A 139,773-nucleotide genomic window follows, 5' to 3' on the forward strand; every position below is an offset into this window, starting at 1 on the left:
CTATTAAAACCTCCTCCCCAGCAGTAGTAGGGATTGTTAGCGGCAGCAAATCTACAGGGGTCTGCAGCAACCTCAATTCTTGCCTCTTTGGTCACTTACTGGGATCTTATTGGGAAACTGCTGAGCACCGGTTTCAGGCGTTTCTATTGGGAGACTGCCGTTCTCTGGTGCCAGCTGTGGCCAATTATTTTAGAGAGCCCATCAACAACCGCCTGACCCTCTCCTGATATTTGCCTGACATTCCTGTGGGTGCGTGTCTGGGGAGCTCTCTCCTGTCCTGCTCATCCCTTACTAGCTACTTACTCTAACAGGATGAGAAGACATACAAAATAGAGGCTACTTTAAAAAAATTCTCAGAGTGTAGTGTGTAAACTTTCACCTCCACTATAAAGACCTCCTTGCCAGGGGTAGGGAGCCTTTAGTCTGAACCTTGAGCTCCGTCGCTGGGATACAGGACTCTGAAGAGGAAGATGCTAATGATGGCATTGAGTTGACGCCACAGCATCTCACAATTCGTTCGTTTTCTAAGTCATCTGCGTTTAGTATCCACTGACCACGCAGGCAGGAAATGTAACTGAAGTTTTATTAGGGACTCCCCTATCTCTTCTCCTATGGGGTCCAGTGACTATCCCAGGGGTCTGACCCAGCCTAGAACATTCAGAGTCTGGGCCTCTGACCTTCAGACACAGCTGATATGAATGGGGGTCTTTCTTTGTGCTTAGCAAGGCCAAGGTTCTTAGCTAGTTTCCTTTGGAATCCCTGACCTCCCCCCATCCCCACTGTTGTGTGTGTGGGGTTCTATGTGGGAGCAGGGCTTCTCCTCCCTACTCCAAGGACCCCCAAACCACATCCCTTCCGCAGCATCTGGGAATCTCCCCTCCCACTCCCTTGAGCAGCTTTTGCCTCCTTCACTCCAGTGTGCTCACCTCTCTCTCCAGCAGAGAACCCAGGTGCTGGGGGTGTCTCCTCTGGATGCCTTGCCAACTTCTTCTTTTTTTTTTCTTTCCAACGTCTTCTCTCGGTGAGGCTACGCAAAATCCTCTGGGGCCAGGATGTGCAAACGCTTCCTGGAATGGGGTAGGAACAGTGACAAAACAGGAAGAACAAAAAACCACATGTTAATATCTCAAGAAAGTATCCAGCCACCCTAATGAAGGGGCTTCCAGGCTCTGAGGGAAGACCACTGAGCTGAGGGGGCCTTTGTACTCTATTCCAGGGAAGATAATGGATGCCCAGAAGAAGCGGGACATTTGGAGCCCCAGACAAACCAATGACACAGACTGAGACACTGCGGAGCTGGAAGCCTGTCTGTGTGTTTGTTAGAGTATGAGAAGCCCGCTGGGAACAAGTAAGGGCATCCCTAACCATCAGTGTCCATTGCCCAAGAGAGATGGCAGAAGTGGGTTGGTCCAAATCCTTTCCATTGTAAATGTGGAGGGCTAACATTTTGAAATATTCTCTGGCCAGGTGTGGTGGCTCACGCATGTAATTTTAGGTACTTGGGAGGCTGAGGCAGGAGGATCACTTGAGCCCAGGGGTTCCAGGCTGCAGTGAGCTGCGATTTTGCCACTGTACTCCAACCTGGGTGACAGAGCGAGACCTCATCTCTAGAAAAAAAAAACAACTTCTGATTTATTTCATCTGTATCTCTCCCTCCTCCCCTCCCACTCCCCAGCCCTTCTAGCAGTCAGGGTAGGAGGGTGGGCGGTCAGCAGAAAGCAGAGCCAAGCAGCATCTTCTGCCTCCTAAATTTCAAACATGAGACCTCATGGGAACTGAAAGGATTTATGACATAGGCCAGGTATTTAGGAGAAATGGAGACTAAGAGCAACCATCCCCTCACCTTCCAACAGAAAGGGGTTCCCTTGTGCTGGTGGGGCAGAGGGGCCATAAAAACGATGTGCACATTTGTGGGTATTAGAGAAAGGGGTCCCTGGGCTGAGTCCTGGGGAGGTGGCAGAAATGGCAGACAGGTTTGTGGGGTCAGACAGAAAGCTCTGTCTTGCTTCGTCTTTGAGCCAAAGGGGACCTGGAGCCCCTGAGTTGGGGGCACTGTGTGGTGCCCAGTCACACTCTCTGTGGTGTCCTCAGTGAGTGACACTCATTGAGGGACAGGAGGAGCAGAGCTGCTCCCAGCAGAGAAGCACTGGAGCCCACACTGCCTAAAGTGGGAATGACCCAAATAGCCTTCAGCAGGAGAAAGGGGAGGAAAACTGTGGCATATGTATGCAGTGAGTATTTCTCAGCACTGAAAATGAATGTTCCTGTAACTGCATGTGATAACAGGCAAATCTGCAAACATAAAGTCGAGTGAAAGACGCCAGCTGCAAAAGAGCACATTGTATGATTCCATTTATATAAAGCTCAAGTCCAGGCAAAATGGTAGTAGTCAGGAGAGAGGTTGTCCTTTGGGGAGGGTAGTAACTAGAAGGCACAGGAGGGAGCCCCTGGCATCCTGGGAATGCCCTTTCCTTAATCTAGGCACTAGTTGCATGCCTATGCTGTTTGCAAACGTTCTTTGAGTTGTACATTTGAAATTAATGCACTTCTCTGTGTGTATGTTTTACTTATATAAAAACATTTTTTAAAAAAGATGGAAGTAGCTGGATGCAGTGGCTCAGGCCTATAATCCCAGCACTTTAGGAGGCCAAGGCGGATGGATCACCTGAGGTTGGGAGTTCGAGACCAGCCTGACCAACATGGTGAAACCCCATCTCTACTAAAAATACAAAAATTAGCCGGGTGTGGTGGCACATGCCTGTAATCCCAGCTTCCTGGAGGCTGGGAGGTGGAGGTGAGCTGAGATCACACCACTGCATTCCAGCCTGGGCTACAAAATGAGACTCTGTCTTTAAAAAAAAAAAAAAAAAAAAGGACTTTCTGCTCTTTCCTGCTTGACATCTTCCTTGACTCCATCTTCTTTTGATCACCTTTTTATGGCTTCCTGAATTGATCTCATGGATTTTTTATCTGCTGCAAAAATGGAAATGGATTAGATGATGTGATTTTTAGGGTATAAAATTTGATGGTTAATTTTATGTGCCAATTTGAGTGTGTTGCACTACAGGGTGCCCAGATTAAATAACATTTCTTGGTGTGTCTCTGAGGGTGTTTCTGGGTGAGATTAGCATTGTAGACTCAGTAGATTGTCTTCGCCAGCGTGGTGGGCATCACCTAATCTGCTGAGGGCCTGAACGGAACGAAAAGGGGAAAGAGAAATTCACTACTGTTTCTTCCTGCCTGCGCGCTGGAACTGGAATATCAGTCTTCTTCTCTCCTTGGACTGAGATTTGTACTATTAACTCTCCTGGTTCCTCTGGTCCACAAGATTGTGGACATAGACTGGAATTATATCACTGGCTTTCCTGGGTCTCAGTTTGCAGATGGGAGACTGTGGGACTTTACAGCCTCCATAATAATGTGAGCCAATTCCTCATTCTTTCTATCTATCAATCTATCTATCAATTGATCTATCTAATCTATCTGTCTACTTATCTATCTATCGTATCGTCTACTGATTTCTCTCTCTCTCTTTTTTTTTTTTTTGAGACAAGATCTCACTCTGTTGCCTAGGCTGGAGTGCAGTGGCACAATCCTAGCTCATTGCAGCCTTGACTTCCCAGGCTCAAGCAATCCTCCAGCCTCATCCTCCTTAGTAGCTAGGACTACAGGTGCGCATCACCATGCCCAGCTAATTTTTAAACTTTTTTTTACAGATGAGGTCTCACTATGTTGCCCAGGCTGGTCTCTAACTCCTGGGCTCAAGCGATCCTCTCACCTCGGCCTCCCAAAGTGCTAGGATTACAGGCATGAGCCACCGTGCCTGGCCCTGATTTCTCCTATTGGGTCTGTTTCCCTGGAGTACCCTAATACAGATGGGTTTGTGTTATTGACAGCCCTATTTGCTGCCTCCTTCACAAGATGCTAGCTGAACTCTTGAGCATGGGCATCAGCATTGGTAAATCGCCCCAACTCACCTGGCAATCAGCTGGAGGAAGGGGACTACTTCTGTTCATTGCAGATTTAAAAGTTGGCTACATATCCTTTGCTACTTCTCCCATTCGGAGGTGGGGACCCCTTAAATCTGGGTGGCTGTGTGGCTGCTTGAGCGACACAAATTGTTGGAAGTGATGCTAAACCAGCTTCCAGCACAGGATTCAATAGCACCTTCCACCTCTTGTCTCCTGGAGCATTCTCTGGGAGCCTGAATCACCATGTAAAAAGTTCACAATCAGGCTGGGCACGGTGGCTCACACCTGTAATCCCAGCACTTTGGGAGGCCGAGGCAGGCGGATCATGAGGTCAGGAGTTCAAGACCAGCCTGGCCAACATGGTAAAATGCTGTCTCTACTAAAAATACAAAAATTAGCTGGGCATGGGCTGGGCGCGGTGGCTCACGCCTGTAATCCCAGTACTTTGGGAGGCCGAGGCGGGCGGATCACGAGGTCAGGAGATCGAGACCATCCTGGCTAACACAGTGAAACCCCGTCTCTACTAAAAAATACAAAAAATTAGCCGGGCGAGGTGGCGGGCGCCTGTAGTCCCAGCTACTCCGGAGGCTGAGGCAGGAGAATGGCGTGAACCCCGGGGGGCGGAGCCTGCAATCCAGCCTGGGGAGGAGATCTGTCTCAAAAAAAAAAAAAAAAAAAAAAAAAAAAAAAATTACTTGCATGGTGGTCAGGAGGCTGAGGCAGGAGAATTGCTTGAACCCCAGAGGCGTAGGTTGCAGTGAGCTGAGATCACACCATTGCACTCCAGCTCTGGGTGACAGAGCAAGACTCCGTCTCAGGAAAAAAAAAAAAAAGTTCAAATTCAGGCTGGGCACAGTGGTGTTCCTCTGTAATCCTAGCACTTTGGGAGGCTGAGGCAGGGGGATTACTTGAGGTCAGAAGTTCAGACCAGCCTGGTCAACATAATGGAGTCCATATCTACAAAAAAGAAAAGATCGTCGGGAATGGTGGCTCATGCCTGTAGTCCCAGCTACTCAAGAGGCTGAGGCAGGAGGATTGCTTGAGACCTTTAAGGTTGTAGTGAACTATGATCATGCCACCGCACACCAGCCTAGGCGACAGAGCGAGACCCTGTACCCTCCTTCCCCCAAAAAGAAGAAGTTCAAATTTCCTGCCACTGCCTGCTGGAGTGGCCGAGTATGGCACTCTGGCCAACCACTAGCAGAGCCCAGCTGTCCCCACAAAGGTGACAAAAATGTGAAGGAAGCTGTCTTGAACACTCCAGACCAGCCAGCTGCCAAAGATACCATTGAGTGACTCCAGTTAACATCAAGCAAAGTAGAATTGCTGAACTGACAGACGCAATTTTTTATGTAAGGAAGTGGCTGCTGTTGTAAGCCACTAGATTTGGGCTGGTGGTTGCTCAGTGATAGGTAACTGAAACAGCTGTATGTGCACCTGGACCAGAGCCTTCATGCCCAGGGTGAGTAGCTTCTTGGTTCTGTAAGGCTCTATCTCCTTCAACTCACTTTGCCGGGTTGTGGCTACAGCATTACCCAGCTCTTCATTCCATTACAGTTCATCGAAGCTCCCATGCCAGGCTTGTGGCAGGGTAATTTACTGTGGAATTGTTTTGTTTTGTTCTTGTTGCTCTGTGTATACTCCCCTCACCAAGAGAGTTACTGGGCTTTTTGTTCCCAATTCTGAGGCTCTTTCTTGAGTATGGAGAAGGTGGGTGGTGATGGCATTTGGATTATGTGCAAACACCTAGGCTAAGAGAGGCAGAAGTGGACTGTGGGTGTGTCTTGAGCCGAGGTTGAGATTCTCTAGGGTCTGGAAATTTGGCGTTTTCTCCCCACGAGTGGAGAGACCCCCACTTCTGCCCAGAGCATTCCCAGGCTGAAGGATTGCTGGAGAATGCCCAGAGAAGCCATGATTTCTCCCAGCTAGGGGCACAGAGGCCAGGGTCCCCAGGGAGATTCTACTATGGGTGATGTGGACATTGTTGATGTGAGGGGAAGTGCTGGGCCTGACCCAGAGGACATCACTCCAGGACTTGACTGTAGCCTCTGAAAGTAGAGGGAGCTAGAGAAACAATAGTGGCTTCTATGGGCTAAATGTCTCTGTCCCCCCATAATTAATACGTTGAAAACCCAACCCCCAGTGTGATGATATTTGAAGGTGGGGCCTTTTGGAGGTACTTAGGTTTAGCTGAGGTCATGAGGTTGGAGCCCCCATGTGTGATTAGTGCCCTTATAAGACGAGTTAGAGACCAGAGCTCTCTCTCTTGGCCATCGGTAGTGAGAAGGCTGCAGTCTGAGAACCAGGAGGAGAGCCTCAGCAGACATCAAATCTGCTGGTACCTGGATCTTGGACTTCCTAGTCGCCAGAACTGTGAGAAATACATATTCATTCAGCTGGGTGTGGTGGCTCACACCTGTAATCCTAGTACAGGTTTGGGAGACTAAGGTGGGCAGATTACTTGAGCCCAGGAGTTTGAGACCAGCCTGGGCAACATGGTGAAAACCCCATCTCTACAAAAATACAAAAACTTAGGCTGGCATGGTGGCTCATGCCTGTAATCCCAGCACTTTGGGAGGCCAAGAAGGGCAGATCACCTGAGGTCAGGAGTTCAAAACCAGCCTGGCCAACATGGTGAAACCCCATCTCTACTAAAAATACAAAGAGTTAGCCGGGCATGGTGGTGGGCACCTGTAGTCCCAGCTATTCAGGAGGCTGAGGCAGAACAATTGCTTGAACCTCGGAGGCGGAGGTTGCAGTGAGCCGAGATTGCGCCACTGCACTCCAGCCTGGGTGACAGAGCGAGACTGTGTCTAAAAAAAAAAAATTAGCCGGATGTGGTGGTGTGGACCCATAGTCCCAGCTGCACGGGAGGCTGAGGTAGGAGGATCACCTGAGCCTGGAAGGTCGAGGATGCAGTCAGGTGACATTGCAACACTGCCCTCCAGCCTGGGTGATACAGTGAGACCCTGTCTCAAAAACAAACAAACAAACAAAAACATATTTGTCATTTAAGTCACCTAGTCTTTGGTATTCTGTCACAGCAGCTAGAGCGAACTAAGATGGCTATCCTGAGTACTAAGGACCTGGCCTTGCTCCCAGCTTTTCTGGTACTGCCTAAGCCCCTGGTATTTTGTAATGTGTTGGAGGGAGGAGACAGCCCCACTCATGACTAGGGTTGAATTTCCTCCCAGTCTTCCAGGTGGGACACAGAGCAGATTATATTTGATTGAGTAAAAGTAAGGAATGTGACATTTCATGCATATTTTATAGCCCCAAATGACAAAAATAACATACTTCTCAAGCCACCTGGAACATTTTATAGCTTTCTCTTTTTTTGCATTGTAGGCTCTTGTGTCCATCAGTTTATCAGCATTTTTCTTGGCAAGGATTCCCTGAAATGTCTCCAAGTTTGGAAATTTTGTTTTTATGAAAAGTAGGGCATGGGACCAGAGGAGGGACTTGGTCAGAAAAACAAAACACAATTATTTTTGATCCATGTCCTTATTTCTTGGTTACTAAATAGCTGCCCTCTGTATTTCTTTGATTTTAATAAATCGTCCAGATATGGATTTTTAAAATTCTATGTATGTTTTTTGAGACAGGGTTTTGCTCTGTCACACACGCTGAAGTGCAGTGGCTCACTGAAGCCTTCAACTCTTGGGCTCAAGCAGTCCTCCCACCTCAGCCTCATGAGTAGCTGGGACTACAGGTGTGTGGCACCATGCCTGGCTAATTTTTAAAATTTTTTTAGTAGAGACAAAGTCTTGCTATGTTGCCAGGCTGATCTTGAACTCCTGAGCTCCAGCCATCCTCCCACCTTGGCCTCCTAAAGTGCTGGGATTACAAGTGTGATCCACCACACCCAGGCCTAGTTTTTAAAATGATATTTCATTTATGTAGCTCAAATAAAAATGACATCAACAAGTACATGAGAAATATCACTCCTACCCCATCCCTGCCCTCTCTTTTTCCCCTCACATTGCCCGTCAGTAACCATTTTTACCATAATAGTGCCTTACTTATTCTCCCAACATTTCTTTATGCAAACATAAATAAAATACTTTTATTTCCTCTTTTACTACACAAAAAAAGCAGGTTATATACATCTTGCTCCTTCCTTTTAAAATCGTAACTAAATATCCTTCCCTATCACCACGTAAAGCTGTCCCTCCTGCCTTTTTCATTTTGACAGCTCTATAGTATTCCATTGGTGGATCTACCAGAGCTGTGCAGTCTCCTATTGCTGGGTTGTTGGGCTGTTTCTGATCTGTTGTTATTATAAATAATGCCACAATGAATAACCTTATACCTAAGCAAGTTTACCTTTGTGTAGGTGAATCTGTAAGATAGATTCCCAGAAGGGGGATCTCTGGGTCAAAGGGTTTGTGCGTGTATAGTTCTGGTAGATATTGCAGGTCTGCTCCACAGAACTGTGCCATCTGCACTGCTGCCAGCAATGCATGGGACAGTCTGTTTCCTCTCAGCCTCCTTCACACACTGTGATATCATATTCTGGACTCTTGCCAACCAAGGAAAGATTTATGTATAAGTTCAACATGGATGCACTAGGCTAATTCTCCTTCCCGCATTTCCTTCAGAACATCCTCAGTCTCCTCACTCATTTCAGATACCTTAATTAGCTCCCATTTTTCATGACACAGGTTAACCATGTTTATATTTCCTTCGTGATCATCACAGTTATGAAAGATTTCTTCTTGGGTTGATAGGTTAAGTAACCACGGTCCAGTATTGGTTATTGCAATCAAACCAACAGCTACAGGTGGCTTGGATTTTTTTAGATGGAATTGGTCTCAAATTTAAAAGGTCACTTTGTCATTCTTTGTATCATTGTTATTCATTTCTGTATCTTTTACAAATATATTTATTTAATATTTAATAAGACAAACAAAACGTTAAAAATTATTTTGTCCTGGGAAAGCCCAAGCCTTCCTAAACAGAAGTTGAAATATTCAAAGGACAAGAAAAGGCCTCTGGTACAGTCCTGTCTTGGACAGTTTCCCTGGCCACCCAGCAGGCTGCCTATTGTGCTGTCTGAGATGCAAATAATCTCTTCTTATGCTAGGCAACCTTCTACCCATGGCAGGGGCAGTGGAAAGGCTACTTCCTCTCTCTCTTTTTTTTTTTTGGAGATGGAATTCTCGCTCTGTCGCCAGGCTGGAGAGCAGTGGCACGATCTTGGCACACTGCAACCTCTGCCTTCTGGGTTCAAGTGATTCTCCTGCCTCCGCCTCCCGAGTAGCTCGGACTACAGGTGCACGGCATCACGCCTGACTAATTTTTGTATTTTCAGTAGAGACGAGGTTTCACCATGTTGGCCAGGATGGTCTCAATCTCTTGATCTCGTGATCTGCCTGCCTGAGCATCCCAAAGTGCTGGGATTACAGGCGTGAGCCACTGCACCCGGCCACTTCCTCTTTTTTTGCCCACTTCTCTAGCTAGTCCCAAGACTTGTTCAACTCTTTCTTATGGATGGTTTTGCAGAATACATACACGGAAACCATCCACAAATTCTAGCCCACCAATTAATGCTGTCAGACTGGGACCTTCATGAAAAGCCTGCTTGAAACAAAAAATTGAAAATAAAGTGGCTTAAACAAAGTAGATATTTATTTCTCTGCTTTGTCCACAAGGTCTGAGATGAAACGTCCAGGGCAGGTGTGGAGGCTCCCTGGCATGACAGACCCAGGCTCATGTCCTCTGTTCCTATCATCTTAGTGTGATTCCTTCTACCCTTAAGGTGGCCTCGTGGTCTGAGACGGCTTCAGGACTCTCCACTTCAGGCCCTTTGGAGTCCATGATTTTTTTTTTTTTTTTTTGAGATGGAGTTTCTCTGTTGTTGCCCAAGCTGGAGCACAGTGATATGATCTTGGCTCACTGCAACCTCTGCCTCCCAGGTTCAAGCGATTCTCCTGCTTAAGCCGCCCGAGTAGCTGGGATTACAGGCGCCTGCCACTGTGCCTGGCTAATTTCTGTATTTTTAGTAGAGACAGTGTTTCACCATGTTGGCCAGGCTGGTCTCGAACTCCTGACCTCAGTTGATCCACCTGCCTTGGCCTCCCAAAGTGCTGAGATTACAGGAGTGAGCCACCGCGCCCATCCATGATGTTCTCATTGTCAACATCCTGAGGTCTCCCAAAGGCAAGGGCTCCTTTGCTTGCCCACTGGTTTGGGTACAGAGATATTTGTGGACTCTGGAGTCCAGGTATCAGGGTACAGCTTCCTGAGGTGCCCCAGGCAGCTGGTCTCCTCTGAGGCCTTGATAGCCCTTGACATGCCTGGGGCTGTGGAGCTGGGGAAGGTCTCCACCCCGGAGGGATCCACCTACCTCAGCCAGTATCCAGTCCAGGGACTCTGTCTTCTTGGCTGACCTCAAGGCACTGGGCTCCTTTAGACACTCCCCACCACACCCTTAATCCTCTCAGGGAACTCCAGTCTCCAGCAAACAAAAGCCTGAAAAGTGTCTACAAGGAAATTCTGAGTTCAGGTTTCTGAGGTGAAGGAGCACAAAGTCCTTTCTCCTGGCTTGGAAGTGCAGGGTAGTGTGAAGAGGGGGAGGGAGGCAGGGTTCGGTGAGGAAAAAACAGAAAACACAAATAATTTCACAATTATATGTTAACTTAAAAATCACAACTTTAGGCTGGGCAGACGGTGGCTCTTGCCTGTGATCCCTGAGCTTTGGTAGGTGGAGGTGGGAGGATGCTTGAGGCTAAGAGTTCGAGACCAGCCTGGGCAACATAGTGAGACCCTTTCTTTACCAAAATAAATAAATAAATAAATAAAAATTAGCTAGGTGCGCTGGCACATGCCTGTAGTCCTAGCTACTCAGGAGGCTGAGGTGGATCCCAGTAGTTTGAGGCTTCAGGGAGCTGTTCACTCCAGCCAGGGCGACAGAGTGAGACCCTGTCTCTTAAAAAAAAAAAAAGAAAAAGAAAAAAAAGAAAAGAAAAATCATAAATTTGGAAAGGAGAGCTTTATTTTTTTAAAGAGTTACTGCTGGCTGGGCATTGTGGCTCACATCTGCAGTCCCAGCACTTTGGGAGGCTGAGGTGGGTGGATCGCTTGAGCCCAGGAGTTCGAGACCAGCCTGGCAATACTGATGCAGAACTTTGCTCCTCAGTTCAGCTAAAACCGGGTTCTTGTCACATGACCAGGAAAAGTTAAGCAGGCAGACACTTTGAAGGGTGAGGGAAATGGAATTTTTTGTGTGAAAAAGGAAAAGAAGAAAAGAAAAACCTCTCAGCAAAGAGCAAGAGGGGTTCCTGCCAACAGGTCCCCACTCCACAGATTGATTCCAGGCCACACACAGTAGCTGAAGAGGCCAGGCTCCTCCCCCACCACTGCACACTTGGTTCGAACTTCCCGTGGCTCCACCCCATTTTCCCAGTGTGCAGGCAGGTGATTCTCCAGGGACCCTCCCCTTTGTCTGCCTCCTGCATCTATCATTACCTATTTTATTTTATACATTTAAAACACTATCCTGCTGGGTGTGGTGACCTGCACCTGTAGTCCCAGCTACTCAGGAAGCTGAGGCAGCAGGATCTCTTGAACTCAGGAGGTGGAGGCTGCAGTGAGCTATGATCATGACAATGCACTGCATCCTGGGCAACACAGCAAAACCTTGTCTCAAAACAAACAAACAAAAAACAAAACCCCACCGTTATTCTGACAAGTACAGCAGCTTTCACAAATTGCCAAAGGGGTCTGTTTTAGGTTAGTTTCCTTCAGAAGCAGATCTGGAGACAAAGATTTGAAGCAAGGAGGTTATTAGAGAGGAAATCCCTGGCATAATTGATAAAGTAGACAGGAAAGGGCAGAAGCCAGCATGGGGTGCATCGATGAGCAATGAACTTAATGAACTCCTTGGCTCAGTCCCACTGGGACCTTCCAGAGACTACTGTACAGAGCATGCCTCAGAGTCTTCCTACCCTTGAGGGAGCTTGGGTATTTCTCCACCAAATCCCATCTCACTTGAGGGCTGCCACCGGGGCACTGACATTTCTAGCCTGCCCTACCCATGGGTAGTGCTCCTGTGACCAGGGTAAGTCCTCAACAGTGTCAGGGGCTTAAAGGCGGAGCCATCTGAATGGTAACCTTAGAGGACACATGGATAGGGCACAAAGCTTGGCTACAAGGCCTGCAGCACTGAAAGGTTAGGAACGCCTCAGAGCTGCCCCTTTTAGGATGGACCCACTCAGCTCCCTGGTTCCCACTCCCTGACATCTGCTTTCTGTCCATTGCTCAGTGTCTCCAGTGGATTCACAAAACAACTTCCTTTCTCCCTTTCCACCTCAGTTCATTATCAAGAACAACGCTGGACTTTCTCACCTTAATCAGGCTGCTCTGGCCTCTGCCCACAGCCCTTCTGACGCCTGGTTTATGTGTGACCCGCCCCAGCGGCAGGGGATGTCAGCTTTCTTTCAGGGAAGAACACAGACTCCTTATGAGAGACTATAGTGAGATAATTTTGTAAACTGAAAATAAAATCCTAAGCCCTCCAGTTGACTTAATGGACCCCCTCCTGGCCAAGGGGACCCCAGAGAAACCTTAAACACTGAGTTTCCAGCCAGGAGAGGATGGGAGGTCAGACGAGCCTTGTCATACCTCATCCCTTTTGTGGTTTAGACAACCACTGACCAGCATTAATAAACCAGAGATCATAAGACTGACAGAACAAGCTGTTTGAGCCAATAAAAGACCAAACTATAAACAAGACTTAAGGCCGTGGCAGGCCAGGGTTAAGTCACACACCCCTGCACTTAAGGAAAAAACTCTGTTCTGCCACAAGGTTTTAATTTTTCTCTAGCAGCCAAAGAAACATAGGCCTTGAGATAAGCAAGATTAAAACAACTTGCAGATCATCCATCAGCCAAAACTACAGCTTGGATTGAACACGAGACTGATTTCAGTAACCTTCTCCTGATAAGAAGACTACTGACCATGGACTGGTTCTGGCTGGTTTACAGATGCTGCATACTTGAGTTCCCTTGTGTCCTGAAAAGACCTTTTGATGTATAAGACCTAATTGTAATACATTTATTTTTTAATTAATTAATTTTTTTTTTTTGAGACGGAGTCTCACTATCGCCCAGGCTGGAGTCCAGTGGTGCGATCTCTGCTCACTGCAAGCTCTGCCTCCCAAGTTCACGTCATTCTTCTGCCTCAGCCTCCCAAGTAGCTGGGACTACAGGCACCCGCTACCATGCCTGGCTAATTTTTTTGTATTTTTAGTAGAGACGGGGTTTCACCATGTTAGCCAGGATGGCCTCGATCTCCTGACCTCATGATCCACCTGACTCAGCCTCCCAAAGTGCTGGGATTACAGGTGTGAGCCACCGCACCTGGCCAGCTGTAATACATTTAAATGCTAAGTCTCCACCCTAAGGTGCACATGGGTCGTATGCAATATACTAGTTTATTCAGTATATGTGCTTCAGGACCACTTTCATGAATATTCATAGCTCCTTCTGTAACCTGTTGAATATGTATACTTGCCCAACCCAGTCAGCTTAAATTCCTGTCTTATTCCTCTCCCTCCCTCAAACTTCCTTCTCTAGGCTCTGCCAGAGGCTATGCTTCCCACTAGTCAGAATGGTACATTGTAGGCTGCAACTCCTTATTTTTATTTTATTTTTAAATTTATTTTTGAGACACAGTCTCACTCTGTCACCCAGGCTGGAGTGCAGTGGTGCAATAACAGCTCACTGCAGCCTCAACATCCTGGGCTCAGGTGATTCTCCAACCTCAGCCTTTCAAGTAGCTGGGACCACATCCGTGCACCACCAGGCCCAGTTAACTTTCATAATTTTTGTGGAGACAGGGTTTCACCATATTGATAGATGCAGGTGGTAGATAAGGGGAAGGGTCCCCAGAGAATCTCCGACCTGCCTATGCACTTGGGAGAAGGGGATGGAGCCACGGGAAGTTCGTGCCATGTGCAGTTGGGGAGGAGCCTGGCCTCTTCAGTTGTTGTGTGTGGCCTGGAATCAATCTGGGGGTGGGGGTGCTGTTGGCAGGAACTCTTCTTGCTTTGCTGAGAGTTTTTTTTTTCTTCTTTTCCTTTTTCACCCAATAAATTCTGTTCTCCTCACCCTTCAATGTGTCTGCGTTCCTAGCTTTTCCTGGTTGTGTGACAAGAACCTGGTTTTAGGGTTTAAGGAACAAAGTTCTGCATCAATAAGATTCAAAAGAAATCATTCTATTGAAATATGGTTCTAGGCACAGGCTAGTTGGGGGTCTCTGAGCCCCAGATCCCACAGCTGTGCTGAGATCCTGCCCACAAGCTCAAGGAGCATGTCTAGGAGTCCACGGAGACAAGCAGAGGCAGGAAGCGGAGACCAGATTTCAGCCAGAGGCTGCCAATGATGAGCCTCAGGAAACTCTTTATCAAAGCCTAGAAAAGCCAAAGGTGGGTCCGAGAGGGAAGAAAGAGACAAAGAGATGGGAAGAAGCTGGAAATAGGACACTTAGAGTGGGAAGAAAAAAGACCAAGAGAAAGTGGAGAGGGGGCAGCAGCGCTCTGGGAAGGGAGCGTTGAAGGGGTGGGGTACGTTTGGAAGCCTCTGTGATTATTTGGTGAAGGCTGATTTTCTAGTGCCTTGGGCTGGGCTCATGCAGGTTACCTTCCTACCCAGCTACCTTCCTAGCTGTTCTGCCCAGGGAGCTCCTTCTGCCAGTCCCCAGCCTCCTGCCCTTCTTCCTTATATACTTGGAGTGTGTGGAATGCTGCTCACCACTCTGGGGCAGCTGGAGACTGAGATAACTCCCTCCCTGGAATGTAGGGAATTTGGTGTGCTGGAAAGAGAGAAAGAGAGAGGGAGAGAGAGCGCACCTTGCAGCAGCACAGCCGGGTTCTGGATTGGCTCCATCTCTGAAAGAGAGGGACAAGAGGGTTGGGGAAGGGGTGGCTGCTGGTCTTAGTGAAGGGTCCCCGAGGCACTAGCGTGTCCTCACATTTGTGCTGCCTGCTTCCCAGAAGACGCAGCACATGGGGGAAGTGGTGCCAAGGGCACAGCCACCAGCCACACTGTGAAGCTTGGACACCTGGGGCAGGATATTCAGTAGTCAGCCTGGGGACCTCTAAAGATGCTTTCCCATTCCTTAGCCTGTCAGCCTTGGTGGGGACATCACTTTCCTCCTTATCCTTCAATGGGGAGATTCAAGACAACATCCCTGAGCTGGAGGAAACCCAGCCTCACCTCCTCCTTCCACCCCTCATCTCCTAAGCTCCCCATCAGCGGTGTCTGGGGTATGGAATGTGGGGAGGCAAGGAAGACAGCTCACCTGGCCCAGGCTTCAATGCTCAGCCCCTCTTATTCCTTCTAGCAAGAGCTTCTTGCAAATACCTCAATTTTTTTTTTCATCTTCTGCAGCTGTTGCTCAAACTGTCAACTTGTTAGTTGAGACCATGAATGTTGGTTATAAGAATTTGTCGACTTTTTAAAAAAATAAAAATGATGTTTGTCCACTTAAAGTTTTAAATTCTGTTTTTCAGAGGAGATTTTTTTTTTTTTTTTTTTGTGAGACAGAGTCACCCTCTGTTGATATGGCTCCGATGAGTGGAGGAACACCAGGGCTCTTGTCTCACGTCGCATTAGGTAAGATTGACACCAACACACGTGGAGTGGTTTTAAGGAGCAGAGAGTTTAATAGGCAAGAAAGAAGGGAGAAGTAAGAAAGAAGAAACTCCCTTGTACAGAGATAGAGGGAGGGGGGCTCCAAAGCCGAGAGACGGAACCCTGCACTTAGGTAATACCAGCCAGCTATATTCGATGGGTGGAGGAGGCAGTGTCTGATCTGTGTAGGGCTCAGGTGATTGGTTTGACCAGGCGTGTCATTCACGTAGCCGGCGAAAAAGCTGGCCCTCCCACCCTAGCCTTTTAATATGCAAATGCAGGGCTGCATCATGTTCCACACATGTGGGGATATGTGGGGGCAGCCATGCCGCCAGGCACATGTAGGGGCATGGGCAAGAGGACAAAGGTGGGAATAGCCATGTTGGGTGGACTCAGTTTCTAACAGCTGGCATTTGCCTATCAAAGGTTGCTGGCCCAAGTCTAAGAGCCAGGGCTTTCATGCTAGACAAGAGCTGTGAAAAATTTTCCATGGACCCTTTTTCCTTTCTATCTACCTAAAATAATTTCTTAATAACTCCTACCTCACTGTAGCCTAGGTTGGAGTGCAGTGTGGCACCATCTCGGCTCACTGCAACCTCCACCTCTCAGGTTCAAGCAATTCTCTTGCCTTAGCCTCCCACATAGCTGGGACTACAGGTGCCCGCCATCAAGCCCGGCCAGTTTTTTGTATTTTAGTAGACAGGGGTCTCACCATGTTGGCCAGGCTGGTCTTGAGCTCCTGAGCTCAAACGATCCACCTGCCTTGGCCTCCCAAAATGCTGGGATTACAAGCATGAGCCGCTGTGCCTGGCCTTTCATAGGAGATTAATGGCTGATTTTACCCACCAGCCTGGTGATCATGAACCAGCCATCTATAACCTTGTTGATCTAGCTCAACCCATTATATAAAACTGTGCTTGGATTGTATGGAATGCTACACACTTACAATTAAAGATATTTAGAGCTAGGCATGGTGGTCACACATGTAATCATAGCACTTTGGGAGGCCAAGGAGGGAGGATCGTTTGAACCTGGGAGTTCCAGACCAGCCTAGGCAACATAGTGAAAACCCATTTCTTTTCTTTTTTTTTTTTTTTTTGAGATGGAGTTTTGCTCTTGTTGCCCAGGCTGGAGTGCAATGGTCTCGGCTCACTGCAACCTCCGCCTCCTGGGTTCAAGTGATTCTCCTGCCTCAGCCTCCTGAGTAGCTGGGATTGCAGGCATGTGCCGCCATGACTGGCTGTTTTTGTATTTTTAGTGGAGATGGGGTTTTACCATGTTGGCCAGGCTGGTCTCGAACTCCTGACCTCAGGTGATTCGCCCCCCTCGGCCTCCTAAAGTGCTGGGATTACAGGCATGAGCCACCACGCCAGGTGGGGGTAGGTGGGGAAGCCCATTTCTATTTAAAAAAAAAAAAAAAAAAAGGCCAAGTGTGGTGGCTCATGCCTGTAATCCCAGCACTTTGGGAGGTCAAGGCAGGCGATCACCTGAGATCAGGAGTTCGAGAAAGCCTGCCCAACATGGTGAAACCCCGTCTCCACTAAAAATACAAAAAATTAGCCAGGTGTGGTAGCACGTGCCTGTAATCCCAGATACTCGGGAGGCTGAGGCAGGAGAATCACTTGAACCCAGGAGGTGGAGTTTGCGGTGAGCTGAGATCCTGCCACTGCACTCCAGCCTGGGTGACAGAGGGAGACACCATCTCCAAAGGAAAAAAAAAAGAGAAAGTAAAATTTGTACTTCAATTCAGAGATTATAAGCAATGTATATTTGACTTTGTAGCAGTGGTCACTATTGTACAATAGCTACTCAAACCTAGCAGGAAGAGGCTGCAGTGAGCCAAGATAGCTCCACTGCACTCCAGCCTGGGTGACAGAGCGAGACTCTGTCTCAAAAAAAAAGAAACTTACTCACTCATTTGTTCTGCAGAATCCATTTATTGCTGTGTTCACAGTAAAGGAAGCATCAAGATGGCAAAGCTCTTTGATGAAAAGCCAGGCGTACTCACACACACAACTGAAAAAGTTCTGGAAGTAGGAGAAAACATCTTTAAGGCATATAGGCTAAACTTATATAAATATTGTTAGTGTTTGCCAAAACAGGGATAATCTAGTAAAATCAGAGATACAAAGCCAGAACAGAGAATTGATAAGTAAAAAATTGTTAAGAATGTATATTGGGTGGGTGCGATGGCTCATGCCTGTAATACTAGCACTTTGGAGAGGCTGAGCGGGGCAGATCGCTTGAGCTCAGGAGTTCGAGACCAGCCTGGGCAACCCTTTCACTACTGAAAATACAAAAACAACAAACAAACAAACAAACAAAACCTGGGCGTGCTGGTGTGCACGTGTGGTCCCAGTTACCCTGGAGGCTGATGTGAAAGGATCGCTTGAGCCCAGAGCATGGGGGTGGGGGTTGGGAGACGATGTTGCAGTGAGCCTGGATTGCACCACTGCACTCCAGCCTGGGTGACAGAGCGAGACCCTGTCTCAAAAAAAAAAAAGTATCAAAAGGCCTAGGAATTTGTTCTCCAGGTAAATCTGCCCTCCCTCATCTCTAACCTTTATGAAATCACCCAAATGGAGACATCACAGCAAGGCCCCGACAAGGAAATGACAGGAATGTAGGTGGATAAGGGACTGGAATACTGCAGCACAACACTAACTACAGATTTCAGTCCCAATGAGATTGCCCTCACTTCCGCCGCCAGCTACAAGTGTGGAGGTCCCCAGGCTACTCGCTCCTCTGACCAACTGGCTACAAATCTCGGGGGTACCCACAACTCCCTCGGGTTTGATAATCTGCTAGAACAACTCACCAAACTCAGGAGAATGTTATACTTATGATTATAGGCTTGTTACAAAGGATACAAATCAGGAGGACCAGACTAATGAAGACACACGTAGGGCGAGGTCTGGGCAGGTCTCCCATGCAGAGCTTCTGTGTCTTCTCTCTGTGAATCAGGCTGTGTCACCCTTCTGGCACATGGATGTGTTCACCAACCAGGAAGCTCCACCAAACTTTGGTGTCCAGAGTTTTCATTACATAGGCACAACTGATTGACTCATTTGCCACCGAATTGAACGCAATCTCTAGTCCTCCTACCCTCCGTGGAGGTTGGGCTGGCTCTAAGGCCCAATCCTTTTATCATATGGTTGATCTTTCTGATGACCAACCTCCCATCTTGAGTTCTGTCTTAGCATAAGCCCAGGTGTGATCCAAGGGGCAGGAGGGAAGGAAGTACAGCGGGCATGAGAAAACTTTTGAGAGGTATGGATGTGTTCACTATCTTGATTGTGGTGACGGTTTCATAGTATACAAATATGACAAAACTGATCAAAGTGCACACTTTAAGTCTGTGCAATTATGCCTCAATAATTTTTTTTTTTTTAAAGAATGGCCAAGTGGTAGAAAGCCTGCAGATGCTGTTCCAGAGCTGTGCCCATAGCTCTGGGCCCAGGTCACAGGTATAACCTGCAATAAGAAGAGACAAGAGTCTGAGGGCTGACCATCTATGGGCCCACAAGTTAAGGAAACCAAAGTTTGGGTGCACAAATCATTACTGGAAAGGGATCCTGATCCAGTCACTCCTCAAGAGAGGGTTCTTAGACGTTGTGCAAGAAAGAATTTGGGGCAAGTCCACAGATAAAGTGAAAGCAAGTTTATTAAGAAATAAAGGAATAAAAGAGTGGTTACTTCATAGGTGGAGTGGCCCTGAGGGCTGCTAGTTGGCTATTTTTATGATTCTTTCTTTCTTTTCCTTTTTTTTTTTTTTTTGAGACAGAGTTTTGCTTTTGTTGGAGTGCAATGGCGTGATCTCAGCTTATTGCAACCTCTGCCTCCTGGGTTTAAGCGATTCTCCTACCTCAGCCTCCTGGGTTTAAGCGATTCTCCTGCCTCAGCCTCCTGAGTAGCTGGGTTTACAGGCATGCACCACTCCCGGCTAATTTTGTATTTTTAGTAGAGATGGGGTTTCACCATGTTGGTTGGGCTGGTCTCCAACTCCTGACCTGAAGTGATCCGCCTGCCTTGGCCTTCCAAAGTGCTGGGACTACAGGCATGAACCACAGCGCCTAGCCAGTTATTTCTTGATCATATGCTAAACAAGGGGTGGGGTATCCATGAGTTTTCCGGGAAAGGGATGGGGATTTCCTGGAACTGCCGCTTCTTCTTCCTTTTAGATCATATAGGGTAACTCTGGGACATTGCCATGACATTTATAAACTATCTTGGTGCTGGTGGGGGGTGACTTTTGGCATGCTAATGCATTTTAATTAGCATGTAATGAGCAGTGAGGATGACCAAAGTTCACTTTTGTCACCATCTTGGTTTGGGCTGGCTTCTTTACTGCATCCTATTTTATCAGCGAGGTCTTTGTGGCCTGTATCTTGTGCTGACCTCCTATATCATCCTGTGACTAAGAATTCCCAGCCTCCTGGGAATGCAGCCCAACAGGTCTCAGCCTCGTTTTACCCAGCCGCTATTTAAGATGGAGTTGCTCTGATTCAAACATCTCCGACAAAATCACTGATTGGGTATAGAGTCCCAACCAGCCAGTTATTGAAATTTTGTTTTTTTGTTATTACAGCCTAGCCTAATCTAACTAAAGAAAGGGGGATCAGGAAGCAACTTTATTTTCACTTCACCATGTCCCTTTAAATCCATTTTGTGGGATTTCTTCTCCTTTTGCCCCGAGATGAAATTTGGAGCAAGCCCCATGAACTTTCTAGTTTTTTGTAGGTAATCTAAGGTCATCGGGTTACTCCAATTCTTCAAGGAGTTTAATAAGTAATTAAATGGTCCAATCTCATGTAATAGTAGAAACTTCAAACTTTATTTAAATTTGAGATTTCTTCCCTTACTTTATGCTATTTACAGACCAGCCACCCTCAATGGGAATTGAGGTGTGTGGTGACCTCTGATTTCCCACTTTGTGCTTTGTGGCAGAAATTGCAGTTGTCCCCAAATATTCATTCTCCTCTTCTTCCTGATTAGTAGGACTCCCAAATTTTTGCTGGATTTATGGCCAGCCCGAAACAAGACTACATTTTCCAGTATCCCTTGCAGCCAGGTGTGGCTGTGAGACTAACTTTTGGCCAACGGGTCTGAATCAAAACGACATAAGCAACCTTTTGTTCTGCCCTCAAACAGCATGGGTGGCATTAGTTTCCCCTTTCCCTCTTTCCCTGGCTGGAATGCTGACCCAGCAGATGTGGAGAGCCATTTCAACCTTTCAAGAGAGAGCAGCCCTCGAGGCAATGGCAGAGCAGCAAGACAGAAGGAGCTGGGGTCCCCAACACCACGGAGTCACTCTATCCAGCCCAAGACTCCTGATGTTGGAACTATTAATGAGAGACACGCTTTGTCCTTCGACATACAGTTTTTCTCTCAGCCGCTGAACCTGGATGCTACCTACACAGGTTCATTGTGTATGCATGCTTCTATCCCTCCTCCCTCATCTTGCTAACTTGGACCCTGGACCTCTCCAGGGTTCCAGTGGTGAGAGGGAGAGGCCAGGAGGTTTCATTGCACTAGAATTACTGTGAGATGGCAGAAGCACTGCCTGGGTCATTAGGCATAGCTGATTCTTCCTTGCATCAGGCACGTCCGTGGATTTTTCTGAGCTAACACCTTCCCTTTGCTACAATTTCTCATCACCTAATTCCTTGAGGTGGACAAATGCCCTTCCTTAGGCTGGTCAACTATATTTCTTTCTGCAGCTTCTAAGAGTCTGGTGATTCATCCCTCTATTAGGATCACCAAACCCCTTCAGGTGACACTTTTAGACAGAGTCTAATGCCATCCCCTGCCATCTCTCTCTTATGCTGGCCCCACCTGTGGTCCACAGGAAACATGAATCCAGTGCCCCCGGCAATTGCGGAAGGCTGGCAGCCCTGAAACCCAGCTACCTCCCTTGTTCCACCATCAGGGCAGGTAGCCAGACTCCTGGTGTTCTTTTTTGTTGTGTGTGTGTCTTTGTGTGTATATGTGTTTTTCCATTTCCAGAAATGAACCAGCTAGCTGCTCACCCTGTCCTCCAAATTGCAGGAACATATATTCAGCTCTCTGACAGGTACCACCGAAGACCCTTTCCTGGGGCTCGAAGAAATATCCTCACTGAATTCAATTTCCTCAAGTAATTGAAGATCTTCCCCTTTCCTGTTCCACTCGATAGCCCCCACTTCATGGGGACACTCCCAGGCTGGGGACTGGAGAGGTGCTCTGCTACCTAAAGACTCTGGCCCATCTCATTTTTTTCCCCCTCTCTTCCATTTAAGAGGAGATTCAACCTTTTTAGAAGCTCACTGTTTTGAGTAAGAGCCACTGTTTGCCAGATCCCAGCCTCCTCTGCCTCTACCATGTGCCTCATCTCTTCTATAGCTGCAGAGGAATTAACATCCTCGGAAGATCTAGTGAAGCTGCCTTCACATTCTCTTTCTGTTTGAACTTTCAGCCCACCTCAACCTGAGGCCACAGGCAGCTGGGCTCCACCAGTGCCACTGCCACCATCCCAAAAGGCCAGGGGCTCTCATCCCAGTAGTAGTAATTAGTCTGTGATGCAGAATTCATAGGATTTCAACAATAGGTTCCAAATAAGTAACCTGAGCATCCCTGGGTCTTGCTCACCTACGGGAATGTGCAAATGGGGCCACCTTAAGGTAATAACATTTCAGTGCTTCCTTCTCTGCCCAAGTATTTCTGGGGGCCTGAGGGAAATCTCACTTGTGCTCCTAAATCCAGGCACCCAGGCCAACAGCAACTCTCTCTCCATCGCCTGCTGAGCATTCCCCCAGGGAACTGGAGCCCTTCAGGCATCAATTCTGCATTGGGCAGAGCAGTGTCTATGTCCAGTGGGGAAATGCCTTTCCCTCTCTTTTGTGTTCCTGTTCATGAAGGGGCCACCCAAGCAATGCTGGTGCGCTCCAGCATCATGCAGAGCTTGTAGAACCACAGCTTCTATGTTGACCTTCAGCTTTCTTTTTGCTTCGGATGGAGGCAGGACTGGACTAAATGTGGTGACAAACAACATTCACTTACTCTTTTATTCAACACAGATTTCCTCAATTCCTTATCCATGCTAGCCACATGATGAACATGATAAACAAGATAAACGTGGTCTCTGTGCCCATGGAGTTTATGGTCTGGTGCAAGATCAAAAAGCGGTATACACATACACAAACACAAACAAAAAAGCAGTTATGATTTAATGTCCAAGACTTTGTTATTGGTTCAAGTTTATCATGCATGGATGCTTCTTCTGCTTGGATGAGTTTTGTGCGTGCAGCTTGTCAACTCTCAGGCAAACAAACAGACCCTGTCAACCCACTGTGACCCCACTGCTCCTGGGCTGCCTGCTGGGGCCCAGTGAGGGAGGTTAACTCTTACTGTGCTAAAGTGTCTGATTTGTTTCAACACTCTTAACAACCAAAGAAAACACTGATTGTGGCTCTTAAAGAGCTTTTCTTCCTTCCCCATTCCACACTATGGATTCTAAACTTCAGACTTTATGTAAATTTGAAGCGTCTGGCCGAGCGTGGTGGCTCATGCCTGTAATCCTAGCACTGTGGGAAGCCAAAGCGGATGATTGCTTGAGCTCAGGAGTTCAAGACCAGCTTGGGCAATGTGGTAAAACCCCGTCTCTACCAAAAATACAAAAATTAGCCAGGCATAGTGGCACACGCCTGTAATCCTAGCTACTGGGAGGCTGAGGAAGGAGGATCACTGGAGCCCAAGAAGTCAAGGCTGCAGTGAGCCATGATCATACCACTGCACTCCAGCCTTGGAGACAGAACAAGACCTTGTCTCAAAAACATAACATAAAAATAAAATAAATACATTTGAGGCTTCTTCACTTACTTTGTGCCATTTACAGGCCAGCTGCTCCTGGTGAGAATGGAGGTGTGTAGTGATCTCTCATTTCCCACTGCGTGTTTTGTGGCAGAAACTGCTGTTGTCCCCAAATATCCATTTTCCTCTTTTTCCTTATTAATGAGACGCCCAAATTTTTGCTGGACTTGTGGCCATCCTGAATCAAGACTACATTTCCCAGTATCCCATGCTGTGGGACTAGCTTTTGGCCAACATGATCTGAATCAAATGATGTGAGCAACCTTTTGTTCTGCCCTCAAATGGCAGGGGTGATGGCAAAAATTCTGGCAGCAAAAATGGATGATGTGGCCAGGCATGCTGGCTCACACCTATAATCCCAGCACTTTGGGAGGCTGAGGTGGGCAGATCATCTGAGGTCAGGAGTTCGAGACCACCCTGGCCAACATGGTGAAACCTCATATCTACTAAAAATACAAAAATGAGCCAGATGTGGTGGCGCTCACCTGTAGTGCCAGCAACTCAGGAGGCTGAGGCAAGAGAATCACTTGAACCCAGGAGGCAGAGGTGGCAGTGAGAAGAGATTATGCCACTGCATTCTAGCCTGGGTGACAAAGTGAGACTCTGTCTCAAAAAAAAAAGAATGGTGAAGGCCTATATATTAGTCAGAAAAGGGGGTTTAATGGACTCACAGTTCCATGTGGCAGGGGAGGCCTCACAAGCATGGCAGAAAGCAAAAGGCACATCTTACATGGTGGCAGACAAGAAGAGAATGAGAGACCAAGTGAAAGGGGTTTCCCCTTATAAAACTATCTGATCTTGTGAGACTTACTCACTACCACGAAAACAGTATGGGGGAAACCACTCCCTGTGATTCAATTATCTCCCACCGGGTCCCTCCCACAACACATGGGAATTATGGGAACTACAACTCAAGATGAGATTTGGGTGGGGACACAGCCCAACCACATCATTCTGCCCCAGCCCCTCCCAAATCTCACGTCCTCACATTTCAAAACCAATCATGCCTTCCCAACAGTCTTAACTCATTTCAGCACAAACTCAAAAGTCCACAGTCCAAAGTCTCATCTGAGACAAGGCAAGTCTCTTCCAACTACGAGGCTGCAAAATCAAAAGCAAGTTAGTTACTTCCTAGATACAATGGGGGTACAGGCATTGGGTAAATATAGCTATTCCAAATGGGACAAGTTGGCCAAAACAAAGGGGCTACAGTCCCCATGCAAGTCCAAAATCCAGTGAGGCAGTCAAATCTTAAAGCTCCAAAATGATCTCCATTGACTCCATGTCTCACATCCAGGTAACACTGATACAAGAGATGGGCTCCCATGGCCTTGGGTAGCTCTGCCCCTGTGGCTTTGCAGGGCACAGCCCCTCTTCTGCACTTCTGCACTGGCTGTACTAGCTGCTTTCATGGGCTAGTGTTGAGTGTCTGCTGTTTTTCCAGGCATACAGTGGAAGCTGTGGGTGGATCTACCATTCTGGGGTCTGGAGGATGGTGGCCCTCTTCTCACAGCTCTGCTAGGCAGTGCCCCAGTGGAGACTCTGCATGGGGACTTCAGCCTCCCATTTTCCTCCTGCAGTGCCCTAGCAGAGGTCTTCCATGAGAGCTCCACTCCTGCAGCAAACTTCTGCCTGGACATCCAGGTGAGATCTAGGTGGAGGTTCCCAAACCTGAATTCTTGACTTCTGTGCACCCACAGGCTCAACACCATGTGGAAGCTGCCAAGGCTTGGGGCTTGCACCCTCTGAAGCCATGACCCAAGCTGTACATTTGTCTCTTTTAGCCATGGCTGGGATGCAGGCACCAAGTCTCTAGGCTGCACACAGCAGGGGTGCCCTAGGCCTGGCCCACAAAACCATTTTTTCTCCCTAGTCTCCAGGTCTGTGATGGGAGGGGCTGCTGCAAAGGTCTCTGACATGCCCTGGAGACATTTGCCCCATTGTCTTGGTGATTAACATTTGACTCCGCATTACTTATGCAAACTTCTTCAGCTGGCTCGAATTTCTTCTCAGAAAATGATTATTTTTTGCCTGGCCATGGCAGCTCATGCCTGTAATCCCAGCACTTTGGGAGGCTGAGGCGGGTGGATCACTTGAGGTCAGGAGTTCAAGACCAGCCTGGTCAGCCAACATGATGAAACCCTGTCTCTACTAAAAATACAAAATTAGCTGGGTGTGGTGGCATGCTCCTGTAATTCCAGTTACTTAGGAGGCTGAGGCAGGAGAATTGCTTGAACCTGGGAGGCAGAGGTTGTAGTGAGCCAAGATCATGCCACTGCACTACAGCCTGGGTGACAGAGCTAGACTCCATCTGAAAAACAAAAACAAAAAAGAAATGGGTTTTTATTTTCTATCACATTGTCAGGCTGCAAATTTTCTGAACTTTTATGCTGTGTTTCAGTTTTAAAACTGAATGCTTTTAACAGCACCTACATCACCTCTTGAATGCTTGCTGCTTAGAAATTTCTTCTGCCAGATACCCTAAATCATCTCCCTCAAGTTCAATGTTCTGCAAATCTCTAGGTCAGGGGCAAAATGCCACCAGTCTTTGTGGTAAAACATAGCAAGAGTCACCTTTACTCCAGTTGCCAACAAGTTCCTCATCTCCATTTGAGACCACCTCAGCCTGGATTTCATTGTCCATATCATTATCAGCATTTTGTTCAAAGCCATTCAACAAGTCTCTAGGAAGTTCCATACTTTCCCACACTTTCCTGTCTTCTGAACCCTCCAAACTGTTCCAATCGCTACCTGTTACCCAATTCCAAAGTTGCTTCCACATTTTTGGGTTACTTTACAGCAGCACCCCACTCCCAGTATCAATTTACTGTATTAGTCCCTTTTCATGCTGCTGATAAAGACATACCCGAGACTGGGTAATTTATAAAGAAAAAGAGGTTTAATGGACTCACAGTTCCACGTGGCTGGGGAGGCCTCACAATCATGATTGAAGGCAAAAGGCATGTCTTACATGGTGGCAGACAAGAAGAGAATGAGAGACTAAGTGAAAGGGGTTTCCCCTTATAAAACCATTAGATCTCATGAGACTTATTCACTACCATGAAAACAGTATAGGGGAAACCGCGCCCATGATTCAGTTATCTCCCACTGGGTCCCTCCTGCAACACGTGGGAATTATGGGAGCTACAATTCAAGATGAGATTTGATTGGGGACACAGCCAAACCATATCAGTTTATAATCCCAGCACTCTGGGAGGCCAAGACAGGAGTGTCACTTGAGGCCAGAAGTTGGAGACTTACTTGGGCAACATAGGGAGACTTCCTCTCTAAAAGCAAACAAAAAACCAAGTTATCCAGGCATGGTGGCATGTTCCTGTAGTCCTAGCTGTTCCAGAGGCTGAGTTGGAAAGATCATTTGAGCCCAGGAGTTCAAGGTTGCAGTGAACCATGATTGTGCCACTGTACTCCAGCCTAGGCAACAGAGCGAGGCCCTCTTTCTTTCTCTTTTTTTTTTAAAGAAAAGGAAGAAGAAAAAAAGAAAAGAATAGGGTGATGAGGAGGCTGGCCAAAGTGGTGATAACCTCCTGCACTATGTCCTAGCAGCTGGTAGCAGGGGAGCCAGGAGGTGTAGCACTCTGCCTGGTAAAGCAGTCTGTCAGGGTCTATTTGCCTGAGAGTTGACAGGCTGCAAGCACAAAAATATAAAAGGGGGCCAGGGACTTGCTAATCTTGGGGGAGAGTCAGCGCAGCTCAGTGCAAGGACTTGGGAAGGCAGGGAACTTTGAGAGAAGGTAAAAAGGAGGTGGATTCATGGAGAGGGAAGGGGAAAGTTGAGGGTTGGGGAGGTGTGGTGAGGAGCTGAGGTCTTGGAGAGACATTCTTTGTTGGCCTAGGGACACCACATAAACACCTCTGTGCATGGTGGGAGGGACCGGCTCCTCCCCAAACACTGTTTAGATTTTGGTCTTGAAAACCATGACTACTAACATTCCTTGGGTTTTCTGTGAGTGTGACCAGTCTCCGCAGCTCCCAGCTGGCACATAAAGGAGATGTGTTCTTTTCTTGCCGATGTGAGGCTACAGGATCTCATGAGGAACATCCCATGAACAAACAGTACTGTTGAGCACTCACCTGCGTCTCGTCCTAACCTCGGTCCTCCCCCAGCACACTCCCAGCTCTATGGCCTGGAGTTACAGACACACCCGCAGACCAATGTGAGGAGCTAATTGCCCAGAGAAACCCATCAGAGGCTTCAGCTACGCCTGACAGTCATCCGGGGTTAAACACCAGCCTGGAATTTTAGCTTCCTGTCCAGGAAAAACCAAATACATAAATCACTTCTCTCTTTTTTTTTTTTTCTTTTTTAATGGAGTCTTGCTCTGTCACCCAGGCTAGAGTGCAGTGGTGTGATCTCAGCTTACTGCAACCTCTGCCTCCCAGGTTCAAGCGATTCTTCTGCCTCAGCCTCCTGAGTAGCTGGGATTACAGGTGCGCGCCACCACGCCCGGCTAATTTTTGCATTTTTATTAGAGACAGAGTTTCACCATGTTGGTCAGGCTGGTCTGGAACTACTGACCTCGTGATCTGCCTGCCTCGGCGTCCCAAAGTGCTGGGATTACAGGTGTGAACCACCGCACCTGGCCTAATAATTTATCTTACTACTAGAATTTCAGGTTTCCTTTTTAATTTGCTTGCTTTCTTGTTGGTCTGTGACTTGGAACACAGGACTTTTCAATCCCTCTGATATGGGCGCCATCCAAATCTCAAGTTGAACTGTAATTCCCAGTGTTGAAGTGTTGGAGGAGAGGCCTGGTGGGAGGTGATTGGATCACGGGGGCAGATTTCCCCCTTGCTGTTCTCGTGACACTGAGTGAGTTCCCACGAGATCTGGTTGTTTGAAAGTGTGTAGTAGAGCTGGGCATGGTGGCTCATGCCTGTAATCCCAGCATTTTGGGAGGCGAGGTGGGTGGATCACCTCAGATCAGGAGTTCGAGACCAGCCTGAACAACATGGAGAAACCTCGTCTCTACTAAATACAAAATTAGCCAGCATGGTGGCACATGCCTATAATCCCAGCTACTTGGGAGGCTGAGGTAGGAGAATCACTTGAACCTGGGAGTTGGAGGTTGTGGTGAGCCGAGATCGCGCCATTGCACTCCAGCCTGGGCAACAAGAGTGAAACTCTGTCTCAAAAAACAAACAAACAAAACAAAAAAACAAAGTGTGTAGTACCTCCGCCTTCACTTTCCCTCTCTCCCACTCCACTGTGTGAAGAAGGCGCTTGCTTCCCCTTGCCCTTCTGCCCTGATTGTAAGTTTCTGAGGCCTCCCCAAGCATGATTCTTGTACAGCCTGTGGAACTGTGAGCCAATTAAACTTCCTTTCTTCATAAATTACCCAGTCTCAGGTAGTTCTTTATAGCAGTGCTAATACACCCTGTTACAGGACTAATACACCTTCCCTCTGCTAAGTGTCTATTGATCTGAAAACATATGCTATAAAACATTAAAACGCTACTTGAGACCATGTGTTTCTTTTATCGAGTAAGAGATTCCTTTATAATTTGGATAATTTCACTCCGTTTGCAAGCAGGATGCTCTAGAACTGACGTTATAAAGTCAGTTTAATGATTTAAATCCCATTGTGGAGAAAATAGATCTCTGCAGAAAAGTACATCCCTGCCCTTTCCTAACTTCCCAATCAAGGGGGGCTTCCTGCTGAGCCTGGAGAATGCCTCTAAGAAGGTGACTAATGTACCATATCTGGCCCCCAGTGTGGGCAGCAGGCAAGTAGTCAGGTGCCTTCTCAAGTGGAGAAAGTTGAACGCTATTTTCCAGAGACATTGGATGTGAGGGTGATCTGGCTACAACATCTGTCACCCCAGTGATTGCCACTGTTGATTCTGCTGATCTGGCTGGCTAGGTGGTGTCCCCTTCCTCCCTCACCACTCCATGTGCATCCCTCCCGAAGCTGCGTGCTCAGTTGAAGAGGAGGACCATCCCCAATAGAGGAGGAGCAGTCTTCGGCTAAGGGTATATGAGTAGATGCGCTCCCCTGCTAGAATCTCCAAACAAGCTCTCAAGGTCCAGAGACATGACATGAACTTCATGTCTCAATTGATGATCACGTGGTGGTGTGGTGGTGCAGATTGTGTCTTTGATGCACAGCAGGATTCGGGCAGTACAGAGGATGATGTCAGCATATCACCATCATTCTCAGATGGGGCAGGTCATTATGAAGTCCTTGACTCTCGTTTCCCTGGAGTCTAGCTGAGAGGTGCATGAGATATCCCTTGGGTACCTCCCTCCTCCCCCCAAGGTGAATGTTTCATCAACAAAATCGGCTAATAGAAGTCTCAGGTTGTCACTTTTGGTGCCTTGAATAGGATATTTGTGTGAGAGCCTCTTTGATTAACCCATTGCCAGCCCCCTCCCACCCTGACCTCTGAACCTTCACAATATCCATCCCCTACCCTCCCCGCTGACCAAGTGGCTCTGGATCCCAGTCAGGCGCTAAAAATCTGCTATTTGTGCTTAGGTTAGCTTTACCCATAGCTTAATGGCTCTGAGGTTCATGGTGGAAGATCTCTAAGGGGGGCAGTTTTGCTGCTTCTGGGATGGAACAGGCATGATGGTGATCCATCCACCTGCAAGTTCTGGTTTCCCAGTACGTATATGATTTAGAATTAGAAGCACATAATACATAGCCTTGTTACTGGCACCCCTTCCCCTAGTCTTGCTTTCCCTTTGTATTAGGCCATTCTTGCATTGCTATAAAGAAATACTTGAGACTGGGTAATTTGTAAGAAAAGAGGTTTAATTGGCTCATAGTTCTGTAGGCTGTACAGGAAGTATAGCAGCATCTGCTTCTGGGGAGGCCCCAGGAAGCTTTCAATCACGGTGGAAGGTGAAGGGGGAGCAGGCATCTCACATGGCGGGAGCAGGAGTGACAGAGAGTGATGGTAAAAGTGCAACACCTTTTTAAATGACCAGATATCACAGGAACTCACTCATTATGGTGAGTACAGTACTAAAGGGGATGGTACTAGACCATTTATGAGAAATCTGCCCCCATGATCCAATCACCTCCCACAAGAGCCCACCCACCTCCAACATTGGGGATTACATTTCAATATGAGATTTGGGCAGGGACACGGATTCAAACCGTATCACCTTTCATATCATCCTTTATAATACTATGCAAATCTGATCATGGATTCAATTTTTTTTTTTTTAAGGCTTCCCAGAGACTACTTAATCTCATGACCCAAATCTCTTTGCATGGCAGACAAGTTGCTGGAGAAAGCCTGTCTGCTGGGTTCAGTGGCTCACACCTGTAATCACAGCACTTTGGGAGGCCTATTCAGCTTGCGCCTAGGAGTTCAAGACCAGCCAGGGCAACAAAGAGAGACCACTGTTTTTCAAACAAAACAAAACAAAACAAAACAAAACAAAAATTAGCCAGGCGTTGTGGTACATGCCTATAGTCCCAGCTACTGAGGAGTCTGAGGTGAGGGGATCACTTGAGCCCAGGAGGTTGAGGCTGCAGTGAGCTGAGATCACATCACTGCACTCCAGCCTTAGTGTCCGAGTGATACCCTGTCTTGGAAAAAAAAAAAAGAAAGCCGTCTGATTTCACGAAAGGTTTTTTGCAGGAGATGCCTTTAGTGTCCACAAAACAGCCATCCTCTACTTCCTTACTGACAAAGCTTTCACGAATTTTATTTATTTGCCATTTCAGTGCTGCTTTCTCAGATACAGGCATGACCTGGAGATATTGCGGGCCCAGTTCCAGTTCATCATAATAAAGGGAATATCTCGGTAAAGTAAGTCACTAAGTTTTTGTTTTCCCAGTGCACATAAAAGTTATGCTTACACTATACTATGGTCTATTACGTGTGCAATAGCATTATGTCTTAAAGAAGTACATATCTTAATTTTAAAATACTTTATTGCTAAAAAATGCTAATGATCATCTGAGCCTTCGGAGAGTTATAATCCTTTTGCGGGTGGAGGGTTTTGCCCTGATGTGGATGGCTGCTGTCTGATCAGAGTGGGGGCTGCTGAAGCTTAAGTGGCTATGGCAATTTCTTAAATTAAGACAACAACAAAGTTTGCCACATAGATTGACTCTTCCTTTTGTGAGAGATTTCTCTGTAGCATGTGATGCTGTTTGATAGCATGTTACCCATAGTAAAACTTCTTTTGAAATTGGAGTCAATTCTCTCAGACCCCGCTGCTTCTTTATTAACTAAGTTTATGTAATATTCTAAGTCCTTTGTTGTCATTTCAACAATGTTTATAGCATCTTCAACAGGAGTAGATTCCATCTCAAGAAACTACTTTCTTTGCTCGTCCACAAGAAGCAATTCCTCATCTATTCGAATTTTATCGTAAGATTGCAGCAATTCAGTCACATCTTCAGGCTCCACTTCTAGTTCTCTGGCTTTTTCTACCACATCTGCAGTTACCGAAGTCAGGAACCCCTCAAAAGTCATTCATGAAGGTTGGAACCAACTTCTTCCAAACTTTTGTAAATGTTGATATTTTGACCTCCTCCCATGAATCACAAGTGTTCTTTTTCTCTCTCTCTCTCTCTTTTTTTGAGATGGAGTCTTGCTCTTGTTGCCCAGGCTGCAGTGCAGTGGTGCAATCTCAGCTCACTGCAACCTCTGCCTCCTGGATTCAAGCAATTGTCCTGCCTCAGCCTCCCGAGTAGCTGGGATTACAGGCATCTGCCACCACGCCTAGTTAATTTTTGTATTTTTAGTAGAAATGGGGTTTCACCATGTTGGCCAGGCTGATTTCAAACTCCTGACCTCAGGTGATCCGCCTGCCTCGGCCTCCCAAAGTGCTGGGATTACAGGAGTGTGTTGCCATGCTTGGCTAATTTTGTATTTTTAGTAGAGATGGGGTTTCACCATGTTGGCCAGGCTGGTCTGGAACTCCTAACCTCAGGTGATCCACCAACATCGGCCTCCCAAAGTGCTGGGATTACAGGTGTGAGCCACCGCACTCATCCCACAAGTGTTCTTAATGGCATCTAGAATGATGAATGCTTTCCAAAAGATTTTCAATGTATTTTGCCCAGATATGTCAGAAAAATCACTATCCATTGCAGCTATAACCTTACAAAATTTATTCTTATATAATAAGACTCGAAAGTTGAAATCACTCCTTGATCCATGGGCTGCAGAATGGACACTGTGTTAGCAAGCATGAAAACAACATTTATCTCCTTGTACCTCTCCATCAGAGCTCTTGGGTGGCCAACTGCATTGTCAATGAGCAGTAATATTTTGAAAGAAATCTTTTTTTTCCTGAGCAGTAGGTCTCTCAACAGTGGGCTTAAAATATTCAACAAACCATACTGTAAACAGATATGCTGTCATTCAAGCTTTGTTGTTCCATTTATAGAACACAGGCAGAGTAGATTTAGCATAATTCTTAAGAGCCAGAGGATTTTAAGAGTGGTAAATGAGGATTAGGTTCAACTTAAAGCCGTCAGCTATATTAGCCTCTAACAAGAGAGTCAGACTGTCCTTTGAAACTTTGAAGCCAGGCATTGACTTTTCCTCTGTAGCTATGAAAGTCCTAGATGGCCTCTTCTTCCAATATAAAGCTATTTTTCTACATGGAAAATCTGTTGTTTAGTATAGTCACCTTCACCAATTATCTTGGCTAGATCTTCTGGGTAACTTGCTGCAGCTTCTCCATCATCACTTGCTGCTTCACCTCGCACTTTTATGTTATGGAGCTGACCTTCTTTGGTTTGGGTGGCAAGGAGAGGAGGTTGGGGTTTGTTTTTGACATACGAATCACTTTTTAAAACTTCAACAATAACAAATTAATACTGCATGTGTGTGTGTGCACGTGTGTGTGTATATATGTGTTTAAGAGAGAAAATAAATGTTTCTTATTGTTTGAAGCTATTTACTTTTGGGGCAATTTATTATGCAGCAATAGATAACAAACACAATGGATTTTCACTAAATTTTAAGGTTTTTTTTAAATTAAAAAATGACTTAAAATATGCTGTGTGGCATACAGCATATCTAATTTAGTGGTTTTGTGGTATCACCTCAAAGAAATTAGCAGTTTTACACCAGAGCAAATTAAAGTGATGTACAATGTGAAGCTTGGAAAGATACTCTATGCCTTTTAAGATATTGTGAATATAGAAAACAAACAGTAATTGCAAGTAGGAACCTTATATAGGAAGTTATAACTGTGAGCACTTCAAATTACAATAACTAATTTGCCATCCATCTGCTTCTTACATGGGCAACTCCATAGAACCATTCTTAAGGCTCATTACAAACATATTTATGTCATTTGGTAACAGGGAACAATGTAGGGTTCAGCTAGTCTTTGACACAAAAATATCATTAATTTGCTGTTGCAGGAAGTCATGGACCCTGAGCGGAAGGACCAGCTGGAGCCAAGGCAGAAGAACATAAATTGTGAAGATTTCATGGACATTTATCAGTTCCCCAAATTAATACTTTTATAATTTCTTATGCCTGTCTTTACTGCAATCTCTGAACATAAATTGTGAAGATTTCATGGACATTTACCACTTCCCTAATAATGCTCTTATAATTTCTTATGCCTGTCTTTAATCTCTTAATGTTGTTATCTTCGTAAGCTGAGAATGTATGTCACCTCAGGACCACTATTGTACAAACTGGTTGTAGAACATGTGTGTTTGAGCAATATGAACTCTGATTGTAAAACGTGTTTGAACAGTATGAAATCAGTGCACCCTGAAAAAGAACAAAATAACAGCAATTTTCAGGTAACAAGGAAAGATAACCATAAGGTCTGACTGCCGGCAGGGTCCGGCAGAGTAGAGCCATATTTTTCTTCTTGCAGAAAGCCTATAAACAGATGTGCAAGGAGAAATATCGCTGAATGCTTTTCCCAGGAAGGAATAACCCTGGGGAAGGAATGCATTCCTGAGGGGAGGTCTATAGATGGCTGCTCTGAGAGTGTCTGTCTTATGTGGTTGAGATAAGGACTGAAATATGCCCTGGTCTCCTGCAGTACCCTCAGGCTTACTAGGATTGGGAAATTCCAGCCTGGTAAATTCTAGTCAGGCTGGTTCTTTGCTCTCGAACCCTGTTTCCTGTTAAGATGTTTATCAAAACAATACGTGCACAGTGAGACATAGACCCTCCTCAGTAATTCTAATTTTGCCTTTGCTTTGTGATCTTTATTGCCCTTTGAAGCATATGATCCTTGTGACTTACTCCTTGTTTGTACATCCCCTCCCCCTTTAAAATCCCTAATAAAAACTTGCTGGTTTTGCGGCTCAGGGTTGTCATCACAGTCCTACCAATATGTGATGTCACCCCTGGAGGCCCAGCTGTAAAATTTCTCTCTTTGTACTCTTTCTCTTTATTTCTCAGACTGGCCGACACTTAGGGAAAATAGAAAAGAACCTATGTTGAAATATTGGGGGCTGGTTCCCCCGATAATTTGTCTTCATACTTCACAGGGTTTTATGAAGGTCAAAGTAAATAATGTGAGGTTTTGGCAACACAAAAGAACTATACAGATGTATCACTGTGATTATATATCAATCAAGAAAGTTCTGCCAGGCCTGGTGGCTCATGCCTGTAATCACAGTGCTTTGGGAGGCTGAGGCAGGCAGATCATGAGGTCAGGAGATCGAGACCATCCTGGCTTACACGATGAAACCCTGTCTCTACTAAAAATACAAAAAGTAGCCAGATGTGGTGGCACGTGCCTGTAATCCCAGCTACTTAGCAGGTTGAGGCAGGAGAATCACTTGAACCTGGGAGGTGGAGGTTGCAGTAAGCTGAGATCACGCCACTGCACTCCAGCCTGGCAACAGAGCGAGACTCTGTCACAAAAAAAAAAAAAGGTCAAGTTTTGCCATGGTTAAAAAAATCTTTAATTTCTTTTTCTTGAGACAGAGTCTCGCTCTATCTCTCAGACTGGAGTGCAGTGGCATGATCTTGGCTCACTGCAACTTCTGCCTCCTGGGTTCAAGCAATTCTTCTACCTCAGCCTCCTGAGTAGCTGGAATCACAGGCACCTGCCACCACCCCCAGCTAATTTTTGTAGTTTTAGTAGAGATGGGTTTTCACCATATTGGCCAGGCTAGTCTTGAACCCCTGACCTCAAGTGATCTGCCTGCCTCAGACTTCCAGAGTACTGGGATTACAGGCTTCAGCCACCATGCCCGGCCAAAAATCTTAAGATGTTTACAACATCCAAGATTTATTTTTTGCTCATGCTATATGTATTCATTGCAGGTTGGCTATGGCCCTGTCCATGTCATCTCACACCAGGACCCAGATGGCAGAGCTGGAGCAGTGACAGGTGTCATGAGAGGAGAAAGAGTCATGGAGAACCACACACTGACCTTTGAAACTATTTCCTGGAACTGATATATGTTGCTTCTGCTCACATTTGATTGGCCACAAAAGGTCACATAGCCAAATCTGATGCCAAGGAGTGAGATAATGTAATCTTCCCACATTTTTGCACTTTCTATTGTTCTTTCTTTCTTCCTGATGCTCCAGGATTTCTTCTTTATCATCTCCTGTTTGTCTCAAGAGTTTCTTTTAGGCTAGGTGTGGTGGCTTACACCTGCAGTCCCAGCACTTTGGGAGGCTGAGACAGGAGGATCACCTGAGGCCAGGAGTTTGAGAGTAGCCTGGGCAGCACGGTGAGATCCTGTTTCTACACGCACACACACGCACATACACACACACATGAAAGAAAGAAAGAAAGAAAGAAAGAAAGAAAGAAAGAAAGAAAGAAAGAAACAAAGAAAGAAAGGAAAAGAAAAGAAAGAATTTCTTTTATCCATTCTTTTAGGGTAGGTCTGCTGATGACAAATTCTTTTCATTTTCCTTCTTCTAAGAATGTCTTGATTTCCCCTTCATTCATGAAGGGTATTTTTGATGGCTACAGGATACTGGGCTGACAGTTATTTTCCTTCAGCACTTGAAAAACATGTCATTTCCTTTTGGTTTTCAAAGTTTCTGAAGAGCAATCTCTTGTCATTTGGATTGTTTTTCCCCTATAAATAAATACTGTGTCATTTCTGATTGGTTTCAAGATTTTTTAGTTTCCAGAAGTTTAATTATGATGTGCCTTTACATGGATTTCTTTGGGTTTATTCTGTTTGGGATTTGCTTAGCATCTTGAATCTATAAGTTTATGTTTTTTTCCCCCTAAATTTAGGAAAAGTTTTAGCCATTATTCCTTTCAATTCTTTTCCACTTCCATCCTGTTTCTTCTCTCCTTCTGGGACCCCAATAACATGAATGCTAGATCTTTTGTTACAGTCACGTAGTTATGTTCATTTTGGTCTGAGGTTATGTCCATTTTTTTCCTATCTATTTTCTCTCTGTTGTTCAGATTGGATGAATTCTGTTGTTCTATCTTCAAGTTTAATGAGTCTCTTCTCTGTCCTCTCCATTCTGCTGTTGTGCCCATACAGTGAATTTTAAATTTTTATTATGGCATTTTTCAGTTCTAAAATTTCCATTTGGTTCTTCTTTATATCTTCTATTTCTTTTCTGAGACTTCTCCCTTTTTTATTGTTTCAGTCATATTTACAATGACTTGTTGAAACATTTTTATGATGGCTGCTTCCTTGTCAGATAATTCCAACATCTGTGTTATCTTGATATTGACATCTGTTGATTGTCTCTTCTTATTCTGGTTGAGATTTTCCTGGTTCTTGGTATGGCAAGTGATTTTCAATTGCATCCTGGACATTTGGATATTATGTTATGAGACTCTGGATCTTATTTATTAATTTATTTTGAGACAAGGTCTTGCTCTGTCACCCAGGCTGGAGGAGTGCAGTAGTGCAATCTTGGCTCACTGAAATCTCTGCCTCCTAGCTCAGGTGATCCTTCCGCCTCAGCCCCCCAAGTGGCTGGGACTACAGGCATGTGCCACCACACCTGGTTAATTTTTGTATTTTTTTGTAGAGACAGGGTTTTACCATGTTGCCCAGGCTGTTCTCAAACTCTTGAGCCCAAGTGATCCACCCACCTTGGCCTCCTAGAGTGTTGGGATTACAGGTGTGAGCCACTGCACTCAGCCTCTGGATCCTATTTAAATATTCTATTTTATCAAGCCTCCTTGATACCACACTAACAGAAGGGTGTGTGTGTGTGTGTGTGTTAGGGGGTGTTGTCTGGTTCCTGCTGAGTGAGAGGTGAAGGCTTAGGTTCCTCACTTGGCTTCCATTGGTGGGGGTAGGAAACCTCAGTCCTGCTGGGTGCAGCTGAGCTTTTGGGCTCCTCTCTAGGCCTCTGCTGATATCATCCTGGATAGGAGGGGGAGGGGTACCACTAGCCGTGTGGTTGCTACAAATACCTGGGGGTAAGGTGGAGGGACAGAGGCTTTATCACCACTGGATGATGGTACAAGTTCCAGCTTTCCTCTTGACTTTCTCTACTCAGAAGGAGTGAGAGGAACACCTCACTACCACTGAGGGTGGAGAGGAAATCCAGGACCCCATGTTGCCTCCACTGACACTGTGGGGTGTGCTTTTCACCATTAGTGTGAATAAATGTCTGGGCTTTTGAGATATCTTTTCAGATTTTTTTCCATGTCTGATGACTTATGGCTCCAACTGGATCCTCCAACTGCTCCTGTGGCCCCACCCAGAAGCGACTCAGCATGTATGAGGACCATTTCCCACACCCCTATGATTGCAACCAATCAGCAGCAAGCACCCATTGCCTAGCTACTCCCCTTCTTCCCCCAAACTATCCTTGAAAAACCCTAGTCTCAGAGTGTTTTCTAAGAGGCTGATTTGAGTACTAATAAGACTCCAGTCTTCTCTTTAGCCAGCTCTACATGTGAAAAACTCTTTCTCTACTGCAATGCCCCTGCCTTTATAAATTGGCTCTATCTGGGCAGTAGGCAAGAAGAACCCATTGGACAGTTACAGTCCCAACAGTTCTAAGTTCCAGTTCTCCCAACAGTAATCTGCTTATTAACACATGCTTTATTGGCTCTTCTCCCTTCCCTGTCTCACTCTTCCCAGCCCTTCACTTGGTGCCCCTCCCAAATAAGCTACTCATATCCAAGTACTTGTCCCAGTATGTGCTTTTGGAGAAACCTAAAATAAAACAATAATTTTTGTGGCTATTCATACCTATTAATGGACATTTAACTACTTTCCTTTCCTTTTCTTATTTATTTATTTATTTATTTATGTATTTATTTACTCATTTTTGAGACACAGTCTCACTCTGTGGTCCAGCCTGGAGTGCAGTGGTGTGGCTCACTGCAACCTCCATCTCCTGGGCTCAAACGATCCTCCCATCTCAGACTCCTGAGTAGCTGGGATCACAGATGTGCACCACCATACCTGGCTAATTTTTGTATTTTTTTGTAGAGACAGGGCTTCACCATGTTGCCCAGGCTGTTCTCAAACTCCTGGCCTCAAGTGATTTGCCTCCCTTGGCCTCCCAAAATGCTAGGATTGTCAGAGGTGTGTGAACCACAGCAATTCCATCTTAAATAAGAGCTGGGTAAAATGAGGCTGAAACCTACTGGGCTGCATTCCCAGATGGTTAAGGCATTCTAAGTCACAGGATGAGATAGGAGGCCAGCACAAAATATAGGTCATAAAGACCTTGCTGATAAAACAGTTTGCAGTAAAGGAGCCAGCCAAAACCCACCAAAACCAAAATGGTGATGAGAGTGACCTCTGGTCGTCCTCACTGCTACACTCCCATCAGCGCCATGACAGTTTACAAATGCCATGGCAATGTCAGCAAGTTACCCTTATATGGTCTAAAAAGGGGGGCTGGGTGTCCTGGCTCACGTCTGTAATCCCAGCACTTTGGGAGGCCGAGGTGGGCAAATCACTTGAGGCCAGGAGTTTGAGACCAGCCTGGCCAACATGGTGAAACCTCGTCTCTATTAAAAAAAAATACAAAAATTAGCCAGGCCTGGTGGTGTGCACCTGTAATTCCAGCTACTCAGGGGGCTGAGGCAGGAGAATCGCTTGAACCCGGGAGGCGGAGGTGGCAGTAAGCCGAGATCTCACCACTGCACTCCAGCCTGGGCAGCAAGAGTGAAACTCCATCTCAGAAATAAATAAATAAAATAAAAAATAAAAAGGGGAGGCATGAATAATCCAGCCCTTGTTTAGCATATCATCAAGAAATAACCACAAAAATGGGCAACCAGCAGCCCTCGGGGCTGCTCTGTCTATGGAGCAGCCGTTCTTTTAATCCTTTACTTTCTTTATAAACTTGCTTTTACTTTGCACTGAGGACTCACCCAGAATTCTTTCTTGTGCGAAATCCAACAACTCTCTCTTGGGGTCTGGATTGAGACTCCTCTCCTGTAACAGGATTACAGCCGTGAGCCACCTCACCTTGGCCAATTCTTTTTTTTTTTTTTTTTGAGATGGAGTCTTGCTCTGTCGCCCAGGCTGGAGTGCAGTAGTGCGATCTCGGCTCACTGCAAGCTCTGCCTCCCAGGTTCACGCCATCCTCCCGCCTCAGCCTCCCAAGTAGCTGGGACTACAGGCGCCCGCCACCACACCCGGCTCATTTTTTTGTATTTTTAGTAGAGACGAGGTTTCACCGTGTTAGCCAGGATGGTCTTGATCTCCTGGCCTCGTGATCCGCCCACCCCAGCCTCCCAAAGTGCTGGGATTACAGGTGTGAGCCAGGGCGTCCGGCCTCACCTGGCCAATTCTTGATTCTATCCTGTAAACTGTCCTTGGAGTTTTCCCCAGGTCACTGCCCTCTGACTTCTTCACTTTGTGAATTAGTCCTTCACATCTTCCTCTCTCAGTAGCCCAGAAGCCCCAGGTTCTAACTTCCTTGTGACACAGGAGTTAAGAAGAAATTACTTAGGTAGACAGTGAGGTTACCGAAGTCCTTGATAAGGTTTCCCTTTTAATGGAAAGCAGGCCCAAATCATTTTTCCTTCTAACAAAGAGCAGCCTGTAAAATCGGGCTGCAGACATAGATGCCGGCAGTTGTGCCAATCGTGTTCAAAATGGCGGCCCCATCATCCCTTCTCTGCCAGCCACAGGTGCAGTAAGGAGCGACAAAATGGCACCGGCCAAGGAGAAAGTTCATTTGCATAATAAGTTTAGGGTGGGGCGGCCCGCCTTCCCAGCTATGTAAACAAACACCTGATCAAACCAACCTGTGAGTCCTAAGTAAATCAGATGCCGCCTCTCCAAGCTGGACTATAAATCCGGCTCATCTGCCTCCAGCTGCCCTTTTTCTCTCCGAAGTCCCCTCTCTCACTGGAGAGAGAGCTGTTTTCCTTTCTCTTTCTTTTGCCTATTAAACCTTCCCTCTTAAACTCCTCGCGTGTGTCCGTGTCCTACATTTTCCTGGCATGGGATGGCAAACCCCGGATATTTACCCCAGACAACTGGCTGCTTCACTTGCACTGGATCTTGACGGTGGGGGAGATTTTTGACCTTTAACAGGGACTCCATCATTGCAAGTTTTCCTTGGAGACTCTTGATGGCCCAGGTTTAGTTTATACCTACTGTGAGAGCAAGAACTTGAGTAATGTATGGATGGACCCTTTTGGAAGGAAAACAATTTTCATGGACTTAAATTATTTTTATAATTTAAATGTGTGGAAACACAACTAACTATGAATTCCTTATGCTTCAGTAGTTAAGCAGTTATAAAACCAAAGCAAAGTAGCCATAGGTACAAATAAAAGTATAAAGACAAGTTTAATATTAATGTAATAAATAGTGTTTTTCTGAAATGAAGTTGCTGTTGGCAACAGACCATGTACTGCCTGATGACGGTTCTTCCGCACTTGGCACAATATTCCACTGTGTGCCTGGCGATGACTCAATTCTTCCCCTTCTCATGTCTATTCAAATTACTAAGAAATCTTTGTTAGAACTTGTCTCCTGGCCTTCACTTGATACAAATGCGACCAACACAATTAAAGCTATAAATAGGTAAATGCAAATGCAGGTACTCACAAGCAGGGCCAGGATCAGTTACAAATGACCCAAAACATGCTTATAACACTTTTCAAGTGCTACTAAGGAAAGTTAGACATAGAACTTAATAGTTTTCACAGGTATTCATGGGTCCTCAGGAGTCCAGAGACCTCAGTTTGAGAACACTATCCTAGCACTGACCTTGACTTCCAGTGTGACCTTGAGGTAAGCATTTACCATTTTTGGATCTCTGTACGTTTTTTGTACACAAACAAGAATAATTTGGGCCACCAGTGTTCTTGGGAGATAAAAGAAGTTAGAGGAGTTAATGACAATGTTCCAAGATGAACTCAAGGACTAGAGAGAAAGGATAAGAACGTATTATAGACCTCTAGAGTTGGAAAAACAATGGTGGCTGAGATCCTCTAGCCTAGCTTTGGCTCTGGAGTCAAAATGACAGATTTGGGCCAAGCATTGTGGCACACCCCTGTAATCTCATTACACTGGGAGGCTGTGGCAGAAGGAGCGCTTGAGGCCAGGAGTTTGAGACTAGCCTGCGTAACATGGTGAGACCCTATCTCTACCAATCTCTACAAACAAACAAACAAACAAATGGCTGGGCGTGGTGGCTCATGCCTGTAATCCCAGCACTTTGGGAGGCAGAGGCGGGCGGATCATGAGGTCAGGAGTTCAATATCAGCCTGGCCAACATGGTGAAATCCTGTCTCTACTAAAAATACAAAAATTAGCTGGGTGTGGTGGTGGGCACGTATAATCCCAGCTACTCTCAAGGCTGAGGCAGGAGAATCGTTTGAACCCGGGAGGCGGAGGTTGCAGTGAGCCGAGATCATGCCATTGCACTCCCGCCTGGGCAACAGGGCGAGACTCTGTCTCAAAAAAATAATAATAATAAAAAATAACAGGACATGATGGTGCCTGACCCCAGCTATTTGGGAGGCTGAGGTGGGAGGATGGCTTGAGAGGTTGCATTGAGTTATAATTGTACCCCTGCACTCCAGCCTGGGTGACAGAGTGAGAGCTTGTCTCTATAAAACAAATAAACAACTGAGATCTGAATTCTAGATCCGCCATTTACTGTGTGTGTATGGAGGATGGGGATGGAGTGCAAGTTTTCTCTCAGTTTCTACCCTAAGTGGGCATGTTTCAAAATGCCACATCACAGAACTGCTGTGTGGGCCAGATGAGATGGCTCTGGAAAGCGCTGAGAGCAGAGCCTGGCTCACAGCAAGGCTCAGGGATCCTAAGAGGCTGCTGGGAATTCCACAGGCTTTTTAGCAAAGGGCAATAGAAAAGAGAAAGTGAATATTCTAACATTCTGCCTATAAATGACAAACATCTCCTATATGTGCAAATTAGGTCACTGTACCCTAAATAGCCCCGCAGCTGCCCTGGGCTTCCAGTCAGCCTTTCTGACCTCTCTCTTGGGTCTGCTGCTTTGGGGTTCTTCCCGCCATTCCCTGCCCAAGCCTGAATCTCTTTCCCGGCCGCTTTCACTTTCCTTCCATTTTCCAGTAATTGGGGTTGGTCACCTGTGCAGCAAGCGCCCCCAAGTGGCCTTCCTGTTCACTGCCCGGACCATAAGGCCTAAAGAATATTCCGATAAGTTTACCAAGGCGGGGCTTCCGCAGAGGCAGGACTCAGCAGGCTTAGCGGTCGGTCCAGGGTCGGTCCAGTCTGGAGGCCCAGGGAGCCATTCTACACCCCCCTTTCCATTTTGGAAGACTGAGATGGAGGAATCCAGGGGAAGTTCTGGGTAGGAAGCAGCCACTTGCCATTAAGTGGCAATTAAATTGCCACTGCAATTCAAGGTAAATCATAGTTACTGTTACCTCGAACTCTGGGGCTCAAGCCATCCTCCTGCCTCAGCTTCTGGGTAGCTGAGATTACAAGGTTTTCTTTTTATGAGAGCCCTGCCCCACTCATGTCAGAGGGCCCTGAGGAGGCAAACACAGGACGGTTGAAAATGCTAGTAAAACACCTAGCATGTGCACTGCTGTCCTGGCTGGAGGCTTAGGGGGAGCACCATGGGACGTGCACAGGATAAAGTGGGATTAACTCCTCCCTCCCCTCAGACATTACTCTGAACTCTGCATCCCACATGCTGCTGCCAAAAACCACCTTTAAAAGAACACAAATCTAAACATGTCATTTCCCAGCTCAAAACCCCAAGATTCTTTCTCCTCACCTTCAGAATAAGCCAAACTACTCAATGATAGGTTCCAAATCTGCCTTTCTGGTTTCACTCATGGGACGAACCCTTCTTCCAGGCGAGGCTGCATTTGGACATAGCCATATTCACACCTCCCTGCCTTGGCTCCTCTGCTTCTCTGGCCAGGAATGGCCTTGCCTCATCTCTGCAAATCTTAGCATGACTTAAGGCCCAGTTCAAGCTCCAGCTCCTCCCTGAGGTCTTCCTGAGTCTTGTCTCCCGTCCCACTCCGGAGGACCTGGCCTCCTCCTTCCCTGGGTTCCCACGACCCTTTCCAGCTCTGCCTGTAGCACGGTGTTCTGTCTTCTGTGACTACATACATATATACGCCTAACACTCTCTAGATTGTAAAGGCCTGGAAGATGGGGAGTGGGTTCCATTACTGAATGCATCTTTCATAGCTCTCGCTGTCAGAGCCCTGCCCTATGCAAACTCTTTTTTTTTTTTTTTTGAGAGGGACTTTCACTCTTGTCTCCCAGGCTGGAGTGCAATGGCACTTTCTCGGCTCACTGCAACCTCCACCTCTCGGGTTCAAGCGATTCTTCTGCCTCAGCTCCCCAAGTAGCTGGGATTACAGGTACCCGCCACCATGCCTGCCTGATTTTTTTGTATTTTTAGTAGAGACAGGGTTTCACCATGTTGGTCAGGCTGGTCTTGAACTCCTGACCTCAGGTGATCTGCCTGACTCGGCCTCCCAAAGTGCTGGGATGATAGTCATGAGCCACTGCACCTGGTGCCCTATGCAAACTCTTATTTTATTATTCTTATTTTTTGAGACAGAGTCTCCCTCTGTCACCCAGGCTGGAGTGCAGTGGTGTGATCTCGGCTCACTGCAACCTCCACCTCTCAGGTGCAAGCGATTCTCCTGCTTCAGCCTCCCAAGTAGCTGGGGTTACAGACGCGCACCACCATACCCAGCTAATTTTTTTCTATTTTTAGTAGAGATGGGGTTTCACCACGTTGGCCAGGCTGATCTCGAACTCCTGACCTCAGGTGATCCACCTACCTCGGCCTCTCAAAGCAAACTCTTAATAACAACTGTTGTGGAATGACTTGGGAGGTGGCACTCAGAGATCCCAAGTGACACATGAGAAGTCCACAGAGAGAGATCATGTTAGTGGAGTTTGGATGGTCGCTTTTATCAGTGGGCCTGTACCTTACAGATGCTATCTCATTATCTTCTAAACAGACTCTGGGCCAGTGACCATTATCTCCCTCTTACTGATGTAGACTCAGCCAAGAGAAGCCAGATGGTGAGTCGGAACCTTAACCCTCCCTCTCAGATGCAGAGCCCTGCTTTCTCCCCTCCCATTTGATACTCTGCTTCCTCTTGCATGCTGTGAGAGGCGGCCTCGTTACTCCTCTTCCCTCCTCCAGTCCCTCCAAGCCTAATTCATCACCTTTGGCTTTGGAATCATAGTTTCCAAACCAAGGATTGTCTGAACATTGTCTGACAATGCCTTTTTTTTTTTTTTTTTTTAGGCAGGGTCTTGCTCTGTTGCCCAGGCTGGAGTGCAGTGGTGCAATCATGGCACACTGCAGCCTTGATCTCCCGTGCTCAGGTGATCCTCCCACCCAGCCTCCTGGTGCGCATCACTACGCCCAGCTAATTTTGGTATTTTTTGTAGCGATGGGGTTGTGCCATGTTGTCTAAGCTGGTCTCGAACTTCTTGGCTCAAGCGATCCTCCCTCCTTGGCCTCCCAAAGTGCTGGGATTATAGGCATGAGCCACCGCAACTGGCGCCATTGCCATTAGTATTTAAGAGGTGATGGTTTAGGCTTTGAAATTGGGGTTGTTTGTGAAAACTGAGAGTGCCTTTTGTTCTCAGATATTTCCTATGGCCATTGGTGTAATTGGAGGGAAGCTCTCGCCATATATAATATTTTCGAGGCAGCCAACTAAGAAACTGGGATTCTGGTTGTCTCCAGGGTGCAAAATCCTGGGAGAAGGAAGTGAATTCTCAGGGGCCCAGAAGGAGTCTCTAAAGGACCTCTGCCAGTCAATTCTAATCTCTCGTCTCCCACACAAATCAGCCCCTGCTTCTGCCTCTTTCTCCGTCTCTCCTAGATTCTCGCCCTCTGGAGGGCCTGAGCTCCTGGCCACCACCCCCAACGCTGCTTTCTGCTTCCTCTGCCTCCCTTCATCTCCTTTTGTCTGAGGTTTCTTTGTCTGGGGTATCCCTTTGGTTCTGTTTCACAGTTCTCAGCCTCCCCTCCCTTTCTCCACAGCCATGCTGCTCAGTCCCTCTCTGCGGGGGCCTAGAGGCTCGGTGAGGGGAACGGGACTTGGTTGCCATGGTCACATCGAAGCCAGCCGCAGCTGGCCCGGGCAGCTGCTCCTCCTGGGCCCGGGGCCCTGGACGCTCGGACAAAGCCAGGCAGCGTTGGCAGCCCCAGACCCGACCCCAAAGGCCTGAGACTGGGGTGACTGGGACCTAAGAGAATCCTGAGCTGGAGGTGAGAGGGGGGGAAGCCAGAGATGAACTGGGAGGGCAGGAGTGGGCACTGGAGCTGGGCCCTCCCCTTGTGGGCAGGGACCAGGCGGTCCCCGGCTGGAGGCTGGAAGTGTGTTGGGAGGAGGGGAGCGGCCCAGAGCTTGGCAGGGAGGAGGGGAAAGACAGGGAATAGAGCTGGGTGCCATGGTGTGGCAAATGGGCTGAGGGGCTACGGTGTCCCTGATGGGGGACCGTTGTCCAGAAACAGGTTCGATTCTTTGGGCCTCGTGTCCCCGTCTGTCCCGCAGGTGCCTCTTCCTTTCTCAGCCTTTTATACTTCTCATCTCCCCGTGTCCCTTAGCTTCACACTCTGCGTCCCAGTCTCCCTCCTCTTTCCCTCCACTCTCTGTTTCACTCCAGCCCCTTCTTCCCTTGTCCTTGCTTCTTGTCCCCTTGGTCTGTCTGCCCAGCTCTCAGGCCTCCTCAGTTCCCTGCCTTCCTCTCTTAGGAGTTTGTTTCCAACACTGTTTCCTTCCCGCATCCACTTCAGTTCCTTTATCCAGTTCAGCCCTTTTCTTCCCAAACTTCAGTCTCCCCCTCTGAGCCCCTGGGGCTCCCCACCTTTTGCTGTGTGGGCCCTGTCTTCACCCTCCTTTTCCTCCCTCAGACCTGTCTCCTCGGCCTTGACCTCAGTCCATCTCCTGTCTCTCTGGGAATTCCCTCACCACTGTCCCCATCTGACCATCAGCCTCCTCTCCCTCTTCTGGTCCCTCACCCCTTTCTTCCCCAACCATAGCTGAGCTGTTTCATCTCTCTCCCAGAGCTACATCATCTCAATCTCCTCCTTCGCTCCCTGGCCTCAGTTTCCAGTTTGTATTCAGTGGCATCAGGTCTGACTCAAACCCAAAGCCTTGTACACTCCTTCACCCTGCCCCCCACCCGTCGCTACTTACTCTCCCCAGCTGCTGACCCAGCCTGCTCCTCCAGAGGCAGCTGCAGCTCCTGGAAGGGGACCGCAGCTAGTGTATGTGTAGGGGCCCATCTGGTCCGTCCTCTTGCTCGCTGGTCGTGCTGGGCTTCCCTCCTGTGGCCAGGTGGTCTGCAGCTCTGAAGCTGCCTTCTCCCCTCTCCTACGTGCCTCGCCTCACATTTTTTTCAGCTGTTTCCCATTCTCTCCTTCTTGGGCAGCAGGCTGCCACTGGCTTGAAGGGGAGGGAAGCCCAGGATGGGAGGGGATGGTAGAGGGTCATTTGGGGGTTCTGGGGGACACAGGGGGCCTCTGGGGTTCGGAGTGATGCAGGATTTGTGGAATGGGCTCTGGGGACCACGGATGGGTAATCAGGCCCTCTTGGCCTTTGGTGCTGCTCTCTGGGCCCCAGGATGGCTGGGATTTCCCTCTCAGGCCCCTGGGAATCTCGGCTCCGAGTCCCGCATTCCAGCTGGCTCCAGCTCCCTTTCCGTTGTCACTTGACTCCACTGGGCCCCAGCCTTGCATCCCTCCCACTCCTCCAGCCTGGAGCTGGGGCGAGGGGGCATCACCACTAGGAATTTCTCCTGAGGCAGTGAGAAGAGGGGACAAAGGTTTCAGGACTCTCTAGCTCCTTCTGCTCTCCCCAGTGGACCCCTCTGTCTGGCACTGCCATACCACTTAGCTGGGGTCAGCGTGGGCCTGGGGTGTGGAATGTCCCACCAGGGTATGACGGGCTGTAGCTTGCCTGGCAGGCCTGTTGGGGCTTTCCCAGAGCACAGCTCCTGGAAGGAGGGGCTGCAGGCTGCCAGGTGAGGTGACTTGGGAAGACTTGGCCCCACCCCCAGGCTGGCCCCACCCCCAGTCCAGCGTCTCCTGGGCCTAGATTCCCCAGCTGCCGTCTCTGGAGGGGTAGGTGTTCTGGGGGAATCCCTGGGGGCTTGGTGGGACAGGAAGGCGGGAAGAAGCTGCTCTTCGAGTGACCCTGGGGCTGTCTGTTAGCAGGTCCCTCAGCCGTTGGAATGTCCTTGGGCTTCTGAACTAGTGCCCATGTGTGCCTCGGCCTTTCCCAAGGGCCAGCTTCTTCCTGGTAGTGCTTTTGTGTACTTGTCTGGTTGGGACTTCTTGTTTCTTTCTTGGGATTGTTGTCTGGGACTGCAAGCAGGGTATGTTTTTATCTACTGTGAGGTTCCTGGGGCGGAGATGTGCAGTGGAGCGAGACCTTCCTGTGACCGTGACATTGTCTAGGTGGTGAGCAGGTGTGGGGGTGTGGAGACAGGTGAGGGGCTGAGGTCGTGCTGAGTGGGGAAAAAGCACCTCCCACCACAAGCTGTTCTGTCCCACTCCACCCTCTGCCCAGCAGCTCTCTCAGTTGCTTTGCCTACTCAGTCTCACTGTGTCATCTTCCCTGGGTCTCTTGGTCCCCTTCGTTTTCACTGTGTGTGATTTTCACTGTGCCTCCATCCTTCTCCTGCTCCTCTTCTTCCTCCTCCCGACCACCCAACTTTGTCCTGGCCTCATTTTTGGCCTCTTCTGGCCAGTGATCAGACCCTCCGGCCCACTAGGGCCAGAGCTGGCTGGGCCTGAGGGAGCTTGGCCTGAGGACTCCTGAGTCCCCCTCCCACTCCACTCCGTTGGGAGCCCAGGGGAATCAGGGCCTGGGCGTCTGGACCCCAGGGTCCCTTAGAAGGCCCTGCAGAGGAACTGAGAGGAGAGGGTTAGAAGAGAGTGGGCCCGCCCTCAGGGTCTGGGGCCTTCCAGGTTGGGTCGTAGGGGCGGGAGCGCACAGGCTGCGACAGAGGAGCAAAGGTTGGTGGAGTGAGAAGAGCGGTCTGGGGCCTGGCTGGACAGGTGAGTCCTGAGGCCTGAGCTCTGCTCCCTTCTCTGGGCTAACTCCCGCAGCTGGGCTGGGCCGAGCCTGTGGGAACCTGCTTCTTCCTCTGTGCCCTGGGGCTGCTCCCCTTTGCCTCTCCCACCAGGAACCGAGCCCAGAAGTAGGAGGGGCGTCTTCCCCTCGTGGGCCCTGAGCGGGACTGCAGCCAGCCCCCTGGGGCGCCAGCTTTGGAGGTTCTCGTTTGGGGAAGCGGGGGTGGGCTGCGAGTGGGTGGAGGGGGCTGGGCGCGGAGCCGGCCGGGGGCAGCGGCACGGGCGGCTGGGCGGCCTGGGAGTGCCCAGGCGGGCTTGGCGGGCGGGTTACCCCGGGGAGGCCAGGCCGGGCGCTGGTGCGCGGGGTGGGCGTGGCGGGCGCGGGGCCTGGAGCGCGGCGCCGGGCGTGGGAGCCCCGGGACTACTGGGTCCGGGAGGGGGAAGGGAGGGCTGCGAGCCCGAACGCGCGGCGAGAAGGCCGAGGGGAGGGAGCGGAGCGAGGAGCGGGAGGAGGAAGGGAGGGAGCCGAGGCGAGGGGGAGGCGGCGCCTGGGCCCGAGCCGCCCCAGCCCTGGCTCCTCTCCCCGGAACAGGCCCCCGACAGCTGCTCGCGGGAGCCGCCTCCCGACACCCGAGCCCCGCCGGCGCCTCCCGCTCCCGGCTCCTGGCTCCTGGCTCCCTCCGCCTCCCCCGCCCCTCGCCCCGCCGCCGAAGAGGCCCCGCTCCCGGGTCGGACGCCTGGGTCTGTCGGGAAGAGCGATGAGAGGTAGGGAGAGCGGCGGTGGACCCCGCGGGCGGAGGCCTGGGGCTCTTGGGGTGGGGGCGCGCGGCGGCTCCTGCAGGGCGAGGGGCGGGGGAGGCAGGACGTCCCGGGCCACGCTTGGTCGTCCAGCTCTTCTAAGCCTCCCTGCCAGCCTCCCCGATGCTCTGGCTTACCATCTGAAAACCAGGGGCGGGGACTGGGGGGAGGTGAAGCCCCTGACCTCCCAGAAAGAGTTTTGAGCCTCCAGCATCGAGGCAAGTCCCCCGTCACTCAGTGTGAAGGAACTGAGCCCCGGGAGGAGGTGCTCCTGTGCAGCCCCACTGAGTCAGCTCATCTATCGCCTGGAGAGCCGGGCCTGCCCTCCACCTGGCCAGTCCCTGCGGGCATCTACTAACTGCTAAGCCTCCGCTCAGCCAACACCCAGTTGGTCAGTCTGGTCACAGTCCAGCAAAAAGAGAGACTGCCACTCTAACCCACCAGTGACACCACTCTTCCCGGCTGGATGGTCAATTGGCTCTGGCATGAGAGAATGTCACTGCCGGTGAACGCCAGTCTCAGGGTCCCACCCCCCACGCCTGGCTCTTGGCTGAACATTTCTTCCCAGCACTTCCAGCAGCCAGAGGCAGGCGCCCAAGCTCGCTGGCTGTTGCTGAGGGCCTGTAGGTGTGTCCAGGACTGAGTGGTGTGGTGGAGACAGGTGAAAGGAGAGTGAGTGGAAAGACAGGGAAAGGCTGTTGTCCTTATTGCCACTCTTCCCACCCAGCGCCCACGTGTTCCCTGCCCCCTCGACGTCGCTCTGGCTTGGTCACCCATGTGTGTTAGAGGCTGGGCCCCAGTTCTCTGGGGATCTTGTGCCCAAGGGCCCGGGTGTGTGTGTCTCATGCTGTCTTCTGGTCACAGGAGCATGTGGTGTCTGTCATTTCATGTTCACAGGTGTCTGAAGATGGCTATTCACTGAGCGATGGGGTTGGACTTGAAGGAATGCCAAGGTGTGGACGGGTTGATGTATGCATGAGCTTCTGTGTTTGCTCTGTCTCAGAAACTCTGTGAGGGTTGTCAGAGACACTGAGAGGGGGGTGTGTGCATGCCACATTTAGCCTCACTGTTTACGGCCAGTTCAGTAAGTTTGTGTGTCTCACCGTGTATGTGTGTGTACAGAGCTGTGTGGGTGTTGTCTGAGTGGGACGTGGGGGTTGGGAGAGAAGCGTGAAGGGCTTGAGGCAGGGTGGCCTGGCCCCTGGTTTGTCTTTGGTTGTAATGGGGTGGAAGGGTGTGGGATTGGGGAAGGTCTTCTGGGCCTGTCCTCTCTTGCCCTCTGTGTCTCTGACTATGGGCTGAAGACCCAGTGGAGAGAGATGAGGTGACTGGGGGTGTTGGAGAACAGACAGCCCAGATGTCTCTGTGCTTGTCTGTGCTCCTCTGCTTGGCTCTGCGCCCTGTGTTTCTGAGCCTGCTCTATTTACCTCTTGCATTGTGGCTCTCGCTCTGTCTCCGCCTGCCTCCTATCCTCTGCCTGCCTTTGTATCTCTGCCCCGGGCTCCTCTCGGCTCTGTGTGGCTCTGATGACTCATCTGGGATAGGCATGAAGGTTACTCAGGGGAACAAGAGCCCCGCTGTTCCCGAGAGAGGTGGGGGTGGACAGTGGCACCCAGGAATTCCGAGCCAGTCTCCTGGGACTCTGGCAGCCTGCTGCCCGGCGCTGGACCCTAAGGGACCAGGCATGATGCCTTCTGGTTCTAGCCTCTCCTTGATAACTGAGTGCCCCCCACAACTCAGTCGTCCCCCTCAGCTGCTGCTTCAGAGCTCTGGGGTCTCAGCTGCCTCTTACATTCCTGCCCTAGTGCATTGTGGGAGCAGCTGGAGGAGGACAAAGGGATGGGGGAGTATCCCCCACTCCTCCTACCTCCTGGGGTGACCTGCCTTCCTTGTCTTTAGACCCGCCCTCGTCTCCAAGGCAACTCAGCCTTTCCTCAGTCCCTCAGAGGCAGCCACCTTCTGGAAGTGGGAACTGGGGGGACTGGATGTCTGGGTCTCAGGAAGGCAGAGCAGGGATAACTGGGCCCAAGATGCCCTGAATCTGATAAGAGGTGGCAGTCGAGTCCCTCAGGACTCTAGGGCCTGGAGACTTCAGTGCAGGGCTCTGGGACCAGTACAGGTTAGGATAGCTTTTCCTGCAGCAGGGGACGGGAGAGTAGTTACTTGGGTTTGTAAGGAGATGCCATTTAGAATTGTTTTATGTGGGGTAAGCTTCCTGGGCCTGAGGAACAGAGTAGGGATTTTCAAACTTTAATGGGCACAGGTCACCTGGGAATTGTGTTAAAATGCAGATTCTGATTCAGCAGGTCAAGGGTGAGCCTGAGATTCTGATTTCTTCCATGCTTCCAGGTATTGCTGATGGTCCAGGGACCACCCTGGGCCTAGAGGGCTATAGCGGACAGTAAGACTAGAAGGTGCTGGGGTCCCCTTTGCCCTTCTCTTAGAATTCTGGACTCCTGTGTGGGAGGGCAGCAGGGTGAGCTGGTCCAGGCTTATCTGATGTTTAATTCTATCATATGCTCAACAAGGAATTGCCCAACCTTTCCTGGGACATATTTATTTTTTAAAAGTCAAAATGATTTTCATATTCTTTTACATATCATATGATTTTACATAAATGCATTTATGTTACAGGATTTAGAAAAATAGTACAATCAACCTGTCTTTTTAAATTTGCTTTCTTTTGCCCCATTCATGTTCACTCTTGTTATATTCTATTATATATTCTTTCCTTCTAGACATACACACAGGTATATATACAAACATGGGTGCTTGTTTATTCTGTTTTCAAAAGGTGGGATAATTTTTTATACTTCTGTAGCTTGCTTTTCATATTCAACAGATATACACGGAAATTACACAAAGTTAGGAATTTATTGCCTCTTTGTTACTTTTCATAGCTGCATAGTAGTCAATAAACCTTTTTTTTTAAATTCCAGCCTGTCCCCTGTGGGCATTCACATATCTTACAGATTTATGTCTTACAAAAGGTGCCATAATAAACATTTTTGAGGATCTTCTTTTTTATTTTTATTTTTCACTTTTTTTAAAGAGATGGGGTCTCACTATGTTGACCAGGCTGGTCTCTAACTCCTGGCCTCAAGTGATCCTCCATCTCGGCCTCCCAAAGTGCTGGGGTTACAGGCATGAGCCACCAGACCAAGCCCTGCACATATGTTCTTACTTCCTGGTGCTTCTCTCTCTGCATTTGGGTAGATTGTTAGGAGAGGGAATGCTGAGTTGAAGAGAATGTGCATTTTTAATTATAATAGACATTGCTAGATTGCTTTCCAAATAGAGGATAATACTCATTTCTGCCATCGAGCATGGTACCTCCCTTTTCATCACTTTCCACCACCTTTATATGTTACAGCCTTAAAAAAATATCTTGTCAATCTGCTTGGTATTTCCCTGAGGCCAGTGAATTTGACCATTAAAAAAAATGTTTGTTGGCAATTCGGCTTTGCTTTTCTGTGAAATGACTATTCACATTCTTTGGCTGTTTCTTTATTGGGTTACTTATATATTTTTTCTTGTCAGTTCCTAAGGGGCCTTAGTTTATTGTAGTTATTAAACCTTTTCCTGTTGTATGTGTTATAAACATTTTTTGCACACTTGTTTTTTGTTCTAAGCCATTGTTTATGGGGATATTTTGCCCATTCCTGATTGGAGAAATGGGGCTTTAGGAAGTTATTTAACTGATCGCTGCCCTAGTTTCTTCATGTGTTAAATATGGATAGTAATAGTATCTACCTTATGAAGTGACTGTGAAGATAAAATTATGGATTCTGTTTAAGGGTTTAGGCCAGTGTCTGGCACAGGGGAAGCATTCTAAAAATATAGCTGATGCTGTTAAACAATGACCATTGTTGTTGTTTTACTGTTATTATCCCCAAAGTGGCCCATTCTGTCTGTTGCTGTCAGCTATGACTCAGTCCCCTGATTAACTTACCCACCACCCATTTTATCCCCTGCAGAGATGCTGCCCCCACCCCCTTAGGCCTGAGGGATCAGGAGCTATGGGGCCAGAGGCCCTGTCATCTTTACTGCTGCTGCTCTTGGTGGCAAGTGGAGATGCTGACATGAAGGGACATTTTGATCCTGGTGAGGAGACTGAATCATGGGTCCCTGAGGGCCAGGGCTTGGGAGGTAGAGAGTTGGGGGCCTTGACCTGTTACATGCCTGCTTTTTACTCAGCCAAGTGCCGCTATGCCCTGGGCATGCAGGACCGGACCATCCCAGACAGTGACATCTCTGCTTCCAGCTCCTGGTCAGATTCCACTGCCGCCCGCCACAGCAGGTACTTGGCACACCTGGCACACCTGTAGCTGCCCCGAGGGGAGCTCTTGGGACCTCTACTTCCCCTCCAAGCCCTCTGCCCATGCCAGTGAAACCCCTGCAGTCTGAGGAGGTGAATGAAGTGGGGTTTAAGTACTGGAGATGGAGGCAGACCTGGGGCCAGATGTTCTCTGTGCCCCTCTTCACCCTCAGGTTGGAGAGCAGTGATGGGGATGGGGCCTGGTGCCCTGCAGGGTCGGTGTTTCCCAAGGAGGAGGAGTACTTGCAGGTGGATCTACAACGACTGCACCTGGTAGCTCTGGTGGGCACCCAGGGACGGCATGCCGGGGGCTTGGGCAAGGAGTTCTCCCGGAGCTACCGGCTGCGTTACTCCCGGGATGGTCGCCGCTGGATGGACTGGAAGGACCGCTGGGGTCAGGAGGTGAGGCTGGCAGGGGCAGCACCCAGAGGAGGTTGGCTCTCCTCACTTCCAGCTGTACTTTAAACACCACCTATATGCTGACGACTCTCCAGTTTATATCATCTCCAGCCTAAGCCTCTCAGCTGAGCTCCAAACAATATTGTAAACCTGGCCACCTTTTGGACTTCTCCACCTAGATGTCTTTTTTTTTTTTTTTTAACAGATGGGGTCTTGCTATGTTGCCCAGGCTGGTCTTGAACTCCTGGGCTCAGTGATCCTCCCACCTTAGCCTCCCAAAGTGCTGGGATTACAAGCACTGTAGCCAGCCAACTAGATGTCTAATGGTCATCTCAAACGTACGTTTAACTTCCCAAGCTGAATTTGATTCCCATTCACAACCTAAACCTGCTCCTCCCCTGGCATTCTCCAGCTCAGCAAGTGGTATCACCATTGCCTGGTTGCCTAGGCTATAAGCTAAGATGATATCCTTGATTCCTCTTTTTCTCTCACCTCCTTCCAAAGCATCAGCAGCCCAGTCTGTTCTACCTCCATAGTGTTCCTGAGTGCAGTCACTCCTCACCACTCCACTTCTACTGCCCTAGGCCACCTGCCCGCCATCTCCAGCTTAGATGAGTGCAGTAGATGCCAAATGCGTCTCCCTGCTTCTGCCCTTTTCTGCCTGGAGTCAAATCTCTACCCGGGGGGCGGCATCCAGTGGACCTTAGAGCATGTAAATCAGATACGTCACACCTAGCTGACACCCCCGTGCTGGCTTTCCACTCTGCCAGAACAAAAGCTGAGCCCCTAGCTGGTGCAGGATGCTCAGCCTGACCTGGCTCCTGCCTGCATCACTTGTTTCTTGCGCCTCCTTGGCCAGGCTGCCTTTCTTGTTGCCGGAACAAGCCAGGGCTCATTCCCACAGCTTCCGGACATTTTCTCTGTGCCTGCAAAGCTCCTCCCCGAAATAACCACAGGCTCTCCCTCACTCCATTCAGTTCTCTGCCAGGTGTCACCTCCTCAGAGGGCCTTTTCTGGCCACCCACTGCACTGCTTTGTCCATACTCCCTGCCTCTTGTTCTTCGCAGCTGTTTCCCCTGCTAGGATCTCAGTCCTGCAAGGGTGGGGAGTGACGTTCACCACTGAGAACGTGCCTGGCACAGAGCAGGCACTCAGCCAACTTCTGCTGAATGAACAGAGGGAATGGGCTGAAATGAAGGGGAAGCTGAGGCAGGGGTACAGGGCTGTGAGGATTGGGGAGAATCTGGGCACAATGGGATGATAGGCTTGGAGACAAATGGATGGAGCCAGGCAAGGAGAAGAGGGCAGCTGAGCCTGGAGTCTGAGGATGGAACATCAGAGCTGCGAGAGGGCCAGAGGTCTCAGCTGCAGATCTTCATTTCACCCATGCCTGGCTGTGCCCCACAGTGCTGTGTGCTCGGTGCCACCCCTCATGGGTCTCTAAGTGGCCACTGTGGACTGGGCCAGGGAGCAGCTGGTGACTGGGAAGTAAGATCTGACCTGGCCCCTGTCCCACCCACCCCCTGTTTCCTGGCCCACAGGTGATCTCAGGCAATGAGGACCCTGAGGGAGTGGTGCTGAAGGACCTTGGGCCCCCCATGGTTGCCCGACTGGTTCGCTTCTATCCCCGGGCTGACCGGGTCATGAGTGTCTGTCTGCGGGTAGAGCTCTATGGCTGCCTCTGGAGGGGTGAGTGGCTCAGCTCCCTGGGAATCTGTTTCCTGAGCGGGGGACTGGAGGGTGGGGAGTGTGGAGAATGGGCATCCAGGATCCCCTTTCTCCTGCTGGGAAGCTGTCACTCTGAGGAGGGGGCTAGCCAGCATCGTCTCCTCCATGCCAATGAGCCAGTGGAGGGATACGAGAAGGGACCTGAAACCTGCCCAGGCCTGATGCAGGGATGGGGGATGGAGCCTTCATGCCTCTGACCCCCGTCCTCTCACCCTGCCCCAGATGGACTCCTGTCTTACACCGCCCCTGTGGGGCAGACAATGTACTTATCTGAGGCCGTGTACCTCAATGACTCCACCTATGACGGACATACTGTGGGCGGGTAAGAAAGGCCCCTGCAGGATATGGAGTTTGGGGTGGGAGGCAGGACTCTGTGTGTGTGTGTGTGTGTGTGTGTGTGTGTGTGTGTGTGTGTGTAGGGGGGCTGGTAAGTAGGGTGGGGAGTGAGGTGGAAGAACTGAGAAGAGGGATGGGTTAGGTGGGGCCTCAAAGGGTAGGACTAGGGTGACCACTAGCCCATATGACACTGTACAAAAAAGGCACCCCTTTGCTAACACACATTGTTGGAAATTGCTGCAATAAATATGCACATCATAGATTGAAATGGTGCCCCTTAGAGGTGGTGCCTTTGTACTGGATGTGACCTGCAAAGTACCTGTGATAGTGCTGGGGTAGGGGTGGAGAGAAGAGAAGGGCCAGCTGCATGAGTGTGAGGTGGGGTGGGAATGGGACTAGTGGACAGGAGCCAGGCTGGCCAGGCCACTGTGCCGGAGGCTGGTGGGGCAGAGTGCCTGGATGTCAAGACCCTCTTCCCTTCCAACCTCCTCTTCCTTGGTCCCCTCTTCTCCAGACTGCAGTATGGGGGTCTGGGCCAGCTGGCAGATGGTGTGGTGGGGCTGGATGACTTTAGGAAGAGTCAGGAGCTGCGGGTCTGGCCAGGCTATGACTATGTGGGATGGAGCAACCACAGCTTCTCCAGTGGCTACGTGGAGATGGAGTTTGAGTTTGACCGGCTGAGGGCCTTCCAGGCTATGCAGGTGAGTGAGTCCGGCTCTCGAGGAGGGCTCTGAAGCCATGTGGGGTACCGTTGGGGTGCCCCCAGCACGCCTAGCCTTGACCCTGTGCCCTCTTCCCTTCCCCCCAGGTCCACTGTAACAACATGCACACGCTGGGAGCCCGTCTGCCTGGCGGGGTGGAATGTCGCTTCCGGCGTGGCCCTGCCATGGCCTGGGAGGGGGAGCCCATCCGCCACAACCTAGGGGGCAACCTGGGGGACCCCAGAGCCCGGGCTGTCTCAGTGCCCCTTGGCGGCCGTGTGGCTCGCTTTCTGCAGTGCCGCTTCCTCTTCGCAGGACCCTGGTTACTCTTCAGTGAAATCTCCTTCATCTCTGGTAAGCCCTGGAGTAGCTCAGTCCCCAGTCCCTGAAATTGACAACTGATTTCATTCCTAACCCTGCAGTGTCCCTAAAATATTCATTCCTTGCATCATATCTACCCATCACCCACCGAAACTTCTCAATTAGGGGTGCCCCAAATAACTTGAGCCCCTTTCTGCCTCTTGTTCTCTGCGTATCCGTCTTTTCCTTTGTAAGCCCCTTGCCCATGACTATTATTGAGCCACTGTGACAGTACTGGTTGTTAAAATATTGAAATACTTCTGTATTTGTTGAGAAATAGCCTCTTCTCTAAGCCTCCAGATACCTGTCCTCCGCTCCCCACAATCCAGCAACTATAGGGTTAACACCCACCACAGCTGGGGACTTCCAGGACCCTGCTCCCCCAGCCCCCACTGGTCAGTGGTTGTCTGTTGAGAATCACCCATGCTTCTGCTCCTTTGCACAGCAATCCACTGCCTCCCTTGGGTCTCCTCCTCATTTACCTCCCTCCTTTCTTTTTGTTCCTTCTTCCCAGATGTGGTGAACAATTCCTCTCCGGCACTGGGAGGCACCTTTCCGCCAGCCCCCTGGTGGCCGCCTGGCCCACCTCCCACCAACTTCAGCAGCTTGGGTGAGCAGTCTTGGGTGGGCGTGTGGACCCTCTGCACCCTTCTCCCTGGGCCTCCCCCTCGGCTAGGGTGGGACCCTCCTGTGGTGCTGACCCTGCTGCCTCCACTAGAGCTGGAGCCCAGAGGCCAGCAGCCCGTGGCCAAGGCTGAGGGGAGCCCGACCGCCATCCTCATCGGCTGCCTGGTGGCCATCATCCTGCTCCTGCTGCTCATCATTGCCCTCATGCTCTGGCGGCTGCACTGGCGCAGGCTCCTCAGCAAGGTGGGCACAGCCGCGGCATGTGGAGTGGCGGGGGGAGGCCAGGCCCCGGCACGAGCCAGGGTCCAGTGGGACCTGCAGGGCACAGCCCACTAGCATCCCAAGAGGAGGGCTTAGTAAAGAGACCACTTACACCATGTCAAAGAGGGTATGGGGCTCACAAGGAGGGCTGCTCCCCAGCTCCGGGTCTGCTCAGCCGAGAGGAGCAAATACCATGACCCAGAGGAGAGAGTCTGTGGAGAGGGCACCTTGACAGGGGCAGGAGACTTTGGTCCTGGGATGCAGCTGGCCCATGTCTAGCACTCAGGGAGAGCCTGGGAGAATAGATGCCCTGACCTCACTTTCTGCCCCAAACTCCTGCCAGGCTCCTCTCTGGCCAACCCAAACCAGGCCTGTTGGTGCAGTCTACACTGGTCAGCCTTGGGGCAGAAGCAGGGTGGAGACAGGCAGAGAGTGGGGTTGGAGGGGCAAAGGGAAGACGTCTGGCACACCCCAAGCCATGTCTTCCGGCTGGAGTCCAATGGCAGTAATATACATTAAGGTTGATGACTGGACACGGTGGCTCATGCCTGTAATCCTAGCACTTTGGGAGGCCGAGGGGGGAGGATCACCTGAGGTCAAGAGTTCGAGACCAGCCTGACTAACATGGTGAAATCCCATCTCTACTAAGAATACAAAATTAGCCAGGCATGGTGGCTCATGCCTGTAATCCCAGCTACTCGGGAGGCTGAGGCTTGAATCTCTTGAACCTGGGAGGCGAAGGTTACAGTGAGCTGAGATCGTGCCATTTCACTTCAGCCTGGGCGACGAGCAAAATTCCATCTCAAAAAAAAAAAACCAAAAACAAAAACAATGGTTGATAGTTATGGACTGGGCAGATGAGGGTTGGAATCTCACTGTGGGACAGGGAAGTCACCTCCATGCTCTTGAGCTTCCCCTTCTCTACCTGTAAGATGGTGCTGATAGTATCTACAGCTGTAGGGCTCTTGTGAGGGCTAAGGGAGGGAACGCAAGGATGGACACAGCAGAGGGCCAGGTCGTGTGTGCTGAGCAACACGGGTGACGCCTCCCATCCCCATGACAAGGCTGAACGGAGGGTGTTGGAAGAGGAGCTGACGGTTCACCTCTCTGTCCCTGGGGACACTATCCTTATCAACAACCGCCCAGGTCCTAGAGAGCCACCCCCGTACCAGGAGCCCCGGCCTCGTGGGAATCCGCCCCACTCCGCTCCCTGTGTCCCCAATGGCTCTGGTAAGACCTGCCTTGTTCCAGTCGCACCTCTGTCCTCTCTGCTGTTTTCTTATTGTATCCCTTTCCCATTCTCTTTTTTTCCTGTCTTCCCCAGTTTCCACTTGTTTTCTTCTTTCTGTGCCCCTGGTTACTGTCTATATCACTCTTTGTCCCTACCATGCAGTCTCTCTCAAGAGTTCCCCATGTATTGCCCATAGTCCCCTGTGGTCCTATCTTGTCTGTGTCCCACAGACATCTCTCTATCTTTGTTGTACCCTCTCATTGTGTCTCCCTGGCACCTCCGCTTTGTATTAGACTCACCATGTTTGTTCCTTCTATCCATCCATCCTCCATCACCCATTCTTCCATCCATAGTCATACATCCTTGCATCCATCCATCAATCTTCCATCATCTATCCTTCTATCTATATTCATAAATCTATTCATCCATCCATCAATCTTCCATCATCTATCCTTCTATCTATATTCATAAATCTATTCATCCATCCATCCACCCACCCATATCCATCATTCATCTATCCATCTATATTCATACATCCATCTTTCCATCTATTATCCATCCATCCAACAAAACATCTGTTTACCATCCATCCATCTATTCATACGTCCCATCTGTCCGTGCATTCATTATCCAGCCAGCCGTCCATCACTCTGCAGATCCTTGTTTTATCCTGTCTGTCTCTTAATGCAATCATCCCATCAGCCCTGGTCTTGCCCTATTCAAGGTCTCCCTGTCTGTCTAGCCTTGAGTCTCATCCCTTCCCCGTGTTTCCCCTCCTCCTTCTCCCGACAGCGTTGCTGCTCTCCAATCCAGCCTACCGCCTCCTTCTGGCCACTTACGCCCGTCCCCCTCGAGGCCCGGGCCCCCCCACACCCGCCTGGGCCAAACCCACCAACACCCAGGGTAAGCCCCTCTGCCCCTGGGCTCCGCCAGGCTCCCCATACCTCTACTGGGGCAGGGAAAAGCCCTCACACCTTGCACTTCCTCCTCTCCCCACTGTGGCCTATTTTGCTCTCCTGAGCTCCCAAGGAGGAAGCTCTTGTGCCCTTAGCTCATCTCTGCTGCTGCTTGCTCTTTTTAAAGGTCCCCCCCTTGAGCTGAGGAGTAGAAAGCTTACTGGTCCCCAACTCTTCTCCCTCCTCCTCTTCCACGCCATCTCTTCAGCTCTCCAGAGCTAGACAAGAGGTTGCTGTGGTGGCCCCAGACTATTGTAACTCCTCCTTTATTCTCCACTCTCTCTAGAGCTGTGAGGAGGAGGGCTCTCACCCTGGGTGTTTGCCCTCTCCCCAACGTGTCCTCTCTCTGCAGTCCCAGAGGTGAAGGCTCACGCCCCAACCCTTTCCATCTGCCCCTCCTCTCCTCAGTGTTGCCTTCTCATTGTGGCCCCTACCCCAGGGCTAAGAGGGGACAGCTCTGCTTCCTCTCTTGTCTGTAGACAACTTGTGTTGGGGCTGTGAGCAGCTGTTACCCTCCCTCCTCTCTGTGTGCCTCTATCTCTGCTTGTCGTTGAGCTTGGTGTGTTGGGTTGAAAGGGTTGGGAGGGCTTGGCCCCGGGGGAGCCAGGCTGAAAGTGACGGGAGAGCAGCTAAGTGAAGGGGAGGGAGCTGTGGTGAACGGGACAAGGGTTTAGAAGGTGGAGGGTGCCTGGATGCTGGGACCATCCTGAGGTGGGAGAATTTCTGGGGAGGAATTCTTCTTCCAGCCAAGATTTATCTCACAGTCTCTTGAGAGACCTTAGGGAGTTCCTAAAGAGTAAGACTTTATAACAGTTTTGCTCAGCCACATTCATTGCCTTGAAAACCTCTGGAATAGCTAACTCTCATCCCTTGCCAGTGTCTTCCTGGTTTGAGGTCGGTGCATGGAATACTGGGAAGATACAGCATAGACCCAGTCTCTCACTCGACCGGGAGACACAGGGCCCTCTGGGAGGCTGAGGTATGAGGAACTATAGCTCTCGGGCTGTTCCTGATGCCTCGTCCTGTCTTCTTTCCCCTCACCCCTGCAGCCTACAGTGGGGACTATATGGAGCCTGAGAAGCCAGGCACCCCGCTTCTGCCCCCGCCTCCCCAGAACAGCGTCCCCCATTATGCCGAGGCTGACATTGTTACCCTGCAGGGCGTCACCGGGGGCAACACCTATGCTGTGCCTGCACTGCCCCCAGGGGCAGTCGGGGATGGGCCCCCCAGAGTGGATTTCCCTCGATCGAGGCTCCGCTTCAAGGAGAAGCTTGGCGAGGGCCAGTTTGGGGAGGTAAGGAGGGTGCCTCCCCAGCCATCAGTAGTGTCTGGCCCTATTGGGTTGCTCTGATGCCATGCCTGCACATCCCCCTGGCCAGGAACCTTAGTCATTTGTGACTGTGTTAATCTGTTTGACCCTGTGACCGCCTAGCAAACGATCTTCTTTCTCCAGGTGCACCTGTGTGAGGTCGACAGCCCTCAAGATCTGGTCAGTCTTGATTTCCCCCTTAATGTGCGTAAGGGACACCCCTTGCTGGTAGCTGTCAAGATCTTACGGCCAGATGCCACCAAGAATGCCAGGTGAGGACCAGGGATGGCATGTGGAAGAAGGGAGGGGAGGCCGTGAAGAGTGGGGAGCCACCTAGAGAGAATAATGGCAGAGCCCAACAGAGGGGTGGCGTCTCTGGGAGGGGATTTGCATGTATGCTGGGGGTGGGGACGCCTGGTCTGCCTGAGGCGGGGCAGGGGGTGTGGTGGGGGCGCGGGGGAAGGTGCAGGCGGCCCACTCGGCATTCCTCTTCACCTTCTCCTTGTTCTCCAGGAATGATTTCCTGAAAGAGGTGAAGATCATGTCGAGGCTCAAGGACCCAAACATCATCCGGCTGCTGGGCGTGTGTGTGCAGGATGACCCCCTCTGCATGATTACTGACTACATGGAGAACGGTGACCTCAACCAGTTCCTCAGCGCCCACCAGCTGGAGGACAAGGCAGCTGAGGGGGCCCCTGGGGACGGGCAGGCTGCGCAGGGGCCCACCATCAGGTACCTGCTTACCCAGGCTGGGCTTTGCTGAGAATTCCCCAAGGGGATCTCCTCCTCTCCCCTCGCTTCCGCCTGGAGGAAAAGAGGGGAGCACGGGGGTGGGAAGGGAGGGAGAGATTCCAGGAGGGCCTGGGATAAGGAATGTGTGACAAGTTAACCCAGGAACATGGACAGAAAGGCTGGAGGTGACTACGCAAGAGTGGTGAAGGGACTTGGGCCCTGCCATGACGTCCCTTCTGCTTTCTCTCACCCTCGCTCCCCTCTGAGTCCAGACTGGGGAGCACAATAAAAGAAGAGCCCCCTAGTGTTGGCCAGGCCTGGGAGATTGAGAGGGAAGTGGCCCTTGGCCTCCCGTGGGCGTTCCACCTCCGCATGGGGAGCCGGAGTGACCAGGCCCGGGAAGTGGGCTCTCTCTCGTCTCCTGGATGGGAATCTGCGAAGCTGCCCCCAGTGACCTTCTGTCGGTTCCCTTCTCAGCTACCCAATGCTGTTGCATGTGGCAGCCCAGATCGCCTCCGGCATGCGCTATCTGGCCACACTGAACTTTGTACATCGGGACCTGGCCACGCGGAACTGCCTAGTTGGGGAAAATTTCACGATCAAAATCGCAGACTTTGGCATGAGCCGGAACCTCTATGCCGGGGACTATTACCGTGTGCAGGGCCGGGCAGTGCTGCCCATCCGCTGGATGGCCTGGGAGTGCATCCTCATGGTGAGCAGCCCGAGGACAGCCAGGTTGGGGCAGGGCAGGTGGGAGAACACTGGCCGCCACTAGCAGCCCTGGTCTTCATCAGTCACACACTTTCTCTGGGTTGCATTTTACAGAATCTCATCTGTAAAATGAGGTTCTCCTGGCCCAAGGGACTGGGGAAAGCAGGAGCTGCAGTGTGATGGGCAAGAGTCTAGGAGCCAAAAGTGGGTACTGGGGATGGAGACAGGGTGGTAGAGAGCTCAAGAGACGAGGTTGGGGGAGGAAGCTGGAGATAGAAGGGGTTGGGTAGGGAGACTGAGGGTCAGGACCAGAAAGTGGGGGTGGATGGAGAGGAAGGAGGAGCAGAAAGAAGAGGTGGGCCAGGGCCCTGGAGAGAAGACCAGAGCATGGAGAGGAAAGGCAGAGCCCCAGGGAGAGGAGTTGGAAAAGGTGGCCAGTGGAGGAGAGTGGAGAGCCTGGCGTCAGGAGGGATCAGGCCTGAGTGGAGCCCAGAGTGGATCTGGGGCTTCCCACAGGAAGGGAGGAGGGTCTATGTTGCCTGATGTCCCTGTCTGTTTTTGCTGCCTTCTCTGCATCCCAGGGGAAGTTCACGACTGCGAGTGACGTGTGGGCCTTTGGCGTGACCCTGTGGGAGGTGCTGATGCTCTGCAGGGCCCAGCCCTTTGGGCAGCTCACCGACGAGCAGGTCATCGAGAATGCGGGGGAGTTCTTCCGGGACCAGGGCCGGCAGGTCAGAGTGGAGGAGAGGGAAGATGGGTCTGAGGCGGGGGACAGAAGGGGCAGAGTTGTCATCTTGGAGACTAAAGAATATTTGTTCCCTGACTCTCATCCATACTGCCACAATGCAGGTGTACCTGTCCCGGCCGCCTGCCTGCCCACAGGGCCTATATGAGCTGATGCTTCGGTGCTGGAGTCGGGAGTCTGAGCAGCGACCACCCTTTTCCCAGCTGCATCGGTTCCTGGCAGAGGATGCACTCAACACGGTGTGAATCACACATCCAGCTGCCCCTCCCTCAGGGAGCGATCCAGGGGAAGCCAGTGACACTAAAACAAGAGGACCCAATGGCACCTCTGCCCTTCCCCTCCCGACAGCCCATCACCTCTAATAGAGGCAGTGAGACTGCAGGTGGGCTGGGCCCACCCAGGGAGCTGATGCCCCTTCTCCCCTTCCTGGACACATTCTCATGTCCCCTTCCTGTTCTTCCTTCCCAGAAGCCCCTGTCGCCCACCCAGCTGGCCCTGTGGATGGGATCCTCTCCAACCTCTAGCCATCCCTTGGGGAAGGGTGGGGGGAAATATAGGATAGACACTGGACATGGCCCATTGGAGCACCTGGGCCCCACTGGACAACACTGATTCCTGGAGAGGTGGCTGCACCCCCAGCTTCCTCTCCCTGTCACACACTGGACCCCACTGGCTGAGAATCTGGGGGTGAGGAGGACAAGGAGGAGAGGAAAATGTTTCCTTGTGCCTGCTCCTGGACTTGTCCTCAGCTTGGGCTTCTTCCTCCATCACCTGAAACACTGGACCTGGGGGTAGCCCCGCCCCAGCCCTCAGTCACCCCCACTTCCCACCTGCAGTCTTGTAGCTAGAACTTCTCTAAGCCTGTACGTTTCTGTGGAGTAAATATTGGGATTAGGGGGAAAGAGGGAGCAATGGCCCATAGCCTTGGGGTTGGACATTTCTAGTGTAGCTGCCACATTGATTTTTCTATAATCACTTGGGGTTTGTACATTTTTGGGGGGAGAGACACAGATTTTTACACTAATATATGGACCTAGCTTGAGGCAATTTTAATCCCCTGCACTAGGCAGGTAATAATAAAGGTTGAGTTTTCCACAACTGTGTGAGTGGGTTCCTTGGGAATTTGGCAACTCTGCCTCCTGCACCTCCCTCTGAACCCACTTCCCATCTTCCTTTTTTCCTCCCTCTCCCCATTCCATTTGCCATCACCTATTGTGCCCAGCATTGTTTCTGTTTCTGCATAATCCAAGCCTTTGCCTGTGGGACCTCAGGAGATGCATGAATGTCTGAGTGCATGACCCTTCTCAACTCAGAGGGGTGCTCTGGCGGAGGCCTGGAAGGAATGCAGTCAGGCCAGGGGTGCTGAACCTTTTTTGTGCCATAAACCCCTTTAGCAGTCTGTAGAGGTCTACTGAGTCCTCAGAATTAGGTTTTAAAACTTATAAAATGGGCCAGGCGCAGTGGCTCACCCCTGTAATCCCAGCGCTTTGGGAGGCTGGGGTGGGTAGATCACTTGAGGCCAGGAGTTCGAGACCAACCTGGCCAACACAGCAAAACCCCATCTTTACTAAAGATACAAAAATTAGCAGGGCGTGGTGGCATGTGCCTGTAATCTCAGCTACTCAGGAGGCCGAGGCAGGAGAATTGCTTAGAACCCGGGAGGTGGGGGTTACAGTGAGCTGAGATCACACCACTGTGCTCCAGCCTGGGCAACAGAGTGAGACTGTCTCAAAAACAAAACAACAACAACAACAAAACCGATCAAATGTATAGGATTATAAGGGAAACCAATGGAAACAGTTTACCAAAATGCTAAAAAATTATGAAACTAATGTGCTTCTTTTTAATGTATTTAATAACAAGATCTAAAAACAGGTGTAATAAACTACTGACATTTTCCAAATACTAATGAGCATAAGCCATATTTGAGATTTCTACAACAATCACAGTGAGACATAAAAGTAGCTGTGGTGTCAATTAGTGACAAGTCACAGATACTGCTAATACTACTGGTGGTTTTACCCATATTCATAATTGGAGGAAATGCTAAGTTTCTATTAGAGGTTAGTAAAAGGTGTAGTTTCTTTTTCTTGCCCAAATTCTAGAACCCATCTGGCTCCCCAGGGTCTGGAAATCCCAGGGGAGAATCCCTGGGTTATGCGGATGAAGTGTGCAAATGCCCCACTGGGGGTGGAGGATGGGTTGTTAGAATGGAAACCAGAACCAGAAACCAGAATCAAGAGCCTCAGTTATCTCAGAGGCTTGGAAGGATGAGCTGCAACCACCAAGTGAACAATTAAAGGGTTCAAATTTGTTTGGAAAGAAAAAATCGGCCAGTGGGGTGGCTCATGCCATGTAATCTCAACAGTATGGAAAGCTGAGGTGGGAGGATTTCTTGAGCCCAGGAGTTTCGAACCAGCCTGGGCAAAATAGTGAGCCCACTCTGGCCCCCATTTATACATATATATATAAAATTAGCTAGGCTTAGTGGTGTGCACCAGCAACTCGGGAGGCCAGTGTGGGAAGATAACTTGAGCCTAGGAGGTTGAGGCTGCAGTGAGCCATGATTGCATCACTTCACTCCAGCCTGGGTGACAGAGCAAGACCCTGTCACAAAATAAAAAGAAAATTAAAAAAAAAGTCAGTTGCAGGGATGGGACAAGGCAGACCCATCTTGATGGCCATTCATGTGACATAAAGACCCTGGGGTTTTGGTTGATGATATTCACAAAATGAGCCAATTGGATAATGAGGATCACAATAAAGATAAATCAATGTGAAGTTGAATTAATAGGCCCTTGGTCATGAATCTAACAGTCCTGCTAAAACCTACACAGGTCAAACCACTGTGCACTATGATTTAAATTGTGCACCGATAGGTTAGAGTTTAGAGGCCAGATCCCAGAATAATGAGCAATGGAAGCCACGGCAGTGAGCCTGATAACCCAAACCTCTGAGCCCAGAACTGTCTTTCAAGCAGAAATACCTGGAGTTAATTTTTTTTTTTTGAGACTGGGTCTCGCTCTCTTGCCCAGGCTGGAGTGCCATGGCGCAATCTCAGCTCACTGCAACTTCCGCCTCCTGGGTTCAAGCGATTCTTCTGCCTCAGCCTCCCAAGTAGCTGGGATTACAGGTGTGCACCACCATGCCCGGCTAATGTTTTTGTATTTTTAGTAGAGACGGGGTCTCACCGTATTGGCCAGGCTGGTCTCAAACTCCTGAGCTCATGATCCGCCCACCTCAGCCTCCCAAGGTGCTGGGATTACAGGCGTGAGCCACCGCGCCCAGCCCCACCTGCAGTTAATTTAAAAGTCAGGCCCTGCTTGTCCAAACCTGCTTCTCCTCCACAGTCTACTGACTCAGTGAATGGCAGCATCATCCACTTAGCTGCACAAGCCACACAAGGTGGCATCCCCGAGCTCCTTCTCCCTTACCTTCCACCTCCCAAGTCCAGTCTAGCACAAAGCGCTGTTGATTGTGCCTCCCAAATCTCCCTGGAACTTGTCATCTCTGTCTCCATCGCCCTCCTGGCACATGCTGCCTCCATCTTGCCTGGACTCCTGTAGTGGTCTCCCAGCTGTCACCCAGATCTGCCTCTGCTCCTCTCTGGGTTGTTTTCCGCCCTGCAACCACAGTTATCTTTAAAACACACAAATCTGACCCTAATCTTTCATTTCAAATCAAGCAGTGGCTTTTCATTACTCTTAAAATGAAGAACAAGATCCTTCTGGCCAAGGTTGGCCCCCACATACCTCTCTAGCATCCTCCCCCACCCGCTTGCTCTCCTCTGTGCGCCACTGGCCTTCTTTCAGATTCACCCAATGGGCCACAGTACTTCCTGCCACGTGGCCTTCGGGGCATGCCGTTCCCTCACCTGGAACAATGTTCCCTGCAGTCTGCGCCTTGTTAACTCCTGCTTGCCCTTCAGCAGTCTTTCCTGACTTCCCCAACCAGGTCAAATCCCCTACTGATAATCTCAGAGCACATGAATCTCTTCTTTGTAGCACTTATTACGTGTGTAATTTTACATGTATTTGTGCGTAGTTTTTACATGTATTTGTGTGTAATTTTACATGTCTTTTTATACTTGCCCCTCCCACTAAACTATAAGTTGCACGAGGGCAAAATCTTGGAACACAGGGCTCAATATTGGTTGAAAGAAAGAATTGTATCAAATATCTGATGGACTAACATAGATTCTATGTAGTTACAGAACTAGAACTAGGATTAATAAGTGAAAGTTACAATAATGATGATAATATATTACTGAGCACCCACTGTATACCAGGTATTGAAATTACTACATATCTTACTTAATACAATATATGAAGTAGTTAAAATTATTTCACAGAGAAGACAATTCTGTTAGGTTAAGCAACTTGCCCACAGTAGCACAGTCAGTCAACAGTAAAGCCGGGCATGGTGGTTCATGCCTGTAATCCCAACTACTCGGAAGGCTGAGGCACAAGAATCGCTTGAATCTGGGAGACAGAGATTGCAGTGAGCCAAGATCATGCCACTGCATTTGGCCTGGGTGACACTGTAAGACTCTGTCCCCTCACCCCCTCCAAAAGAGGTGTGCCTATTTCAGTTTTTTTTTTTTTTTTTTTTTAATTTGAGACAGAGTATCATTTTGTTGCCCAGTCTGGAGTGCAATGGTGTGATCTCAGCTCGCTGCAACCTCCATCTCCAGGGCTCAAACAACCCTCCTGCCTCAGCCTCCCAAGTAGCTGGGCCTACAGGCATGCACCCTCATGCCCAGCTAATTTTTGTATTTTTTGTAGAGACAGGGTTTCACCATGTTGCCCAGGCTGGTCTCAAACTTCGGGGCTCAAGCGATCTGCCTGGCTTGGCCTCCCTTCAAAGTGCTGAGATTATAGGCATGAGCTACTGGACCTGGCCTCAATTTTCAGCAAAAGTGTATGAGTATGCTCCTATACCCTGGCCAACATTGAGGTTGTCAATTCTTAATTTCTTTTTTGCTAAACTTTTATATTTTAATTTTATTTATGTATTTATTTTTAGATAGAGTCTTGCTCTGTTGCCCATGCTGGAGTGCAGTGATGTGATCTTGGCTTGCTGCAACCTCAGCCTACTGGGTTCAAGCGATTCTCCTGCCTCAGCCTCCCAAGTAGCTGGGATTACAGGCGCCTGTCACCACGCCAGCTAATTTTTGTGTTTTTAGTAGAGACAAGGTTTCTACTAAAATGTTGACCAGGCTAGTCTGGAACTTCTGACCTCAGGTGATCCACCTGCCTTGGCCTCCCAAAGTGCTGGCATTACAGGCGTGAGCCACGGCGCCTGGCCTATATATTTATTTTTAAGAGAGAGTCTAATTCTGCGGCCAGGCTGGAGTGCAGTGGTGTAATTGTAGCTCACTACAGCCTTGAACTGCTGGACTCAAGCGATCTTCCTACCTCAGCCTCCTGAGTAGCTAGGACTACAGGTGTGTGCATACCCAGCTAATTTCTTTTTCTCTTTTCTTTTTTTCTTTCTTTCTTTTTTCTTTTTTTTCTTCTTTTTTTTTTTTTTTTTTTTTTGAGACGAAGTCTCGCTCTTGTCCCCCAGGCTGGAGTGCAATGGCGCGATCTCGGCTCACTGCAAAATCCACCTCCCGGGTTCAAGCGATTCTCCTGCCTCAGCCCCCCGAGTAGCTGGGATTATAGGCACCTGCCACCACGCCCGGCTAATTTTTTTATTTTTAATAGAGACGGGTTTCACCATGTTGGCCAGGCTGGTCTCGAACTCCTGATCTCGGGTGATCCACCCGCCTCAGCCTCCCAAAGTGTTGGGATTACAGGCGTGAGCCACCGTGCCCAGCCAATTTTTTGATTTTTAAAACATTTCTGATATTCTGTTTAACTTTCTTTTTGCTTTGGCCAATCTTTCTCTTTCCTTCTTTCCCCCTCCCTCCCCCTCCCTTCCTCTCCCCTCCCCAGTTCTCTCCTCCCCAATTCTCCCCTGTCCTCTCCTCTCTTCCCCTCTCCTTTTGGGACAGGGTCTCACACTGTTGCTTGGGCTGGAGTGCAGTGGTGCTATGATTGCTCACTGCAGCCTCAATCTCCTGGGCCCAAGTGATCCTTCTACCTCAGCCTTTCGAGCAGCTGGGACTGCAGGAGCACACCACTACACCTAGCTAATTTTTGTTTTGTTTTTGTAGAGATGGAGTTTCTGTATGATGCCCAGGCTGGTCTGGAACTCCTGAGCTAAAATGATCCACCTTCTTTGGCCTCCCAAAGTGTTGGGATTACAGGCCTGAGCCACCCCACCAGGCCTCTTTCTTTTCTTTTTCTTTTCTTTCTTCTTTTTTTTTTTAAGCTGCTCCTTGCTGAGCAGGGCTAACTAGTAAGCAGTGGTCTGTCCCAATCTTTCTATTATGTTTCTTTTTCTTATTGCTTTGTAACAGCTTTTTGTATTTTGTTTATTTCATCAACCATTTCTTCCTAGATTGTAAATTGTCTTTCAACCTTACCTAAAGTTTGCCATAAAGAAGCTTTGTCAATTTTTAGCTGTTCTTTGAAGATTTTAAAACATTAATTGCTAAAAAAACAGGGACAACAGAAAACATGGGTGGGCTACAAAGTATGATGAAGTCTTACATAGTCATTACCATTTTGATCCCTGGTCTCTTGCAAATGTGCTTCAAATCCCAGCTTGGGCACTTGCTGTCTGATTGTAGGGATTTTTTTTTTAATTTTTTTTTCTTTTTCTTTTTTTTTTTTTTTAGAGATGGGGGTCTCAGGCTGGACGCAGTGGCTCACGCCTATAATCCCAACACTTTGGGAAGCTGAGGCAGGTGGGTCACCCGAGGTCAGGAGTTTGAGACTAGCCTGGCCAACATGGTGAAACCCTGAGACCAGCCTGGCCAACATGGTGAAACCCTATCTCTACTAAAAATACCAGAATTAGCTGGGCGTGGTGGTGCACACCTGTAGTCCCAGCTACTTGGGAGGCTGAGGTAAGAGAATAGCTTGAACCCGGGAGGCTGAGGTTGCCATGAGCTGAGATCATGCCACTGCACTCCAGCCTGGGTGACAGAGTGAGAGACTCTGTTTCAAAAAAAAAAAAAAAGAGAGAGAGATGGGGGTCTCACTCTGTCACCCAGGCTGGCACAATCATAGCTCACTGTAGCCTCAAACTCCTAGTCTCAAGTGATCCTCCTGCCTCAGTCTCCCAAGTAGCTGGGGTCACAGCTCTGAGCCACCTCGCCAAGCTGCAGGCAAATTTTTTAATCTCGCCAGGCTCCCGTCTTCCAGTCTATAAAATGGGAATAACAAAATCTGCTTATAGGAATTTGGGGAAACGTGGAGTTCTGGGTTTGGGTGAAGACCTCTGCCTTTCTCTGTAGTAGGTTCATAAATCAAATCAGAGCAAATAGTTGGTGTCTTAAAAACTGTATTTATCTGGGTCTTCTAAGTAAACGGTTTGAGGAGTGGTGGAGGCAGAAATTAAGATTTACTGTGTACTTAGGGCCAAGTAAGGTGCACTGGATCGTGTTAATCGTTAACTCGTGGAAACCGTCCGGAGTGTGAATCCCCTTCCTCCCCTCCCCTCCCCTGCCCTCTCCTCTCCTTTTTCTTTTCTTTTCTTTTTTTTGAGACGGAGTTTCGCTCTTGTCGCCCAGGCTGGCGTGCAATGGCATGGTCTTGGCTCACTGCAACCTCCGCCTCCAGGGTTCAAGCGATTCACCTGCCTCAGCCTCCCGAGTAGCTGGGATTACAGGTACCCGCCACCACGCCCGGCTAATTTTTGTATTTTTAGTAAAAGCGGGGTTTCACCATTTTGGCCAGGCTGGTCTCAAACTCCTGACCTCGGGTGATTCGCCCGCCTCGGCCTCCCAAAGTGCTGGGATTACAGGCGTGAGTCACCGCGCCCGGCCCGGAGTGTGTATTATCCCAATTTTACGGGGAGTAATTGTGCTCACTCGGCTCACCACCAAGTCTCCATAGCACGCCTCCGCAAGGAAGCCCTCCAGGCACTTCTACTTTCCCGGACCCGCCTCCCGCTCCAGCCGGTTACACGCGCCGTTAGCAGCGTGGGCGGAGCTGGTTCTGCCTTCGCGGAACCAACTGGTCCGGCTTCTGGTGTCTCCCGCTCGCTGAATTAAAAGCCGGCTCCTCGCCTTTCGGCTTCCCCACGGTGCCTTTCGGGATTTGTAGTCAGAGGCGCTTCAGCCGGCTCTAAGGAGAGCAAAGACAAGACTCCAATTCCCAGCATCCCCCGCGCCGGGAGAGTGCTGCGTGTATTCTCATCCTCTTTACTTTTCACTCTTCCCCTTACCTCCCTTCTCTTCTGAATTCTCTATTCTGCGCTCTTGCCTGTGAAATCTTTCGTCGCTTTCCCCATCTTTCCCTCGCATTTTTTCGCCATATTTCCCTCAATCTCCAGGAGCCAATGCGAGACTTTGGCTCCGATTAAGCGACGGCCCGAGACTCGGGGTGCGCGAGGAGGATCGACAGAGTGGTGAGGGGACCTAGGAGGGCGGGAGTGGCAGAGGTATGAGAGAGAGAGAGGTGAGTGAGAGGCGAGGAGTGAGAGGAAGGCAGGGAGAAGCTAGGAGATCGGAAGGCGTGGGTCAGGGTGAATGACGTGAAGTAGACTTGGGAAGGGAAAAGAGGTGGCTTTAGATTTGGGAAGCGTGGAGGGGAGAGGTTACCGCCGTACTTAGCAGAAGTGGGCTAAGAGATAGAAGATAGGAAGGATGGGCAGATTTGGAGCTTATAGACTGATCTGACCAGGAGGGATGGAAGAGAGAGGTGTGGGCTCAATTTTCATTGTCCCTGTTTAGCCAAAGATGAGACAAGTCATTGAAATACAAAATGATCTTGCAAACACAGGACAGTTAACAATTCTGTCACTTGTTAATTGAAGGAAGACTGGAGTTGAAGGGCAGAAATAGGGTGAGGAGGCAAGAAAGGGTGGGAGATTGGTCAGGTTTGGGAGAAAGCAGAGGAGATGAGTGACATGGGAAAGGAGGCCACAGAAAAGGTGGGGTTATTGTGGGGACTGATGGATCTGGAATCAGTTAGAAAGGTCAGGGGTGACACTGGCATGGATGGTGGGGGTGCACTTCTGACGTTTGCATTCCTCAGGTGATGGAGAGCACCCCTTCAAGGGGGCTGAACCGAGTACACCTACAATGCAGGAATCTGCAGGAATTCTTAGGGGGCCTGAGCCCTGGGGTATTGGACCGATTGTATGGGCACCCTGCCACTTGTCTGGCTGTCTTCAGGTGAGGAGCCCTTTCATGGCAGGGAAATGTAATGGGGTCTGCGGACTGGAATGAAATATCATAGGTAAAAGCTTAGCAGTCTGGAGTGGGGCTGGGGACTGGGGGCGAGGGTTGGAAATTGCTCCAAAATGTGGGGACCAAAACAGCAGGACTGGTAAAGTTGTTGTGGAGTGAGATGAGATGTTTGAGAGGTAATTGAGAGCAGAGATGCAGATACAATGCAGCTTCTCATATTAACCTTTGACTTCTATCCCTGTACAGGGAGCTCCCATCCTTGGCTAAGAACTGGGTGATGCGGATGCTCTTTCTGGAGCAGCCTTTGCCACAAGCTGCTGTAGCCCTGTGGGTAAAGAAGGAATTCAGCAAGTAAGTCTCAGCTAGATACAAATTTCTCAACAGCTACATTCCCAAACTGCTGTTCCTTGGAGCACTTCCAGGAAGTGTTAATAGGTATATCACAAAACTTAAAAATAAATACATTTGGGAAACTCTGCTACTGCCTTTTCCCTTTTATTTATTTCCCAGCTGACCTCTTGCTTTCAAATATATCTTCCCTCTTAAAGAGTTATGTGTGATATCTGTAATGAGGCTCTGATAGGTAATGCAGTAAAGAATTTATCTTAAGAAGATACTAATTTTACTCTGTGGAACAGTGTTCCAAGGATCAGCAAGTTCAGAATGGGCAGAGATGGTGGCTTTTATGGGCCTCCTTTTTGTTCTCCAAATACCCTACTCACCTCTCTGCTTCTGTTCCAGGGCTCAGGAGGAAAGTACAGGGCTGCTGAGCGGCCTCCGGATCTGGCACACCCAGCTGCTCCCAGGCGGGCTCCAGGGCCTCATCCTCAACCCCATTTTCCGCCAGAACCTCCGCATTGCTCTTCTGGGTGGGTATGTCACTTCTTTCTCTTCCTAAGCTAGGGCAGGGGAACTGCTGTTTATTAAACTTTGGGAGGGGGAGCTCTTGGGGGCCTCCCTGGAACCTTGTGGTCTCCACATTGGAAACTCCTTTAGGAGTAAGTTGGACCAGATGTAGTGTGTGGTGTAGGAAATGTCCCCCACTCATGGCCCTGAGGATAAGGGTGGAAAGATGGCAGAAGGGTGGCAAGGAACACAGACAGGGTTCCTTATTCTTTTTTTTTGTTCTGTTTTGTTTGTTTTTGAGACAGAGTCTCACTCTGTCACCAAGGCCAGAGTGCAGTGGTGTGATCTTGACTCACTGCAGCCTCTACCTCCTGGGTTCAAGTGATTCTCCTGCCTCAGCCTCCCGAGTAGCTGGAATTACAGGCACCCACCATGACGCCAGGCTAATTTTTTGTATTTTTAGTAGAGATGGGATTTCACCTGGTTGGCCAGGCTGGTCTTGATCTCCTGACCTCAAGTGATCCGCCCATCTCAGCCTCCCAAAGTACAGGGATTACAGGTGTGAGCCACCGCGCCTGGCCAAGGTTCCTTACTCTTGGCCCATCCTGGCCATAGGGGGAAGGCCTGGTCTGATGACACAAGTCAGCTGGGACCAGACAAGCATGCCCGGGACGTTCCCTCCCTTGACAAGTATGCTGAGGAGCGATGGGAGGTAAGCACTTGGGACTGTGTGTGTCTCTGCTTGTGCTTCTACTTCCCATGGCCCTTGGGGCATGCTCTCCCTGTTCTCTTCTGTTCTTCAGGTGGTCTTGCACTTCATGGTGGGCTCCCCCAGTGCAGCTGTCAGCCAGGACTTGGCTCAGCTCCTCAGCCAGGCTGGGCTCATGAAGAGGTGAGGAAGCCGGAGGTATAGCAGCTCTCTGCTGTGCCATCTCCTTGGGTCCCTAAGAAATGGCATCTGGGGCTAGTCAAGATCAGAGGACATTAGCTGGAAAAGGCAAGCTGAGTAGAATATAGCCAGAGATACCAAGAAAAACGTGAGCGGACAAGTGGGGATAGTAGTCTTTCTCTGCATATCACCATCATTGTCCCGGTCTTTGTCTCTAGTACTGAACCTGGAGAGCCGCCCTGCATTACTTCCGCTGGCTTCCAGTTCCTGTTGCTGGACACCCCAGCTCAGCTCTGGTACTTTATGTTGCAGTATTTGCAGACAGCCCAGGTGAGGAGGCCGGGGCCACTTGCCAGCATGCTCTGCTCCTCTCAGGTCTCACTGAGAGACTCCTGCCTACAGACTGTTCCCTGATTTTCTCTTCTCTGTCCCTTTCTTCCCATTGTCTCCCTCCCATCCCTCCTCCTTTGTCTCTGCCTCTTTCTCCCTAGAGCCGGGGCATGGACCTAGTAGAGATTCTCTCCTTCCTCTTCCAGCTCAGCTTCTCTACTCTGGGCAAGGTAAGCAGGGGGCTGGAAGGTATAGAGATGGGAAGGGGAAAGCAAGTTGTGGGGCAGTAGAGTAGAGTGAGAAGATAAGAATGAACACAGAATGAACAGAGATGGAGAAAGACAGAATGAATGTATGGGGTTGGGGGTGGATGGGTTGTGTTTTGGACCCCAGCTGGAAACCTCTGTTCCTCAGGATTACTCTGTGGAAGGTATGAGTGATTCTCTGTTGAACTTCCTGCAACATCTGCGTGAGTTTGGGCTTGTTTTCCAGAGGAAGGTATGAGCGCCTAGATAAGTGGCTTCCAGGGAAGAAACGGTGGTGTGTTGCCTTCGCCTTTAAAAAGGAGTGGGGTCTTGGGGCAGTAGCAGGAAGCAGTTGCCAGAACTGAATACTTGGGTCTCTCGGGGGAGAGAAGTTGGGGGTTGAAGTTCTGCATCTTGGGAGGGATCTGATATTTCAGGCAGGAAGATGTAAGGCTGTGACTTCTGAGACAAGGCATCTACCTATTCTTTTCAGAGGAAATCTCGGCGTTACTACCCCACACGCCTGGCCATCAATCTCTCATCAGGTGTCTCTGGAGCTGGGGGCACTGTGCATCAGCCAGGTTTCATTGTCGTGGAAACCAATTACCGACTGTATGCCTACACGGGTGAGGCGGGACAGAGGGCCCCTGGAAGAGAAGGTTGGGGGTGAGGGAATGCCAGTTTATGTTCATGTTTACCTGGCAGTCTACAGAGCTCTCTGAGATTTCTCATGACACTTGAAAGAAGGGCTTGAGGGAGTCTGGGTGTGGGGGTGGCCTCCTCATCCTCTTTCTATCCCTGGCTCAGAGTCGGAGCTGCAGATTGCCCTCATTGCCCTCTTCTCTGAGATGCTCTATCGGTTCCCCAACATGGTGGTGGCGCAGGTGACCCGGGAGAGTGTGCAGCAGGCAATAGCCAGTGGCATCACAGCCCAGCAGGTATTCCCACTTGGGAGAGGTGGAGCAGGAAGACAGGCTGCACTTGGGCTGTGGGGGACAGAGGGTCACATTATGGAAGGCTAGCTCTGAGTCTGTTATAACAGGTGGTGGTGAGTTGTCTGTGTTTGAAGAGAAATGAAGGCTTTGGGTGTGAGAATAGGTAGACCCTTGAGGGGAAAAAAACATGGAGGGAGGAGGTATAGCTCTGGATTTGTGCCTCGGCACTGCCACATCCTAACTGCGTAAACTAGACATAGTTGTTTTGCCTCTGTGAGCCTCAGTTTCCTCATCTAGTAAATGACAGTTCTTACCTCAGGGTTGCTGGGATAATTCACTGGAAGAATAGGGGCAAAGCATTGAGCTCAGCACCTGCCATGCAATAAGTGCTAAAAAAAAAACAAAAAAAAAAACAGTAGCTGCTGCTATTTTAAAGAAAGAAAAACAAAACATTACTGGAAAGGGCGAATGTGCCAGAAAAGGAATATCCCACGTTGCTGGGAGCAGCAGTGTGAGATAACAGCTGAACTGGGATGGGTGGAGTTGATGACAGGAGTTACGAGTTTTTAGAATAAGCTGATGTTCCAGTGACATTAGGTGACAGCTCAGATGGCTTTCCTGCCTTCTTGCTGGAGCCCTCATGCCATTCTTGTCTGTTTTCCTAGATAATCCATTTCCTAAGGACAAGAGCCCACCCAGTGATGCTCAAACAGGTACAGACAGGCTCCAAGATGTCAGAAGCTGGCAGCTGGTGATAAGATGATGGGAAAAAAAAAAAAGGGGGCATCCAAATCTGGGGAAGGAGCAGAGGGCCGGGTTGTCTGGGGCAGTATTCTGAGTCCCTACGATCAACCCTTGCTCCTTGCAGACACCTGTGCTGCCCCCCACCATCACCGACCAGATCCGCCTCTGGGAGCTGGAAAGGGACAGACTCCGGTTCACTGAGGGTGAGTAGCTTCTGGTGGCCAAGTCTTGGTCATTGGCCAGAGAAAGGGCAGACAATTCAGTCTTGATAAAGTGTAAAAGCTTTTCATGCATTTTATTTTTTACTTCATGGACTAGGAGAGAAAAGCTGGCAAGACAGTTTTTTTTTGTTTTTGGGGTGAGTCGGTAGTAAACAAATCGTCCCAAATCAATGCACTTTGGATTTGGCTAGGAGAGGGAATAATTCACAGTAATTTGTATTAGGCCTTTCTGAATATGGCCGGATCACACTGGTGTTAAGATGAACCCCTGAGCAGACAAGCATAGAGAATTAGTTTCTAAAATTGCGTCCAGGGCCGCCACGAAGGAGCTGGGGGGATTTCCAGCAGGAGCTCCGAGCTTCACTTTCTCCTCTTCTCCCCGCGCCCCTCCCGTCCTGCCGACCCCAGGTGTCCTGTATAACCAGTTCCTGTCGCAAGTGGACTTTGAGCTGCTGCTGGCCCACGCGCGGGAGCTGGGCGTGCTGGTGTTCGAGAACTCGGCCAAGCGGCTCATGGTGGTGACCCCGGCCGGGCACAGCGACGTCAAGCGCTTTTGGAAGCGGCAGAAACACAGCTCCTGAGAGCGCGGGACTTGGACCCGGACCTCGGCGGGCGGGACCGGGCGGGGCGGGGCCTCAGAACTCAGGTGTTTTTTATTTACGCGTCAGGGCTTTTCTTGTCTAATAAAGTTGTGATAGCTAGCACTGCGGTCCCGGGCGCCTCCCCGTGGGGTTTGCCTTCGCTGCGGACTCGCTCCTCTCGTCGACAGCCATTGGACCGGGAGGGAGAGGGTGGGGCCGAAGCCAGCTGCTGCGCATGCGCCGGCCGGGGCCTCGCCACCATGCGCCGCGCGGCTCCGGGGCCACGTTCCAGGGTCGGGTTTGGTGGAGCCCCCAGTCCCTGCCGCCGCGGGGCGCCCTGGGATAGCGGCGGGGCCTCCCGGTGAGCGCGCGCCGGGGCGGCCTCCGGGAAGTGGGAGAAGCTGCGGATCCTGGGCCCAGGCCTTGGGATGGGCGGGAAGGCCTGGCCGCGCCGGGCTGTGAGCACTGCAGGAGGCCCCTGGGCAGGTGGAGATCGCGGCGGCCCTGGCGGGACTCCTTGCTGGCTCCTGGGCGCGCTGATGCCCATCATCTCCCTGAGTTTCTGAGCCCTATCTCTCAAGTGTCAGTGGTCACCGCCAAATCCAGACACTCCGGCCCTGTTCCGGAAGAGCCCTGGTCTCCGTGGCTCCATGGCGCTGTCTGTGGATATCATGCACTCTAGCTCTAAAGGAGGAAAGGTTGTGTGGGAGGGAATAGAGACTTGGAACAACAGACCTGTGCTAATTAGAGACGGGGAAGATCGAGTAAGGGGAGTGACCCTCCTCCACCCCCATATCCTAATGTGCACTCTCTCTATCCGGAACAGATCTCGGCCCCTTTCCAAACACTCCTGATGCCTCATTTGCCTCTCGCCTCTTTTCGACCACCATTTTGGGGGCTGAGGCACTCACGGGGCCTCCCCAGGTTTCATTCCGTTTCTACACAGTCGGAGCCCCATGGATCTCCCATCTCCCAGAGGAACCGTGAAGCCAAACAGAAGCGCCTGCGAGAGAAGCAGGCAACTCTGGAGGCTGAGATAGCAGGGGAGAGCAAGGTTAGTGGTCAGACAGCTTGTCCTTAGATTTTCTGAGACTTGGGAGGGGGTGGAGGAGACGGGCTGAAATGCAGTCTGGGGTATACTGGATCCCAGCCTCTTCTGCTTTCTCTTCTCAGTCACCTGCAGAATCCATTAAGGCCTGGAGACCTAAGGAGGTAGTATTGTATGAAATCCCTACGAAACCCGGTGAAAAGAAAGGTAAGTAGAATAAGTAAGAAGGCCTTTTCTTTCCCATATGTGTTACGCATTTGGCCTGCCGAAATGCAGCCTGGGGACAAGTTCAGTGGTTAGTGGAGCTCTTCTCTGCCTTCACAGATGTCTCTGGGCCCCTGCCTCCTGCATACAGCCCCCGATATGTTGAGGCTGCCTGGTACCCGTGGTGGGTACGAGAGGGCTTCTTCAAGCCAGAATATCAGGTTAGTATCTGGCAGGGAGGGGTCCTAAATGGTCTCCAGGACAGAGTGGCCCTTGAATACAACTGGACCTCAGAGTCGAACTCACAATGTAGACCTTGTCTTCTTTCTGGCTCTGGTGTCTCCAAAGATTTCTCTTGGCAGATTCCCCCTGGCCAATTCCCTCCTCTCCACTCTCCTTTGTTATTTGTAGGACAATTCTTCCTTGAAGTTCTTTCTGTTCTGGAGACAGTAGAGGGTGCTCTTTCCCCAATCCAATTCTCTCTTGCCCCTTTGACTTTTTTTCTTCCTCTAGGCCCGGCTGCCCCAAGCTACAGGGGAGACCTTTTCCATGTGTATCCCACCTCCCAATGTCACTGGCTCCCTGCACATTGGCCATGCACTCACGGTGGCCATACAGGATGCCCTCGTGCGGTGGTGAGAGGGGAGTGGGGGCTGCTTGAGTTCTTGGAAGGGAAATAGGAAGGGCAGGAATGAGTGAGGATAAACATTTAAGCTCAGGGGCTCACAGGAGGGCATTTTTGTTGCAGGCACCGGATGCGTGGGGATCAAGTGCTGTGGGTCCCTGGTTCAGATCACGCAGGAATTGCTACACAAGTATGTCTTTTGTTACATGTTCGTTTTCTTGGGTGAAAGCAATTTCTTCCCCCAAAGCAACCTGACTCTGTTCATTTGCCCTGAATCTAACTGCAGGCTGTGGTGGAGAAACAACTGTGGAAGGAACGGGGAGTGAGGAGACATGAGCTGAGCCGGGAGGCCTTCCTTAGGGAGGTGTGGCAGTGGAAGGAGGCGTGAGTATGATGGGCAGGGCTCGGGGGTCCCAGATGGCAGATTTGGTTTCTTGCCTCCCACCACTATCACTCCTGACTTGTAATCCTTGGCTCTTCCCAACACAGCTCTGACTTCCTCAGAGATGGAAGCTCTGGAGCCCCTTAATGTTTGGTGGAGTTTCCAAGCCTTATGTGTGTGGATATTATATATGCATGAGAATATTCGTGTGTGTGTGTGTGTATTTTTATATATATATATATTTTCTTTCTCTTTACTTACCCCAATTTCTCTTGTCTAAATCTCACCTTCTTCCACTCGCCCATTCCCACCTTTCAATTCCCATGGAATTACCCTCATTCTTCTGGGTCTGTTATCTCATGCCATCTCTGTGAAGCATCCTTATTTCCCACAATATGGCTATCCCTCCTCTCTTCCTATAGAACCCTTTGCCTCTTTTAATATCTTAGAAAACCCCATACTGGGTTTGTAAGTCCATTTCTATTAGCCTCTAGAGGCTAGATCAATACCATCCTCACTTGATTTTCCTCCAACACCTGGCATTGCTGGGGGCATCACTGGGCCTGGTACATAGGAAGTGCTTGGGAAGTGTTTGCTGACAAGGATCTCTCTGGGCACAGGAAAGGTGGAGAGATCTGTGAGCAGCTGCGAGCTCTGGGTGCCTCCCTGGACTGGGATCGAGAGTGTTTTACCATGGATGTTGTGAGTTGGGCGATGTTTAGGGATCTGTGTGGGGCAGGGAGGCAGCAATGCCTGGGTCCCTGAGCAGAGTGATGGGCTGAGAAGTGGCTGTTAGAGGTGGACACTCAGGTCATTCCAGGGCTCCTCAGTGGCTGTGACTGAAGCTTTTGTGCGGCTCTACAAGGCGGGGTTGCTGTACCGGAACCGTCAGCTTGTCAACTGGTCATGTGCTTTAAGATCAGCCATCTCAGACATCGAGGTGAGGCGGAGAGAGGGAAGCAGGTTTGTGAGAGCTCTGAGGCAGAGTGGTCAATGGTTAAGAGCTCAGACTCTGGAGCCAGGGTGCCTGGATTCAAATCTGAGGCCTGCCTGTGACAGCTGTGTGGCTTTTGGCAGGCCGTTTAGTCTCTTTAAGCCTCAGCTTCTTCAGTCTGTAAATTAGAGATGATGGAATGCTTGTATCGTGGGGGTGTTGTAAAAATTAAATGAGAATTCACATAGGTACTTAGCAAGATACCTGGCCATGGCTTAAGTGATCAGTGAATATTTATTAGAAGTGTGACTGCACAAGCATTGGGTGAGGGCAAAGGGAGGTAGCTCCCGAATCCTCCAAATGGCTTTTAGATGGATTGCAGGGAGGCTGGGCAGATGGATGAGTGGCAGAGTGAAGCCTGGGCATGAGCCTTGCAGAAAGGCTGCCCACTGACCCAGCTTTCTCGGCGCCTCCAGGTGGAGAACCGGGCCCTGCCTGGCCACACACAGCTTCGACTGCCTGGCTGCCCCACCCCCGTGTCTTTTGGCCTCCTGTTTTCTGTTGCCTTCCCCGTGGATGGAGAGCCTGGTGAGCATAGTACTCTGCAAGGTCACCCATTTACCTCCATTTTTCCTGTTTTCTGGAGCCTATGTTGGGCTGCTAGGAACCCATCAGTCCATCTCTCACATGAACCTTGGTAGTGTTCGCCTCAGCGTGGGCACTTACCCAGGGTCTTCTGGGGGATGTACAAAAAGTGCATGTGGTCACTGCCCTTTGAGAGTGTGGTGTGATTCTTCAGGAGTGCGCTACCCAGGAAAGAGATCAGTTCTAAGGCATGGGTTTTTTTTCGTTTGTTTTGTTTGTTTGTTTGTTTGTTTTGAGACGGAGTCTCACTCTGTCACCCAGGCTGCAGTGCAATGGCACCGTCTCGGCTCCTGCAACCTCTGCTTCCCAGGTTCAAGCGATTCTCCTGTCTCAGCCTCCTGAGTAGCTGGGATTACAGGCGCGTGCCACCAGGCCCGGCTGATTTTTGTATTTTTAGTAGAGACGGGGTTTCACCATGTTGGTCAGGTTGGTCTCGAACTCCTGACCTCGTGATCCACCCGCCTCGGCCTCCCAAAGTGCTGGGATTACAGGTGTGAGCCACCGAACCTGACCTCTAAGGTGTGGTTTTTACGGTAAATGTTCTGAAGAGCTCAGAGAAAGGGAAGACAGATGAGCTGGAATTGTCAGAGGAAGCTTCTTGTAGGAGGAGCTGGTGCTCCCCCTGAAGAATGTACAGCGTTTGTGATTAGGACACTGAGAATCCCCAGTGTCCTCTGGGCACCCAGCAAGAATTCTATTATAGTTGCTTTAATTAATGCTGCCCCCATTTCTTCCATGCAAATGATCAGGGAATTCCTTAGCACCAGACACCTTCTCAGACCTCTGGTCATCAGTTTATGGGAAACCCTGGGTTCCTGTAAACACTGCTACTTTTTTCTAGTCACTCCTGGGGGCCTCTTCCACCTTGACTACTCCCTGCCCCTTCCCCTTTCCAGTTCTACTGCCTTTAGCTATGTTGGCAGTGAGGGGTGAGGATGACGACCAGCTGTAAGTGTTTAAATGTTCGTCTTCAGATGCAGAGGTTGTGGTAGGAACCACGAGGCCAGAGACGCTGCCTGGAGATGTGGCTGTGGCTGTTCATCCAGACGACTCGCGATACACAGTAATACCCAGTGCGCTCCTGCACTCTGGCTCGCCCCACCTATGGCCTTCTCTTCTCTTGGGTTTTAAATGGTGCCTCTTTCTCTCTTGCTTCTACTTCCTTTTCCTGAGACTTCTGTCAGTGGTTCTGATTCGACTCCCTCCTCTTCTTATACTTTTTCTGTAGTTCAGGGGTTGACAAACTGGCCCATGGTCCTAATCCAGCTTGCGGCCTTTTTTTTTTTGAGACGGAGTCTCACTCTGTTACCAAGGCTGGAGGGCAGTGGCGCGATCTTGGCTCACTGCAACCTCCACCTCCCGGGTTCAAGCAATTCTCCTGCCTCAGCCTCCTGAGTAGCTGGGAGTGTGGCACCATGCCCGGCACTTGCCACCACGCCCGGCTAATTTTTTGTATTTTTACAAAAATTAGTAATTAATTTTTTTTTAAGTAATGTAATTTTTAAGTAATGTTATTCAGTAGAGACTGGGTGTCACTGTGTTAGCCAGGATAGTCTCGATCTCCTGACCTCATGATCTGCCCACCTCGACCTCCCAAAGTGTTGGGATTACAGGCGTGAGCCACCGCGCCTGGCTGCTTGCGGCCTTTATATTATCTATGGCTGCTATTATATACCCTCTCCAGCTCTGCTGCAGTGGCAGAATAGAGTAATTTTGCAGAGATTGAATTTGTCTCTAGGCCCAAAAGCCTAAAATATCTACGTTCTGGCCCCTTAAGAGTGTGCTGACCTTGCTCTAGCTCGCTACCTTCCACTTTCTATCTTCTTATTCCTGGGGTTCTCACGCCCCAGCCCGGACCCTTCCAACCCTCACAGGTGCCTGTCCCCAATCCCTCTCCCTTCCCTTCAGCATCTACACGGGCGACAGCTTCGTCACCCCTTGATGGGGCAGGCTCTTCCCCTCATCACAGACTATGCTGTTCAGCCACATGTGGGCACAGGTGAGTGGAAGTCAGGGGAGGGAGAGAAAGTTGGGGGTCCTGGAGGAGAGGAGAGGGAACCAGGAGGAAGAGGAAGGTGGGAGTGGGAGATCCTCATATAGGGTGGTCTGAGTGGGGAATGGGAGGGAGGCACAGACAGAGAAAGTCACAGGGGCTGGGGCGGTGCAGGTGATGGGGCGGTGTGGGTGATGATGATACATCTGGAAAAGCAAAAGCCAAGGTCAGTTTCAGTACTCACCATGGCTGTGCTCCCCAAGGGGCAGTGAAGGTGACTCCAGCTCACAGTCCTGCCGATGCTGAGATGGGGGCCCGACATGGCTTGAGCCCTCTGAATGTCATTGCGGAGGATGGGACCATGACCTCCCTCTGCGGGGACTGGCTGCAGGTGGTACCACCCTATGTTACCCCATCCTTTGGGGGCACTCTGTCCCCCTACTCCTCCTCCTAGTTTCTTATTTCTCTAGAGGCCTTCAATCTTTACTCTTGCCGCTTTTTCTTCAGGGACTTCACCGGTTTGTGGCCCGCGAAAAGATAGTGTCTGTACTGAGTGAACGGGGCCTGTTCCGGGGCCTCCAGAACCACCCCATGGTACTGCCCATCTGCAGGTAACCTCATTTTAACTCCTTTACGAAGGGCTACCCCCAAAAGGGAATGTATGAAGCTTAAGGGTGACAATAGGATGGGCTCTGCACCCCTCCGTTAGAATATGAGCTCCGTGTCGGTTTTATTCACTATTGTATCCTCAGTACCAAGGGCCTGGCATGGCGTGGGGTCTGGTGCCCCTGGGAGAAGTCACAGGGCCGGAAGAGCAGTGGACTCACCCTGTCTCCCTTTCAGCCGTTCTGGGGACGTGATAGAATACCTGCTGAAGAGCCAGTGGTTTGTCCGCTGCCAGGAAATGGGGGCCCGAGCTGCCAAGGTGAGGCTGCAGTGTAGGAAGGACTGGGGCCAGGGGTTGGGGGAGCTCCCTGAGAATTGGAATGAAGAAATGGGGAGCAGGAGACCTCCTGCCCTGAAGACCGCTCCAGCTGTGGTAACTGAGAGGATGTGTGGGATGCAGGCTAGGCGGCCCAGCAAGGGCTGGCTCATATCCTTACTCAAGCCTAGAATCTGGCAAGAGGCTTGGGAGGTCCTTTCCGAGTTTTAAAATGACCTCAGAGGCCACTCGTCCTACCTGTGGAGGTGCGGCCCTGCAGGAAGGGCAACACTGTCTAAAGGCCCCTTTCCCTCCAGGCTGTGGAGTCGGGGGCCCTGGAGCTCAGTCCCTCCTTCCACCAGAAGAACTGGCAGCACTGGTTTTCCCATATTGGGTAAGGGTAGGGTAAGGGGAGCTCTCGTGGAGATGGGGAGGGGGGAACTGACTGGTTATTCTAAGACTTCACGGATGTCCTCCTGGCAGGGACTGGTGTGTCTCCCGGCAGCTGTGGTGGGGCCATCAGATTCCAGCCTACCTGGTTGTAGAGGACCACGCGCAGGTGGGTAGGAAGAAGCACCCGGAGGGCCGAGTGTGGCCCAGAGCACCTAGGCCAGGAGCCAGAGCTGCGCAGGGCCAAGTCCCGCTCCTGCCTGGTAATGTGCTTCATGCTCATACTCATGTAACCTTCTGCGTGATCAAGGATCCCTGAAGTGGCATTTCTTTATCTCACCCCTGGAGGAACCTGGCCACTCTAAGACCACATGAGAGGATGTGAAAACCAAGTGACATTTACACCTGTCAGCTGTTCTTCCTCACTCTCCCCGACCCCTTCCTACTTTTGCAGGGAGAAGAGGACTGTTGGGTGGTTGGGCGGTCAGAGGCTGAGGCCAGAGAGGTAGCAGCAGAACTGACAGGGAGGCCAGGGGCAGAGCTGACCCTGCAGAGGGGTGAGTGCCTGAGCTGGGGAGGGATGTACAGGGGAGCGGGGGCTTGGGCATCTAGGCCTTTGAGGGGAACAGATCCCAAGATACAGAAGGTAGGGTCAGGAAAGTTGGGAATGGAGCCAAAGGGGACAGCCCTGGTCTCTGGGGGTGGGGGTTGGCCTAGAATGGTGGCAGCAGTGGTCTGAGGTCCTAGAAGCCAAGGTTCCAACTGTCCCCATTCTTCTTCTGTTTCTCAGATCCTGATGTCCTAGACACATGGTTTTCTTCTGCCCTGTTCCCCTTTTCTGCCCTAGGCTGGCCCCAAGAGGTGAGGCGGGTTGAGAGGGCAAAAGTGAAGCAGAAACGATAAGGAAGGGATGGCTGGGCCCCCACAGAGGCTTGAGGGGGGCCAGGGGCCTGGGCCTCTTACTGCTCCTCTTCCCCTAGACCCCAGACCTTGCTCGTTTCTACCCCCTGTCACTTTTGGAAACGGGCAGCGACCTTCTGCTGTTCTGGGTGGGCCGCATGGTCATGTTGGGGACCCAGCTCACAGGGCAGCTGCCCTTCAGCAAGGTAACAACCCTTCAGTGCCCTGCCGCTTTCTGTGACCCCAGTGTTCCCCAAACCTTGTCCTCCCTTTTAACCCCTAATGTGGTCCTTTCCACTTTCCTGATTCCTTTTTCCTGATTGACTTCCTACCCTACCCCCAAAAGTATGGAGGCCAGAGATCCCAAGGGACCTCCAAGGAAACGCCCCTCTGCTAACCCCTCCCTGCCCCCAGGTGCTTCTTCATCCCATGGTTCGGGACAGGCAGGGCCGGAAGATGAGCAAGTCCCTGGGGAATGTGCTGGACCCAAGAGACATCATCAGTGGTGTGGAGATGCAGGTGAGGATGAAGCACCCGCTAGAGGGACAGGGTTTGCAGGGTTTGCAGGAGAGAGGAAGGGAGGCTGAGGGAGGAGTGAGGCCAGCAGGTGTGACCCTTGCAGAGGCAGGGCCTTCGACCTGGGCCGTGAATTACCCACTTCCATCCCCAGGTGCTGCAGGAAAAGCTGAGAAGTGGAAATTTGGACCCCGCAGAGCTGGCCATTGTGGCTGCAGCACAGGTGAGTCATCGCTGCCTGCTCCCTCCCAGCTCTAGCTCACTGCCTCTGGCTTCCTCTGCAACCCAGGTCCTGGCCCTGCAGCCACAAAGGCATCTGCCACCCTTCTTCTTCCTCTGGTTGCAGAAAAAGGACTTTCCTCATGGGATCCCTGAGTGTGGGACAGATGCCCTGAGATTCACACTCTGCTCCCATGGAGTTCAGGGTAAGCCTGGGCGAGGGGTGTCGGGGTGAGCAGAGGGCAGCGGGCACCTGTGCAGGGGCAGGGCAGGGGCAGGACTTCCGGTGCTGCCGCCACCTACATGCAGACTACCTCGATTCTCCCCTTCCAGCGGGCGACTTGCGCCTGTCAGTCTCTGAGGTCCAGAGCTGCCGACATTTCTGCAACAAGATCTGGAATGCTCTGCGCTTTATCCTCAATGCTTTAGGGGAGAAATTTGTGCCACAGCCTGCTGAGGAGGTAAGAGAAAGCAGAGATGCTTGGGAGTAGGGTAGTCAGGTGTCAGAGGGCCAAGGTGGCATCTGGAAGGAAAGGAGGCAGGGGAGGGGGAGTCAGGCCATCCTGCCCTCTCTGCCTGCAGCTGTCTCCCTCCTCCCCGATGGATGCCTGGATCCTGAGCCACCTTGCCCTGGCCGCCCGGGAGTGTGAGCGGGGCTTCCTCACCCGAGAGCTCTCGCTCGTCACTCACGCCCTGCACCACTTCTGGCTTCACAACCTCTGTGATGTCTACTTGGTGAGTGAGGCTGGGGGAGGCTTGGTATTCCCATGCCTGCTTCGAATTCCTCTGGAAATCCGATTCCAAGGCAGAGAGCTCTGGAGTTAATAAGTTCCCAATTGTCCCCTCAGGAAAGGAGAGGAGAGGAGACGAAGGAGTCTCAGTTCCCCTCTTCCTGGGACTTGTTTTGGCAGTGCAGCCCAGGCACTGTTGCGTGCCTGTCACCCGGGGAGAGGAGAAGGAGGAGGAGGAGGAGGAGGAGGAGGAGGAGGAGGAGGAGGAGGAAGAGGACAAGTCGGTGTCAGAAGGCAGAGGGGAATTTTTTCGGTCCCTGTAGTTGCTGAGTTTGGCCCATAGGCAGGCTGCGTGCTGAGAGAGGCCTGGGAGGGACTAGCAGCCATCTTTAGACCAGGAGTTCTCACGCTGTCCTATGTCCAAAGCACCTGGAGGGCTTGTTGACCATGGATCCCCCTGCCACCCCAGAGTGGCTCCTTTAGCAGGTTGGGGTGGGGGTGGGTGGTGTTATGAATATTCATTTCTTGTCCCACGTGGCGCTGCTGCTGCTGGCTGTGGACCACTGCCCTAGCTCAGCCTTTTAAAAACCTCTGTCCCCTGTTGATAAGCAAAAAACTCAATGATTTTTTTCCCTAAACTACATGTTTCCCTGGAAATCCTGTCCCCATGTACTGCAGAGAATTGCTGTCGTGGATTCCCCTTCTTTGTGCTGAGCGTGTCCTAGGACTGTGGATCATATCAGAAGTGCTAAGTGCTTCTGCCTGTCCCTTTCTCCCAGGACCCATGGCCTGCCCCGCTGGCGGGTAGGGCAGTGGCTGTAGGGAGGAGGGCTGTGGCCCTGGACCTGTCCTCTGACCATTGGCTTTCTCTCCAGGAGGCTGTGAAGCCCGTGCTGTGGCACTTGCCCCGCCCCCTGGGGCCCCCTCAGGTCCTGTTCTCCTGCGCTGACCTCGGCCTCCGCCTCCTGGCCCCACTGATGCCCTTCCTGGCTGAAGAGCTCTGGCAGAGGCTGCCCCCCAGGCCTGGTTGCCCCCCTGCCCCCAGTATCTCGGTTGCCCCCTACCCCAGCGCCTGCAGCTTGGTGAGTCCCAAGCACCTCGGAGTGGGCCCACGGGTGAAGGGGGGGAGTACCTTCTGAAGGGGTTTGCTGCAGGGGGCTCATCTGCAGGAATGGTTCGTACTTTACTGTGGAGACCTGGAGAGGATAGATTGTTCCTGCAGGGTTGCTGCGATGACCCTAGGGTCTTGAGGGACAGTATTAGTGTAGTGCTGAAGAGCAGGACTCTGTTGCTAGACTGCTATTTTTGAGCTGTGTGATCGAGCCTCAGTTTCCCCATGTTTAAACTAGGAACAGTAATAGTATATGTTATGGTTGTGATGAGGGTTGGGTAAGTTAGTAATAGGGTGTCCCCAAAATCTCAGTGCAGCTTTAATAACTTCAGAAGGATAAATGCTATGAACTCACCCAAAAATTATTTTAAAATTTAACTATTTAAATTTATACTTATTTGGTTTTGAGTTTTGACTAATTCATTTTAAATTCTAATTTACTTTTGGTTGGCCATTTCAATCAGAGCAACTAAACAGACATCAAACACTGATCATCTAAAACCTCTTAAATGATGCCTCACTTTTTGTCATATTCCTTGAGATAGTGGATTTTCTGTGGTGCCGAAGACCGATCTCATTGCCCTAAGGAGATGGGGTGGATGGGTTGAAAAGAGAGCCAGAAGGGTTGGTGCTGAGTCTCCCAGGAGCCCCTTTGCCAACTCTGGGTCCCCCCCATTGCCAGGAGCACTGGCGCCAGCCAGAGCTGGAGCGGCGCTTCTCCCGGGTCCAAGAGGTCGTGCAGGTGCTAAGGTCTCTCCGAGCCACGTACCAGCTCACCAAAGCCCGGCCGCGAGGTGAGGCAAGGCGGATCCTGGGCTCGGATCCCTGCAGGAAAAGGGGGCTGATGGGGAAAAGAGGAGAGCCTGAAGGGCAGACCCCCCATTAGGAGGTGCAGGGTAGGAAGGGAGGCAGGAGCTGAGGCCTTGCCCCGACAGTTTCTTTCTTTCCAGTGCTGCTGCAGAGCTCAGAGCCTGGGGACCAGGGCCTCTTCGAGGCCTTCTTGGAGCCCCTGGGCACCTTGGGCTACTGTGGGGCTGTGGGCCTGTTACCCCCAGGCGCAGCAGCTCCCTCTGGCTGGGCCCAGGCTCCACTCAGTGACATGGCTCAGGTCTACATGGAGCTGCAGGTGACCAGAGGGGATGGGGAGGGTTAGGGCAGGCTTGGGAAGCATGCTGGGAGGAAGGGAGGGGCTGGGCTCTATAAAGTGGGGGAAGGTACCTTCTAATGGAGGATGGAGACCTGGCAGCAGGTGGATGTCTGAGCCTTTTCTCCCTGTTCTTCCCCAGGGCCTGGTGGACCCGCAGATCCAGCTACCTCTGTTAGCTGCCCGAAGGTACAAGTTGCAGAAGCAGCTTGATGGCCTCACAGCCAGGACCCCATCAGAAGGGGAGGCAGGGACTCAGAGGCAACAAAAGGTAAGGCTGAGGGAGGCCCCCAGAAGGCTCGACCCCTGAGGGCATGTGGGCCAAGGGGGGCCTCATTCCTGGATCCTCACCTCCTTTTCTCCTTGTCCAGCTTTCTTCCCTCCAGCTGGAATTGTCAAAACTGGACAAGGCAGCCTCTCACCTCCGGCAGCTGATGGATGAGCCTCCAGCCCCAGGGAGCCCAGAGCTCTAACTCATCATCCCCATCAGTTTTCCTCCCTCTCAGACCTGTCTTTGAGGACAAACAGATTTGTCAGCTGTCAGGGTGCAGTGGGACATCAGGGACTATGTGGTCCATCGCCTTCATTGTGTAAATGAGGACACAGACTGGCTTGGTCGCAGTGACTGTGGTGTCCTTGAGATGTTCACATTACTGCCCGGCCTGCCTCCCACCTGGAAGTCTGGGAATGAGGAGATTCAGATAAACTTTTGAAATCCCAAACATGTCTGTTTGTTGCTCTTTGGTCCCCTTTGCTCCTAGTGGTGACTTTTGTGCTTCTGAGTTGTCCCCTGAGAGCTTGGTCTGGGAAAAGAGGAGGGGGGTCCTCGCTGGAGGAAGAGGAACTTTCTAGTCATGGGTAGGGTATGGGCACAGTGGTTCCAATTCTACCTACTTTCTGGACTAACTGACAATGCCCTGGCTTTTGCAGGCTCTTTCTCCTCCACCTCTCACTAAATGGAAGCTTCCCTGCTCCTTGGCCGTATCCCTAGAGGTGCTGAGAGAAGTAGGACTTCCTCTAGACCTGATGGGCTGCAGGCTGTGCTGCAGATGGCGTGCCCCCACCTTCTGTGCTCTGACACCTGAGTGCCCAGCCTCTGAGTTACACATTCACAGCACAGCCAGCCACCTTACCCATGCCAAACACCATCTCATCTCCATGGAATTCAGAGGCCTGACCCTTCCACGCCCAGAGTACATTCTGTCCAACAGCTCTGAGTAGCCTGTCCTGGGTTGAGTCTTCTATGGTGCTAGATGTACGATGCCATTTCTTCCTACTGAAAACCTCATGAGGTGGGTGTTAGCTCCATTTTGGAGATTTTTATTTTTAAGACAGGGTCTCACTCTGTTGCTCAGGCTGGAGTGCAGTGGCATAATCATGGCTCACTGTAGCCTCAACCTCCAGGGCTCTAGTGATCCTCCTACCTCAGACTCCCGAGTAGCTGGGACCACAGGTGTGCACCACTGTTCCCTGCTACTTTTTTTTTTTTGGAGACGGAGTCTTGCTCTGTCGCCTAGGCTGGAGTGCAGTGGTGAGATCTTGGCTCACTGCAACCTCTACCTCCCAGGTACAAGTGATTCTCCTGCCTTAGCCTCTTGAGTAGCTGAGATTACAGTTGTCCATCACCACGCCCAGCTAATTTTTTTTTGTATTTTTAGTAGAGACAAGGTTTCACCATGTTGGCCAGGCTGGTTTTGAACTCCTGACCTCAAGTGATCTGCCTGCCTCGGCCTCCCAAAATGCTTGGATTACAGGCGTGAGCCACCATGCCCGGCCCTGCCCTGCTAATTTTTAAAATTGTTTTGTAGAGATAGGGTTTTGCTGTGTTGGCCAGGGTGGTCTTTAACTTCTGGGCTCAAATAATCCGCCTGCCTCGGCCTCCCAAAGTGTTGAGATTACAGGCGTAAGCCACTGCGCCCAGCCCCCATTTTGGAGATGAAGACGCATACTCAGAGAAAAGTCTCCACTGGGACCTAACCCAATTAATTAGGTGCAGGCTCTTTCTGGCTGCTATAACTAAACTTCAAATATAACGGTGGCTTAGATGAGGTGGATGTTTCTTCTGCTGGGCATAAGTAGTACAGAGATCTGCAGTAATGGAGGCCCACACCTCCTTCAATCTTATTTTCCTGCCATTCTGATACATTGTCAAACTTCATGTCCAAGGTCTGCACCAGCTCCCATCACTGTGTCTGCATTTCCACCCAGAGGGAGGAGGGAAAGAAGGGGATGGGCAGTTTTCTTTTTCTTTTTACTCTGTTTCAACAAGGTTTTTTTTTTTTTTTGAGCACCTGCTATGGGCTGGGCCTTATTCTGGACACTTAGACTCATCAGTGAACGAAACAAAATTCTGTGCCCTTGTAGTACTTTCCTTCTAGCAGGACAGTCAGAAATAACATACAAATAAGTGAACGATATACTGTGTTTGAATGTCATGAATGCAGGGGAGGAAAAGAGGATAGAACAAGGTAAGGGGACTCTAATGTGTTTGTGTGATGGAGGGGCAGGTTGTACTTTTAAATAGTGGGTCAGGGCAAAACTCACTGTAAAGGTGAGGTTTAAGCAAAGGCTTGTAGGAGGTATAGGAAGAGCGTTCCAGACAAAGGGAAGGGCCAGAGGAAAACAGAGGCACACTCAGATGGCTTGAAGAGTAGCCTGGAGATCAGTGTGGTGGGGCAGAGTGAGAAGGGGAGAATGGCGGGAGGTGGAGAAACAGAGGTGAGGGTGGGGAATTGGTGGGGGGTAGGGAAGACTCAAGGCGAACAATCTGGGGCTTGTGTCCAAAATGGTAGCCAGTTGGCTACCTAAAGCATTAAAATAAAATGTTCAGTTTCTCAGTCGTACTTGCCGTATTTCAAGTGTTTTGGTAGTTGCATGTGGCCAGTGGCTACTATGTTTGTCAGCACGGTTATAAAACATTTCAATCATCACAGAAAGTTCTACTGGAAAGTGCTGATCTAAGACCTTATAGGCTGTTTCAAGAACTTTGCTTTTCCTCCTCTGAAATGGAAGCTCCTTTCTTTTCAAGGATACTACCAGGAAGTCGCCCATCTCCTTTCTACTTGCATCCTATTGGACAGAACGTGATCACATGGCCACAGCTAGCTGCAAGGGAGGCTGGGAAATGTAATGAGCCACATGCTGAGTTGAAATCTACATGACTATCCAAAAGGAGGAGGATGGCTGTTAGGGGGGCCAGTTAGCAGTCTCTGCCACCCCCAGGTCTGGTTAACCCCAAAGCACTCTTCACTGCACTGCTCTGTTTTGAGTCTTGGGAGACAATTCTTTGAGAAAAATAATCTGGAAATCACATCCTGGTGATCTCAGGCCCTGAGGTCTAGGAATCAGGTTGAGGTGCTTTTAGCTGTCTGCTCTACCAACTTCTTGGACATTCAGATATCCAGACCCCCAACTTGTTTGGGGATCCTCACAGCTGCCCCATGGGCGTCACCTGCCCACTACCGCAGGCTAGGGGCAAGTCATAAAATACTAGTCTCTTTGGAGCCTCCTGCTACCTCTCCTTGGGGGCTAATTGTCCCAGGACAGTTGTGAAGGAAGGTAGACCAATTTTTTAAGTGTTTGTTTCCACTCTGCCATTTTCTATGTTCCCCTCATCTTCAATGATGCGCCATACTGAACTCTTGTCGTCTTCTGTCTTCAAAGGAGTCAGTCTCCAATTTCATATGGAGATAATGGAGGGTTGTGTAGGTATGGGGGGCAGGGTGGGTACCACAGAGGACAGAGAGCTATCCTATCAGTACCCCCCACTGCTCAAGTCTGAGCTGCAAGTTTGTGTTTTGAGAGCTGGTGAGAAATCACATTTTTTTTTTTTTTTTTTGAGACAGAGTCTTGCTCTGTATCCCAGGCTGGAGTACGTGGTCTCGGCTCACTACAACCTCTGCCTCCCAGGTTCAAGCAATTCTGCCTCAGCTCCCCCGAGTAGCTGGGACTACAGGTGCATACCACCATGCCCAGCTAATTTTGTGTTTTTAGTAGAGACGGTGTTTCACCATGTTGGCCAGGCTGGTCTTGAACTCCTGACCTCAGGTGATCCACGTGCCTTGGCCTCCCAAAGTGCTGGGATTACAGGTGTGAGCCACCGTGCCTGGCCAACATAATCTTGAGAAGGTGGTCGGGAGTTCCTGCCTCAGAAATCAGGATAAGGAGGACCCTGAACCCAGGGGACTAGGACTTATGTGTTGGGACCAGGTTTCCATCCTAACAGCAATCCCTACCATCCTGCCAACGACCTATAAGACAGGCTGCGATATGTCCCTAAGTAGCTTACCTGTGCGATCCTCACAACAATCTGATGGTGCAGGAATAATGAGAAAAACTTAGAATTGTGTAAAAACAAAACAAAACGAAACAAAACACCTTCCCCCAAACTGGGAGGGAGCTGAGAGGCCAAAAAGTGACTCAGACAAGTCCAGCTTGGTGAGTAGATGAGTTTTTTAGGACTTACATACAAGGCACTCCTGGATGGCAGCAGGACAGCTTTAGAGATCCGTGCTGCCTCCCATGCTAAAGCTGCTTTCAAGCTAATCTTCTGGCTCTTTGCCTACTGTGTGTGTGCGAATGGACTCTTCCTTGGTGGGTTCCCAGATACTCTCCAGGATGTTTGGGTTCTCAGGGACACCTGCTCCTCGGCCAGGCTCCATGACCTTGGCTCGCCACCTGCCTTCAGGATTCAGGCAGCGGCATACACCCTTAAGTAACCTGGTAGGGGACCTGTCACACTACAACAGGTACCATCATTGTCCCCATTTTGCGAGTGAAGAATTGGAGGCTCCAAGAGGATAAGAAACATGCCGAGGAATTCACGTGTGGGCTGGTGTTACCTCATACTCATGTGGTTAGCCAGCACAGGCTCAGCTTGCGCCTGGCCTCCCCTCCCCAGCACTTGTGCCTGGCTGGGCATCCTCTCACAAGCTGAACCCCTCATCTCTCACCTGAGTGCCCACCCACCTCCCACCCTGATTACCTGTGTGGATCCATGGGGTCAGGGGAACCATGTCCTGGGGGTGTTCTGCCTATGTCTCTTTCTTTGGTTTTTGAGCCCCTGGCCCTAATGCTTAAGCAAAGGGAAATGAAATAAAAATCTTGCTTAAACCAAGACCTCTGTCTGGTGCCTGACTTCTCCACTGCTATTAGATCTCAGGTGAGTGACTTGCCCTCTCTGAGCTTCAATTTCTTTATCTGTAAAATAGGATAATGATACCTAGTATGCCACATTCAAGACTGCTGCAAGCATCAAAATAGGGACGCAGGAGAAAAGCAGGACTTCAATAAATGTTGCTTCTCTTTATTCCCAGGTGTTCTGAAGATCTCAATTCGGTGTGTGTTCCTGTGCATGCGTATATGTGTGTGGTGTGTGAGTGTCCCCAAACAACTCCCCAGATGCCTTCTAGGCCTCTGACACTGGCGTTGAGGGAGAGAGTGTCCATCCCTGGAAACCTCTGCTCAGCAGGGGGACAGTCAGAGACTTGAGCATCCAACCCCCTCTTCCTGCCAGCTCTGTGCTCAGGGACCCACAGAATCAAGCAAGTTATTGAATTCAGCATACTGAATTTTATTTATTGCCACTCAGGAGGGTGGGGGCCTGCTGAAAGACAGGGTCAGGGCCCGCCCCCTGCACCCCTGGCCCAAAAGCCCGGGCCAAGAAGGACACAGGCTTCAGTGGCTGTCATGTGTTGCAGACAACCTGGTGTTGAGATCTTGCATGGTGGAGGGTGACGCTGGTCCCTGAAGGGAGATGGAGGAGGAGGCAGAGCTGGTAACAAAGGGTTAAAGGGCGCGCTGTAAGAGAGCTCTCCATTCCCACCACGGAGACAACCAGACCCCAGCAGAGGCCAAAACTGACTCACAGACACACAGCCCCATCCTTTCCCCTCCCAAAGAACTACCTTTTCAAGCAATTCCAGGAAGCTGGACTCATAGGAGGAATTTGTCAGAAAAGACTCCTTCAGCTTCAGTTGCAAAGTCATACCTGGCCCTGCGGATCCAGAAGTACAGCTTAGGACCCAGCAGTCAGGGCTGATTCCTCCGGAGACACAGCACCTTCCTGCCCACGCTCCCCGGCACAGTTCCTCTTCCCCAACAATGCCCCTCCAGAGCCTCTTGGAAGCTCAGGACTGGGGTGTCTCTGTCTCTCTCAGGGACCATGGAGTCCCACTCCCTTTCTCTGGCCTCTTCTTGCAACAGGGACCCAGGAGTCCTGCCCTCTAGCCCTCACCTGTTCCATGTGAGCTGCCAAGGAGGGTCAAGAGGAGGACAAGGGGCAGCCCAGACCCCATAGTGGCCACCGCGCTCCTGGGATGGAGGGGACACTGAAGTTCCAGTGGCCTCTCCTTACCAGGCCTGCTTTCTACACCCCACTCAAGCCTTAGCATAAGTGTTTGAGGGGAAATGGGAGGGGGAATCTGGTCAACTGGATTTTCCAGTTCTCCCAGTAAGAGAGGACCCAGGAGAGGACCATTCACTGTGCTCTTGGGGAAAATAGAAGGAGGTCCCCTCTCTTCCACTCTGTGTCCCACCCCTCCCTTGTGTCTCCAGGTTTGAGGGAGTGAGTGCTGGTCCTACAGACAGGGAAATGGAGAGGGAAGCAGGGACCAGGGAGGTGTCCCTCCTGCAGGTGTCTGGGCCCCCACCCAGGCCTGGGCCTCCCAAGGATCTTTAGAGATTAATTATTAACTGCAGTTAATTTTCATCATTCTTGACACCGAAGGGCTCAGGAATGTGGGCCCAAAAGGGAGGGGTGGATTAAGCCAAGTTTCTTCCAGAACCCACGTGTCCTGCTCCCTCAGGATTTTATTTTTTTTAAAGACTAGTCAAGTGCAGTAGTGAAAAGAGGAGAAGGAGTAGAACAAGGAGTTGGGTCTATAATGGACTGTGAACACTGCTCCCCCAGCCTTGGTGGCTTTCTAGATGAAAAATCTGGTCTTGGGAACTTCCATTGCTGAACATTCTGTTTTACTTGCTCTAATGCCTCCTAGATTGTCAGGTGGAGACACGAGTTACCTCAGACATCCTCTCACCCCTGCCTTGCGCACCCATGAAAAGGGGACATCCACCTACTCCCGGCCGAGATGCCTACAGGCAAGCGCTGGGACAGGCAAGCACAGGACAGATGTGCAGAGGGAGTTACTGACCCTCTTTAGAAACTAGGAAAGTAAGGCACAGAGAGGGTAAGTGACCTGCTAAGGTCACCCAGCCAACAAGTAGCAAAGAGATTAGAACCCATCCCTCCAGCCAGACACAGGGACACAGCAGCCATGGAAACTCGCTTGAACACACAAGGGCACAGGCCAGCATCTTCCTATCTGCCACTTCCCTATGCAGCCTCTCCACCTTCCCCAAAGCCAGCAGGACTGAGCACAGAGGGACAGAGGCAGAGAGAGCACTGGGCAGAGGCGGGGAGAGCAAAAGCAAGATGGGGAAACAGAGATAGAGGCCTGGTCTGCACTGTAAGTGTAAAGTGGGGCAACCAATGACTCCCAGACTTGCACAGGACAACAAGAAGACCACAGTGGGAAGAAAGCATGGAGGAGAAGAGCAGCAGGCACAGGAGGAACAAGCAGGAGGTAGAATTTGGGAACGTAGAGAGATCTTCCTCGGAGAAGAGTAGGAGCCCTCCCTCCCTCCCTCCCTCCCTCCCTCCCTCCCTCCCTCCCTCCCTCCTTTCCTTCCTTTTTTTTTTTTTGACAGGGTCTCATCCCTGTCACCCAGGCTGGAGTGCAGTGGTGTGATCTTCTCCTGGCTCAACCTCCTGAGTAGCTGGGATTACAGGCATCCACCACCACACCTGGCTAATTTTTGTATTTTTAGTAGAGATGAGGTTTCACCATGTTGGCCAGGCTGGTCTCCAACTCCTGACCTCAGGTGATCCACCCACCTCGGCCTCCCAGAGTGCTGGAATCACAGGCGTGAGCCACCACACCTGGCCTCCCCAACACTTTCTGCAGCCATGTGCTAGGCTCATCATTGAGTATTCCTTTATAGCTCATAAGCACCTGTGAAGTAGGTACTAGATTACCCCGATTTTAGAGGTGAAATTAAGACTTAGGCCTTGTGACTTGCCAGAGAATGCACAGCTCAGCAGTGGTGGATTCCAGTGCAGTGGACTCAGCCCTGGTGCTGAGCTTCCGAGGACTCAGGGCTGTCTGGCTCCAGAGCTGGGTTCTGACCTTCTATATCACACTGTCCCCAAACATGACATGTGTCATCCTTGGTGCCCCTAATCTCCCCTTTCCCCTTCCCTGTCAAAGGAACGGAAAGCTCTGTAAGCTGCAGCCATCTAGGGTGAGAGATGGCTTAGGTATTGACCTTCCCAGCCCACCCTTAGGTTTCCAGAAGGTCAGATGCAGTCCTAGACCCTCATGGTCCCCCTACAACCCCAGCTTCCAAATCCTGCTTCCCTGAGGGACTCATACATCCTGACTTCCAACAGTTGTACTTCTAGGAACAAGAGGATGACCTTGGGATAGGATATTTGTGTCTCCCCTTTTAAAGGAGGGTCTGGGCTGTGGATTGACTCAGACCTGGGGGACAGGACCCTAGTCCGGGAAGAGCCCAAGGGCCAGGTGGGGGAGCCCACAGGCTCTTATTCACTCTCCCCCTCACCCAGTGCTTCCTGGGATCAGGCTGGGACAGGTTAATCCCCTGGGACAGCTTGGTGACCTCTCCCCGGGGATGGAGATTCTGGTGTTGGTGGAGGCCCTGGCACACCTGGTTCTCCCGGGACTGGTAATAGGCCCCAGAGCCTTTAAAGAGCCTGGGAGATGGGCCTGGCCAACACGCTTCAACTGGTGCCACGGACACGGTGCTGGTGCTGCTCCTGGGCCTGCAGGCCTTGACTGGACCCAGTGAGCACTCAGGCCCAGACACGGGGTCTTGAGGGAGGACATGAACTTGGGATGCAGCGGGATGGCCAACTCTTCTAACCCCATTCTATGGCTTTTCTTTTTTTTCCAACAGTTCAGCTGACCCTACTGGGGACTTCTGACACAGTAACCCCAGGCCTCCCCTCTGTCTGGAAGTTTCCCCCACTGTCTCTGGAAGTCTCCCCTCTGTCTCTGGAGCTCTCCCCGGTTTCTGGAAGTCTCCCACTGTTTCTGGAAGTCTTCCCACTATCTCTGGAGGTTTCCCCACTGTTTCTGCAACTGTCCCCGCTATTTCCAAAAGTTTCCCTACTGTCTCTGGAAGTCTCCCCTCTGTCTCTGGAGGTCTCCCCACTATCTCTGCAACTGTCCCCACTATCTCTAGACGTCTCCCCACCGCCTCTGGGAGTGTCTCAACAGTTTCTTCAACCTCTGGGAGTTTTCCCAGCAGTCCTCAGTCTTTAGCTCCAGCTGTTTCTGGGAGCACTTCAGGAACAGTCTCCACATCGGCAGGTGATATTTCTGTTGCTCAGCCCATCTCTGGAGAACCCTTCCGCTCGGTCTGTAGCTCTGTGGTGGGGCTTCCTGCAAGCCTGGCAGTTTCCCAGAACCTCACTGCAAGCGGCTCCCTTGCCTTTGTGGCTATACAAGGGCTTCTCTTTCTGTTTTCCAATTCATCACCTTTTTCTGTCATGATTAGTGCCTGTTGTATCCTAAGACTCTTTTGGCTACTTCAAGGTCGTGAAAATATTCTCCTCTGCATTCTTCCAGAAACATTAATATTTTAGCTTTCAAATGTAAGTCTATTATCCATCTCAAATTAATTTATGTATATGGAGCGAGGTGGAAGTCAAGATTCATTTTTTCTTCTTATGAATATCCAGAACCATTATTTCCAAGGACCCTCCCCTGTCCCCACCATTGAACGGTGAGCATCTATCCTGAAAGTCAAGTGACTGTATTTGTGTGGGTTTGTCGGTCAGTTTTTTTTTTTTTTTTTTTTGAGATGGAATTTTTTTTTTTTTTCCTTGCCGGGGTGGGGTGGGGGGGGGCGAGCTCGGCTCACTGAAACCTCCACCTCCTGGGTTCAAGCAATTCTCTTGCCTCAGCCTCCTGAGTAGCTGGGATTACAGGCGCCTGCCAACACACCCAGCTAATTTTTTTGTATTTTTAGTAGAGACGGGATTTTACCATGTTGGCCAGGCTGGTGTCGAACTCCTGACGTCAGGTGATCCGCCTGTCTCGGCCTCCCAAAGTGCTGGGATTACAGGTGTGAGCCACTGCACCCGGCCTATCAGTCAGTTCTTACTCCAGGGCCACAGTGCTTAAGGACTACAGCTTTGTAGCAAGTCTTGAGATCTGATAGTGTAAGTTCTCCCTTTTTTTTTTTTTTAAGAGACTGTCTTGGTTATTCTCAGTCTTGATTTTCATAACATCAGTTCATCAATTTATTCCAAAAACTTGCTAGGGTCTTGCCTGTGGGTGCATTTGATGTGACTTCTGCTTTGCTCTTGCTTGAATCCCTTCTGTTTTTTCCCTCTGCCCTCTTAGGACCTGCCTCCTCCAGTGCTACCGGAACTGCTCCACCTGTGCCTGGGACTTCAGCGCTGAGTGTTGCTGTCTTCGGGGTTCCACTGCCACCATGGCTGGGTGGCCACCACATCCCCTGGGCTCAGCATCCTGGCCAGTTAAGGCACTCTTCTAGGCGTTGGGTCACTTACAGTAAAAGGTTGGTGGACCTATTCTCTCTCATTCCCCTGCAGCCACCCCTGGCTCCTTGGGAGGAGTTCAGGGATAGTCATTAGCACCTGCTTTCAACTGTGTTTTAAACCTGTCTGAGGATGTGTCTGTAGCTCAAAGGGGTTTTGGTGGCCTCTGGTCAGACCAACTGCCAGATGTCTGTTACCTGGCTGCTTTCTTGAAAGATTTTAATCTTTCTTCCTCATGATCTAATCTCTCTGTCCTGGGCGAGAGGCATTCCTTCCAGAGATCACCCCTCCTTCTTCCATCTTCCTCCTCCCCTCCCTTTCATTCCTAGAAGGGGAGCTTAGGGAATACCACGCAGGAAGTCTGATGGCAGGAAACGAATGGAAGGAAGACAGATCAGGCTCTGGTTCCCCTTAAGGACAAGAATCAGGGTGGAGTGGTGGGGAGAACTGGGGCTTGGAGGAAGGAGAGTGCCTACTGAGGACCCTCCCAGTGCAGAGGCATCACAGACCCAGGGATGCAGAAAATAGGGCCTGAGAAAGACAGTGAGGTGCGGACCTCAGTGATGAGTCTGGGACTGACAGATGTGTCCACAGGGAAGAGGCAATTGAGACTTGGATTGAAGCCCTTTAAACCCCCACCCCCAGCCCCGCTGAGATTCTGCTCCCAAGGTGATAGGAGAAAACACCAGAGAGATGAGGTCTCAGAGTCAGAGACATCAGTCACAGAAAGAAAGATGGAAAGTCAGAGGGCAGTGGGGGTCTGGGGGGCTGGAGGCACCACTTACCTCAGTCACTGGCCCTGTCTTTGTGCCCCAGGTCCAAAGCCCCAGAAGGACTCTGTCTCGGACTGGGCCATTGTGTTGATCACTCTCACCTTGTTGGCAGCAATTATCAGCCTAATGTACGGTATCAAGAAGGTGAGCAATGCTGTGGTTCAATGTGTGGGATCCCTGTGCCAGTGGGGCTGGGACCTGGTGCCCCAGGATTCAGAGGAGAACAGGGCTTTGGGGAGGGGAATGACAGCTTGGAGGGCTTGTTGCAGGGGGGCGGAAAGAGACCCCTTGTCTCAGTGGCCGAGAAAAACACCAGTCTGGCAGGGACGGTGTGTTGGGGCCACTGAAAGAGGCGGGGGAGTGCTGGAGGCTGACTGGCACGTGGAAGCACTCAACTCAGCTCTTGGCAATGAAGGACCAGTTCTGTGGAGCCACATTCACCTGGGCTTGAATCCTTGTGCAAGTTACTTAACCTCTCTGTGCTCCGGATTCTTCATTAATAATAATACTTAAATAATAATAATATCACATCGCACTGATTATGTGCTAGCTGCTGTACATATTTTAGTTCACAGCAAGCCAGTGATATAGGAAATATTACTTCTCATTTTACAGATGAGGTAATTGAGTCCTGGATGAAATGAAAATGATGGCATCCATTTCAAAGGGTGGTTGGGAGAATCAAATAAGCTTATGCAGAGAGAGCGCTAATGGTGCTTGGCATGTATTATAGTAAGTGCTCAATATACAGCCTTATTCATTATTATTGCTGTTTTTGCTCAAAGAGGAACGCTGAGTGCCTGGGTTGCCAGGAGGAAGCAGCAGTTCACGGGAAGGGCTGGGCTGAGCAGCAGGTTCCCGGGTCCCTAGATTAACCCATCGTACCCTCCCCTCATCTCACAGGCCTGCCAATTCCGGAGGGAGATGAGTCTGGGGTGGGGCTGTGGCTCTGTGACCCCTTACAGCTGCCACCATGAAGGGGAGGCTGCCAGCCAGCGCTACTCTGTCAAATGAAAGCTGGGGCAGGGGCAGCTGAGTGCCTACCCTTTCGCCTTCCTTCTTCCTCTCCCAAATAGTCTCATTCCCAGACTCCCCTATCCCATTCACCCTAGCCGGGACCATTTCCTGCAGGTAGATTCCTGGGGTCACTGGCCCCCCAGGTCTCTTCCACCCACAGCGTAAGGAGGAGTCCACTGTCAGTCACAAGATTCTGCTCTCTGTACTGCTGCCAGCCATGCAGACTGTGGGAAGGTGCCCAGCTTCTCCGAGGGCAGTTTTCTCATCTGTGGAAGGAAGGACCGGGGCTAAGTGGCCTGCAGGCCCCTTCCAGCCCTCACGGAACCCAGGTCTGGACAGCTGGAACCCCTGCCCCTCACCTTCTCTTCCCAGTCCCACCCTCCTCCCTGACGATCAGAGAAGCTCTTTAGCTGAGGACAGTCTGCTCACAGCTTCCCTTCTCACTTCCCTCCACAGGGAGCCCCCTCAGGCTGGCTCTTGAGCTCCCAAGGCCCTCCGATTCTCTCCCCTCAGGGCAGGTGCAGAACCCTCCTCTGTGGTGCCCCCTCGGTCCACTCTGGGAGGGTGGTGAACAAGTTATTGCTAAATAAAATGGCACTTCCTCCACTTGTCTCCCAGATGCTGTGGGTTTGCCCAAGTGCATGGGCTTTTGTGTCATGCAGGCCCGGAAGGGCCAAGTCTGGTCTGCCACTTACCGGGGTAAGTCATTCCCTGATCCGAGGCTCATTTATCCTCACCTGTAAAGTGAGGGTGACAGGTGATAACTCATCGGTGAGGTGCTTGGTACATTCTTCAGTACATAGAAATGCCCAAACATTGGTAGCTGGCAGGGTTGTTTCGTGACTGGCCTCTCAGCCTCCAGCTCAGACAAAGCAACATAGACTGACTGTAAGAGACTGTTTTGGGCCTCCACCTATCTCCAGGTTTCTCCACCCCAGACACCAGGGTCCTTGGGGTGGAGTTGTAGCTCAGAGAGAAGGGAAGGGGGTGTTCGTTCACAAACACTGCTTAGTGCTTATTCTAAAGCAGAGATCCTCCACTTCAGCACCATTGGTGTCCTGGGCTGGATAATTCTTTGTTGTGGAGACTGCTCTGGGCATTACAGGATGTCCCACAGCATCTCTGGCCTCTACCCCCTAGATGCCAGTAGCATCCCCCTCCAAATTGTGACAAAAATGTCTCCAGAAATTTCCAAATGTTCCTTTGTGTGGGCAAAATTGCTCCTCCCTGTTCAGAACCACCATCCTAGAGGCTTGGGTCCCTGGGGAAAGGCAGGGGGGAAGGGGACCAGTGAAAAGGGGGACTGTCAGTCACCCGTGTCCACATGGAGTTGCAGAGGACAGCCTGTCTCTGCCTTAGTTTCTCCATCCTGCAGGATATATTGCCTGGGAGGCAGGCTGCCCAGTTCTGAGTAGTCAGTCTTTGGCCTGACTCCATGGAGCCTCATTAATCTCCCATTAATCACATTAATAAGCAGTTGGCCTCCACTCCTCTTCCCACCTATTCCAGCCCTGCCCAGGGCTTAGGGACAAGTCACACCAAGTAAGGAGAGGAACCCACGTGTCCAGTTCTCCACTCCTCTCATGAGCCCAAATGCCCTGAGGGCCTGGCCTCCTGCCCTCAGGTCCTGGACCTCTCTACGGCCTTTGCCTGCCCCCACTTCCCTCAGAAAGGCATCCTCCAGCCCTGGCTTCCACTCTGTCCAGGCAGAGTGGAAACATTTATTGATTGCCTACTGTGTGCCAGACACTCTCCCAGGCTCTGATGACACAGCAGGGATCCAAGGTGCTTACTTTCCATGGAGACCCACAGCGGGCAGAAAGGGGTTGTGACTTCTCTGTGCTAGAGACCCAGAGAGTCTGTCCTCCCCTACTCCAGCCCCAGGCACTGTCACTGGGGAGACAAGTGAGTCTCTGAGCTAATGCTTGCTTTAGGCAGGAACTGAGGAAGGGAAGTAGGAGCTCTGGGGTGCTCCTAAAAATGAGATGTCTGCATTTCTGTATAGGAGCGAATGGGGACTTTGAGGCAAAGAGACAGCCGTGGAGCTGAGGTGGGAGGGAAGAGGTAGAGCGAAAGCAGAAGCCCCTGTACACTGAGCATCTCTTGGCCAAAGATCTTGGCCTCAGTCCCTCTGGGTGGCCTGACCTGTCTGTGTCCCTGGTGAGGGGTGTGACATATGTCCCTGTGGTTCTGTGTCTTGTCTCTGTCACTGCCTCTGCACTCTCCACATATTGTTGTATGACCTCTGAACATCACGAAGCACCTTTCTCTGCAGCGAGGGTCATTTGAGGGCTTTCTCTCGCCTTTGCTCTTTCACCTGATCCTCGCGGACAGCTCCACCCAAGGTGGCAAGAATGACCATGTGTGAATAAGGGGTGTGGAAGCTGGGCTGATGCGGGAGAGGTGGGAGGGTGCGCGTGAAGCTGGACACAGATCAGAATGGGAACCCCACCCCGTCCTGCTCCCAGCCAGAGCTCAGTCCTTCTAGAACCAGGCCATCCGCTCCCCACTTCCCCAGAGCCCTGGAGGTGCCACCCTAGCTTCCCTCCACTGGGGCTGGCTCCGGTGCCTGCTCCTTTCTGGTTCCTCTGCCCTGCCCCCAAATCCCACCCCTTGGCAGGCACCCAGGTGCCTGGCTCCATGACGCAGCAGCTGCGGTCTCCTCTTATCAGGGCTCCCCTGTGGGTTGGGGTGGCTCCATTTGTTTAAGACTTAGTCCTGAGGAGCCCCAGCCCCCATGACGTCAAGATTGGCTCCATATAAGGTGAGGGGTCTGCAGCCCATGGTCCCCAAGCAGCCACCCAGCTCTGACATGGCCCAGCCGGTCCACAGCCTCTGCTCCACCTTTGGCCTCCAGTGCTGCCTCCTCTTCCTTCTAGCTTCTTGGGAGGCAGGTAAGATGCCCACAGGGGGTACAGAAGACAGAAACAGCTTGTTTCTTAGTGTTCATAGGGTTGGACAACAAATAGAAATGAATGAAGGGAGCGCGCACCGGGCTGCTACAGACAGTTGTCTAGAGTGTTCTCTGCTCAAGTTTGCTGGCTAAGGGACATGTAGTAGGAGATGAAATCCAGCCTGTGCTCTGCTCTTTAAAACATGGCTCACAGGGCTGCACCCATCCAGAGGGGGTTTCTTCAAGTTTGCATAAAGACACTGTAGAGGCTGGCAGCCCTGGGTGGTGGGGGTAGGCACCTGGCATTCATTGAGCACCAACTCTAGCTCCGTGCATGGAATTCATAGCTACTCATGGTGATTTCTTTTCTTCTTCTTCTTCTTTTCTTCTTCTTCTTCTTCTTCTTCTTCTTCTTCTTCTTCTTCTTCTTCTTCTTCTTCTTCTTCTTCTTCTTCTTCTTCTTTCTTCTTTCTTCTTCTTTTTTTTTTGAGAAGGAGTCTTGCTCTGTCGCCTAGGCTGGAGTGCAGTGGCGCAATCTTGGCTCACTGCAGCCTCTGCCTCCCGGGTTCAAGCAATTCTTCTGCCTCAGCCTCCTGGGTAACTGGGATTACAGGCACCTGCCACCACGCCTGGCTCATTTTTTTGTATTTTTAGTAGAGACAGGATTTCACCATGTTGGCCAAGCTGGTCTCAAACGCCTGGCCTCAAGTGATCCGCCTGCCTCGGCCTCCCAAAGTGCTGGTATTACAAGTGAGAGCCACCGTGCCCAGAGACTCATCTCATTTCATCTCAGCATCCCCTAAGGTGGCTAATAATATCCCATCTTATAGTTGAGGAGAGTGGATTCACAGTGATTATGTCCCATATCTCACAGCTAGAGGGAGGTAAGCAGGGATTCCAGCTCCACTGCCCCCAGCCCTGGGGGGACAGATGGAGCTTCTCTCCTGAGAGCTCTGTTTTGTGCAGACCTAGCTTCCAGTCCTGACTCAGACCCATTTGCCTACTCTGGCCTTCCACACCATCTGTAAAATGGGCTGGATGCTGCTGCCCGGCTGTACCAATATTTGATGCCTACAGAGAATTTACACTGCACCAGGTGTTGCTCTAGGTACTTCATCCACGTTTACTCATTGAATCCACATGGTGACTCAGAAAAGTGTGCGTCAAAGGCTCTGTTCCTGTCTTACAGTTGGGAAACATCTCAGAGCTTTGATGAGAAAATGACTATGGACAAGTTTGATGAACAAAACAAACCCTAAAGATAAGATGAAATTATGAAATTAGTTCACTTAGTCAAGAAACGGACTGCGACTGAACCCGGGGAGCAGAGATGCTGAACACAGGGGCGATGTGGAGGGCCTGGGCAATTTGGAGGAGGGTCTCCACAAGGCAGATGTAGAACAGCAGATTCAGAGACACTGTCTACCCACTGGACAGTCATCCAAGGACAGAGCCATCCACAGGGTGATATTAGAGGCAGTGCCCCTTCCCTGAGCGCAGTCAGGTTGTGGCCAGGGGTGGAGGCAGGGGCAGGTGGGTGGTGAATGGCAGGGACTGAGGAATCTTTGAGCTGCCTCTGAAAGGTCTCAGCAGTGCAGCCTGTCTGTGCCCTGACTTGATGTCTGTCTCCCCTACCTTGAGAGTCTGGAGACAGAGGTACCAGAGCCGCCCAACACCTCCGGGCCCCATCTCTCCTGCCTTTCCTTCCCCTTCCTCTCAGGTGGATTGTCCACTGGCTGCTCTCTCCTCCTTCCATCTTGCAGCTTAAGGAAGAGGAACCTGCAGGGGGCGGAAGGGAATCCATTCCATACACAGTCGCTCTGAGATTTGCTTCAGGGTGGAGATCTGAATTCCTGAGATTCTGATGGGGCCATGTGGGTGTGGTCTTGGAGAGGAGATAGGCGTGGCTGGGCGGCATGGAGGGAGGGCTGGAGAGGACAACGGGAGCTGGCTGCTCCCATTCTGCAGATTTTGAAGACAAGAGTGAGTGGGTTACAGGTGGGGAGGGCTTGAGGCTGGGCTCGGGTTGTGATGAGGTCAGGTGGAACTGGAGTGTGAATCAGAGCTAGTGCATGGCTGTGCCCAGCAGAGAGAGAGGCCAGGGCAGGAAGCGAAGAGGGACAACTGGGATGGATGAAGCCCTTTAGTCTACCATTCTGGTGAGGGGGCCCTGATATTTGTCCACAGGACCAGTCAACATCTAGACAGATAATTAGATCCTGGAACCCAGGAGTCTGCATCATGCAGTCACAGAACCACATGTACAGTCTAGATTAAATCATCCGAGGGCAGCACAGGTGCAGTCCAGATTAAATCATCACAGGGAGGCACAGGTGCAGTCCAGATTAAGTCATCAGAGGGAGGCACAGGTGCAGTCTAGATTAAATCATCTGAGGTGGCACAGGTGCGGTCCAGATTAAATCATCACAGGGAGGCACAGGTGCAGTCTAGATTAAATCAGAGGGAGGCACAGGTGCAGTCTAGATTAAATCATCACAGGGAGGCACAGGTGCAGTCTAGATTAAATCACCACAGGGAGGCACAGGTGCGGTCTAGATTAAATCAGCAGAGGGAGCACAGGTGTAGTCCAGATGAAATCATCTGAGGGAGCACAGGTGAGGCAGGAGATGGGAATTGGGGCTGGGGTCCTTGGAAGAATCTAACAAGAACATTTTCCTATAACAAATGTTATTTGATTTAATTTCTATAACACAAATAATGTATGCTCATTGTAGAAAATGGAAAATAGAAAAAATTTGAAAGAAAAATAAAATCTCTCTGTATACTCCCCAGTCCCCAGGCAATCATTTGATTATATCTCCCTTTAGCTTTCCTTTTTTTTTTTTTTTTTTTTTTTTTTTGTAGAGACAGTTCTCTGTATGTTGCCCAGACTGGTCTCAAACTGGTGATCCTCCTGCCTCAGCCTCCCTAAGTGCTGGGATTATAGGTGTGAGCAACTGTGCCCATCAGCTTTTCTTTTTCTATGTCTGTGTTTTAAGCCACTTATTGAACTCATACTGTATAGGTATTTTAACAAGCATTTACCCACATTATTGCAAATGGAGCATGCCATTTATGGGGGTAAGGATACCAGGAAACACTAGAGATGCTCTTTTGGGAGAGCGTGCCCTGACAGAGACTCCAAGGCATCAGTTGCTTAGCAAGATGTTCTCTCTTTCTCCCTTCCTTCCTTCCTTCCTTCCTTCCTTCCTTCCTTCTTTCCTTCATTCCTTCCTTCCTTCCTTCCTTCCTTCCTTCCTTCCTTCCTTCCCTCCTTTCTTCCTTCTTTTCTTTCTTTCCTCCCTTCCCTTCCCTTCTTTTCTTTTCTTTTCTTTTCCTTTCTTTCTTTTGACAGAGTCTCGCTCTGTGGCCCAGGTTGGAGTGCAGTGGCATGATCTTGGCTCACTGCAGCCTCTGCCTCCCAGGTTCAACTGATTCTCCTGCCTCGGCCTCCTGAGTAGCTGGGGTTACAGGGTCCTGCCAACATGCCAGGCTAATTTTCATATTTTTAGTAGAGATGGGGTTTCGCCATGTTGGCCAGGCTGGTCTCGAACTCCTGATCTCAGGTGATCTGCCCACCTTGGCCTCCCAAAGTGCTGGGATTACAGGTATAAACCACTGTGCCCAGCCGATGTCCTCCCTTTCAAATGAGTGAACGAAGCAGATGGCGGGGACCTTTGGCATTGTGCATCGTTTTGATGTTGTGGGATTTGTTCTTATTCTTTTATCCCAGCTGAGCATCCACCCACAGTGTCTTGTGCTAAAGTTGGATTTTCCTCTCTGCACCTCCTGCCTATTCTTCAGTGACCAAAACAGTTCTTTTCGGGCTATGATGGTTGTACGTGGAATGAATATCTCCTGGTGAAAACTTCATAGGGAAATAAGTCACTACCAAAGTAGATTGTCTGGGGAAGAGATGCTCCTCTTGTCCCGGGGGTTTACACTGATTTGCCTCTTAGCTGCGTCAGGACCAAGGAATCCCTTGAGCTTTACCTCAGCTTTTTACAATCTATGGTTCCACAACTGTTTGATGCAGATCTAAAATTCTAAAATCTAGTTATCTGAGTCTAGTTATGGACTGTGATCCTGTGGTTTAATGACAACTGGCATCCCAGAATTGGTGGGCCAGAGGCCTTCTTTCAACATCTTTTAATCTCAGAGCTCAATTACTTAACAGCAGAAGTTGCCCTTTGGTCTTCCAGCCTGCAGAGGTCACAAATACATTTGGTTTTTACTTAATGTGCATGATGAAATGTTGTTGGCAAGGCTTCTAAGGAGTTTTCATCAGTCTTATTCTTTCATTCATTATTCAACAAATATTTACAAAATGCCTCCTATGGACCAGACACTGTTCTAGGCTGGAGACAGCAATGAACAAAACAAATAAAAATCCCTACCAGGCCAGGCCAGGCCAGGTGCAGTGGCTCACGCCTATAATCCTAATACTTTAGGAGGCTGGGACGAGAGGATCACTGAAGACCAGAGTTTGAGACCAGCCTGGCCAACATAGTGAGACCCTGCATATTAAAAAAAAAAAAAAAGGTGGGGACGGGGCATAGTGGCTCACATTTGTAGTCCCAGCTGACAGGGAGGCTGAGGCGGGGGGATTGCTTGAGCCCAGGAGGTCAGGGCTTCAGTGAGCTGTGACCATGCCACCGCACTCCAGCCTGGTGCAGAGTAAGACTCTATCTCAAAAAACAAACAAACAAACAAACAAAACAACAACAACAACAACAAAAACCCTGGCCGGATGCAATGGCTCATGCCTGTAATCCCAGCACTTTGGGAGGCTGAGGCAGGCAGATCATGAGGTCAGGAGATCGAGAATATCCTAGCTAACACAGTGAAACCCCATCTCTACTAAAAATACAAAATATTAGCTGGGCATTGTGGCACGTGCCTGTAGTCCCACCTACTCAGGAGGCTGAAGCAGGAAAATCACTTGAACCCGGGAGGTGGAGGTTGCGGTGAGCCCAGATCGCACCACTGCATTCCAGCCTTGGCGACAGAGCGAGACTCCATCTCAAAAAACAAACAAACAAACAAAAAACCTTGCCATTGTGGAAATTTAATTGTATTTATCACATATCAGAAAGCGATGAGTGCTGTGTTATTAAAACACAGCAGAGAAAGTGGCCCAGGAATGCAGAGGCTGCTGTTTTCAAGAAGGTAGCCACAGCAGGTGAGAGGTGGATGGAGTAGGCACGGGGGTAGGGCTACTGCTCAGGCTCCCCTTACTACCAGGAGAAGGACAGGGCAAAGCATGAGATTATTTCAGAGACTACAATGTGGATTCAACAAACATTTAAACAGCTTCTGTGCTCCAGAGTCTTCCATGGTCTGTACTTCCTTTAATTCTCACATTAAGCTGGTGCAGTCAGCATCATGGTTATTTACAGTCGAGAACATGGAGCTTCAGAGCACTTAAGTGACCTGAGCAAGAATGCAAGACCACTGAGGGACCGAGCCTGGATGTCAAACCTGTCCTCTGATTCTTTAAGGCCAGTGGAAATTGCCCTTTGCATTGCTGCCAGCTCATTTATTCACTCAATAGATGGTCATTCATCCCTTATCATGTTTAAAAACATCTGGGGCACAGTGAAAAGTCTAATTTTGCCAATTACTTAACCTCTTTGCCTCTCCTTTCCCCACCTGTAAAACAGTAAGATCACAATCCTCACTTCACAGGTTCATAATTATTTGGTTAAATAAACAAATATATGAACAGCACCTTTCAGGGAGTCCACACATGTCAGTGTCTTTCCTTCTTTAAAAGACTGGGCTGACCTATTGGCTGTGGACTGTGGTCTTAACCAGCAACGATCTGGGCCCGGGAGCCCAGGATGTGTGTTCAGATTCTGTCTCAACCTCTTACTTGCTGGGTGTCCTTGAGAAGATTACTTAACCACTCAGAACCTTGTTTCTTCATCTATAAAGTTTGGAGAATAGGATAGTTCTCAACCTCAACAGTTTCTTGTGAAAAGTAAATAAGTTAATGTATGCCCTCACTTGTAGAACCTGCCTGTCTCATTGTAGAGCTCCAGAAAGGTTGCCTGTTGCTATTGTTGTGGGACTATGTACAGGTCACTTTTCCTCTGTGAAATGTAAATTTCTCAGATGTAAAATAGGGGAAGTTGACCGCTTCTAAAGAGCCTTATGGAGCATTGGGAGATCAATCACCACAGAACAGAATCCAGAAAGAGAATGTCTGTGAGGCCACCAGCCATGTCCTGGGGCCGGGGAAGGTGTCCAATAAACAATAGCTATTACTGATATTGCTGCCAAGGAGATCAGGTATGGGATTGGGACAGTGGAGTGCAGGCCTGATCATTCAGCCCCATTCTCTCCCCTCACTCTCAATTCCTTTCAGAGACTTGGGCTTCTCTATTACCTTCACACCCTCCTTGTCCCGCCCATATTTCTTTCAAGGACTAAGCTCCCCAGGCCGATTCTGCCCATCAGCAGGCAGGTGGACTGTGGTTTCTTGTGACTGGGAATAGGTCCAGGTTCCAGTTGCCGCCTTGAGCTAACAGGGACCAGAAACCTCAGTTATGTAATGACACTAACTTTTTCACTCTTTGGTGATCTCTTGGCCTTCACTCTTTTGGCTAGGTATCAGAGACATCTCCTGTGTCTCCATCAGGTTGTTTTTCCATGGAATTAAGGCGTGTATCTGTCCACTGATAGGGGTGTTTTCTCTCACACCCTGTCCTTAAACATAGTCAGTCCCTCCCGCAATCTAGTTGCCTCGTTTACTCCTGTCAGGACCCCCAAGCAGATATCTTTTCCTTTCAAGATGGCCCCCTTCATCTATCCCCAGTTGGCTTGAAATGTGTGAAGAGGGGGACCCAGTGGGGTGACCATAAGGGTTGGGTCATCTCATCCATTCCCCTCATCCAACTTTATCACTGAAATGAAAGCTCCCCATCTCCTTCCTCTACCCATCCTCCATTCTTCTTATACATCTCTCACTCACAACCTGTGTCTACCTGCTAATCCCTAGGGAAGTTCTGCCAGAGGTCTTACCTCAATTTTTCACACTGTTACATTTGGGATGGTGTTAGAATGTTATGGAAAGGTGAAGAGTCTAATGTTTATTTCTGGTCTTCTCAGCTATGCCATAGAAAGAAGACTCCATTCCATAAGTTACAGACCCTAAAGGGGCACCTGCAAAGTAAAATGCTAGTCCATACATGCCCTCAAACCTTATCATTGGATAGGCATGGCAGGGAGTGGAGGTCGTCAGGCACTCTAACAACTGTAATGTGAAGTTGAAGGTAACAGGACAGAATGATGAATAAAGACCTTTTCAAGCACGGAAATGAAGCTGGATTTTATCTGCTTAGACGGATCAGAAAAGATGCCCTAAAGCCAGAAGGCCTTGAGATGGAGAGTTGAGGAGATGTGGAAAGGGATGAGGTAGCATGCTTGCTGAAGGCACAGCCTGAGCCTAGGGGCTGGAGGTGAGAATGGGGAATAGATATCATAGTATTCAGAGCAGACTGGCTGGGGAGTCATATCAGGGGGAACAAAGAGATCCCCTAGAGAAGGAGGTGGGAAGGGGGAGTTGGAGAAGAACATGGGGGAAGTTTCTTATTTGCCTCTCTCCCTCCACAGGTGCTACTACATTCCAAGAATATCAGAAAACTGGGGAACTCTCAGCATCCGATCACATATTTCCCCTCACTCCAGGCATTGTTTATAGTATCCCTTTTGATCACATTGTTCTGCATTCAGGACAAACACCTCCAGAGCTCCCTAAATCTACAGAAATCCATGAGCAAAAACGCCACTGCAACACCACACGCCATTCTAAGCCAACTGACAAGCCTACAGAAAACTCCAAAACTACAGACCACAAAAGCTCTACAGATAATCATGAGGCTCCTCCCACTTCTGAAGAAAACTCCAGCAATCAAGGGAAAGACCCAATGATCCGGAACCAGCGCTCTGTTGATCCTGCTGACTCCACTACCACACATAAAGAATCCACTGACAAACAACATATAACGCCAGCACCCAAGAGCAAAATAAATTGTCGTAAGTCCACAATAGGCAAATCAACGGTAACAAGAAAATCAGATAAAACTGGAAGACCTTTGGAAAAGTCCATGAGTACTTTGGATAATACAAGTACCACCTCACATAAGACTACAACTTCCTTCCACAACTCAGGCAATTCACAGAACAAGCAAAAAAGCACATCTTTTCCAGAAAAAATCACAGCAGCCTCAAAAACAACATACAAGACCACAGGAACCCCAGAAGAGTCAGAAAAAACTGAAGATTCCAGAAAAACAGTTGCCTCAGACAAGCTCCTGACAAAAACTACAAAAAACATACAAGAGACCATATCAGCCAGTGAGATCACACAATCTCTAGCAGAGCCTACAGAACATGGAGGAAGGAGAGCCAATGAGAACAACACACCAACCCCAGCAGAGCCTACGGAACATAAAGAAAGGACAGCCAGTGAGAACACCACACCATCCCCAGCAGAGCCTACAGAAAATGGAGAAAGGACCCCATTGGCCAATGAGAAGACCACACCATCCCCAGCAGAGCCTATAGAAAATGGACAAAGGACCCCATTTGCAAATGAGAAGACCACATCATCCTCAGCAGAGCCTACAGAACACAGAGAAAGGACCCCACTGGCCAATGAGAACACCACACCATCCCCAGCAGAGCCTACAGAAAATAGAGAAAGGACAGCCAATGAGAAGACCACACCATCCCCAGCAGAGCCTACAGAAAATGGACAAAGGACCCCATTTGCCAATGAGAAAACCACATCATCCTCAGCAGAGTCTACAGAACATGGAGAAAGGACCCCAATGGCCAATAAGAACACCACATCATCCCCAGCAGAGCCTACAGAAAATGGAGAAAGGACAGCCAATGAGAACACCACACCATCCCCAGCAGAGCCTACAGAACATGGAGAAAGAGCAGCCAATGAGAACACCACACCATCTCCAGCAGAGCCTACAGAAAATAGAGAAAGGACACCCAATAAGAAGACCACACCATTCCCAGCAGAGCCTACAGAAAATAGAGAAAGGACAGCCAATGAGAACACCACACCATTCCCAGCAGAGCCTACAGAAAATAGAGAAACGACAGCCAATGAGAACACCACACCATCCCCAGCAGGGCCTACAGAAAATAGCGAAAGGACAGCCAATGAGAAGACCACACCATTCCCAGCAGAGCCTACTTCCCAGCAGAGCCTACAGAAAATAGAGAAAGGACAGCCAATGAGAACACCACACCATCCCCAGCAGAGCCTACAGAACATGAAGAAATGACCCCATTGGCCAATGAGAAGACCACACTATCCCCAGCAGAACCTACAGAAAATGGAGAAAGGACCCCATTTGCCAATGAGAAGACCACACCATCCTTAGCAGAGCCTACAGAACATGGAGAAAGGACCCCACTGGCCAATGAGATCACCACACCATCCCAAGCAGAGCCTACAGAACATGGAGAAAGGACAGCCAATGAGAAGGCCACAGCATCCTCAGAAGAGCCTACAGAACATGGACAAACAACAGTCAATGAGGACACCACACCAGCCTCAGCAGAGCCTACAGAAAATGGAGAAAGGACCCCACTGGCCAATGAGAACACCACACCATCCCCAACAGAGTCTACAGAACATGGAGAAAGGACAGCCAATGAGAAGACCACACCATCCCCAGCAGAGCCTACAGACCATGGAGAAAGGACACCATCAGCCAATGAGAAGACCATACCATCTCCAGCAGAGCCTACAGAACATGAAGAAATGACCCCATCGGCCAATGAGAACACCACACCATCCCCAGTAAAGCCTACAGAACATGGAGAAAAGACTACATTGGCCAATGAGAAGATCACACTATCCCCAGAAGGGCCTACAGAACATGGAGGAAAAACTACGTCAGCCAATGAGAAGATCACACCATCCCTAGCAGAGCCTACAGAACATGGAGAAAGGACCACATCACCCAATGACAAGATCACCTCATCTGCAGCAGAGTCTACAGAACATAGAGAAAGGACTACATCAGCCAGTGTGATCACACCAGCCCCAGCACAGCCTATAGAACACGGAGAAAGGACCACATTGGCCCATGAGAAGATGACAGAAGTCACAAAAAAGTCCACAGATCACCCAGAAAAGACCACATCATCCACAGAGAAAACCACAAGAACCCCAGAAAAGCCTACGCTATACTCAGAGAAGACCACATGCACCAAAGGGAAAAACACACCAGTCCCAGAAAAGCCTACAGAAAACCCAGGGAACACCACACTGATCACTGAGACCATAAAAGCCCCAGTGAAGTCCACAGAAAACCCGGAAAAAACAGCAGCAGTCACAAAGACTATAAAACCTTCAGTCAAGGTCACAGGAGACAAATCTCTCACTACTACCTCTTCTCATCTAAATAAAACTGAGGTTACTCATCAGGTGCCCATTGGTTCTTTCACCCTCTTTACATCTAGAATGAAGCTGAGTTCTATCACATCAGAAGCCTCAGGCAACAAGAGCCATCCATACCTCAATAAAGATGGCTCACAGAAAGGTATCCACGCTGGACAGACAGGGGAGAATGATTCATTCCCTGCATGGGCCATAGTTATTGTGGTCCTGGTGGCTGTGATTCTCCTCCTGGTGTTCTTTGGCCTGATCTTCTTGGTAAGGGACAGATGTGCCCCACAGAAATCAACCTATGGGATAGGGAATTGAGGACACATTAGGGGTCAGAGTTACAGGGAATAATGAGTCTAGGAAAAGAGACATGGCAGAAGTGGGAGGAACAGTAATAGAGGGAGAGTTTTGGTGAAAACTAAGGAGAAAGACAATAAATACACAGGAGGCAAAAAGCTGGAATTGGGGAGAAGGCTGTGGCTGAGAATGAAAGGGTGTGAAAGAGAAAGTTTGGGGGGTGGAGAGTCTGGGGTATGATAATAGGAGGTATAAAGACAAGGAGAATATGATAGAGTGGGGAACTGGAGATGGAGCTGGGTCTCATTGTATTGGATCTGGAGCTGGAATAAACATCAAAGTTTGGATGGAATCTTGAGAATAGAATCAAGACCTGAGGTGAGTGTTGGAGAAAACAAATCGCAGATTGTTCTCATTCCTCCTTTCTCATCCCAATCACAGGTCTCCTATATGATGCGGACACGCCACACACTAACCCAGAACACAAAGTACAATGATCCAGAGGATGAGGGTGGCCCCAATTCCTACCCGGTCTACCTGATGGAGCAGCAGAATCTTGGCACGGGCCAGATCCCTTCCCCACGGTGATCTTGGAGCAGGCGCCCAGCCCTGGCTCTTCCATGCTCTGCCCCTTTCCTGGATGAGGAACTGGACTCACAATTTCTATTTCCTGGACTACAGGAAGGGCAAAGAATACTGATGGTTACCAGTATTAACCCTTCCTCTGTTCTTAATTGAAATTGGTTGGGGAATGAGGTGATAAGCAAGGAGGGTGTAAGTTTAGGGGACAAAGAAGAAAGAATGAATAATATGAGCAGACATTCCCTGTAGAAGGTGACAGTCTGAGAATGAAAAGGTGTTTGATGGACATGTCGTGGGGGCCCAATGCAGAACACTGCACTGAGTCCTAAAGGAAGGACAGGAGCCTTATAGGCAATGCCCCAGACTGACTCGTGAGTGGGGATTATGAGGAAAGGAGGGACTGAGGGCAGAGTCTCTGGGTTTCAGGACAGCATTATGTTATTTCCATTCACTATTACTTAAGAGTTTGTGTGTAAACAGGCTCATCTCTGAGTTCTCAGGACCCTTGCCCCCCCATTTTTTTAAATGAAAAAAACAAAAAACAAAAAAAACGGATCCAAGAAGAAAAGAGAATTTATTTCCTTCTCCACTCTCTCCATGCCGTGGAGAAAAAAAAGTCCAGAAGAAATCATAAATATCTCTCATCCACATGGTTGCTTCCTCTTCCTCCCAAATCCCTTAGTTTTCCTAAACGTCTACAGTGGACACTCTGTTGGTTTGGCTTGCTGGGTTGTGGGTGGACACACGAGGAGGGGATTTTTATTTGGCCAGAAGTCTCACCCACTGATCTCCATCCCAGACCTTCCCTGATGGTGTCTCAGCATTTATTTTCCTGTCTCTTCCATCAAAAGCCAGCTGTGGCTTTATCTCGTAAAAGTTACCCATCTTCTCTACCATCCCCATCCTCTCTCCTCCCACCTTCACCCCAGATTCCAATTTTCCTTCTGGTAGGCATTTCATCTGTGTGTGTTTTCTGGATTTTCTCTCTCTCTTCTTACGGCCATTTCACCTTATTACTGATTGGGCAGAGGGGGAAAAGGAGAATGATGATGATAGTTTCCTTCTGTCTATTGACCTTTTTTATAATAAAGTATAACATGTTTATAAAGGGCATCATAGTTATTAGACTATCCATTGGGAGAAAGTTCTGACTGGCGTTCCTGGCTCTGGCTGAGATCTTACAGAAGAGGACGAGCCAGAGGAGCTGGAGGGCAGGACTGGCAATCTATGGAGGGTCAAGAAAGGGGAGGCTGAATTTCTATTGCTCCAAAAATGGCTCCTTTCTGGGTTTAGATAAGAGCCAGCCTCAGTCCAGGCTGGGTTTATTTGCATGGTGACAAAATGAATAGAAAAACCTGTCAATTAATAAGCAAGTATTTTAAAGCAACTATTATATACTCTGTTGAGGATATAAAGAAGTATAAGACATAGTTCTCACCTGAGACACAAAGACATGAAAATTAAAATTAAATAATTCAAAAAGAGTTGTCACAAGTTAGGTGCTATATAGAATAAAACAACACCCTAATTCATTTAGCCCAACTCCGTGAGCATCTACTGTGCCCCCTATTTATGTTAGGACACCAGCCCTGCTCCAAAACCGTTCTGTGCCCATGTCAGTCCCAACAGAAACCTCCCATCACCCATGCAGCCTTGGCTCTCTTACCAGAGGAGTATGGCATCGTCATACTCCTAACAGAACAGGTGCTCTAGCTTGCTGCCAGGCTCCTAAACCTAACTCCATCCAGAATCAAACAGCAGGGCCACAGATCACTCGCTATCTGCTCCTTTGGGCATCCCCATTTGTTGAAAGCTGGAAACCTATCATGGTCAGTAATCCCAACCCTGACACTGATGTCACTGAACTATCTGGCCCTGGCTGGGCTGGGAAGGCCCTTATTACTGAATCTCCCACCAGAGACCTGCTCTGCTAAGGGCAAGATTGAAGCTTGACTCTCAGAGAACAGGCATGCCAGGTGCCAGAGGGACCCAGACTTAGGCCCCTGGAGAAAGGAGGCAGAGGGACACCTGGGTTCTGGAAGGGGCTGGAGAGCCCTCGAGAAAAGGAGGAAGATGCCTGGATTTTAGTTGTCTGGGTAGATGGTGACTCAGCCTGTGGCATCTGCCAGGACAAGAGTGTCTCTCTGCCCTGGGAGGGATGCAGAGACCCCTAAACTCAGCCTGGACCCCAATTCAAAAACAAAACGAAATAAAAACACCTTTGCCTCTAGAGTCTTAAACATCCAACCGGACAGACACCTCCCTTATCAAGACACCAAAATGCAGCACTGGGGGTCAAAGGGTGTATAAGGGGGATGGAGAGGTTCTTCGCCCGGCAAACGCAGACTGTGGGCCTTGGGGCGCGGCGGGTGTCTCCTTCCCACTTCCCTCTCTATTCCTCGCTAATTATCACTTTGAAATCTAGGCGGAAATCCTTTAACAAGCTCCGGGGCTGGGCCCTCATTAGGGATAATTACTTAATGAGTAGGACGCGAGGGAATGCGCTCCCTCGGCCCTCGGGGAGTACACCTCAGGGGAGCGAGTGCCCCGAGGGCAGGAGGCGGCCGGGGCGCCGGAAGCTGCTGTCCGGCGGAGTCGCAGCGGGGGTTCCGGTTCCCCAAGACTGCGGCCCCCCCTCGTTCCCCCATGTTCCGCTTTGCGGGCGGCTTCTGATCTCTCGCGGACAGCTCAGATTAGTGGCTCGAGGCCACCGCCCCCCGCAGCGCCCCAGCCCGACTGCGCCGAATCCCCTCCTCCCAGCCCACAGCCCCCAGGGAGGGGCCCGGACTGACAGGCCTGGGCGTCGCTCCTACCCCCGTGACATTGGCCATAAAACTGACACACGTTTGTGCTGTGCTTTCACGTACATCGCACCTGTGATCCTCCGATCACCTTGCGAGTTATGAGGCCTGCTTTACAAGCCTTATAAGAAGTTACAGACCTTATAAGAGTTCTTGTAAGGCCTGCTTTACAGATGAGAAAACCGAGGCTCAGAGAAGAGCCCTGTTCAAACCCACACGGCTCCTATGGAACAGAAGGCTTGCTTTATTTTCTCCAAGCCTGCATTTCACTTTGTTCCTCAGTGGAGCCAGGTTCTCTGACACCGAGGCAGCTCCACCTGGTTGGGTGGGATGTTATAGGGACCACCTAAGGAACAGGGTGTAATTGAGATTTGCGCGAGGGTGTCCAGCCCCTTCTTTCAGAGTCCAGGCCTCCCTTTCCAGCCCCTTGAACTTCCAGAGTCTTCTTCTGGCCTCACCGCCAGTATCCCAGGTCAGGGATTTTTCTGCCAGCCTCTGTCCCCAGAGACACATTAACTGGCCTCATAGTCACAGGCTGTGCATCCTCCCCTCACAGTGCCCAGCTGTCCCTGGACACGTGCTGGCACAGTAAGAAGATCCAGTGATTTGGAACACAGTCACCTTTATTTTCCTCCCCTCTGCCTCCTACAAAAACCTCTGTCCCAGAAATGAGACATCCCTAGAGAAAACAGGTTTCTGCTGACCTCTGGCTGGGAGGGTGGGTCTTCTCTCCTCCCACAGATTTGATCCCCTTGTTCTCTCCTGCTCCCTGCTTCTTCCCTCGTATTGTCATGGCCTTAAGATGCCCCGCCCTGGAGAGGGAGGGTCCAGAAGTTATGGCCTCCCCTGCCTGGTGGCAACTATAAATGCCACAGCTATGGTCAAGTGAGAAAAGAAATTAAGCCAGACATATTGTGAGAGCAACCCTCAGAACCCAGGAATCCAGTGTTCCCAGTCCCCACTCCCCACTGTCTTGGAACCTACCCCAACTGATCTTACTCCTCCCAGAACCCTGCTCCTGGCAAGCTTTTAATTCTTCCTGCAACTTCATGTCCCATTGAGACACCAGGCATCAAGGTCCCCTCTGGAGCCCATCTCCCCTCTAGAACCCAGGTATTCTAGATAACAACTTCCCACATGGATTATTTTAAGATGAGGTGAGGGAAATTACCTCCCACCTCCTACATCCAGGTGATGCTTCTCTTTGGAATCTTGAGACTGGTTAAGTGAATTATCCATCAGTCGGAGAGGACATGGAGGCCACAAAAAGTCTGAAGGAGACAAGGGTTCCTGTCCTAGGCATTCTGTTTGCTTATTCTCATTCTTTTGCAAAAGCAAAAAGCAAGCAAAGATGATGAACTTCTTTTTTGCCCCTTTCTGCAAAAGTCAGTACTAACCTTAACCCCCACTAACCACGATTTTGACCCCTACTTTCACCTGGCAGCAAACCCACCTTCATCTTCCCCTTCCAATGCTCCGCTGTAAGCATGAACACAAATAACAGCTGTGTTGTATTTCCTTAGAATCCCGGGTTTAATGGCTGCTCGACAAATGCTTTGTTCCTAACTTGAAAATTCTAGTTTCAATATCATCCTTAAATCCTTATTAGAGCTAGGCTCCAAGTCTAAAGCCAAGTCAAATGAAAATATCACTTCCAGAAATACTGCCTAAATTAAAATCCTCAGTCGGCTTTCATAATCCCTGGGTAGAGACAGTGGGTGATATTAGCCTGAAGAGAGGTACAATCCGAGTTCCTGTCTTCCTAGCCATTTTACCTGACTTCTCTCCTTGGTCCCTTCAATGTTTCAAGTTACTCTGCCTAATGACTACAACCCAATGTCAGGCAGATTTATAAAGCCCCTTCGCTTCCACTGTAGGATGGAATGCCGTAAAAAGGGAGGGAGGAGGTAGTTGTGAAATTGGAATAAACAGAAACAGCTCTAGGCTGAATGAACAGGAGGCTGCTTTGTGGTGGCTTCTTTGATGTCTGTTTCCTGCATCCTCTCTCCGCTCGATTATCCCAGGCACTCTCCTGGAGACCCTGCCTTGCACATCCTGTTCTTTTCCTCCTCCCTGCGTCTCTGTGAGCTTGTTCATTTTGAAAGGCCCAAATTATTACTGCAACAGGCAACTTCCAGACTCATATTAAGTCTACCTTGGCTCTGAAATCCAGTCCTTTATTTTCAAATTTTTTCAATAATATCTTCACTTGGATGTCACATCATATCAAACATGACATTCACGTGTTCATCTGGCAAACATTTTTTGAGCATCTGCTCTGTGCTAGTTCTGAAGATAAATCAGTGAACAAGGCAACAGGCCCTGCCTTCAGGGAGCTCACAGTTCACTAGGAAAGGCAGAGATCACACAAAGAAGGCATATAATAAAAGAGAGGCACAGGTGTGCAAAATACTGTCAGGACCCATCTCGTCTTCCCACCATCAAGTCTAAAAGGCTGCCTTCATCAGCATCCATTCTCCCTCACTAATATCGGAGTGTTCGTGCACTGTGGCTCTGGCTCCCCCATCCCACCCCTCCTGCTTTCTTCATGGGCTTCTTCCTCTTCCAGTTTTTACTTCTCCTTCTACAGGGTCCTTCCCATCACCAGCCAAATAAGCCTTAAGCAGTGTGCACAGGAAGCACCCAGAGGAGAGTATTTTTAAAAAGTAGATTCCTAAAGGCCCAGCGTGATGGCTCATTGCTTATAATCCCAGCACTTTGGGAGGCCGAGGTGGGCAGAGCACGAGATCAGGAGTTTGAGACCAGCCTGGACAACACAGCGAAACCCCGTCTCTACTAAAAATACAAAAATTAGCCAGGTGTGGGGGCGCACACCTGTAATCCCAGCTACTTGGGAGGCTGAGGCAGGAGGATCACTTGAACCTGGGAGGCAGAGGTTGCAGTGAGCTGAGACCGCGCCAGTGCACCCCAGCCTGGGTGACAGAGTGAGATGCTGTCTCAAAAAAATAAAAAATAAATAAATAAAATGGAGATGTCCACTGGCTGCAGTGGTTCAGGCCTGTAATCCCAGCACTTTTGGAGGACAAGGTGAGAGGACTGCCCAAAGCTAGGAGTCAGAGACCTGCCTGGGCAACATCGTGAGACACTGTCTCTATAAAAAAATAAAAAATAAAAAAAAATTAACAAGTTCCCCAGGCACTCCTGATGTGGTCCAGGGACACACTTTGGAAAGCTCTGCTCTGCTGGCAGCCATCTTAACAGACCCCCACCCACATCTTCTCAGCCCTGCCCCCATCAGCTCCCCTTCATCACCAAGCCTTTTGAAATCATCCCGTACAAACACTATCTTCATGTCCTTATCTCCTGCTCTCTGTGTGTGTGTATTTTCTCTGCAAGTTTTACCAGAGCAATCCATGTAAATAGTTTAAAGAGTCCAATAGTTCCATAGATTTATTGCAAAAACTAGCACGGATGCACCCTCCCCCTTTTCATGTCTGATTCCTGTTCTCCAGAGGAAACGACTTTCAACTTTTAGCTTTTTATCCCAGTATTTGCATGTGCAGATTTAAACATCATGCCCATATTGTATTGCAATTCATAGATTTTTTTAAATTAGACCTTAAATTGCATCTTTTATTGGACTAAAGAATATTGTAAGACTCAAAATAGCTTTCTGTCCCAATCTCACCTCTGAAAGGACTTACTAATTTAAATATATCTACTATGAACTGAACAGTGTCCCCCCTAAATATGTTTAAGTCTCTTTTCTATTTTTTTTTTGAAACAGGGGCTTGCTGTGTCATCCAAGCTGGAGGGTAGTGGCACAATCATAGCTCGCTGCAGCCTTGATGTCCCAGGCTCAAGCAATCCTCCCATCTCAGCACTCACCCCTCCCAGAGGCTGCCACCATGCCCAGCTAATTTTTTTTGTTTTAAATTTTAGTAGAGACCATATCTCACTATGTTGCCCAGGCTGGTCTTGAACCCCTGAGCTCAAGTGATCCTCCTGCCTTGGCCTCCCAAAGTGCTGGGATTATAGGCATGAGCCACCATGCCCAGTTCATACGTTGAGTCTTAATCATCAATGTGACTATATCTGAAGATAGGGTCTTTAGGAAGTAATTAAAGTTAATGGGGTCATAAGAGTGGTGCCCTAATTCAATGGGACTGTGGCCTTATCAAAGGAGAAAGAGAGTTCTTTCTGTCTTCACTATGTGAGGACACAGCAAGAAGGCAGCCATCTGCAATCCAGAAAGGAGCCCTGACAAGGAACCAAGTTGTCCAGTACCTTAACCTTGGACTTCCCAGCCTTCAGAACTGTGAGAAAACAAATTACCATTGTTTATGCCACTCAGTTTGTGGTATTTGCTATAGCAGTCCAAGCTGATTAAGACAGTATCCAATATCATGGAGAGATAAATTTTCTTTTCAAAACAAAACTAAAAACTTTTTTAATTCTAATTTTTAAAAATCAGTAAACTTCATTTTGGCAGTAATCATAAAATAAAATGCAAAGGAAATTCTCTAAATTACATGACTAGAGAGAAAAGAATATCCATACCTATTGTTTCTTTTGTTTAAAACATAATTTATCTAGAATTTGGCTCATATGTTTTAAAATAAACTGTATGAAAATATGACAGTGCATTTACTGTTAACTCCTGCTTATGTTTTAGAAAGCTCTTATGGAAAGAAAAAAAAATGCTTTCCAGGTAGCAGACACAGATAGGTTATTTGGGGAATTGATAACTAAAAATCAGAGTCTTTTTTTTTTTTTTTGAGATGGAGTCTTGTTCTGTTGCCCAGTCTGGAGTGCAGTGGTGCGATCTTGGCTCACTGCAACCTCTGCCTCCCAGGTTCAGGCAATTCTTCTGCCTCAGCCTCCCAAGTAGCTGGGATTACAGGCATGCACCACCACACCTGGCTAATTTTTTGTAGTTTTAGTAGAGACGGGGTTTCACCATGTTGGCCAGGCTGATCTTGAGCTCCTGACCTCAGGTGATCCACCCACCTCGGCCTCCCAAAGTTCTGGGATTATAGGCATGAGCCACCATGCCCAACCATAGAGTCTTTATTAGCATTCAAAACCATGGATGCAATGAAGTGTAGAGTACTCTTAAACAAGCTCCAAGTCCATGAAATGCCATGTCAGAATTTTTCCTTTCCTTTTTGCTTAGCAAAATACTTGCACAATCCCAAATATTTGTCTTCCTGAGCAGCAGCCACAAAGGTGATGCCACCAGGCTTGCCCAGGGTAGCTGCTGATTTTCCCTTCTTCCTCCTCCTCTTCTCCTCCTCCTTTTTCTTCTAATTTTTCTTCTTCTTCCTCTTCCTCTTCTCTCTCCCTCATCTGCTTTCTCCTCCTCCTTCTTATTTTCTTTTCTTTTTTTTTTTGAGACGGAGTCTCGCTCTGTCACCCAGGCTGGAGTGCGGTGGCGCGATCTCGGCTCACTGCAAGCTCCGACTCCTGGGTTCACGCCATTCTCCTGCCTCAGCCTCTCAGAGTAGCTGGGACTACAGGCGCCCGCCACCACGCCCGGCTAATTTTTTGTATTTTTAGTAGAGACGGGGTTTCACCGTGGTCTCGATCTCCTGACCTCGTGATCCGCCTGCCTCGGCCTCCCAAAGTGCTGGGATTACAAGCGTGAGCCACCGCGCCCGGCCCTCCTTCTTATTTTCTTGACCGTGATAAAATATACATAACTTACGATACATCATTTTAGCCATTTGTAAGAGTAAAGTTTAGTATCATTAAGTACATTCATGTGGTTGTGCAACCATCCCTGGTGATTTCTTCTTGATTCTCTGTCCCAGAACTACTAAACTCAGGCTGGGTTTAGCATAATCATTGCCTGTGTACTTGAAAAGTGGAGAGTTGCTGACCTCTGATGCGTAGCTTGGTCTTGCTGGGCAAACCCTTCTGGAAGCTGTTCTAGCGCAGCTCAGCCGCCACTTGCACGGACTCCTGCTGTGCTGGAGCTCTCCTGACACAGCTTTCCCAGCTGCACAGTCATTGCTATGTAGAGGAACTATACTTGAGCGGCTGTCTTCTTATAGTTGGATAACTCTGTTTCCTTATAAATATTTTTCTTTATAAATAGAGAGTGCTGTGCCATCAATCCTGCATCCTTATACCAAGAGTCCTGAGGGTTTTCCTAACTGTTCAGCTGCCTGTTGAGGCATTCCACATTTTTAAATGCATTGCTGTTTTTTGGTATAACCGTACAGCCTTTTGCGGGTCTACATTTTCTCTGAGCTTTCCAGCTTGCTCCAATGCCTCTGAGGTTGCTGTGTCAGGGCTGCTGTTTTTTAGATCCATCAAAGGCTGGTGATTTCTGCATTTCCTTCAACATTGTGCCAACTAGGTTGGGCGCAGTGGCTCACACCTGTAATCCCAGCACTTTGGGAGACTGAGGTGGGCGGATCACTTGAGGTCAGGAGTTCATGGCTAACATAGTGAAACCCCATATCTACTAAAAATATAAAAGTTAGCCGGGCATGGTGACGTGTGCCTGTAGTCCCAGCTACTCGGGAGGCTGAGGCAAGAGAATCACTCAAACCCAGGAGGCAGAGGTTGTAGTGAGCCGAGATCACACCACGGCACTCCAGCCTGGGCAAAAAGAGCGAAATTCCATTTAAAAAAACAAAACAAAACAAAACAAGAAAACATTGTGGCAATTTGCTCAGAAGCACTACTTTTCCATATTCAGAAGGGCACTGTCACAATATGGCTTCCATTTTGAAAAACCAGTCTGCAGGTATTTCTTTTCTTTGGGCCTCTCATTTCTTTTTTGGTCCTGCACATGGTCCTGCATGGAGGACGGGAGGGACTTTTCCTTTTGGCCCCTGAAAGAGTCCCAGTCAGCTATGCATAGGTTTTTCATTTCGGACATCATCCATTTACTTATTCATGGTCTCTCTCCCTTATTTGAATATAAGCCCTGTATCAACTTTTCAATCACTGTATCCCATGCCTGGCACATCATGTGGCCCACAGAAGGTTCTTAAGGAATATGTTTGAATAAATGAATGAGAAGGCCTCGATGCAGAGAGTGTTTATCAGAGAGAAACCAAGACTAATCCCCCAGATTCTTCTCTAATCCATTCCCAGTGCTACCACTTGATCTAGTATGTTATACTAGAAAAATCCATTCCCAGTGCTACCACTTGATCTAGTATGTTATACTAGAAAAGTAAATAAATGAAAGTAAGAAAGACAGGAAGGAAGGAAGGAAGGAAGGAAGGAAGGGAGGGAGAAAGAAGGAAGTAAAGAAGGAAGGAAGGAATTAAAGAACAAAGGAAGGAAGGAAGAGAAAGAAAGAGAAAGAGAGAAAGAAAGAAAGAAAGAAAGAAAAAGAAAGAAAGAAAGAAAGAAAGAAAGAAAGAAAGAAAGAGGGAGGGAGGGAGGGAGGGGGGAGGTGAGAGGAGGGGAGGGGAAGAAATCTTCCCAAGGACTTTTCCCCCTAGTATTTCCTTGTGTCTCTTTACAAACTGCCTAACTCATCAACTCATCAACCTTGACCACCTGAAGAGGCTGGAAAGAAGCTGGCCTCCTGTGAATTTTACACCCTGGTGCTCTCAGATGGTGGATGAGAACCTGCAGGCTCTCCTCGGGCAGGGATTGTGTGCTGAACGTCCCAAAGAGTGATGGGAGACTTTCACCAGAGTGTCTCTGCTCAAGCTGCCCTCCTATGACCTCCTTGTCACTTCCACCCAGACAAGGGGATTCTTCTGATCAGTCCAGATGACCTAGATGAGGTTTTCTTTCTTTTTTTTTTTTTGAGACGGAGTTTTGCTCTTGTTGCCTAGGCTGTGTATGCTCTGAATCAGTGTCCAATGTATGGTACTGTTTCTCCCATAGCCAGCATTCATGGGTCCAGGAAGCAAGGGGTGGAAGTGGAAGTGGCACCACTCACCATCACCCCTAGTGATCCACTAGCAAAATTTTTGCTTCCTGTTCCTGTGACATTACATTCTGCTGGCCTAGAGGTCTTAGTTCCAGAGGGAGGAATGCTGCCACCAGGAGACACAACAATGATTCCATTAAACTGGAAGTTAAAATTGCCACCTGGAGACTTTGGGCTCCTTCTACCTTTACATCAACAGGCTAAGAAGGGAGTTACAGTGTTGGCTGCGGTGATTGACACAGACTATCTTGATGAAGTCAGTCTACTACTTCACAATGGAGGTAAGGACAAGTGTGCATAGAATACTTGAGATCCATTAGGGCATCTCTTAACATTACCATGCCCTGTGATTAAGGTCAATGGGAAACTACAACAGCCCAATCCAGGCAGGACTACAAATGACCAGGACTACAAATGACCCAGACCCTTCAGGAATGAAAGTTTGGGTCACTCCACCAGGAAAAAACCATGACCTGCTGAGATGCTTGCTAAAGGCAAAGGGAATACAGAACGGGTAGTAGAAGAAGGTAGCCATCAATACCAGCTATGACCACGTGACCAGCTGCAGAAAGAGCACTGTAATTGTCATGAGCATTTCCTCCTTCTTTTGTTAAAAACACGTTTGTACATGTATACACTTGTACTAAGAAAATATCTTCATTTTATTTCCTTTCTCCTTTATTATGTGATGTAAGATTTATTGACTTCACATCAGCATTTAAGTATCATTAACTTTGCGAAATAGTATATGGGTTGGGGATTGGTGTGTTTCCGGTTGTATGAAGGATAGTTGTATTATGCTGGGCGTAATAATGACCTTATTATTGTCTTTATTTGAAGATTATGTATGATCTCAGGAGATGCGCATGGGTTCAAGTTGACAAGGGGTGGACTTGTGATGGTTAATACTGAGTGTCAACATGATTGGACTGAAGGATACAAAGTATTGATCGTGGGTGTGTCTGCGAGGGTGTTACCAAAGGAGATTAACATTTGAGTCAGTGGCCTCAGAAAGGCAGACCCACCCTTAATCTGGGTGGGCACAATCTAATCAGCTGCTAGCGTGGCTAGAATTTAAGCAGGCAGAAAAATGTGACAAGAGAGACTGGCCTAGCCTCCCAGGCTACATCTTCCTCCCGTGCTGGATGCTTCCTCAGTTTTGGAGCTGGGACTGGCTCTCCTTGCTCCTCAGCCTGCAGACGGCCTATTGTGGGGCCTAGTGATCATGTGAGTTAATATTTAATAAACTCCACTTTATATGTATTCCATCAGTTCTGTCGCTGTAGAGAACCCTGACTAATACACCCCTCTTCCAGCATTGGAGATTACAATTCGACATGAGATTTGGGCAGGGACACAAATCCAAATCATATCACCGTGCTCCAGTCTAAGACCAAACAATTGTGTTAATTCTCTGGCACTTTCCATCAGCAAGCCGGTTGCATCTGATTCTATCCTCTTGGTTCTGAGCACACTCACCTCTATTCTGGTGACTCGTGCTGTTTGTGATCCTATTTTCACCACTTCTAACCTAGGCACACCCATCGCTACCTAAGCTGCCACCACCGCCTCTGCTGTGTTGATTCTCGCTGGCACCTGTCTGAGCCTACCCTTTCCTGTCCCTGTGAGCAGCCTTCTCCACTTGGGTCAGGTCCTCCCACATCTGCCCAAGCACACTCACCCCACCTTTGCTGACCACCACGTTGTGGTAGATGATGTCAGCTCTGTCCCAGCCACGGCCACTGGCATGCCCATGAGTGAATCCAATTCTGTCATCTCCTCCTCCAGCTCCCTCCTTATGCCCAGTGATCACAGTCACAAAAGAAGTAGGGCCTGCCGCTTTGTATACAAGCCCACCCTCTTCTATTTGGGTGGCCGCTTCTGAAGTCAGATAGATCTTCCACTTCCGTACCCATCATGGTCACGTTTCCTCAACCTTCTGCCTCCTCCATCACCAACTCCACCAGGTGACACATTCTACCTCCTCCTCTGTATGACACCCACCTCTATTGTGAGGACACAGCCACAGGGGAATGGCTTTCTACCATCTCTCCTGCCCCACCACCCCTCTCCTGAGCTACTCTCACCATAGGCATGTTAGATTCACCCCGCTCTGCTCTAAGTGCTCCCACTCTCCTTTAATTATCTCTGCTATGAATGTGTCATGTTGTGTGACCCCTGGAACCAGTCCTACCACCCCTACCTCTGTCACCATGGCCCCTGGAATGGACTCCACGGCCTCTGCTGCAGCCGTCCTGTGACTGGAATAGTCTCAAACACCTCTGACCTGGGTACATCCACTATGGGAGCATCATCTACCACCTCAGCCCCCGGTTTCAGGACCACTACAGGATCCACCCGTGAGCCAACCAGCAGCACCTCCCAGTAAACAGGCCCAGTGTCCACGGGCACAAACACAGTTAGCATGAGCCACACACCCAAACATGTGATCAAACTGAGTGGACTTTTACAGCCCCAGGCCATCGTGCTCATTTCCCTGGCTGTAGTCATGGTTGGTGTTGGATTGTCAGTAGGACTGAGGTTTTGCCTTGTGAGTGACTGTGCATGGAAATGGGCAAAGCCTTCCTGAGAAGATAGATCATGAGGAGGAATAGAATTGACGGAAAAAGGGCCACTAGGCTATTAGCATGGAGAGGGGAATGGAGAGTCACTTGTACCCTAATCGAATCAACCAAGAGCACAGGAGCAAATGTGTAGCCCACAAAGTCAGGTTTATCAGTTTGTTGCAAAATGGGAGGCTGTATACCAGGGAGCTGAGGAGCTTCTCACCAAACAATAGAAATGTCATTACAGTATTGGGGGAAATGTCATTATAGTATTGGGGGAAAGTGTGGATTTTTGGTGAAATTTAAATGAAAGAATTTTAAAAGGCTCCAAAGAAAGCAGGGCTGTTTGTAAAGGGGTCACCGGCAACTTGAAACTGAAATAGATTCAGTTTCCTTGGAAACTACACAGTTAAAATGAACGTGGAATGTTGTATTCAGAAACCCCTTATCTGTACCCCGGTTGGAATTGGAGGCTGCTTCTCTGTGTCAAAGTCACTTAGAGTTTCCACACAAGAATGGGATATTTCCTTCTTATTGATTTAGAATCAAACAGCGAATTTGTAATGGTCTGTGATTTTAGAGAATGAAATTTTTCATTGGCTAAATCACTGCGAGTGAGTCGGTCACTGGAAGTGAGTAAGGGCTGTGATACTTCACAGCCGCAGTGTGCCCTGGGGTAAAATATTCCTCTCAGTGCCTCTCACAGCTTGCTCCAACTATGCTGTTATGCATCTACCTCCTGATGGACAGCGGCCGACTGCTACTTTCGCAGTCTGATTTTTACTGTCTCACATAGACCAGGGAGAAGGAGAAAGACAGAAAATATAAATGACAGATATAGCAGGAAGAAAAAAAAAAAGAAGAAGGAGAAGGAGAAAAGAAGAAGAAGAAGAAGCCGGGGGTGGTGGCTCACACCTGTAATCCCAGCACTTTGGGAAGCTGAGGCGGGAGGATCACCTGAGGTCAGGAGTTCGAGAGAAGCCTGACCAAAATGGTGAAACCCCATCTCTACTAAAAATACAAAAATTAGCCAGTGTGGCGGTAGGCACCTGTAATCCTAGCTATTCGGGAGGCTGAGGCAGGAGAACTTCTTGAACCCGGGAGACGGAGGTTGCAGTGAGCTGAGATTGCACCACTGCACTCCAGCCTGGGCTACAAGAGCGAAACTCCATCTCAAGAGAAAAAGAAGAAGAAGAAGAAGAAAGAAGAAGAAGAAGAAGAAGAAGAAGAGGAGGAGGAGGAAGAGGAAGAAGAGTAGGAGGAGGAAGAGGAGGAAGAGTAGGAGGAGGAGGAAGAAGAAGAAGAAGAAGAGGAGGAAGAAGAAGGAAGACGAAGAGGAAGGGGGTCCCACGTGAGAGGAAAGTGTCTGGGTATGAATAGCAGAGCATTGAGAATATGATGGAAAATGTGTCATAAAATAGCTGGGAACTGTAACACTAGAAAAAGCATCTTTGGAAAGTGATGAACATTTAGGTCCTCAACAGGTTTTTCACTTTCAAGATAGATAAAATCATAAGCTCCTTCCAGGGTGAGAGTGAGGCACCCCCCACCTCATGACTTTATGATTTTACCCAAGTGGAAACAAATTCACTTTTCTAGGTACCTCTTAGCACAACTCAAATAGGTTGGAAATTTCAAAACTCTTCATTAGATACTAAGAGAAGTTGACGAAGAAATGTCCTTCTGGAGAATGGAGATCATAGAAATGCTCCCCCTGGTGTAGGGGAGGATTTGACGTTCCAGAGGCCCCAGCCCTCCGCAGTGACAGCCACTGGCCAGCAGCAGACTGTGTTCTATTGTCCATCCTGGTCTTAATCTTCTATTCAAATGTATTTCTCTTGTTCTATTTTAAGAAATAGAACATTTATATTTTCCCATTTTGGCTTTATGTATTCCTGTACGTGGTCTTATAAATTTGTAGGATGAGCCAGAGTGAGTACACAATACATAAATGAGAAATTCCCACAAGCCACAAACAGTTAACGTAATTTACAATCAACTTACCTGAGTTTCTTATTTCAGAGTCTCTGACCCCTCCCTAAGGGAAGAACAATATGTGACTCACCAGCCATGAGTAACCCCCTAAATGTTTAAGATAAAGATGTAATATTAGTAACTAGCATTTTATTAACTATCTACTAGGTATTAGGTCCAGGGCCCAGAGTGCTTAGAGAGCATCATCTCTTCTTTGTTCTGCTCAGCCACCCTTGGGAGTGTGTACTCCTATTATCCCATTTACAGACTAGAAAACTGCAGGCAGAGACATAAGTAACTTGCTGAAGACCACAGGACAAGGCCATGCAGAGCTAGGCTCTAATTCTGGTCCGCTTGGCAGGAGAGCCTGTGTTCTTAGCCACAGTGTGTGTTTGCTTTTTTGAGCTGAAGCCTCACCCTGTCACCCAGGCTGGAGTGCAATGGCGTGATCTCGGCTCACTGCAACCTCCACCTCCTGGGTTCAAGCAATTCTCCTGCCTCAGCCTTCTGAGTACCTGGGATTACAGGCATGTGCCACCGTGCCCAGCTAATTTTTCGTATTTTTAGTAGAGATGGGGTGTCACCATGTTGAGCAGGCTGCTCTCGAACTGCTGACCTCATGATCAGCCTGCCTCGGCCTCCCAAAGTGCTGGGATTACAGGCGTGAGCCACCGCTCCTGGCCCACAGAGTTTTTTAGATAGTTCTCCAACCTTTAGCTCTTTATGGGCTCTCTCGTATTTTTCTTTTTCTTTAAAAATTGACGTGTAATTCTTACCAATAAAGAATAAGTATGCAAGGCAATAGATATGTTAATTTGGTTTAATAATTTCAAAATGTATACATATATCAAAACGTCACGTTGTACACCATAAGTATATGCAATATTTATTCACCAGCTTTGAAAGTGGGAAAAACACAAACTGTTTCCTCTGCTCTCACACCACCACCAACACAAAACACTTCTGTGACCAAATTAAGAGGGGAAGTTCTTCCCACACTAAGCAAGCAATCAATTCTGCAGCAGACACCAGCTCAGTGTCCTCCGATTCAGTGCCGGCACTGCCTGCCTGGAGATAGCATCAGATCCACAGACTGAGCGCACAGTCCCTCAACACCAACCCCTCCTTCCCACAGGCTGCAAGTCCAGGCCTCTGGAACTTCTGACCAACTGGAGCAAGTTGGAGTTGGCTACTCCTGTTTGGTTTCGATTAATTTGCAGGAGTGGCTCACTGAACTCAGGGAAACACCTTTACTGGTCTATTACAAAGGATATTACAAAGGATACAGGTGAAGAGGCGTAGAGGGAGAAGGAGCAGGGAGCTTCCATGCCCTCCCCAGCACCCCATCGTCCAGGAACTTCCATATGTTCTCTGAGCCCTGGCCTTTGGGGTTTTTACGGAGGCTTCATTATGTAGGTATACTTGATTAAACCATGGCCACTGGTAATCAACTTAACCTTCAGTCCCCTCTCCTTCCTGGAGGTTAAGGGTTAAGGGGTGGTGCCTTGGTCTTTCTGGTGATTGGCCCCCATCCTGTAGCCAACAGTTGACTCGTTCGCATACAAAAAAAAAATCAGTTTTCAGTATCTAAGGATTTTAGGAGCTGCATGCCAGGAAATGGGTAGAAGTCCAAATATATGTCTCATGTATCAACTTAATACAGTTGGGAGAAAGGTTAAAAGTTAAATTACACTTAAAAATAAAAAGACAGCTGGGCGCAGTGGCTCACGCCTGTAACCTCAGCACTTTGGGAGGCTGAGGCGGGTGGATCATCTGAGGTCAGAAGTTCAAGACCAGCCTGGCCAACATGGGGAAACCCCGTCTCTACCAAAAATACAATAATTAGTAGGGCGTGGTGACTCAGGCATGTAATCCCAGCTACTCTGGAGGATGAGGCAGGAGAATTGCTTGAACCTGGCAGGCAGAGGTTGCAGTGAGCCGAGATCGTGCCACTGCTCTCCAGCCTGGGTAGCAGAGCAAGACTCTGTCTCAAGAAATAAAAAAAAAAATAAAAAGAACAATATTAATTGAAAAAAAAATACTGGTCACAGATGAAAAAATTTTGAACTATAATTTACAAAAGTACACAAATATTATTTGTACAGCTTGATTAATTTTAAATGTTTAAACACTTGTATAACCATTACCCAACTTAAAATATGGAATATTTCTACCATCTGAGTAGTTTATTTTGTAGCCCTTCCCAGATAATACCCACTTCATCAAAGGTAAACACTGTTCTAGCTTCTATTTTATGAACTTTAAAAAAAAATTTTCATTTTAATTTTTGGATGGGGTCTCGCTCTGTCACCCAGGCTGGAGTCTAGTGGTGCCATCTTGGCTCACTGCAGCTTCTATCTCCTGGGTTCAAGTGATTCTCTCGCCTTGGCCTCCGAAAGTACTAGGATTACTGGCATGAGCCACTGTACCTGGCCTTATGAACTTTTATTTATTTTTACCTGACCTCATAGACATGCAACCTTTTTGGTTGACTAACACAATAAAAGACTCCCTACTCCTAGCTGACTCTACTCCCAGGTACAGGATGTGAATTTACCTTGTCTCTCTCTTTTTTTTTTTTTTTTTTGTAGAGATGGGGTTTCACCGTGTTGCCCAGGCTGGTCTCTGGAATGCCTGGGCACAAGCAATCCACCTACCTCAGCCTCCAAAAGTTTTGGGATTACAGGTATGAGACACCATGCCCAGACTTACCTTGTCTTGAAAGTTGAGCAGCATAGATCCCTACCAAGGTATAAGTATACTAATTAGGAAGACTGTTTTCTCCAAGAAATAAATAAATGATAGGAAGAGAGTCCTAAATATCATCCACACACACACACACACAGGAAGACTTGATGAGAAAATAGACAATATTGAAAAGTGAAAATTTATGAGTTTTGATAATCCAAGAAGGTTTAATGATAAGGAAGAAAAGAAGTTAACTACTAATATATATATTTTTCTCTTTTCTCTTTTAGAAGGATCTTTCTTTACCCTGACAAATAGAGGCATTTATAACCTCCATGACCACAGCCTTGGCCTTGGTCTATACCTGGACTCAGTCCTGGGCTCTGGGACATTCCACAGCCTGTGAAATGCAGTCATTCATGGAGGGGGACTTGAGATGGGACACACAGGAACACATGGCTTTGGACATGGCATGGACTATCAACTGAGCCACAGCCATGGAGACGGCTGTGGAGTGAATCATGGCGGGCATTGTGGACTTGGAGGAGGCTACAGCAATAACCATGAAATGCATCACAGAGAAGGTCACCAAAGAAAAGGAGAGTGTGGACATAGACTGGATAATGGAAGGTGCTATGGAAAAGAAAATCTTGGGGAAGAAGGGGGATAATGGAGAAGGTAGTGACCATAAAATGGGTCAGGATGGGCTTCCCTGAGGTCTCCAAAGAATTGGCCATAGAGATGGTCATGATCAAGATCAAGAAAAGAACCAGAGAAAAGAGCACAGAGGGTTTGGCCAATGGGACAGCCAGAAAAATAGGGAGTGGCTCTGGAGGAGACCTGCAGCCTCATCAGATTTGGGTGTGAGCTCAAGTGAAAATATCCCCTGAGCTTAACCATGGTTCCAACTCTTGTGGGGAGGAGAGGTCACGATGATCAAGCTCAGAACAATTTCTCTTTGATCTCTCAACACACAAGTCAGAACTCTTTAGGCTTTGGCTTTTTATCGTTTCCTCAGGATGGAATCTGACCAGTAGGAGGAAGAATAAGATTATCACAGTTTATAATAATGGAGGAGGTAAAAAATTTCACCTAAGAATTTGTAATTACACGACTTTCTTCATTTGGATTTGTAACTTCAAACTGTACAAACTGACTAGATCAGAAAACCCTCTTAGACTCACTCAGTGCCCTCCAGTTCTTCATCTTTGGGAAGAGTCTCCCTCCCTACTTCTTTGCCTCTTTCAAATGCTATGTGATAAGTTAGAAGAAATTTACTGGGACGGTGCTACAAATTAAAATCTCAAAATACACCTGGCATCTATGTATTTATGTTTGTCTTTTTTATTTTCTCTTTGTCCTTTATTATTGCATGCTTATTAAGTGCCAAACACTATGCTAGTGCCTGTAAATACATCACCATTTATTTCTCAAAACAATCCAATGACGACTTAAACTTCTGGCTATATAATGGACTACGTGCCCTGACTGAAAATACACTGCAAAGCTAAGTTATGGACTTCAAAATCTTCTTAAAAGAGTCAGTGAATTGGCATGAAAGTATGGAATGCTAAAATTAAAGACTAAATAGGACCCAGGAGGTAAGGGAAGTACTGAAGCCAACTTTTGCGAAACCCAAAGAACTTAAGCTTCGGGTATTACAGCTTCAGTTGGATCAGCCCAAGGTCAGGGGTGGGGAGGAATCACATAAATCTGTAACTTTCAGTGAGAATGTTAACTAAAAATAAACCTGCCCCTCCTCTAAGGAAATGTAAGCAAAATTGCCTGTCTCTAAATTTGGTGCAGAGGAGGGTAGAGGGAGTATCCCTTGAGAAATAAATTGTAACCACAACAACCAACAATACCTGACTTACATGGTTTGTAGCCACAAATCATGCAGTCTAGGTAATTCAAAAGACCGCAATCCTATAGTTGAATTTAAAATAATCCTCAAATTATACAGCATATATCTGTATTAAAACAATAAATTGTACCCCATAAGTATATACAGTAACAATGTCAATAAAAATTTTTAATTAGAAATATAATAATAAAATAATCCTCAAATGGTAATGTCTCCATATGCTTGGAAAAAACATGCAAATTCTCTGTGAAAGATCGTACATTAATCTGTAATTCCAGAAATTTGGGAGGCCGAGGCAGTAGGATTTCCTGAGCCCAGAAGGTCGAGGCTGCAGTGAGCTATGCTAGTGCCACTGCAGCCTTGACCTCGACAGATAACATTCCGAGAAAAATAAATTTATAGTCATGATTCTCAAATCATAAGTGAAAACAGACACCATGAGTGAAAACCAGCAAGGAAGGAAACAAAACCAAAAAACTAGACAGCAGTATCAGATCCTCGAAGACTTTAGGTATTGAAATTCTTAAATACAGAATATAAGGTAAGTAGGTTTAAACGTATGTCATGGTTTTATTTTTAATTTTTTTATTTTTAATTTTTGGGGTACATAGTAGGTGTATATGTTTATGGGGTACATGAGATGTTTTGATACAGGTATGCAATGTGAAATCAGCACATCGTGGAGAATGGGGTATCTATCCCCTCAAGCATTTATCCTTTGAGTTACAAAAAATCCAATTACACTCTTTATGTTATTTTAATATATACCATTAAGTTATTATTGACTATAGTTACCCTGTTGTGCTATCAAAGAGTAGGTCTTATTCATTCTTTTTAATTCATTTGTTTTTTTAATTAATTTAATTCATTTAATTAATTCATTCATTAACCATCTCTACCTCCCCCAATCCTCCCACTACCTTTCCCAGCCTCTGGTAACCATCCTTCTAGCCTCTGTGCCCATGAGTTCAATTGTTTTTGATTTTTAGATCCCACAAATAAATGAGAACATGCAATGTTTGTCTTTCTGTGCCGGGCTTATTTCACTTAACATAATGATCTCCATGTCCAGCCACGTTGTTGCAAATGACTGGATCTCATTCTTTCTTTATGGCTGAATGATGCTCCACTATGTATATGTACCACATTTTCTTTTCTTCCCTCTCCTCTCTCTCTTCTCCTCTCCTCTCCTCTCCTCTCCTCTCCTCTCCTCTCCTCTCCCCTCCCCTCCCCTTTTCTTTTCTCTTTTCTTTTCTTTTCTTTCTTTTCTTTTCTTTTTTTTCTTTTCTTTTCTTTTCCAAGATAGAGTCTTGCTCGTCACCCAGGCTGGAGTGCAGTGGCTCGGTCTTGGCTCACTGCAACCTCTGCCTCCCAGGTTCAAGCGATTCTCCTGCCTCAGCCTCCTGAGTAGCTGGGATTACAGATGCCTGCCACCACACCCAGCTATTTTTTGTATTTTTAGTGGAGACGGGGTTTCACCATGCTGGCCAGGCTGGTCTTGAACTCCTGACATCATGATCCGCCCACCTCTGCCTCCCAAAGTCCTGGGATTACAGGCATGAGCCACCGTGCCTGGCTCTTTTTTATTTATTTATTTATTTATTTTTTGAGATGGAGTCTCCCCCTGTCGCCCAGGCTAGAGTGCAATGGTACGATCTTGGCTCACTGCAACCTCCGCCTCCCGGGTTCAAGTGATTATCCTGCCTCAGCCTCCTGAGCCTCTTGAGTAGCTGGGGTTACAGGTGCCCGCCACCACACCGGGCTAATTTTTGTATTTTTAGTAGAGAAGGGATTTCGCCATGTTGGCCAGGCTGGTCTCGAACTCCTGACCTCATGATCTACCCACCTCGGCCTCCTGAAGTGCTGGGATTACAGGCGTGAGTCACTGTGCCCGGCCTGTACCATGCCTTCTTTATTCATTCATCCGTTAATAGACACTTCCAAATCTTAGCTATTGCAAACAGTGCTGCAACAAACGTTAGAGTGCGGATATCTCTTTGATATACTGATTTCCTTTCTTTTGGGTACCTACTTAGCAGTGGGGTTGCTGGATCATGTCACGGCTTTATGGTTTTCTGCTAACACCCATTCTCCATCTTTAGCAACAGAACTCTCAAGTGTCAGCTGAGCACACATCTACCCAGCTAGAGACAGTCTTTCTCAGTTTCTCGTGCAGCTTAACGTGGCTGTGTGACTGTGTTCAGGCTGAGGGTGTGTAAGCAGACAACAATAATCTTTTTTTTTTTTTTTACAATAATCTTTCATGAAGTTAAAAAACAAGATGAAATTAAAATACTTGATGATATTAGGGTATGATTTGGGAGATGGGTAATGTGAATTAAAATGTTCTGAGGTCTTTGTATTATTTTGATAGCGAGTAAAGATATTAATTACATTAGGCTCTGATAAGTATGCATGCTACCATTTTCAGAGTAGCCTCTAAAAGGTGAAATTTGGACTTGAATCTAGGATCTCTGTTTCTAAATAATTCTAGAAGAAGAAAATTCTTAGAGTGCTATTGGCTTTTCAGCTGCAGAATACTGGCACATCAGAAGGATTGCTGGGAGTCCGGCACCCAAACTGCCACTGAGCGTTCCCGCATACCTGAGCCTCTGGAACTTCCCATCACAGCCACTAGGCAGGCTCACTTCTGAGCGTTTCCCAGCACACCGCTGACCCTTTCTGCTTCTCCATCTCACTCATTCAGAGCTCCTTCATGTCTTCAGCCACCTCCTGCTTGCCAGCTTCCTTCTAACAGAACTTGCATGTCAGGAAAGCTCGTTCGCCTACAAATAAACTATCTGAGAGACTGTATCTTCCAGGAAGCTTCTCGTCATTGATGGGGGAAATGCAGACAACTCACTTTGGTCATTGCAATGGTTTGGGTATGGTTGTTAGACCCTGCCAAGTCTCATGTTGAAATTTGATTCCCGCCGGGCGCGGTGGCTCACGCTTGTAATCCCGGCACTTTGGGAGGCCGAGGCGGGCGGATCACGAAGTCAGGAGATCGAGACCACGGTGAAATCCCGTTTCTACCAAAAATACAAAAAATTAGCCGGGTGTGGTGGCGGGCGCCTGTAGTCTCAGCTACTCGGAGAGGCTGAGGCAGGAGAATGGCGTGAACCTGGGAGGCGGAGCTTGCAGTGAGCCGAGATCGCGCCACTGCACTCCAGCCTGGGTGACAGAGCGAGACTCCGTCTCAAAAAAGAAATTTGATTCCCAATGTTGGAGGTGGAGCCTGGTGGGAGGAGTTTGGGTGGTTGAAACAGATCCCTCATGAACAGCTCGGTGCTGTTCTCAAACCAGTGAGTTCTCATTCTTAGTTCCCACAAGAACTGGTTGTTGAAAAGATCCTGTCACCTCCTCCATTCCTTTTTTCCGGCTTCCTCTCTCTCGCTATATAATCTGTGCAAACCAGCTCCCCTTCTCCTTTGGCCACGAGTGGAAGCTTTTTGAAGCCCTCACCAGCGCAGACGTTGGTGCCATGCTTCTCATACAGCCTGCAGAACCGTGAGCCAAATGAGCCTCTTTTCTCTATGTCACCCAAAGTCAGGGATTCCTTTATA

At 49.3% G+C, this 139,773-nt stretch overlaps 5 protein-coding genes across 20 annotated transcripts; 4 read left to right on the top strand and 1 right to left on the bottom strand.

Annotated features, from left to right (window-relative positions):
• Nucleotides 1–45,957: 45,957 nt before the first annotated feature.
• Nucleotides 45,958–65,958, top strand: DDR1 (discoidin domain receptor tyrosine kinase 1). Of its 11 annotated transcripts, XM_032140968.2 has the most exons (21): nt 45,973–46,048; nt 49,452–49,624; nt 50,555–50,610; nt 53,635–53,761; nt 53,855–53,957; nt 54,149–54,377; nt 55,916–56,063; nt 56,325–56,424; nt 56,953–57,139; nt 57,247–57,493; nt 58,014–58,109; nt 58,218–58,369; nt 59,452–59,617; nt 60,411–60,521; nt 61,624–61,868; nt 62,028–62,155; nt 62,397–62,615; nt 63,093–63,327; nt 63,908–64,057; nt 64,176–64,310; nt 64,540–65,958. In XM_032140968.2, exons 4-21 carry the CDS (start codon nt 53,677–53,679, stop codon nt 64,681–64,683), a joined length of 2,880 nt encoding a protein of 959 aa, XP_031996859.1. In that variant the 5' UTR covers nt 45,973–46,048; nt 49,452–49,624; nt 50,555–50,610; nt 53,635–53,676; the 3' UTR covers nt 64,684–65,958. The 11 variants fall into 11 exon arrangements, with proteins under 11 accessions (XP_031996858.1, XP_031996859.1, XP_058288409.1 ...); XM_032140969.2 differs by lacking the exon at nt 45,973–46,048 and having other exon boundaries at nt 49,344–49,624; XM_032140967.2 differs by lacking the exons at nt 49,452–49,624; nt 50,555–50,610 and having other exon boundaries at nt 45,958–46,048.
• Nucleotides 65,959–72,303: 6,345 nt separating this feature from the next.
• On the top strand, nt 72,304–78,232 carry GTF2H4 (general transcription factor IIH subunit 4). 2 transcript variants are annotated; one of them, XM_032140979.2, is made up of 14 exons: nt 72,304–72,534; nt 73,164–73,303; nt 73,565–73,669; nt 74,060–74,191; nt 74,780–74,876; nt 74,968–75,056; nt 75,272–75,383; nt 75,545–75,613; nt 75,798–75,881; nt 76,122–76,254; nt 76,436–76,566; nt 77,229–77,276; nt 77,432–77,510; nt 77,937–78,232. In XM_032140979.2, exons 2-14 carry the CDS (start codon nt 73,167–73,169, stop codon nt 78,107–78,109), a joined length of 1,389 nt encoding a protein of 462 aa, XP_031996870.1. In that variant the 5' UTR covers nt 72,304–72,534; nt 73,164–73,166; the 3' UTR covers nt 78,110–78,232. The 2 variants fall into 2 exon arrangements, with proteins under 2 accessions (XP_031996870.1, XP_031996871.1); XM_032140980.2 differs by having other exon boundaries at nt 72,304–72,509.
• Nucleotides 78,233–78,328: 96 nt separating this feature from the next.
• On the top strand, nt 78,329–92,601 carry VARS2 (valyl-tRNA synthetase 2, mitochondrial). 5 transcript variants are annotated; one of them, XM_032140975.2, is made up of 30 exons: nt 78,329–78,470; nt 78,936–79,163; nt 79,283–79,364; nt 79,482–79,582; nt 79,875–79,996; nt 80,110–80,176; nt 80,273–80,370; nt 80,989–81,070; nt 81,189–81,308; nt 81,779–81,890; nt 82,922–83,010; nt 83,856–83,946; nt 84,204–84,331; nt 84,448–84,551; nt 84,784–84,865; nt 85,180–85,256; nt 85,346–85,421; nt 85,707–85,809; nt 86,043–86,113; nt 86,233–86,358; nt 86,567–86,671; nt 86,823–86,891; nt 87,015–87,093; nt 87,221–87,348; nt 87,470–87,622; nt 88,494–88,700; nt 89,412–89,523; nt 89,680–89,855; nt 90,016–90,144; nt 90,245–92,600. In XM_032140975.2, the coding sequence occupies exons 2-30, from the start codon at nt 78,963–78,965 to the stop codon at nt 90,344–90,346; spliced, it is 3,192 nt and encodes a 1,063-aa protein (XP_031996866.1). In that variant the 5' UTR covers nt 78,329–78,470; nt 78,936–78,962; the 3' UTR covers nt 90,347–92,600. The 5 variants fall into 5 exon arrangements, with proteins under 5 accessions (XP_031996866.1, XP_058288318.1, XP_031996867.1 ...); XM_032140976.2 differs by lacking the exon at nt 78,329–78,470 and adding an exon at nt 78,481–78,595; XM_032140978.2 differs by lacking the exon at nt 78,329–78,470 and adding an exon at nt 78,516–78,590 and having other exon boundaries at nt 78,926–79,163; nt 90,245–92,601.
• A 2,823-nt stretch (nt 92,602–95,424) lies between these two features.
• SFTA2 (surfactant associated 2) lies at nt 95,425–96,244 on the bottom strand. Its single transcript, XM_032140983.2, has 3 exons — nt 96,109–96,244; nt 95,780–95,868; nt 95,425–95,646 (listed from the first exon to the last, which is right to left on the bottom strand). The coding sequence occupies exons 1-3, from the start codon at nt 96,167–96,169 to the stop codon at nt 95,560–95,562; spliced, it is 237 nt and encodes a 78-aa protein (XP_031996874.1). The 5' UTR covers nt 96,170–96,244; the 3' UTR covers nt 95,425–95,559.
• Nucleotides 96,245–105,063: 8,819 nt separating this feature from the next.
• MUCL3 (mucin like 3) lies at nt 105,064–116,452 on the top strand. Its single transcript, XM_032140984.2, is given in 4 exon segments — nt 105,064–105,145; nt 112,762–114,360; nt 114,363–115,834; nt 116,306–116,452. Coding segments are annotated over 4 exon segments (3,300 nt in total).
• The last annotated feature ends 23,321 nt before the right edge of the window (nt 116,453–139,773 follow it).

This window comes from Hylobates moloch, unplaced genomic scaffold (genome assembly GCF_009828535.3).
Source record: "Hylobates moloch isolate HMO894 unplaced genomic scaffold, HMol_V3 SCAFFOLD_20, whole genome shotgun sequence".
In the NCBI taxonomy this organism is placed as follows: domain Eukaryota; kingdom Metazoa; phylum Chordata; class Mammalia; order Primates; family Hylobatidae; genus Hylobates; species Hylobates moloch.

Excerpts from the sequence above, each read along its gene's own strand:
- DDR1 (XM_032140967.2), top strand. The coding sequence starts at position 53,677 with ATGGGGCCAGAGGCCCTGTCATCTTTACTGCTGCTGCTCTTGGTGGCA. Across the intron at positions 57,494-58,013 it reads TGAAATCTCCTTCATCTCTG|ATGTGGTGAACAATTCCTCT; the intron begins GTAAGCCCTGGA and ends CCTTCTTCCCAG. Across the intron at positions 63,328-63,907 it reads CCTGGGAGTGCATCCTCATG|GGGAAGTTCACGACTGCGAG; the intron begins GTGAGCAGCCCG and ends TCTGCATCCCAG.
- GTF2H4 (XM_032140979.2), top strand. The coding sequence starts at position 73,167 with ATGGAGAGCACCCCTTCAAGGGGGCTGAACCGAGTACACCTACAATGC. Across the intron at positions 74,192-74,779 it reads CGCATTGCTCTTCTGGGTGG|GGGGAAGGCCTGGTCTGATG; the intron begins GTATGTCACTTC and ends TCCTGGCCATAG. Across the intron at positions 77,511-77,936 it reads CAGACTCCGGTTCACTGAGG|GTGTCCTGTATAACCAGTTC; the intron begins GTGAGTAGCTTC and ends TGCCGACCCCAG.
- VARS2 (XM_032140978.2), top strand. The coding sequence starts at position 78,538 with ATGGGCGGGAAGGCCTGGCCGCGCCGGGCTGTGAGCACTGCAGGAGGC. Across the intron at positions 79,164-79,282 it reads AGATAGCAGGGGAGAGCAAG|TCACCTGCAGAATCCATTAA; the intron begins GTTAGTGGTCAG and ends TTCTCTTCTCAG. Across the intron at positions 89,856-90,015 it reads AGGTCTACATGGAGCTGCAG|GGCCTGGTGGACCCGCAGAT; the intron begins GTGACCAGAGGG and ends GTTCTTCCCCAG.
- SFTA2 (XM_032140983.2), bottom strand. The coding sequence starts at position 96,169 with ATGGGGTCTGGGCTGCCCCTTGTCCTCCTCTTGACCCTCCTTGGCAGC. Across the intron at positions 95,869-96,108 it reads TGGCAGCTCACATGGAACAG|GGCCAGGTATGACTTTGCAA; the intron begins GTGAGGGCTAGA and ends CTGGATCCGCAG. Across the intron at positions 95,647-95,779 it reads TCCTGGAATTGCTTGAAAAG|CTCTGCCTCCTCCTCCATCT; the intron begins GTAGTTCTTTGG and ends CTTTGTTACCAG.